Source organism: Phocoena sinus, chromosome 15 (assembly GCF_008692025.1).
Source record: "Phocoena sinus isolate mPhoSin1 chromosome 15, mPhoSin1.pri, whole genome shotgun sequence".
NCBI classification, from domain to species: domain Eukaryota; kingdom Metazoa; phylum Chordata; class Mammalia; order Artiodactyla; family Phocoenidae; genus Phocoena; species Phocoena sinus.
In genome coordinates, this window is record NC_045777.1 from 50,224,431 (window position 1) to 50,366,473 (window position 142,043).

The 142,043-nt window shown below is 52.8% G+C and overlaps 2 protein-coding genes and 2 non-coding genes across 7 annotated transcripts; 3 read left to right on the forward strand and 1 right to left on the reverse strand.

Annotated features, from left to right (window-relative positions):
• The first annotated feature begins 3,564 nt into the window (after positions 1 to 3,564).
• TRNAD-GUC lies at positions 3,565 to 3,637 on the forward strand. The gene has a single exon. It is a non-coding gene; the product is annotated as a tRNA-Asp (tRNA).
• Positions 3,638 to 15,144: 11,507 nt separating this feature from the next.
• On the reverse strand, positions 15,145 to 108,153 carry LMF1 (lipase maturation factor 1). 4 transcript variants are annotated; one of them, XM_032604403.1, is made up of 11 exons: positions 107,961 to 108,153; positions 85,543 to 85,852; positions 73,468 to 73,478; positions 51,024 to 51,172; positions 33,010 to 33,075; positions 30,045 to 30,212; positions 17,247 to 17,430; positions 16,774 to 16,927; positions 16,465 to 16,648; positions 15,697 to 15,809; positions 15,145 to 15,366 (listed from the first exon to the last, which is right to left on the reverse strand). In XM_032604403.1, exons 1-11 carry the CDS (start codon positions 108,151 to 108,153, stop codon positions 15,192 to 15,194), a joined length of 1,707 nt encoding a protein of 568 aa, XP_032460294.1. In that variant the 3' UTR covers positions 15,145 to 15,191. The 4 variants fall into 4 exon arrangements, with proteins under 4 accessions (XP_032460294.1, XP_032460293.1, XP_032460295.1 ...); XM_032604402.1 differs by lacking the exon at positions 73,468 to 73,478 and having other exon boundaries at positions 33,010 to 33,119; XM_032604404.1 differs by lacking the exon at positions 107,961 to 108,153 and having other exon boundaries at positions 33,010 to 33,119; positions 85,543 to 85,657.
• Positions 67,618 to 67,690, forward strand: TRNAG-UCC. The gene has a single exon. It is a non-coding gene; the product is annotated as a tRNA-Gly (tRNA).
• An 11,481-nt stretch (positions 108,154 to 119,634) lies between the features above and the next one.
• On the forward strand, positions 119,635 to 123,070 carry SOX8 (SRY-box transcription factor 8). The gene is made up of 3 exons (XM_032606482.1): positions 119,635 to 120,056; positions 121,395 to 121,624; positions 122,331 to 123,070. Exons 1-3 carry the CDS (start codon positions 119,635 to 119,637, stop codon positions 123,068 to 123,070), a joined length of 1,392 nt encoding a protein of 463 aa, XP_032462373.1.
• The last annotated feature ends 18,973 nt before the right edge of the window (positions 123,071 to 142,043 follow it).

The window sequence follows — 142,043 nt, forward strand, 5'->3', positions numbered from 1 at the left end:
TCAGCAAGGGGTGGGCTCATGGCACTGAGTCGACAAGAACAGTTGGCGGGTGAGGGGAGGATGGGATCCACTGGGGCTGAGCCATCGTCTGGGGGGCGTTGGCCGGGCCTGGTCCCCCCAGGACAGTGCATGAGCTCTGAACGTGCCATCCACTTCCACTGGACACGACAGTGAAAGGGCTTGATGGCCTCAGTGCCCAGTGGGGATGGTCAGACGGGATGGAGGGACAGCCCAGCCGGCGGCTTGCTCGGCGCCAGCCCTGCAGCTGCACGACGGCCACAATGGACTGAGGGGCATTGATGGGGACACAGTTGGCCCCTGATAACGCGCTCGCTAATGGTGCTTCATATTTTATTCGTCTAGAAGAATTGTGTGAGTGTGAAGACCAGCGGGGAGATGGAGGCCACTTGATGAAGAGCCTTGAGCCCACCCCTTAAAGGAACAAGGCGCGTTTCTCCCGAGGCTCTGACAGCTGGCTCCTTCAGCTTCAGCCCCGGTTATTGAGATGCAAATGTGTGCCCGCGGGGAGCGCAGCTGCTGGCTGGCGCTGAGGCCCTCGCCCCAGGTGCAGCCCTACCGAGCCAGCGCCAGCGGGGGCAGCGACGCAGATGACCCTCCCAGGACAAATGGAACTGTGGACCCCGTGCAGGAGGAAAGGCAGGTAAGAGGAGTCATCTGGTTCTGCCGGCTTCACGTCACCGCTTTCCTGACTTTCAGCCCCAGAGCAAGGTGTCCTTGCAGGTAGACGTGGGCCAACCGGGCGCCGCCAGCTCTATCTCGGGAGGCTTTGTGAACTTGCTCTGGTCCCTCAGCATTCAAGCGTTGACTTTAGAAAAGAACCAAACTGCCCTGGGCGGGAGGGAGGGCTGTCTGAGGCTTTTGAGTCTCACCCAGCAGGTTCACAAACTCAGGGAACAGAAAGCCCTTCCACGATGGGCAACCAGCAAAGGGAAAGTGTGTCAGTCACAGCGCAAGACAAGATGTGCAGGAACCCCACCCGGAGTCAAGTGGGCACAGCACCTTCTTACGCGTGTCTATGAAAAGACAAACACCCAGCTCTGGGCTCATATAATAAATACAGTGTAAAGGGTCTGACACTCAACGATGAAAACAGATTTTTCTGTCAAAAATGTTTTAATTGTGGATTGGAACACATACAAAAGTCCACAAAATGTGAGCTCAGAAAATGTTCAGTGGCTGAAGGTCGGTGTCCCCCAACGTGACCACAACCCTGCACTTAGCACCGCTTGCCTGTGAGCGTCGTATTGTAAGTGAAGTCACGAGGCGTGTATCCGAGTGCGGTAAAGTGTCCCGTTGTGTGAGTGCACGACCCTTGTCCACCTCTTCACTCCTGATGGGTATTTGGTCTTTAGTGAACAGTGCTGCTGTGACCTGTAGTGCACGCTTCTGTTGTGGACGCCCCAGGCATGGCGCAGCTGGGTCCTGGGTATGTACAGCGTCAACTTTTTTTTTTTTTCTGTACGTGGGCCTCTCACTGTTGTGGCCTCTCCCGTTGCAGAGCACAGGCTCCGGACACGCAGGCTCAGTGGCAATGGCTCAGGGGCCCAGCCGCTCAGTGGCATGTGGGATCTTCCCGGACTGGGGCACGAACCCATGTCCCCTGCATCGGCAGGCGGACTCTCAACCACTGCGCCACCAGGGAAGCCCAAGCGTCAACTTTTAATAGATATCGCCAATCTATGCTTTTACCAGCATTTCCACTGCTCTGTGTCTTCATCAACACTTGGCATTGAAAGTCTTATTTATTTTAGCCTGCCGTAATGATATTTCAGGGTTTCTTTGTTTTCTTTTCAAGACCAACTTGACTGAGGGACAAGTGGTATTGTGCCAGAGCTGGCTTGTACTGCCACACAAGACTGACCATGCACACCCCTTCCCAGCTCTGTGCTGAGTGATGTGGTGGGAGTGTCTAGATCATGGAAATTAAAAAGTACTACAAATCAGGGCTTTATGCAGAGTCAGTCGTACTTTACATGAAACAAAATGCACCTATTTTAAGTGTACAGCTTGATGGTTTTTGACAAATGTGTACACTGAGGTACCTACCACACAATTAAGATATGGAACATTTCCAGCCCCCGCAGATATTCCCTTGTTCCACTTCCCAGGGACAGAGAACAGGTCAATGGTTAGCTGGGGCAGAGTTGGGGAGGGATTAACTGGGACTTTTTTCCTCCCTAGAGTCCTATATAAATGGAATCATATGGTGTATATTCTTTTGTTCCTGGATTTGTTAGCTCAGCATGTTTTTGAGGTTCAAATGTGTAGCAATAATTTGATCTGTTTATTGCTAAGAATTATTTGCATGTTTACATGCATGTTTACAACGCAATGGGTTCATCCACTCGCCTACTGATGGACCCTTGGGCTGCTCCCAGCTCTTTGGTTATTATGAATAAGTCGGCTAAGAACAGTGCTTAAAGGTCTCTGTGTTTTCATACCTAGGAGAGGAATGGCTGGGTCATATGGTAGTACATGTTTAATGTTTTCAAAATGCCAAACTGTTTTTCATGTGATTGTACCTTTTTATAGTCTTTCTTCCTTTGGTTGCGCTAGTTCCTTAGTTGTGGGACGTGGGCTCCTTAGTTGCAGCTTGCTGGCTCCTTAGTTGTGGCATGCGAACTCTTAGTTGCAGCACGTGGGATCTAGCCCCCTGACCAGGGACTGAACCCGGCCCCCCTGCCTTGGGAGCGCGGAGTCCTATCCACTGAGCCACCAGGGAAGTCCCGTACCTTTTTATACTCTGATCAGTAGTGTGCGTTTCCTCCTCCTCTATTTTCTGAAAGTTTGTATAGAATGACATCATTTCTTCATTAAATGTTGATAGAACTTACCAATCAGGCCATCTCGGTCTGAAGTTTTCTTGTGAGATTTTAAATTATGAATTCAATTTCTTTAATTGTGATGGGGCTGTTTGGGTTTTCTCTTTCTTTGTGAGTCACTTTTAGTAATGTGTATATTTCATGGAATTCTTTTTCACTTCAACTAGGATGTCAAGTCTATTAGAATAATGTCCACAATATTCTCTTATTGTCCTTTCAATGTCTGTAGGATCTGTAGTGATGTCCCCTTTTTCCTTCTTGATGTTGTAATTTGTGTTCTGTCTCCTTTTTGTTTGATCATTGTAGCTAGAAGTTTATCCCTTTTACTGATATTTTCAAAGAACCAAATTGGGTTTCATTGATTTTGTTGTCTAATGTTTTGGCCCTGAAAGGGTCCTAGTTTTATGGAAAGGTCTTTGTTGGGAGTCCCCATGTCATCAGGACAAGGTGCCTCTTCCCTGCAGGCTGCGGTACACTGTTCTGGCTTTCAGCTTCTCTTCTTGCACTGCATTATATATTTTTTGTGAGTTCAGAAACAAAATTTATTTTTTTTCCCCAGCATTTTTACATGGTTTCAGCCAAAGGGTTTTTGCAGTAGACTAGCTCACTGTGGTGAGATTTTTTAAAGGGACAACTTCTAGGTTAGAAAAAAGACAAGACGTCGTAAGAGATGGTGGGCCTCAACCTGGAAGCTAGCACAAGAAGACAAGAAAGAGGGAATTCCTTGGTGGTCCAGTGGTTAGGATTCCGTGCTGTCACTGCTGAGGGCCCAGGTTCGATTCCTGGTCAGGGAACTAAAATCTTGCAAGCCATGTGGTGTGGCTGGAAAAAGAAAAAACCCCAAACCCCCCAAAAACCAAAAAGGCAAAGAGCCTCAGGTAGGAAGAAGAGAAACGATACCGTCCACTATTTGCACATAAACTACAGGCACAACTCGGAGATGCCATGGGTTTTGGTTCCAGAACATCACAATAAAGCAAATCACATGATGTTTTGGTTTCCCAGAGCATATAAAAGTTACCTTTACACTGTAGTGTTGTCTATTAAGTGTACAATAGCATTATGTCTAAAAGAGTAGTAATGTTACATACATACCTTAATTTAAAAATGCTAATCATCATCTGAGCCTTAGTGAGTTGTAGTCTTTTTCCTGGTAGAGAGTCCTGCCTTGATGTTGATATCTGCTAACTGATCAGGGTGATGGTTACTGAAGGTTGAGGTGGTTGTGACAATTTCTTAAAATAAGATAATGAAGTTCGCCACATTGATTGACTCTTCCTTTCATGAATGATTTCTCTGTAGCATGCAATGCTGTTTGATAGCATTGTACCCATAGTAGAACTTCTTTCAAAATTGGAGTCAATCCTCTCAAACCCTGCTGCTGCTTTATCAACTAAGTTCATGTAATATTTAAAATTCTTTGTTGCTATTTCAACAGTCTTCATAGCATCTTCACTGGAGTTGATTCCATCTCAAGAAACCACTTTATTGCTCATCCGTGAGAGGCAACTCCTCATTCATTAAAAGTTTTGTCATGAGATTGAAGCAACTCAGTTACATCTTTAGGCTCACTTCTAATTCTAGTTCTCTTGCTATTTCTACCACATCTGCAATTACTTCCGCCACTGAAGTCTTGAACCCCTCAAAGTCATCCATGAAGGTTTGAGTCAACTTCTTCCAAACTCCTGTTAATGTTGATAATTTGACCTCTTCCCATGAATCATAAAAGTTCATAATGGCATCTAGGATGGTGAATCCTTTTCAGAAGATTTTCAGTTGACATCGCCCAGGTCCATCAGAGGAACCACTATCTATGGCAGCCATAGCCTTATGATATGCATTTCTTAAATAATAAGGCTTCAAAATCAAAAATTACTCTTTGATCCGTGGGCTACAGAATGGATGCTGTGCTAGCAGACAGGGAAATAGCATTAATCTCATTGTACACCTCTACCAGACCTCTTGGGTGACCAGGTGCATTGTCAATGAGTAGTGATATTTTGAATCTTTTTTTTTTTCTGAGCAGTAGGTGTCAACAGTGGGCTTATAATATTCAGTAAGCCATGTTGTAAACAGATGTGTCATCCAGGTTCTGTGGTTCCATTTATTGAGCATAGGAGAGTAGATTTAACATAATTCTTAAGGACTCTAGGATTTTCAGAATGGTAAATAAGCATTGGCTTCAACTTAAAGTCACCAGCTGCATTAGCCCCTAACAAGAGAGTCAGCTTGTCCTTTGATGCTTTGAAGCCAGGCACTGACTTCTCCTCTCTAGCTGTGAAAGTCCTAGATGGCCTCTTGTTCTGATAGAAGGCTGTCTCGTCTACATTGAATATGTTGTTTGGTGCAGCCACCTTCATTAATGATCTCAGCTAGATCTTCCGGATCACTTGCTGCAGCTTCTACATCAGCATTTGCTGCTTCACCTTGAACTTTTATTTTATGGAGATGGCTTCTTTCCTTCAGCCTCACGAACCAACCTCTGCCAGCTTCAGGCTTTTCTTCTGCAGCTTCCTTGTCTCTCTCAGCCTTCACAGAATTAAAGAGAGTTAGCCTTGTTCTGAATTAGCCTTTGGTTTAAGGGAATATTGTGGCTAGTTAGATCTTCAAATCTAGACTAAAACTTTCTCCATATCAGCAATAAGGCTGTTTCACGTCATCATTCATGTGTTCACTGGAGTGGCACTTTTAATTTCTTTCAAGAACTTTTCCTTTGCATTCACAGCTTGGCTGTTCGGTGCAAGAGGCCTGGCTTTTGGCCTACCTTGACTTTTGACATGCCTTCCTCACTAAATTTAATCATCTTCAGCTTTTGATTTAAAGTGAGAGACATGCAACTCTTCCTTTCACTTGAACACTTAGAGGCCACTGTAGGGTTATTAATTGGCCTAATTTCAATCTTGCTGTGTCTTAGGGAACAGGGAGGCCTGAGGAGAGGGAGACAGATGTGGGGAATGGCTGGTTGGTAGAGCAGTCAGAACACACACATTTATCCATTCAGTTCATGGTCTTACATGGGTACAGTTCATGGTGCCCAAAACAATTACAATAGTGGCATCAAAGATCACTGATCACATAGCACCATCACAAATGCAATATTTCAAACATTTTCATTATTTTTAAGAGAATTACTAAAATGTGACACAGAGACCTGAAGTTAGAAAATGCTGTTGAAAAATGGCACCCACAGACTTGATGCAGGGATGCTTCAATTTGTAAAAAACACTGATTTCTGTGAAGTGCAATAAAATGAGGTCTGCCTGTATTAGAACTAACAAGAAACTTCAGCTTGTTGTGAGCAATGGGCCAGAGATAGTCAAGGCAGTTAAGAGAAGTGGGGGCTGAGACCGTGAGGTACCGGGATCGATGATAAAGCTATAACAGCGTAGACCATGTGGAACAGCTAGACAGGTATGACCCCTAGAACAGTGAGCCACACTGCCCAGAGGCAGGGTCAGCTGCTGTCCACCCAGTGAGGTCAGTCCTGGTGGATGAGGTGGTCGCACACCTGTGGGGAGAGGGGTCAGGACCCCAGCTATGTCCCAGGGCCTTGCTAAGAAGCTGATCTGGGTGAGGGTGGGGCAGGCAGCCTCAGCAGAAAGCCCTCCAGATGTAGGTTTAAGAATCACCCACATTGGGCTTCCCTGCTGGCACAGTGGTTGAGAGTCCGCCTGCCGATGCAGGGGACACAGGTTCGTGCCCCGGTCCGGGAAGATCCCACATGCTGCGGAGCGGCTGGGCCCGTGAGCCATGGCCGCTGAGCCTGTGCGTCCAGAGCCTGTGCTCCGCAACGGGAGAGGCCACAACAGTGAGAGGCCTGCGTACTGCAAAAAAAAAAAATCACCCACATCACGTAGCCACGGCTGCCCTTTCACTTGCTCGAGTTTTCCTCGTCTAACTGGTAGTTGCATGTGTGACTGTCTTTCCAAGACCATCAGTTAAAAGAGTGCCCATGTGTCACATGCTGGCTCTGGAAGCCCACCTTCCATCCCACTGGCTAATCAGAGCCTCATGTTTTAGCCTTAAGTGAATCCAGCCCTATGCGCTTAGCAAAAAAGGGATGAAGCACTTTATCTGTCTCACCGCCCCTCCCCCACCCCAACTGTTCTCACTAGATCTTGGCAGTGTGAGGTCTCACAGCCCCCTGTGGCAGGGTCTCAGGACACTCAGAAGGCTTATTTTTAAAAACTGAGAAGAAATTGACATTAACCATTTTACAGTAAACAGTCAGTGGCATGTAATATATCAGTGTTGTACAATTATCACCTCTATCTAGTTCCAAAATATTTTATCATCTCAAAAGGAAACCCTGTACCATTAGCAGTCACTCCCCATTCTCCCCTCCCCCCAGCCTCTGGCAACCACTAGTCAGCTCTCTATTTTTATAGATTTACCTGTTTTAGATATTTCTATAAATGGAATCATATTACAGGTGACCTTTTGTGTCTGGCTTATTTTACTGGGCATAATGTTTTCAAGATTTATCCACACTGTAGTGTGCGCTGATACTTTATTCCTTTTTGTGGCTGAATAGTATTCCCTTGTATGCTTTGTTTATCCATTCATCTGTTGGTGGACATTTGTGTTGTTTCCACCTTTTGGCTATTGTGGATAATGATGCTGTGAACATTGGCATACAAGTATCTGTTTGAGTCCCTGATTTCAGTTCTTTTGGATATATACCTAGAAGTAGAATTGCTGGTTCGTATGGTAATTGACCCAACGTTTAACTTTTTGAGGAACTGTTAGATTTTTCCATAGCAGCTGCACCATTTTGCATTACCAATTGCAATGTACGAAGTTTCCAATTTTTCTACATCCTTGCCAACACTTGTTTTTTTCCATTAAAAAAAATCATAGCCATCCTCATGGGTGTGAAGTGGTATCTCATTGTGTGCATTTTCATGTGCATTTCTATGATTAAGGATTTTGAGCATCTTTTCATGTGCTTGTTGGCCATTTGTATGTCTTCCTTGGAGAAATGTCCATTCAAATAATTTTGAATTGGGATGTTTGTCTTTTTGTTGCTTAGTTGTAAGAGTTATTTATATATTCTGGATAGTAGTCTTATGAGATATACGACTTGAAAATATTTTCTCTCATTCTGCGGGTCATCTTTTCACTCTATGGCGTCTTTGTTTTTATTTTTTTTAATTGAAGTATAGTTGATTTACAATGCTGTATTTCTGCTGTACAGCAAAGTGATTCATTTATACATATATATGTTCTTTTTTTATATTCTTTTCCATTATGGTTTATCTCAGGATATTGAAAATAGTTCCCTGTGCTATACAGAAGGACTTTATTGTTTATCCATTCTATATGTAATAGTTTGCATCTGCTAACCCCAAACTTGATAGTGTCTTTATTTTTTAAACATCTTTATTGGAGTATAATTGCTTTACAATGGTGTGTTGGTTTCTGCTTTATAACAAATCAGCTATACATATACATATATCCCCAGATCTCTTCCCTCTTGCGTCTCCTTCCCTCCCACCCTCCCTATCCCACCCCTCTAGGTGGTCACAGAGCACCGAGCTGATCTCCCTGTGCTGAGGCTGCTTCCCAATAGCTATCTATTTTACATTTGGTAGTGTATATATGTCCATGCCACTCTCTTTGTCCCAGCTTACCCTTCCCCCTCCCTGTGTCCTCAAGTCCATTCTCTAGTAGGTCTGTGCCTTTATTCCCGTCCTGCCCCTAGGTTCTTCATAACCATTTTTTAAAAAGATTCCATATATATTTGGTAGCATATGGTATTTGTTTTTCTCTTTCTGACTTACTTTACTCTGTATCACAGACTCTAGGTCCACCCACCTCACTACAAAAGCTCAATTTCGTTTCTATTTATGGCTGAATAATATTCCATTGTATATATGTCCCACATCTTGATAGTGTCTTTAGATGCATAAAAGTTTTAAATTTGATGAAGTCCAATTTATCTTGGGTTATTGTTGCTCTTGCTTTTGGCATCATACCTAAGAATCCACTGCCAAATCCAAGGTCATGAAGAGTAACCATGTTTTCTTTCAAGAGTTGTAATAGTGTTAGCTCTTACATTTAGGTATTTCATCCATTTTGAGTTAATTTTTGAATATGGTGTGAGGTAAGGACCCAAGCTCACTCTTTAGCATGTAGATCCATTTTTCCCAGCATCAGTTGAAAAGACTATCCTTTTTCCATTGAATGGTCTTGGCACCCTTGTCAAAGGCCGTTTGGCCACACACACAAGGGTTTTTCTCTAGGCTCAGCATTCTATTCTGTTGGTCTGTGTGTCTGTCCTTGTGCCATGACCAGTTTTGATTACTTTGTACTGTTTTAAAATCAGAAGTGTGAGTTTGTCAGCTTTATTCTTCTTTTTCAAGATTGTTTTCATTATTTAGGGCCTCTTACAATTCCATATGGATTCGAGGATTGGTCTTTATATTTTTATAAAAAAGGCCATTGGAATTTTTTCAACTCTGTAGACACTTTGTTAGTATTGTCATCTTAACAATATTAGGCCATCAAATCCATGGATATGGATGCCTTTCACTGCATTTATGTTTCCCTTGATTTCTTTCAGCAATGTTTTGTACTTTTCAGTGTACAAGTCATTTACCTCCTTGGTTAAATTTATTCTTGGGTATTTTATTCTTTTGGATGCTATTATACGTGGTATTGTTTCCTTAGTTTCTTTTTCAGACTGTTCATTGCAGGTATAGAAACACATCTGATTTTTGTGTGTTGATCTTATACCCTGCAACTTTGCTGAATTAGTTTATTAGCTCCCGTAATATTTTTGTGGATTGCTGGAATTTTCTATATTATAGGATTATATCATCTGTTAATATAGTTTTACTTCTTCCTCTCCAATTCATAGCCTTTTAATTATTTTTCTTGACTAATTGCTCTGGCTAGACCTCCAGTACAGTGTTGAATAGTGGTGAAAAGGGGCATCCTTGTCTTGGTCATAGAGGGAAAGTTTTCAGTCTTTCACCATTGAGTATGATATTAGTTGTGGAGTTTTCATACATGCCTTTTATTACGTTGAGGAAGTTCCCTTCTATTCCTAGTTTTCTGTTTTTTCTTTTTTGCGGTACGTGGGCCTCTCACTGTTGTGGCCTCTCCTGTTGCGGAGCACAGGCTCCAGATGCGCAGGCTCAGCGGCCATGGCTCATGGGCCCAGCTGCTCCGCGGCATGTGGGATCTTCCCAGACCGGGGCACGAACCTGTGTCCCCTGCGTCACCAGGGAAGCCCCTGAGTGGTTTGTATCATGAAAGTGCGTTGGATTTTTTTCAAATGATTTTTCTGCATCAGTTGAGATGATCATGTTTTTCTTTCTGCCCCTGTATTCTGTTAATGTGGTGTATTACATTGATTTTCTTATGTTGAACCACTCTGGCATTCCTAGGATAAATACCACTTGGTCATGGCATATAATCCTCTTAATATGCTGATAGGTTTGTTTTGCTAGTATTTTGTTGAGCATTTTTGTATCTCTGTTCACGAAGGATAGTGGTATCTTTGTCTGGCCTTGTTACCAGGGTCATACTGGCCTCCACAGCATGTTACGAAGTGTTCCCTCCTCTTTTAAAATTAATTAATTAATTAAATTTTGGCTGTGTTGGGTCTTCGTTGCTGTGCCTGGGCTTTCTCTAGTTGTGGCGAGCGGGGTCTATCTTTTGCTGCAGTGCACGGGCTTCTCGTTGCGGTGGCTTCTCTTGTTGTGGAGCACGGGCTTCAGTAGTTGTGGCTTCTGGGCTCTGAAGCGCAGGCTCAGTAGTTGTGGCACATAAGCTTAGTTGCTCTGAGGCATGTGGATCTTCCTGGACCAGGGCTCAAACCTGTGTCCCCTGCATTGGCAGGTGGATTCTTAACTACTGCACCACCAGGGAAGTCCTACCTCCTTTTCTAATTCTTTGGAAAAAGTTTTGGAAGGATTGGTGTTAATTTTTAATTCTTGGGAGAATTCAGTAACAAAGCCACCTGATGCAGTAATTTTCTCTGCTGGAGGTTTTGATTACTGATTCAATCTCCTTACTTGCTACAGATCTCTTCAAATTTCCTATTTCTTCCTGAGTCACTTCTAGCATTTTGTGTATCTTTAGAAATTTGTCCACTGTCTAGGTTACCTGATTTGTTGGCTACAGTTGTTCATACTGTTCTCTTGTAATCCTTTTTATGTCTGTAATGTTGGTAGTAATGTCCCCACTTAACTTTGATTTTAGTTATTTGTATCTTCTTTTTGTCAGTCAAGCTACAGTTCTGTCAATTTTGCTGATTACTTTAGGAGCTTTAAAGGTCAGTTTGCTGACATGTGAATTCCACCTTACCTAGTGGCTTTGGAACTGAATCCCTGGGGACAAAGGTCCATGGTATCCTCAGGCTGTGGGATACAGGGCAGGGATGGATCCAGGGGACAGATTGTCATGATGCTAACTGAACTAGGGAACCCCTCAGCAGAGGGATGCAAGTAGCTGTCTCAGAATTGGAGTTATCCTTTCTACCAGAATTTGTTCACTTGTGAAAGGGGCATTAATCCAGGGTACTGGAGGCATGGGGGGCGGTGAGGGGTGCTGGGAGTGGCAAACACGGTGATAAAATTCAAGGTAAAAGACTGCCTCCCAAATCCATTCGTTTGAATATTTAAATCCCCACCTCTATTATTTGATGTGTTAAGAGGACATCACAGTCTCTAGAATTCACAAAGCCCACAGTGGTCAACAGAGCCTGTGGGTGTAGCCACTTGTGTGTGTGGGGTCCTTAGCTGTGTTTCCTAGAAATCAGGAGGGATAGAAAGAAAGTCTGCAACTCGAGGAGATGACGGAAGGCAAACCTGAAAAAGGTGGAAGGAAATAACAACGTATGTATGTGAAACAGAAAGTGGAAGAGGACAGTTGACTGAAGAAGCCAAAGCTGGAGCTGTGAGAAGACTGACGAGGAGACAAGAGAGAAGCCCTGGATGAACATCAGGAGGGAGAAGCCTCACTCCACGGTGGGGCCCAGAGGTGGTGGGGGACGCTGGGGACAATGGAGGAAGGCAGCGAAGCGCTCCACGACAGCTCAGGTTTTCTGCGTCTTCACAGGCCCGTTCTAATAACTGGTAACATGCTTGAACTCAACACGCATTGATGTGGAGATCTTCCTGCTCCCACAGAGCCACCAGGCTGGGAGTTTGCTGACCCTGTCCCTGCAGAGCTGGTGGCCTAAGAGTGCAAAGTGTCAGGCCATGCCCATGCAGATGCAGAAGCCCAGGAAGAGGAGGGCTTGTGAACCCTGCCCAGGGACGCCCCATGGGAGGGCTCTGATCTGAACTAGGCTGCAGAGGGTGGGCTTGGCCTCAGCAGGCACCCAAGATGCACTGATCACCTCTGAGTGAAAACCTCTTGGTGAAGGGGAAGATGCCCAGAGGCCCTCTGACAGAGGGAGGCTGGTACACACCCTCCTCGTGGGGACGGGACCTGCACCCAAACCCCTCGCCCTGTCCTGGAGCAAGAGGGAGACAGTGGGTCCTCCCTGAGACAGGCCCCTGGCAGAGCCCACAGCTTTGGATGGGCCGACAGCCAGGTTCAGTGGATCACCTGAGCTCAGCCACTGCCCTGTGACTGGAGTCCTGAGTCCCACGTCCCATCCTGGAGCAAGAGGGCTGAGCACAGCGCCCTCCAGTTGGAGAGCTGGGCGGGGTGGGGGGCTGGACACACTCTGCAGCCTATGGGGTCCCGGCTGGGTCTGGGTGTTGCTGCCAGCACCGGACAGACCCCATTCAGATGTGAGAGCCATGGTGCAGAGTGCTCTGCAGGGGGAGACACCCTCAGATTGGGTGGGCGTCTCAGCGAGGGCCAGCTTGTCAGGCAGTGGTTTCCAGGGGGCATCGGCTCAAGAGAGCAGGTGGAAAGAACAGATCTGAAATTCCCATCCCAGTCCCTCTGGAAGTCAGGGTGTCCTGGTCATGCCCTGCTCACCCCTCTCCAGGGCAGCCCCTCCCGCAAGCAGGCCACCCCTCCTGTGGTCTGAGAAGACTCCTGCTGCCACCTCCCCAGGAGCCTCAGGCTGACTCCTCGTTTTAGAAGGTGAAATTCAGTTTCCAACATGCATCTGAGCCTCTTGTTGAATAAGGCGGACCCTCACCTGCAAGCATCCCCTGCTGCCAGGTGGATGATTCATGGGGACACAGGTGCCGGGAGGGGCGAGCCAAGGCCCCACCTTGTGTCCCTGCCCTGCACTCGCGCCCCCCCCGCCCGCCCCCTGCCCCCGAAACAGCTGACTGTCCTGAAGCTGGACTGAGGCAGCATCAGGTGGAGCAGACGTTAAGTGACTGGGCCTCTCTCCTTCATCAGGTCAACAGTGTATCCAGCACTGGGGGGCCAGGATGAGCCCCCCGCCAACCCGTGTGTGACCAGGAGCAGCCTGGAGTCCAGCAGAGGCAGGAGAGGAGGCCCTGGGAGAGGTGAGCACCACGAGCTACCAGTGCAAAGGCCCTGGGGCCCAACACGGCTGGTGGGCATGCGGGATGGAGAGGATGCAGGGGCGTGGGCGGAGGTGATAGGCAGGGACCCCAGGTTCATGCTCAGTGAGGTGGGGGCCCTGGGAGGGCTCTGAGTGGAGGAGAGGTGCAGTCCGGCTGTCCTTGATGGGAGGGTGTGGTCTCAGGACAGGCTCTGAAGGTGGGGCTGGCACCCTTTCTGGCAGATGGGTGGGCCCTGGGGGACCAGAGCCTCTGGAAGGGTGTGCAGGTCTGGCAGAGTCTTTGGTTTGTTAGAGGGCCATGTGCCCACCCTGACCAGGGATCACCTGGGACATCCCCCAGGGTGAGAGGATGCTGCCCTGTCCCAGGAGGGGTGGGGCCACTTAATTCCTGCCCCCCCCCCCCCCCCGCCCCCCGGATGGGCTCAGGGCTTCCTGTGTCACTCCTGCCACCGGCTCCAGCCCCGGCCCCACCCAGCCCATAGGTCTAAGCACAGCCTCCTATGTATGTCTGGGGGGCTGTCCCAGGAGCCTTGGGGGGCACAGCTGGACCAAGGCTCAGAGAGGAGCCCACACCAAGGAGTGCTGGGGGCCTCCCCTGCCTGAGCCCTGGGTGGCAGCGAGCCCAGAGTGTGGTGGGAAGGGCTGGCAGAGCAGGGACCCACCATGGCTCCTGGCAGGGAGGCCACCTGTGGTTCTGGGGCTGAAGGACCACCCCGAGCCAAGACACAGCATCTCCTCAGGCCCCCTACCCACCCTGGGCCCCACAGGGGCACCCCTGGTGCTCCTACCCATTGGCAGGGTCCCAAGGACAGCCCCCCGGTAAGGGCTGCCCATTCCAGCAGGCTGGTGGTAGTTTTACGCGGCTGCTGCAGGCAGACTTGCTGGCTCCAGGCTCCTTGTCTGAGGCCCTGTCTGTCCTGCGACAGACACAGGGCGCCTGTTTGCCTGCGAGCGGGAACACAGCCTCTCTTGTTGGCACCTGGGCCGGCCAGGCCCCCAGGCAGGCGGGAGGCCTCCACACAGATCCACACTTGTGCCCACCTCAGCCTGGCCTCCTAGCCTGAACCACCTCATTCCCGCTGGGACCCTCCACAGTGCGGCAGGCGCCCCGGATGGTGGGGGGCAGGTGGGTGTCCACTCACTGCTGACATCAGGCTGTAGAGGTTCTGGGCCACAGCCCAGTAGGGTTGCCAAGCAACACACCAACCTGCAGTGACTGGGCCTCAGAATCGCTGCCCTGGGGACCCCGGCGCCCAGGCTGGGGCTGACCACCCTGCTGTCCCGTCCTCCCACCCTAGGTCAGGGAGCAGGAGGCTCCAGGTGTGAGACTGGGCAACGTGGTCACAAAGGAGGGGAGGAGGCGCCTCACTCAGGGCTGGTGGGGGTGGCCCACCCAAGGAGGACAGAGGCCCTCTGTCCACACCTTCGGGTGCTGGTCACTGTGGAGAAGAGCATATGTGGGCGCATGTGGGTTCTGAGAGGGAGCCCTGACTACTTCCTCGCGCAGGACCCTCCTGGACGTGGTGGGGACCCGCTTGGGGGAGCAGAGAGGAGAGGCAGGCTTTCTTCTTGGCCGCATGGGCAGGTGGTCCTGGGACAGACCAGAGCTGGGTGCAACATCGGGATGCTGGTGTCTGGGGTGGGGGGGTGCCTGGTGACAAGGGGCGCGATCTGGGTGGAGCAGGGCTGGGGGCTTTCTGGGGATTCCTCTGACGAACCCAAAGTGAAGAGACTTGGGAGCCACGGGGACTGACTGTGGCACAGATGACCACCCAGGACCCTGGCAGCCCCTCCTCTCTGGGTCAGCTTCCCTGGATGTCCTTGTGGAGACCCCACTCAGAGCAGCCAGCCCACGGTCTTCCCACTTTATTTCTTGGGGCACAAGCCCTGGGCCACCTCTATTCGGGTTTGGGGTACGGCCACTCCCGTGACCTGAAGTAACCCTTCAGGTCCTGAAAGCTGAGTGGGGGGAAGTAGGGGCCGAGCCTCTTCCGGATCCACCACTTGCCCTCAGCAGCGTGTGTGCCCCCGGGGCGGCTGAACTTGTACCTGTAGTGCTCTCCCCGGACCCACCTGCAGAGCAAGGGCAGCACAGTTAGTCAGCCTCCGCCCCCAAGACAGGCCTGGAGCCCTCAGAGGGAGAGGCCACCCAGGGGAAGCCAGAGAGCCCCAAGGAGCCCCTGGCACAACCAGGCCCCTGACCAGATGATGGCGGGGTGGGCGGGGCTCTGGAACCAGGAGGGCCGAGTGCTCAGAGCCAATCGGGCCGAGCCCCGCATCCTTTCAGCAGGTGGGCCCAGCCCCCAGAGCAGACCCCTGCATTTCGGGAGAAGCCCTGAAAGGCAGCTGCAGTTGGCGGGGGTGGGGTGGGGTGTGTGTCCCTGTCTGGGAGGGGAATCTTACCTGGGCGGTGCCCTGCCTGCGAAGGGGTTAAGGGCCAGCAGGGATAGGGCCTGGGCGTCGTTGGCCAGGAGCTTGCCTGCCAGGTGGATGATCCACTCGTTGTGCTCGTAGGTCTGGGGGTGAGAAGAGGACAGGGCGCAGATAGCTGGGTGCCTGCACTGCCACCGGGCCCTTGGAGAGCCCCGTGGATGTGTGCTTTCCACCCCCTCCCTCTTGATGGTCACCCGGCCTTCAGTCTGTTGTCCTGGGGGCACCTGATTCCAGTGTGGCTGGCAGCCAGCCTCTCTTGAGGGGGCGCTGCCCTGGGGGCCTATGCTGCAGTTCTTTGGTTTGGGACCACCTCCTTCCTGTTCTTGCAGGGCCCCCGGTCCTGCTCGCTCTCCTGGGCGCTGCCGCCACTGTGCTGTCCGCAGGGACCTGGATGGAGTGGGGCTGTTCCCAGTTCACCTGTCAGCTTTGTCACCTGCCGGGCCAGGGATTTCGGGCAAGTGACCGAGCCCGCCGGAGGCTATCTTCCTGGGCAAGAAGGGATGGCAACAGTGCTGCAGCCTCTGTGGACACTGGCTGCCCCAGCGCTGGCCACGCATGCCTCGGCCCCTCTGGTGGAAGCGCTCTGAGAAGCCGGCTGTGAGGCCCAGCCCTGGGCACCCACAGATCCCTGTGCGAGGGCCGTGCCAGGAGCCTGGGAAGGTTCCCCACGGGCTGTGCCCCAGCACAGGATTCCCGGGCCTCGCCGTGTCGGCGGGGCCTCCCCACCGAGGGCCTCACCTGGAAGGCGGCGAACCACATAAGCCAGTCCAGGCGGTGGTGGTACGGGGAGATGAGGCATGGCCGCCGCTTCAGGTCACCGGGCTTGCACTTGAACTCGTAGTCCTCCCACTTGGCGTCTGGTGCGCTGGCATTGGGGCTGGCGGTGCCCTGCAGGATGACTTCCATGCGTTCCTTGGTGATGCTGGGTGGGGGGGAGACCAGTCAGGGCTGCACCTCCCCACCCTGACCCCAACCCCTGACCTGAGCAGACCAGGGCAAGCCTCACCCTCACGTCTCCCCACTGGGGTCATGGTGGCCCCGAGGTACCTGCCAAAGGCCCCATATGTGTTGACGATCCGGAGAGGGTTGAAGGAGCTGTTCATGACCTGCTGGGGGCTCAGCAAGTTGAGTACCACAGGGACGCTGAGCCAGGCGACCAGGACGCCCAGCGCCAGGTTGACTGTGTACCGTGCCACGCTGCCTGCCGGGAGGGGGAATAGTGGGTGGGCTCCTGCCCCCAGGCCTGGCCTCTGTTCGGCCCCTTGGGCCCACAGAAGCCGAGGGAGGTGCTGCTGCCCCCACCACAGCAGCTCCCTCTTAGGCCCCCCAGCTGAGGTCACTGGGCCTCCCTTCCTGAGGACCAGGACACACTGTCCATACCAAGCAGACAGGAGTGACCCTGTCCAGGCATGGAGATGCTGCCCTGTCTCCCAGGGCACTGGTGTGGGCACAGGGCTGGGTGCCATCAACTCAAGACCACCCGGGCTGCCCAGCCACATCCGCCTTCAGGTGTCACCCACCGCGTGTCCGTGGGGCCCTGGCCCCTCGAGCTTCCTCCTCCTGCATCCTCAGGACTTGGTCCTTGAGGGAGCCGGGCCCCGAGGGAAACAGGAAGCCCAGAGTGGCATCATCGAAGCAGGCGAGGCTGGGCACGATGGTCAGCCAGTTCAGGAAGCTCAGATTCCCGCTGATGATGAGGACCATCTGGGGGTGGAGAGAGAGATCCCTTCAACCACTGCATTTCACGTGCTCCATGGTGATGCATGGAGTCCACACCAGAGGCATGGGGGCTGGGGGGTCCCGTCCTTCCCAGCAGCCTGTGCTGACCCCCAGATGCCCAGGAGGCCCAGGCCCCAAGCCCCCCGACAGGCCACTTGCCCCGCCTCCCTCAGACCAACCCCACAATGTCTACATCCTAAATGATCTCAGAGGCGGACGCTACCCAGTGCCTCTGGTGAGGACCCCACCTGTCAACACTGTGATTCCAGCCTCTGACCCTGCTTGGAGGCCACTGAAGTTACACAACTGGGAGGCGACAAGTTTGTGTTTGTGGCAACTGTCACCGTGACTGTTAATCAACAGGCCCTGGGTAGCCCCAGGACTCCAGCTGGCTGCTCAGTGGTCCACCCAGGTGTCGGGGTCAGGACCAGCCCCACGGCACCTGTGGTACATGCCCCTCACAGGGGTGGGGGTGCTTAGGACAGGCTTGTAAGTTGTTTTAGTGACTTGAAACTGGCACCTTCCTGCCTGATTTTGACCCTGTTGTCAAGGATGCGGGCGGGAATAGGGAGTGGGTGGTCTTCAGTTGAGGGGAGGAGAGGCTGCAGGGTTCACATCCCACCCACCCTCCCTACCAGGTGCCAGGCTCTCCTAGAGCAAAGGTGGAACAGAGCAGCCCCCCAGGCAGACGCCTCTGATTGTGGAGCCCCAGGGACCCCAGTGCCAGCTGCACGCAGAGCTTCCTGTGGGCTGGGTGAGGAGATTCCAGGTGACCACAGTGGGAGGGCAGGCTGGAGGCTGGGGAGGGCAAGAGGCAGAGCCGAGGGCTTCTGGGGTGCAGCCCAGGACACCCCCATGCCTCCCTAAGCTGGAAGTCCTAGCAGAACCCGGAGCCAGTCCTCCGTCAGATGTATGACTGCCAGCTGCGGCCTTTTCATTACACAGTTTTCAAAGAGGCGAAGTTTACGTTTTTAGGAAGTCCAAGTTATCAATTTAAAAAAACTTTACAATTCTGCTTTTTGTGTCCCATCTAAGAAATCTTTTCCTCCTTCAAAGATGTAAAGATCTTCTAAAAGTTTTACAGGTCTGGCTATTATGTTTAGGTCTCGGATCCATTTCGAATTAGTTTTTTATGAAAGGTGTGATGTAAGGTTCACACCAGCCAGCTCTGCTCTGGTCCAGGCTCTGCCCCTCGCTGGGGAGGGGCGGGTAAGACTTGGGAGGGACCAGGGCCTCTGGGATGACCGGGGTGTTAGGTGCTGGGAGGTGAGAGCACACGGGTCCACGGCGGACGTGTCTAAAGGGAGACAAACTGCCTCAAGCACGTGCCTCAGAAAAGGGGAAACAAGACACTAGGAGCCACAGGTCAGCAAAGTAGAAGGAAATGGGGACCAGCACCACCAGTAAATAAACCCACAATGAAAATGGTACAGTCGCCACAGTGACAAGAGAAATAAGGAGATTTTCAACTGTCCAACCAAATGGACACATTTCTGCAAAAAATAAGACCTGAACGAGCAGACAGCCCCTGAGTAGCAGAACGGCCATGTCCCTGTCCAGGTCACTCACGCGCACCTGCTGGGGCCCTGCGGGCCTCCCTGCACAGGAGCCGACGGGTTGGAGCCACATGGGGACATCGAGGAAGGAGGTGAGACCAAAGACTCAGGCCAGGGGCCCCACGGCCGGATGAGACTCAGCTGACACCCAGCTCCTCAATTTCTGATTTGTAATTAAAGCTGGGTCTTGATCCTAGTGACTGGGGAGAACGTGAGGTCACAGATGCCGGCCTCAAAAGGGTCTGGAGAGAGAGGAGCTAGGCTTTCAATAGGTCAGTTTTATGGATCACGATAGGATCTTACAGTGTGTGGCAGGAGATGGTGTGGATTCACAGCTCTTCCTGGATTAATTTGGAAAACCAGTTTTCCTGGTTCTGAGGCCCAAACTAATTATTTCTTATTCTTCACTGTCTAGGACGTTAACAAAGCCCTGTGCCCAAAATGTGCCCGCCCTGGGCTGGTGGTCTCTCCTGCAGCCCTGCCTGGCCCGTCGGGGTCCCTGGGCCTCTGGTCTCGAGCTGCTTCGGGCCGACTGGGCTTCGCCCTGGAGTTTCCTGAAAACTGCTGGCTCCTGACAGTCTGGGTTTGTGGTGCCGCCAGGCCCTCTTCCACTGCGGGGGACAGCGGGGGTCCCGTGGCCTGGGCCCAGCTTCCCCGTGGACAGCACTGGGGGGCCCGACCTTCAATTCTCATCTCCCAGACCAGCAAGACCTCAGATGCTCCACTAGCTCCTCCACTGCGTCAGCAAGGGGCTTAAGGGGAACGGTCCCTGTGCCCCTCCTGACACCTCCTAACAAATGCGTTTTGCTTTGGGGTGGGATGGTCAGCTGCATGGGGGTCCCCTTTTCTCCATGGCTCAGCTGTGCAGCTAAGGCCACCAGGAGTGGTGATCAAGGGTGAGAACAGGCCGCTTCCCCGAGGGCCTGCCATCCTGGTGCAGCTGTCGGGGCCACATGGGTGACAAGAGCCCTCTACTGCCTAATTCTCGGATGAGACGGCGGCCAAAGCTGGGAGAAGCACCCGGCGCATGGCAGCCTCCAGCTAGAAGACACCTCCGCACCTGGCCTGGGGGCTCCTGCCTATGTCCCACAGCCCTTGGGAAGAGGCATGCGGGCAACAGCCCGCCTTGTTCGCCCATCACACCGCCCCTCAGGGCTGGTCCACACTCAAACCTGGCAGGCAACTGATGGGCAGCTGTGTCCTCTGCAGCCACCAGCCCAAGCCATCAGCACCCACCTCTCCACTGACACTCAAACTGCTGGGAAACATGGCCACCATAACGCTGCAAAGCAGGGCAGCCGCAGGCTTCCTGGGGGGCCTACCTGCCCGAGTTCACCCCAGACGGTCTACTCACCAACCTCTCCAGGTGTAGCTGGTGCAGCCTACACCCTCGCTGAGGCACAGCCTCGCTTTGTGGCCACTCGGGGCTCCCGAGACCCCAGAGGCGTCCAGAGAAACACAGACAAGACACTGCTAATTTGAAGGACTGCGATCAGTAAACGGCATCTACTCGTCTACACCCTCATGTGTAACACGCACAACGTTAAAACCCTAATAGGTGAAAAGCAGAATGAATGATGCTGAAGTCTGAATTAGTGATTTAGAAGATTGATTTGAGAAATCCTTCCAGAATGTGGTGCAGAAATGGGAGAACCTTTGAGGGAAACTACAGATTCAGCAGAGTCAACGGCTACACAATTGACTTTCCCGGATGAGAATGATGTAAAAATAGACTCGGCACTCTCGAGGCGGAAGGAGGCCTGGGCCTCGGGGGATGAGGGGTGCAGGACCAGTTACCGGAGCAGGACCTGGGCCCACACATGTTCTGGCCATTTCTCGTTTCCAAGGATGAATCATAAGTAAAACAGTATAAGCATTTAGACTGAAAAATATAAACAATGAGAAGAAAAGGAAAGAAAAGTGAGGAAGGTGGCCCAAGGAGGTGGGACCCTTGAAGTAGTCGCCACTCACCTCCATGAACAAGAGAAGTAGGTGGGCAGCAGTGGGAACATAAAGGACGACCAGAATGCAGCTGCTGGGCCTGGCCCCAACTGAGAGCTGAGCACAAGGCCCGGTGTCACCCTAGGACCCACTGCCCTAACCGAGGACGAGGCCCAAGGACAACCTGCCAGCCGTCCATTTCCTCCTGCGTCTCCCCCTCCCAGGCGTGCACTTCCTCTTGCTCCACTGAGCTGAGTTTCCCAAGACCCAACCTGCCCCCACGGCCACCTCCTTTACCCTGGAGAAGCAGGGCTACCCCTTGGAACCCAGATCCACGTCCATCCTGCCTCATCGCTCAGTGGCCTCATGTTGACTTCAAGGCTAAAACTCCACCAGCGACGCTTGCTTCAGGCCAAAAGGGAGGTAGCGGTGCTGGACCCTCAAAGCGACTGTCTGAGATGCAGGCCTGGGCACTGAGGGAGGGCAGGGCAGGGGGCAGAGCCTGAAGCTGGGGGAGCTCGAGGGGCTGGCTTGCCACATGCCACGTGGACGCAGCAGCCAGGAGCTGTGGGTCCTGCCTGGGTCCCCGCGGCTGCTGAGCTCGCAGGGTGGAGACTCCGTGAGGACAAGGAAAGCACACGACCAAGGCTGTTGCCATCGCTGAGCTCATGTGGGTCTAGAGGACCTTCCAGTCCTGCGAACCCGTGTGGAGAGACGTGGAGAGCCAGGCTGAGGCCCTGTCCTGTGAAACTAGGCTGGCCCTACAGGGAAGGCGCATTCAGACCTGCCCAGGAGGCTCTGAAACTGATTTGCAAGTCAATTAGCTGCTGTCAGGAGAGAATCAACAACACCAGTGTCCAGCACCCAATCAAAAGTTAACAGACTCCAAGTTGGTAGTTAGTAGCCTGCAAGCCACTAGCAGAGACAAAACAGGCTGGGAGCAGAGTCAGAAACCAGAGATGGCCTGGAGCCAGTAGATAAGAATGTGAAAACAGCTACTGTCAAAAATTAAGGGGTTTAGGGCTTCCCTGGTGGCGCAGTGGTTGAGAGTCCGCCTGCCGATGCAGGAGACACGGGTTCGTGCCCCGGTCCGGGAAGATCCCACATGCCGCGGAGCGGCTGGGCCCGTGAGCCATGGCTGCTGAGCCTGCGCGTCCGGAGCCTGTGCTCCACAGCGGGAGAGGCCACAACAGTGAGAGGCCCGCGTACCGCAAAAAAAAACAAAAACAAAAATTAAGGGGTTTAAAAGAAAACAAACACAGTCATAAGAGAAATATGAAAATGCCAAAGAATAACCAGATGATAATTTGAGAGTTTAAAAGGTAATACAGGGACTTCCCTGGTGGTGCAGTGGTTAAGAATCCACCTGCCAATGCCTGGGATACAGGTTCTATCTAGGGTCTGGGAAGATCCCACATGCCATGGAGCAACTAAGTCTGTGCGCCACAACTACTGAGCCTGCGCTCTAGAGCCCAAGAGCCACAACTACTGAAGCCTGTGCACTCTAGGGCCCATATGCCTCAACTACTGAGCCCATGTGCTGCAACTACTGAAGCCCGTGCCCGTAGAGCCCATGCTTCGCAACGAGAAGCCACTGCAATGAGAAGCCCGTGCACCGCAACAAAGAATGGCCCCTGCTCACTGTAACTAGAGAAAGCCCGCGCACAGCAACGAAGACCCAATGCAGCTAAAAAAAAAAAAGGTAATACAGTCAGTCCCCTACACATGAACCTTCAAGTTGTGAACTTTCAAAGATGTGAACATGTATTCACAAGTCCAATCACATAAGTTAGTTCACGTGTCTGGCATACACTGTCACGTGCGTGCATCCTCTACAAGTGGTGTGCTTCTGGGTACTGTACAGTGCTGTATAGAGTACAGTAGTACAGTAGCTTTATTTCAAGCCCAGGATGTCTGGAAGCAAGCGTAAAAGTGCTGATGTAGCTGGTACTGCTAAGAAGCACCAAGCGCCAAGAAAGGATGAAGAGAGACAAGAGGAACAAGAAGTAACTGAAGAACCAAAGAGATTCACGGACGATGCAGAAAATGGCAAGGGGATTTTCTTTATTTGAGGAGGCACTGTTAGTTTTTGAGGCACAGGACCTGAATGTAGAATGGTATATGAAGGTTGCAGCAGCCGTTCAGAATGCAATCCAGTGCTACCATGTCATCTATGATGAGAAAAAAAGAGCTACTACCCAGACATCACTGGATCGTTTTTTCAAGAGGGTAGGTAGAATTGAATCCAGCCAGGAACCAGAACCTGTGCCATCAACGTCAGGCGAGAGTGAAACTGCAGCTTGCCCTCGTCTCCTATTGCTAATGATCCTTCAGCTCTACCATCTCCCACCCCCTCTCCCCCCTCCAGTCAGTAACTCTTCTTGCCTGTTCACTCGATGCCAGCCCCTGTGTGCCAGCTGTTGTACTGGACTACTTTTCAAGGTACTGCAAGATTAAAATTATTTTTTGTGTTTGTTTTTTAAGTATTATTTGTGTGAAAAGTATTATAAACCTATTACAGTACAGTACTATATAGCCGATTGTGGTAGTTGGGTACCTAGGCTAGCTTTGTTGGACTTACAAATTGGACTTATGAACGTGCTCCTAAAACAGAACTTGTTCGTATGTAGGGGACTTACTGAATACAAAACAGATAATTTACTGGATAGGCTTTTGACAAAACTGACACTGTAAAGGAAAAAGTCAGTGAATATGAGCCCAGAACAACAGGAACTTTGCAAAGTGAAGCACAAGGAGAAGCAAAGCTGAGCAGAGCCTGCGCAGCCCCTCAGGGCCTAGGGGACAGCACCCACTGGCCTGACAGATGTGTGATTTAAGCCCCAGGAAGGGAAGGGGGCAGACACAACATGAAGAAAATTCTCCTCATTGAACAGAATTATAAACGCACAGGTCACAGAAGCCTAAGAAATCTCAAAGAGGATAAACTCAAAGAAAGCCACACCTAAGGCACATCAAACCAAATTGTTGAAAAACTGTGAAAAAGGGAAAAATCGTAGAAGCAGTCAGAGGGGAAAAGTCGCAGACAGAGGAGTAGGGCTAAGGGTCCCGCAGACTCCCCAGCAGAGACGCTGCGGGCAGAGACCATGGACAGCTGAAGGGAAGACATCCACCAGCAGCCTCTGCTAAGAAATGTTAGAAAACCAAATGAAACATCCCTCAGGCAGAAGAAAAATGACTGGGTTGCACACACAGGAGGGCAGGGGGCTGGAAACTGTAAGCCCGTGGGCGATTGTTAAACACAGACAACCAGCTGTTTAAATGAAAAGTCACACGTCGTGGTTGCAATTGTTGGAATGATGGCTGTAAAGATTTAACAGTGAGTGAGAACACATGGTTGTGGCTGGGCACATGCTCTCATGGAGGGAAGACCCCACACGTGACCAGCAGGGACCCATGGGGGTCCTTTCCTTCCCTTGTTTCTGTTCCAAACCATAGTTATTTTCCATTCAAAATGAGTGCCATTGGGGGGACTCTTGGTGCCTCTGGACCCGTGAGGGCCACACCCCAGGGGTGCGGGTACAAGGCCTCGGCCAGCGTGGCTCCCATAGCGGTGATGCTGCACAGGCTTCCCCTGGCATTGGTTTGGCACCCTGTCGTCCTGCTGGCTGTAGTCCAAGCCCTCCTGGAGGGACAGATACCCAGGCCACCCCTGGTGGACCGCAATCCCGCCTACCCACCCACAGCGAACGGGGCGGCAGACCTGATGGGGCCACTGGGGGCCGAGGAAGAGCCCCAGGGGAGGAGCCCAGCGGCTCAGCACTGTCAGGGCTGCGCAGTCAGCTCAGAGACCTGTGCCTTCCTGAGAGGGCAGCGTCCCCACCTCTGTAAAGGAAAACTGGAAAAAGCAGCACCCGCCCCCACTGCGTGTGAGCACCGGAGAGAGACCATCACCCTGTAGCCCTGGGACCACGTGAGCGAGGACACGGCACAGCCCGAGTCAACCTTCTGAGGTCGGGCGCAATGCTGTCCACTTGGCACAGTGACTTTGGCGGGTGGGGGCTTTGAGTTCTGCTTCCTGAGGAGGCTGTGCTGGTGCGGCCTCAGCCTTCTGCCCAGTGACCCCAGTGACCTTCAGCCCTGGCTGCAGATTCAGGTGCAGGAGCAGCCCCAGGGAAAATCATTTCTCCAAACAGCTACAGGAGGGCCAGGCTCACGAGCTGCCCCCACTGCGGGTCAGCGTCTAGCCAGGATGCCCTTGGCACTGTTCTCTAGCTCCTGGCTCGGGCTCCCCCACTTTCGAGCTGAGGACGCATCCTCCTGGCACGGCCACCCGAGCAGCCCTGACCCCCTGCATGCGGCAGGAAGAGCTCACGTTGGGATGGGGCTGAAGCCCCTGATGCCTGGTCCACACGCCATGACCCGGAATGTTCTGGTACAACAGGATTCTCTATCCCGGTGAGAACTCAGGAGCCTTTGTCTAAAGGCCACCAAGTGGCCGTGGGGTCCTTATGACCTCTGAGTGATGCCCGGCTTCCCTCCACCACCCTGGTCCATTGGGGCCCAAAGACACCCCTCCCCAGTCACTCCACCCTGAGACCAGCTAGGGGGCTCTGACTCAGAGACTAGGGTTCACCAGAGCAGTTTTGGAGATGGAACCCTGTTTCTAATAAAGCAGCAGGAGGCCTGAGGATTCATAATGCCGTCTTCGTGCCCTTGTCTGGCACACACTGGCTGTGACCCCATGGTGGGGGCCGGGTGGGAAGACGAGCTGGGAAGTGGGACCCCCGGGCCCAGGAGACGCCCCTGAAGGAAGGGGCTGGGTGTCTGGGACTCCCCTGTTGGGCTCTGGCGTCCCAGGGCCTAGCAGAGGACATGTGTGCTCGCACATGATGTTCTGCAGCCAGGAGCCCCGGGACAGTTATGCTGTGACCCCAGCTCCGGGTGGGTCACTCAGGGGCTGGTGGGGGCAGCTCTCTGCGCCCAAAGCCGTAGTGATGTTCCCCACAGTGATGTCCCCTGGTCTGTGGCCGACGTTACAGAGATTAGAAAGAGCAGGACATGGTGGGAGGTTGGGGAGGAGAGTCTGGGATCTGAGATGCGTCTTTGCACTGACTAGGAGCCACTAGACTGGTGAGTGCCCGCTCCACGCCAGGATGGGAGGTCCAGCCTGGCCCACAGTGGAAGCCGAGCACTGCCCCTCCAGCATCTCTCCTTGGCATTAGAGTGGGGGTCTGAGGCGGGGGTGGTGCGCCTCTCCAAGTAGACAACAGGCTGTCTCTGGAGGCCTTGCAGAACCTTCCAGAACAGCTGTGCAAACTGAGCGTGGGAGGAGGTGCGTGTGTGCTCACATCCTCAACCCTCTCCCGGGGAACGAACGGAAACAAACAGAACCAGGGACCCTCGGGATCGCGGGCGCAGAGACGGGAGCAACGTTCAAGTCCAGGGGTGGCCAGCGCTGTGGCCTGCAGAGGGCCATGCGCCCCCATGAGACTGCCCTGCACGCCCCACGCTGCCTGCGAGGCTGGACACGTGCAGCTGGGCCAGGGGGCCAATGGTCTTCCTTGCTCTGGACAGCTGAGGCCCGGCCCCTGGGGGGCATCAGACCAGGCCTCAGAGAAGAGCCACAGCCCTGGGCCATGTCCCACCTTGTCCTGGGCATGGTGTGGGTGGGGGAGGATGATGCTCGGGACACACCTGGACTGAGGCTCCCAAGGCCTTGGGGGACAGAAGGCGAGTGCATGGCCTGCCTTTGGGAATAACGTCCAGGGCCGCAGGTTGGCAGCAAGGCCTTTCAAGGTCCTGTTCTGGCCATACCCCACCCAGTGTCCCTGTGCCACCGCTGTCCACCTGGGCACCAGACCCAGAATCAGGTGGAGACTCAGTCATGTGGCCTGAGCTGCTAGGAGCCATCTATACCCGAGTCCCCCCCACCCGCCCCCGGTCTGCACAGTCCCCCATGGTGGAGGCGCCGGTGCACCAGGCTGGGACACAGACTCAGCTGGGCTGGGTCCAGTTAGCGGGTCCTCATCCTGAAGCACCGCAAGACTCATGCCAAGTGAATAAACAAGAACATTTTGACGGTGCTGGGTCAAAGGTCAATGTAAATATCTTCCCAAATCCTATTTTCAAGTAGCTGAACCCTTTCACCTGCACTAGTAAATCAAACTTCCTTCAAATGTGTTTTTTAAGTGATATGACAATTTGCTTTTCTTCACTGCTTGCCAAAGGTGGGCTTCAGATTATTTGGACAGAAAGTGGTAGGTGGTCAGTACAGCCTGAGGGATGTCTGGAGGGTCCCTATAGGCTCAGTAGAGTTTACAGCCCTGAAAGGGTCCCAGTGGTCCCAGGCTTGTAAAAGTGGCTGAAGCAGCAACTAATTAACACACTGCAGCCTTGAGAGTGATTCTTGGTTACCGTGGTGACCACACAGCCGAAGCAGACCCAGATTCCTGCTGAGACTGTGTGCCAGGCAGGTCCTCCAAGTTGCCTTGGGGACTGGACCCATGTTCTCCATCAGCAGAGGAAGGTGGGAGCCTATGGCTGGGCATCCTTTGACAACGGAGGAAGGTCCAGCATGAGGCAGTGTCCATGCTGGTGGACACTCACAAGGATGCTTGAGCCTCTGTTTGGAGCCTCCTCCTGCAGCTCAGGATGATGGAGCCACTGGGCTGAAGTATGCACAGGGAAGGGACAGTGCAGAGCACTCCTGGCCTCCTGGGGGTGTCCCTCACTGGAGACTGTTGGGAGCAAGGGTCACCCACCAGCCAGGATTTTGCCCTCCAGCCAAGTCCAGATAGTTTACGGATAAACTGTGGTGCATCCAGACAGTGGAATATCATTCAGCAATAAAAAACGCGCTCTCAACCCACGGAACGACACGAGGAACCTCAAATGCTTATTACTAAGGAAAAAAGCCAGTCTGAAAAGGCTATATCCTGGATGATTCCAACTATATGACGTTCTGGAAAAGGCAAAACTATGGAGACAGTGAAAGGATCAGTGGTTGCCAGGGGTTAGGGGCGGGAAAAGGATGAATCCAGGGAGCACAGAGGATTTTTAGGGTAGTGAAATGAGTATGATATTATGATGGATACATGTCATTTTACATTTGTCCAAACCCATAGAATGCACAACACCAAGAGTGAACCCCAGTGTAAGCTGTGGACTTTAGTTAACAATAAAGTATCAATATTGGTTCCTTAGTTGTAATAAATGTATCACACTAACTAATGCAAGATGTTCCTGATGGGGAAACTGTGGGGGTGGGTGGATATGGGAACTCTATACTCTCTCTGCTCAGTTTTTCTGTGAATCTAAAATTGTTCTTTAAAAGTCAATTAAAAACAAAACAAAATACAACTTAAAATACTGGCAGCAAAAGCAGGTGAGCAGGACTTCTCTGGTGGCGCAGTGGTTGAGAGTCCGCCTGCCGTTGCAGGAGACATGGGTTCGTGCCCCGGTCCAGGAAGATCCCACATGCCATGGAGCGGCTGGGCCCGTGAGCCATGGCCGCTGAGCCTGCGCGTCCAGAGCCTGTGCTCCGCAACGGGAGAGGCCACAACAGTGAGAGGCCCGCGTACCGCAAAAGAAAAAAAGCAGGTGAGCAGGTAGGGAGAGACAAAGCATTTCGAGGCCACAGGGCCATAAGGGCGGCAAGGACGGGGATTAAATTTAGACTTTCAGTTAGTTAACTGTGTACTTGCCTGAAAGAAACAGAGTGTATAACTTGCTAATTAGGAAAGGGGGAATAATGGAACGAGAAAAACCTCAAAAGAAAGCTTTTTAAAAAGGGCAAAAAGAATACACAAAGATGTGGAAATAAAATGCAAATGTACCAGCTGAGATACGTGATACTTAAAGAGCATGAGCCTCTTTGGAAAAAGAATCCTGCTCCGTGCTGTCACAGAGGCAACACCGAAGAACAGGACACAAATCCAGACTCTGCAAAACAGGAGATTACTATGACTTGATCCTTGGCCAACACATTTGAAAACTGATGAAATGGACAAATTCCCAGGAAAATGTCTGCCATTAAAATTGCCTCCAGGGACTTCTCTGGTGGTCCAGTGGGTAAGACTCTGCACTCCCAATGCATGGGGCCCGGGTTCGATCCCTGGTCGGGGAACTAGATCCTGCATGCATGCCGCAACTAAGTCCGCAAGCCACAACTAAGAGTCCACAAGCCGCAACTAAGAGTCTGCAAGCCGCAACTAAGAAGTCCGTGTGCCACAACTAAGAGTCCGCATGCCACAACTAAGAGTCCGCAAGCCACAACTAAGAAGTCCGCATGCCGCGACTTAGAAGCCTGCATGCCACAACTAAAAGATCCCGCATGCTGCAACTAAGACCTGGTACAGCCAAAATAAACAAATAAATAAATATTAAACAAAACAAAACACAACTGCCTCCAGAAAAAAACAGAGACCCTGCCTGTCTGGCAGCCACAAAAGGGTTGTCAGTGGCTACAAAGACCACCCCCCCTCCCCCTGGGCCAGGCAGTGATGTAGGAGAACCAACTCTGTCTTGTCTACGAGGGTGAGAGTAAAACCTGGAGTAGAATCAGACAAGGCCAGTGTGGATGGAAAACCACAAACTTCACTCACTGACAACACGAAAAACCCAAACAAAATGGTACCAAATTATACCCACTAACATGTTACAATATACACAGCACGACTGAGTTGATTTATCCTAGCAAGGTAAAATTGGTTCCATTTTAGCAGTGGTAGTGTAATTCACGCTAACAAATTAAGGGCAAAAAAGTGATCTTCTCACAACTGGTGGAGAAAAAACCATTTGCTAAACTCTAACACCCATTCATGACTAAAAATACCCCAAACAAAACCCACAGAACTTCCTAGCAAAGAAGAAACAAGAGAACTTGGTAGATATGGCCACAATAAACAACCAACCAAGCAAGCCACAGGTGGCTCCCCCAGGTGTGGGATGCCCCACTCCTGCTGCTGCTACACCCATCATCTGGGGCGGCACAGCACACGGGCCCCCGGACACCGAGGAACAGAAAGATGGAGGCAAAACTAGCAGAGCAACGAATACGCTGTAGGTCAAACCTCCATAAACGAGGTGAACAGGACATGAAAATTTCAGGTTTTCCTTGGGAACTGACAAGCGGCTGCTCACCTGGAACAGGATCTGTAGGGCCCCATGGAGGATGCACATCTGCCGTCCGAGGAAGACGAAGAAGGGCACCACGAGCTCCAGGAAGTGGTTGCTGAGGGTCTCGAAGCGGTGGAACCACCATGGGGAGTGGTGCAAGAAGTAGGCCACGGGGTTGGGCACCGGCTGCGTCTGTGGGGTGAAAGGAGGCCCATGAGCTGTGCCTGGAGGTGGGGACCTGCCCTCCCTGGCCCTGCTCTGTGGTGCCCGCTGGTGGCCTTTTGGGGAAGGGGGGTGCATGGGGCCACCCTGGCCGGGAGAGGTGCGGGGAAGACCAGCGGCGTGGCCCACCCTCCAGCAGCTCACACGTCACCAGGATGGGGAATGGTGGGGGGCCATGGGTCCCGACCTTCTCTATTCGCCTGGCTTCCTGTAATTCTGACACTGACCCCTTCAAGGGGACCCTGAGGGCCCTGGTAACGCAGGAGCTCAGATGCTGGGGAAGAGTCTGTGGTCAGAGCCCTGAGCAGCATGGGCACCGGCAAGCCCCCCGCGAGGGGACAGGGCACAGGTGCAGAGGCAGGACTGTGGGACGCTCACACATGGTGGATTTCCTCTTGGAGGACAGTGGAGGCTGGGGGAGCAGGTCCTGGCCCCACGTGTGTGTTCCTGGGAACAGCCTCCACACGTGTGCGGGGTGGGAGGGCACAGCAGGTCCCCGAGGCCCACGTGTTGACTCAGCCGTGGTGCTGGCCGCCTAGGGCCCAGCTGATGGGCCCTGCGCCTCCAACCACAGGCCCTGTCCTCCCCGCTCATGTGGCCGTCCATGCTCAAAAGGCCAGCTGTGCTGACACTGTGTGGGGTTGGGGTGGCCCCGGTGTGGACATCCAGCATCAGTGATGGGTACTGTGTGCAGGTGGCCCTCCATGCTGAGCTGGCTGGGGTGGGACACCAGGGCGCGGCAGCCCCAGACCCGGTGGACCCGCAGCACCCACCATAAGGCTAACTGTGCCTCTGCCGTCTGTGGAGAGTGAGTCCGTGAAGGGCGCCGCGTCTACTGTGAGGACAGGGTCGCTCTTTTCCACTCGCACCCACGTGGGTGTGGACACGTGAGCTGTCGTACTCACTGGGCTGTAACCACCCTGAGCGTCTCCCTGTTATCCGGCTCTAAAGATGCTCAGGGTCACCTGAGCCCCTTCCTGCTCCAGCCTGGGGGCAGCCGCTTCTCCAGGAGCCTGGTCCCTCTAAGTGGAGACGGGTGTTAGAAACCTGGTCTGGGCGTTGCTGTCTCCCTGCCCCGCATCCCTACTGGCCTGGCTCATAAAACTGCGTTTAACTGTTTTCTCACTCTGTCTTGGCTGCAGAGGTTCCCACCTTGTGAACGTGGAGGGCGGATCAGACACAGAGAGGCAGCCCCTTTGGGGAAGGGTGTGCAGGGCTGGGGGGTTGGGGGCTCAGTGGGGGCAGGACCCTGGGGAGACACGGGGTTGGGGGAGCAGAACTGTTGGGGCCCTTTCTGCTCAAAGGCCTGCGTTTCCTGACGCCAGATTCACCACATGACGGTTAACGCCTGAGTGGAATGAAACCACCATAGTCCCAAAACTGGAGATATTCTGGTGGTTAGCAGCAATTTCACTAACAACACAAAAAGGCAGCATCAAATCAGTTCCAAATGTTTCAGCTTTTTTAAACGACAGAGCGTTTCCTGGATACGGTGTGTACGCGCATGTGTATGCGAGTGTATGTGGATGTGTGCACGTGAGAGCGAGGCTGCCAGAAGGCGCTGTGGCCCCTGGACAGGTGCGTGCTGTGGACGGGCCACACGGTGGGCAGCACTGGGAACAGTGACTGAGCACAGGAGCAGCCCCTCTGCCACATCTCAGGACCCAGCTCAGGAGGCGGCCCAGCCTCGGGCAGCAGAGGGACATGTGACCCTGCACGCTCTTCAGGGCTGAAGGCCCCACGTTACCTACAGCCACAGGCAGCTGGGGGGAGCGAGGCCTCAAGGGGAGCCACCCCCGCCCGCCCCCGACGTTGCCTCTCATCAACATAGGTTACACCCACCAGACAGAGGGAAAGGGGAGCCTGGGATCCCCTGCACTGCCCACCCCCCACCAGAGGCAGGCGGGATGTGTGCCCACTGCATCCACTGCATGCCCACCAGCCGTTCCAGGTGGGAGGCGAGCCAGCTAGACCTTCCTTCTCTGTTCCCACCCCTTCACAGACCAGCTGAGGTTCCCCACCCACCGGGGGACCTTCTTCGCTCCCCTGGGGCTGAGAGGGCCTGGCTGGCAGCCAGCAGGGAACGCAGACTCAGAGCTGAAGCACTCCTGAAGGCTCTCCTGTTCGTCCCCCTGCCCCCCCACCGACCCCCAGTCCTGGAGATGCCCAGGCGGGAGAGCCAGGCACCAGTGGGTTGGGACCCCAGTGGCCAGGGATGGGTGGGGTCTCCTGCCCATGAGACCTTTGGCCCTTGTTTTGCCCCTCCTGGGATTTCTGCTGGGCTGAGTCCCCAGACCTCTACCCTTGACCCAGAAGTGGCCGACACAGGCAAGTGGATGAGGCAGGCAAGGGGCAGGGCTCCCTGGTGCTGATGTGACGGGGTGGCTGAGGCAGTTGTCGGGGTGCAGCGTTGGCCTCCTCGCTCCGGCTCCCGGTGGGTTCAGGACACAGGCAGGAGAGAAGTGTCTGCAAGGGGCCCTCCTTCCCGCAGGGCCTCTCCAGGAGCCCAAGTGGGATCCCAGGAGGGAGGAGACTGCTGCCCGCTGCCCCGGGGAAGGAAACGAGGAAGACATCCTGCTTGACAGGTGGCGCCCCAGACCCAGCAGGAACGCAGGGCCCCACGTGAGGAAAACAGGTAGTGACAGGCACGCGGGGCAAATGTGGATGAGCTGACACCACGCCGCCAAACACCCTCGGGGTGATTCACAGGGAAACGATCCCAGCCTGCACCTGTGCCCCCACATGGCCGCACAGCCGCGCCGCTCACCTCGTAGTGGAAGTCCATGCAGGTGAGGTCCCGCCAGCACTGGTCCCCCCGGATCTTGATCAGGCCCTGCCGAGGAGACAGAGAGGAATGTGAGCCACCTCCGGATGGACCTGCGGGAGTGACAGACCTCATGTGATGCCTGAAGCGACATGAAAGGGAAAATCTGAACAAAGTCCAGGAAAGACATGTTTAGGGTTTCTGAGGACTAAAAGTAGCAAACACAGGGAAAAAGAAACGCTTTAAAAATAAATTGATTATTTATTTTTGGCTGTGTTGGGCCTTTGTTGCTGCGAGCGGGCTTTCTCTAGTTGTGGCGAGCAGGGGCTACTCTTCATTGTGGTGCGCAGGCTTCTCATTGTAGCGGCTTCTCTTGTTGCGGAGAACAGGCTCTAGGTGCGTGGGCTTCAGTAGTTGTGGCATGTGGGCTCAGTAGCTGTGGCTTGCGGGCTCTAGAGCGCAGGCTCAGTAGCTGTGGTGCACAGGCTTAGTTGCTCTGTGGCATGTGGGATCTTCCTGGACCAGGGCTCGAACCCGTGTCCCCCTGCATTGGCAGGCGGATTCTTAATCACTGCGCCACCAGGGAAATCCCACTCTTTCCTTTTTATAAAATCAGTTCCTCCTGTGTTTCTTTAAAACCCAGTTTTTAGACTCTGAGCATCACCATAGTAATGCACCTGTGAGGCTTTAGAAAAGGGCAAATTCGCAAAGCATATGAGCATAACCTGACTTAGACGCCAAGGAAGACGTGGGAGGGACGATGTCCCAACTGCTAAGGTGATGACGATTCAGGAGCTCTGGTGGCCTCAGTGAGAATATCCACCCACCACAGCATGCAGGAGACCCTGTGCTTAGGCCACAGTACAAGGGAGAACCCGGTACTCAGGCCACAGCACATGGGAGACCCCAGTGCTCAGGCCACAGCACGTGGGAGACCCCGGTGCTCAGGCTCGGGAGGGGCTCCAGGGAACTCCTGTGCTGCCCAGTCCACCGGGACAGTGGCTGTGGAGAGAGGGCCTCCGCTGTGAAGCCTGTGGGCGGGCTTGTCTGCAGCCCTGCCAGTCTCCCTGCCGGGCAGCGGCCAGCATGGCCGGTCCACAGTGGCCAGGAGGACAGTCAGCTCACTGCCTGCCGCACTCCCCCGTTCACTTGCCCTTGGGAATCACAGCTCCACGCGATCCCTTCACGGTCAGAAGCAAACTGCTCACCAACGGGAGTAAAGCTGTTGCTGGATGCACAGATTCAGCCCTAACGTCTGTCTCACATGACAGCTGGTCTGGAAGGTGAGAAACTGTGTCGCCAAGAAAGCAGCCTGGATGGCGGCCTGGCTCTCTTGGCTGGTGGTCTTTGCAGCTGCAGCTGCTCGGGGGCGAGTCTCCTCAGCCCATCCTCGCACCTGCCCAGCCTGTCCCGGGCACCCTTCCTCACTGGAGCCAACCCACCGTGGACTTCAAACACGTCTGCAAAACAGCCTGGCAGCCACGTCGAACTGGGGTTTGGTTGAATACCTGGGGTGGCAGCCCAGCCAGACTCGCACATAAAACTGACTTTGGGGCAGTTGAGGGCTCTAAGCCCGGGGCAGGACAGTGTGAGTCGACAGGTCCTCTGACGGCCACACTGCCAGCAAGGCAGGATGGCTGCCCAGGGTGTAAGACTGCCCACCCTGGACTTGCCTGGACCGTGGAGCCCACAGGATGGGCCGAGGGGGCAGCTGACACCTGGCCTGGGCCCCTGTGGGTGGCACAGATGCAGCGACACCCAAAGGAGCAGGGACAAGAAACAACAGGGAAGCTAGAGCCCACGTGGCGGCCATGCTGGCAGCTTCCACAGTGAGACTGAGTGACCGTGTCCTGGCCGAGCACATGGGCCAGGCATGAGCTAGCTGTGCGGCCCAGCAGAGAGTTTACAAATATGTCCCACAGAGGCCACGATACTCAGCTGTCCTGGGTGCCGTTCACACCCAGTGGCTGTTTCGCACCCACCTCTCTGGGGCCTGGCGCCCTGCAGTGGGGCCGATCCCATGTCAGGGGAGCTTGTGTAGCGGACGTGGAGCCGCGCTCCGAGGACCCGCCTGCTCTGTCTATAGACTCACAGAACTAGTCACTTTGAGAAGCGGTTAGTCAAGTCTCGGAAACTGGGTTTGCTTAGATCACAGAAGTGCCGGAGACAACTTCCAGTGTGAACTCTGCCATACACGGTCGCATCTGTACAGAAACAGCACTTCAGAAAGCCTATCGTGTCCTGCCGGCGCGGATGAACCGCTGGTTTCTGTGGCAACGTGCCTGCTCGTTCGGCAGGAAAACACAGCCACTGTCACACTTCACTCCCCGTGAGTGCAGGCTCTGCTCCCTACATCCCTTGGAATCCAAGAGGCACTCTTTGGAGATTCAAACCAGGCAAAGAAGAAAAAAAACAAAATAATTAAAATGTCATTCAAATTCTAAGCTGGTATGAGACACTTAAAAATCTGAAACATTCTTTTGGGAGTGGAGGATAATTATATTCCTCCCCATCTATTGATTTCTCTCTACAATGCAGATGTCAGATTTTCCACGGATTTTTTTTTCTTCCAGAGTAAGTGTCAAAGGAACAAAGCCTTCTTTGAGCCTTTTTCAGCCCAAAATTAATTCCAAAAAAATGGCACAGACAGACCAGTAACACACCGAGTGACCTCCAGCTGTCCATACAACCTCTGCTCTCCCTGGGGAAAGGGTGAGTGCCAGGATGCTAGAATATTCTGGGGCGACCGAGGAGACCTCAGGCCTATGGGCAGCGGGTGGGGGCAGGTGCCCGGGGGATGCACAGGGGCTTCTCTCTAAAGCTCACGGGTCCAAGAACATGCTCCTTAAAATCTCCCATTTGGAAATGGGAAAAGCAAGGCCTTTTGCCACAGAAAGAACATCAATTTCTGTGACGCTGCACAAGTCCCATCACACCTAACTGGGTGGGGGGCTCCCAGGCCTGCAGCCGGGGGAGGGGAGACAGCCCTCGGGTCCGAGCCAGCACCGAGAGCTCCCTCGGCAGTGCCCCCATTTTGCACGTACACTGCACCCCGTTCTCTCACCGTCAGAGTCTGTCTCTCTGGAAATCCTTTTCTCCATCTGCAGACACGGGTGATCAGTCCTACACCTGCTCCTTTCCCACAAAGGAGAAGCATCATCAACCTGGGTTTGTAGGTACGGGAAGAGGGGCTGTTCCCTCCCTGGAGCAGGCCTGCTGGTCTGGGACGTGCTCACAGCCACGGGGGGTGGGGGTCGGGACGCCTCGGTTCTGCTCAGACCCGGCAGCACTCTGCATCTCCCCTGGGAGCTGAGGTGGACCCACGGGACCCCACACGCTCTGTGAGCAGGTGGATGACCGCAGCGTGAGGCTCATGGCTTAGCGCCCAGATCTCACCTGAGTGTGCACAGGCTGGCCTGGGGTCTCTCAGGACTGACCTGTCTCCACATCTGAAGGGGCCCCAGACTACACAGGGTTTCCACCTAGCCCCTTCTCTCCAGGTCTGGGGCAGTGTCTACACTTTCAGACTCCAGGGTATGATTAGATGGAAATAAACCCTCCGAATTTACCAGTGCAGTGCATCTACGCAGATAGCAGGCACTGCATCAGCTACAGGGGAACCTCTGAGCCGAATATGCAGGGAGAGAGAGAAATCGTGGATGCTGTTGGTGGGGGGTCTTGTTGTGCCCCCTCCCTGAACCCTGAGAGCTTGTGAAAACTGCCCAGACCTGCAGGGGCTGTGGAGTGGGTGGAGGGGACAGTCTCGGGTCCTCACAGCTACTGCAGGGCTGGGTTCGAACCCGCCGAGGCTGGTTCGAGACAAGTGGCAGAGAGACAGCACAAAGAGGGCGCTGAGCCACTGGGCAGGGGGCTGATGTGAGGGGCGTGCAGCTGGGCAGAGGTCAGAGCCCGTGGACGGCGCTCCCCAGAGGTTCCCAGGACGCCTCCGCCGACGGCACCATGGGAAGGAGGACAGAGCAGCCCACACTAATGCAACAAAGCAAATTAGAATAACCGCTCTCATTTTGGAGTGGTGATCCCAGGACCCGGCAGGCTCGTCAAGGAAGTGGCAGTGATACCCGCTTGACTTGGTCTTGGGGGTGAGTCACATTCCAACGTTTATTTCATTATGTTAATAAGATTTTACTGTAGGAACTGACTCCCAGAGAGGCCCCGACCTGAAGGCTCTTTCCTACCGAGCTCCTGCTCTTATTTGCTAACGGGTCTGGTGTCTCGTCTCGCTCGCTCACCTTTCAGAGCCGCTGCTGCCACTGTGGGGCCGGAGCATCTCTGGGACCCCACACAGCAACGCGGAAACTGCTTCAGATGACCTGCTTCACCCACTCAGAGCAGTCCTGGGCCTCCAGCCTCCAGGGAATGTGCACAGATCCAAGTGCAGACTCGCTGGGTTCCAGGAATCCTCCTTCTCCAGCCAGCGAGGGAAGCGGGAGCTGTGGGCCCAGCGCAGATGCTGCAGCAGCGACAGCGTTGCTCGGAGGCTGACACAGAGGGCCGTCACCACACCTGGAATCGCTGCCAGCAAGCTCAGGCAGAAATGTGTGCCGTCTGGACGGAAAGGGGCATGGCTCACTCCCGACAGTAGGCTCTGGGGTGAGGCCCAAGGGCTGCAGTAAGCTGTGACCCCCTAATCTCCAAGGTCTGTGGCTTTAATGGGGTTGCATCTCACAGGGATCCTTGCGTGAAAAAGCAAACTCACATGGATTCTTAAGTCAAAGGATTGAGATACAATTCACATGAAACAGAACGCACACAGATGAAATGTCCAGTTCAATGCGTCTGACAATTGTACACAATCAGGAATCCACCCAAAACAGGACACAGGTTTCCATCCCACAGAACATTCTTCGTGACCACTTTCCAGGCAATTCCACATGCACTGGCCAGGGAGCCGCCTTCGCCTGCCCCCGGGGTTTCACACTCATAGGGGCTGGTGGCCTGTGGCCCTGGGCTCAGGCTGGCCGTGCTCCTCCAGGGACTTCGGGTCTGTCTGCATCACTGCCTCGGGGGGTTGGTTCCCTCTCCCAGCTGAGCGCTGTCCCTTGTGTGGATGCACCACAGGCTGCCCATCGTCGATGGACACTGGGCTGGTGCCTAGGTCTGCGGTCATGATGAGCAGGGCTGCTGTAGACATGTGTGGACAGGTTTTCTTTCTCGGCAGCGGAAGGTGGGCTCACAGGCGGGGCCATGTCTTGCCTTGCAGGAAACCGGCCTACAGCTGCTGAGCAAGGCTGCACCACTGCACCCCCTATGAGCCAAGTGACGCTCCCACCAGGAATCCCATGGCCCACAGACCCTCCGACCTGGGGCGCTGCTAGTGCTTTACACCCAGCCCCTCCTGGGTGCAAAATGCCGCCCCACAGTTTTCACGTCCTCGTCGCCGTTCCCATCCCTTCGAGGGTGAAGTATGTTCAGGTCCTGCACCCACCTTCCTACTGTGATCTGCAGGTTCCGAATGTTAGATTTCAGCTGGACTTGTACACTGCAGGTGTTTCCCAGGCGGGGCTTGCCTACTCATTTTCGTAATGGTGTATTTTGAAGATGGAGAAATTTAATATCAGTGAAGTGTAATTTATCAATATTTTTCTTTAATGGTTAGTGCTTTTGTGCCCTGTCCAAGAAATCTCTGTGTACCCCAAGGTAACTGTCTATGCTATCTTCAAAAAATTTTATGATTCTACCTTTTATGTTTGTTAAAAAAAATTATTTTTTCTTGCCCCACTGATTTGCCTTATTGCCTTGGTTGAAAATAAATCAACTGCATCTGTGTGGGTCTGTTTCTGGGAGATATTCTTTTATGTTTTCTTCTAAGAACTTTTTGGTTTTGCTTTTATGTTTAGGTCCATGATTTACTTCAAATTAGAGTTTGGTACAGATGAAAGAGCACTCAAAGCTCATTTTACTCTTCTATACAGATTTCCAATTATTTTAGTACTATTTGTAAAAAAATGACTTTCATTTTCCCATTGACTTGACTTGGTACCTTGGGTGAATATCAGCTGACAGCAGAGGTGTGGGTCTATCTCTGGACTCTCTTCTCTTCTACTGATCTATTTTTCCAGTTTAGATCAATACCATACTTCAGTTTCATTCATTCATTCATTTATTTATTTTTTTGTGGTACGCGGGCCTCTCACTGTTGTGGCCTCTCCCGTTGTGGAGCACAGGCTCCGGATGCGCAGGCTCAGTGGCCATGGCTCACGGGCCTAGCCACTCCGTGGCATGTGGGATCTTCCCAGACCAGGGCACGAACCCGTGTCCCCTGCATCGGCAGGCGGACTCTCAACCACTGCACCACCAGGGAAGCCCAGTTTTATTTACTTATTTTTAATATTTATTTGGTTGCACAGGTCTTACTTGTGGCAGGTGGGCTCTTCAGTTGTGGCTCGCCAGCTCCTTAGTTGAGGCACGCAGGCTCCTTAGTTGTAGCATGTGGGATCTAGTTCCCTGACCAGGGATTGAACCAGGGCCCCCTGCATTGGGAGCACGGAGTTTTATCCACTGGACCACCAGGGAAGTCCCCATACTTCAGTTTTAAATTAAACTCTAAAATCAGGAAGTATAAGTCCTCCAACTTTGTTCTTTTTCAAATTTCTTTTTATTTCTATGTAAATTTTAGAATCAACATGTCACTTTTCCCAAAAAGCCCACTGGGAATTTTACAGGAATTACCTTGAGTCTACATATAAACCTGGGTGGAAAACGACATATCTATTTATTTATTTATTTATGGCTGTGTTGGGTCTTTGTTGCTGTGCACGGGCTTTCTCTAGCTGTGGTGAGCAGGGGCTACTCTTCGTTGCTGCGCAGGCTCTAGGCACGCGGGCTTCAGTAGTTGTGGCACGTGGGCTCAGTAGTTGTGGCTCGCGGGCTCCAGAGAGCAGGCTCAGTAGTTGTGGCATGCTGGCTTAGTTGCTTTGTGGCACGTGGGATCTTCCCAGACCAGGGCTCGAACCCGTGTCCCCTGCATTGGCAGGTGGATTCTTAACCACTGCGTCACCAGGGAAGTCCCCTCTAATGACTTTGTAATAGTATATGATGTACAGTTTATTTTTCACATTGACCTTGTATCCTGCAACCTTGCTAAATTAATGTATTCACTTTAGTAGTTGCTTTTTAAGATTCCACTGGGTTTTGTACATGTACAACCATGTCTGTGAATAAGTTTCATTTCTTTTTTGGGAATCTTTATGGCTTTCTTTTTCTTGTTTTATTGCACTAGGACTTCCAATACAGTGTTGAAGAGCAGCAGCAAAAACAGACAACAGGCCTGTTTCTAATCACACATGAATGCTCTCATTCTATCACCACTGAGGAAGCCCCATCTAACACGCCCTTGAGTGGGTACTGCATTGTATCGTGTACTTTTTACATCTGTTGAGGAGAAAAAAATCATTCTTCAGTTTTATTCTGTTGTATAGTGAATTTCATTAGTTGATTTTCAAATATTAAACCAATCTTGCATTCCTGAGATAAACCATGCCTCTTTTATTGCCGAGTTTGATTTGCCAATGTTTTGCTAAGGGTTTCTGTGTCTTTGTGAGGGACGCTGGTTTCTATTTTCCTTTTTGTCCTGTCCTCATCAGGTTTTGGTATCACTCTTATGATGGTCACAGAAAACAATTTGGGAAGTGTCCCTGCCTCTGCTATTTTCCAAGAGTTCGTGTAGGATTGCTATTATTTCCTCTTTAAATGTTTGATTTCACTGGTGTTTCAAATGTTTTATTTCAAATGTTTGATTTCACTGTGCCTACCTTCTTTCTGGAATGGTTTTTGATTACAGATTCAATTTATTTACCAGATATGGAGTCCTTTCGATTTCCTGTTTCCTTCTGTCTCAGTTTTAGTAAGCTGCACTTGTCAAGGAATTTCTCCATTTCACTTATGTTGTCCAATTTATTGGCCCGAAGCTTTCATAATATTCCAGGTGACTTTACGGCAGGATCTCAGACAAAACTGCCAGTTAGGTGAAGACAGTGTTTTCTCACGGTGTCCTTCAATCACAGCATGGCTGTGGCTCCTGGCCCTGCTGAATTCTGACCCCGAAACGGTAGGTCCTGTGGGCCTCTATTTTCTCCATCTTAGATATAGCTTTTTTTTGTGTTAACAAGACAGGGACAGTCTGCACACAAGGAGCATCGGGGCCCCATGGGGTGTGCAGCAGGTGTGAGCACAGAGCTGTGGGCAGCACAGGTGGTTAGCAACTGAGCCCCTTCTGAATAGCGAGAAGGGACTTGAGGCTGCTGTCTGCAGCCTGCGGGTTACATGGCGGTTGCCCAGGTACGGACAGGAAAGCACATCCTCGTGCCGCCTCTGAGGGCCCAGAGGCTCCTCTTCATGCCCAGGTTCTCCAGAGCCTCCTTTTATGTTGCATCCCCTCCATTTCACATAAAAACAACCTGCTCCAGGGAATTCCCTGGTGGTCCAGTGGTTAGGACTTGGTGCTTTTACTGCTGAGGGCCTGGGTTCAGTCCCTGGCTGGGGAGCTAAAATCCCACAAGCTGCATGGAGCAGCCAAAAAAAAAAGTGAAAATGACCTGCCCTAGCCATAGCCAAGATGCAAATCTCAATGAAAACTGCTGATTTTAGCTGCAATTCTGCTCAATGAAAAGTTACAGTATTAAGTTTTCTTTTTTTAAAACATCTTTATTGGAGTATAACTGCTTTACTATGGTGTGTTAGTTTCTGCTTTATAACAAAGTGAATCAGCTATACATATATGTATATCCCCATATCTCCTCCCTCTTGCATCTCCCTCCCACCCTTCCTATCCCACCCCTCTAGGTGGTCACAAAGTACCGAGCTGATCTCCCTGTGCTATGCGGCTGCTTCCCACTAGCTATCTATTTTATGTTTGGTAGTGTATATACGTCCATGCCACTCTCTCACTTTGTCCCAGCTTACCCTTCCCCATCCCCATGTCCTCAAGTCCATTCTCTACGTCTGCATCTTTATTCCTGTCCTGCCCCTAGGTTCTTCAGAACCATTTTTTTCCTTTAGATTCCATATATATATGTTAGCATACGGTATTTGTATTTCTCTTTCTGACTTACTTCACTCTGTATGACAGACTCTAGGTCCATCCACCTCACTACAAATAACTCAATTTTGTTTCTTTTTATGGCTGAGTAATATTCCATTGTATATATGTGCCACATTTTCTGTGCCCATTCATCTGTGGATGAGCACTTAGGTTGCTTCCATGTCCTGGCTATTGTAAATAGAGCTGCAATGAACACTGTGGTACATGACTCTTTTTGAATTATGGTTTTCTCAGGGTATATGCCCAGTAGTGGGATTGCTGGGTTGTATGGTAGTTCTATTTTTAGTTTTTTAAGGAACCTCCATACTGTTCTCCATAGTGGCTGTATCAATTTACATTCCCACCCAACAGTGCAAGAGGGTTCCCTTTTCTCCACACCCTCTCCAGCATTTATTGTTTGTAGACTTTTTGATGATGGCCATTCTGACTGGCGTGAGGTGATACCTCATTGTAGTTCTGATTTGCATTTCTCTAATGATTAGTGATGTTGAGCATCCTTTCATGTGTTTGTTGGCAGTCTGTATATCTTCTTTGGAGAAATGTCTATTTAGGTCTTCTGCCCATTTTTGGACTGGGTTTTTTTTTTTTTTTTTTTTTTTTAATTGAGCTGCATGAACTGCTTGTAAATTTTGGAGATGAATCCTTTGTCTGTTGCTTCATTTGCAAATATTTTCTCCCATTCTGAGGGTTGTCTTTTCGTCTTGTTTATGGTTTCCTTTGCTGTGCAAAAGCTTTTAAGTTTCATTAGGTCCCATTTGTTTACATTTCCATTTCTCTAGGAGGTGGGTCAAAAGGATCTTGCTGTGATTTATGTCACAGTGTTCCGCCTATGTTTTCCTCTATGAGTTTTATAGTGTCTGGCCTTACATTTAGGTCTTTAATCCATTTTGAGTTTATTTTTGTGTATGGTGTTAGGGAGTGTTCTAATTTCATTCTTTTACATGTAGCTGTCCCGTTTTCCCAGCACCACTTATTGAAGAGGCTGTCTTTTCTCCATTGTATATTCTTGCCTCCTTTATCAAAAATAAGGTGACCATATGTGTGTGGGTTTATCTCTGGGCTTTCTATCCTGTTCCATTGATCTATATTTCTGTTTTTGTGCCAGTACCATACTGTCTTGATTACCATAGCTTTGTAGTATAGTCTGAAGTCAGGGAGCCTGATTCCTCCAGCTCCGTTTTTCTTTCTCAAGATTGCTTTGGCTATTCGGGGTCTTTTGTGTTTCCATACAAATTGTGAAATTTTTTGTTCTAGTTCTGTGAAAAATGCCATTGGTCGTTTGATAGGGATTGCACTGAATCTGTAGATTGCTTTGGCTAGTATAGTCATTTTCACAATGTTGATTCTTCCAATCCAAGAACATGGTATATCTCTCTATCTGCTTGTACCATCTTTAATTTCTTTCATCAGTGTCTTACAGTTTTCTGCATACAGGTCTTTTGTCTCCTTAGGTAGGTTTATTCCTAGGTATTTTATTCTTTTTGTTGCAATGGTAAATGGGAGTGTTTCCTTAATTTCTCTTTCAGGTTTTTCATCATTAGTGTATAGGAATGCAAGAGATTTCTGTGCATTAATTTTGTATCCTGCTACTTTACCATATTCATTGATTAGCTCTAGCAGTTTTCTGGTAGCGTCTTTAGGATTCTCTATGTATAGTATCATGTCATCTTAGGGAATTAAGTTCTTAACTCAAAATGTGAAGCAATAAAATAAAAACAATTTAGTATCAGGAGAAAGGTAGTAAAAGACATTGGAAGAACTGTAGAGAGAATATACAGGAAAATAAAAGCCACGCTAACAGCCTAGTTAATGCAAGTGGAAGCAGCCGTCCAGGAGACAGTTACCCACACCACCCCCAGACATCCAGCAGCAGGACGGGTCCCCCACCCCTGCTCCAGACATCCAGTAGCAGGACAGCCTTCCCCACCCACCTAGACATCCAGCAGCCAGACCGGTTCCCCCACTCCAGACATCCAGCAGCAGGACGGGTTCCCCTCACTGCCAGACATCTAGCAGCAGGACAGGTTCCTACTTCCCATGTTTGATGACTCTGAACATCCGGGCACCACCTCTTCTCACTGCCACTCGCCCCGTGGGCCCAGGACACCCCTGTGAGGCAGCCCTCACACCAAGCAAGGCTCCTATGGGAAGAGGGAGATGCCAGCCACTGCCACCCGACGGCCACGTGTACACACCCCCGGGAGCCAGGCTGGAGGGAGGGAGGTGCAGAAAAGAGACAGGTTTTGTTCTTCGACTTCCCGGGGGTCAGACTGACCCAGCTGGTATCCCCTTGGCGTTGTCCAGGTATGAACTCCCAGTAGCACGGATACTGGCTCAGTTCCCAGAATGTCAGCCATCGAGTGAGCACAGTTCTCGGGCCCAGCACGGGCTGGAACCATTGAGGACGCCCGTGTGGAACATCCCCGCCCACTCCCTATGGAATAAGCACTGGGACCAGGAGCCAAGGGCTCTGGCTTCCACGACAGGTGTTTAATATGCTCCAGCTGAAAACTTCGGCCAGTATGAACTCAGCTACAAAAACAGATTGAGATAAAAGTGAAAAAAAAATTTTTAAATAGTTTTTTGTTTGTTTACTTATTTATTTTTTGGCTTGTTGGGTCTTCGTTGCTGTGCGCCGGCTTTCTCTAGTTGCGGCGAGTGGGGGCTACTCTTCATTGCAGCGCGAGGGCTTCTCATTGAGGTTGCTTCTCTTGTTGTGGAGCATGGGCTCTAGGTGCGTGGGCTTCAGTAGTTGTGGCTCTGGGACTCTAGAGCACAGGCTCACTAGTTGTGGCACACGGGCTTAGTTGCTCTGCGGCATGTGGGATCTTCCCAGACCAGGGCTCGAACCTGTGTCCCCTGCATTGGCAGGTGGATTCTTAACCAGTGCGCCACCAGGGAAGTCCAAAAGTGAAAACTTTTATCTTTAAAGCATAACTAAAGGGCTTAACCACAGTGACTCGAACACCTACACCATCTACCATTTCCTGCAGGTGAGAGAGTCTCCACTCTTTGCTCTGAGGACGGAAAAGGAAGGAGTGCATCTGGGCCTGGTCTGCCCTCTCCTGTGAGGAACTGGCAGCTCCTCGTTGCTTTGGTCTGGCCCCAGGATGCCAACGCACAGAACTGCCGCACAGCTGTGAAGCCCCAGCGTGGGACGGCCTGAATTCCAGTTCCAATCACACCAACGTGGGGTGGCCACCCTGCCCCCCCGGCCCGTGTGGCGACAGTTTGGGGCCGTCAAGTCACCTCTGTATCAGCGGGAACGAATAACGAGAACTCACGCCGCACAGGCCAGGCCCGCGGTTGGCTCGGGCAACAGGTAGGGAGCAGCGTCTGGGAGCCTGTCTCGAGCTGCAGTGCCTGGCGGGGCTGATGGTCTTTCCAGGGCTTGAAGGCATGTTGTGTCAACTGGTGCTCAGCCCAGGAAAACCCGGCTCGGATGGATGTGCACAACTCTGCTCTTTGTGGGGCTGATGGACCACCTCCCGAGGCTCCCCTTAGGGTGACCTCTTGTTAGGTTGCAGGAAATGACTTATGTCCTGTCCTGAAGCTGCAGCTGAGGGGCTTGTGTGGATGTGCATGCCCGTGGAGCCTCACCCCATTGCCCCGAGAGTTCCTACACACCCATCAATCGCCACCCCACATCCCAGATGTGACAGAGCCTCTGGGTCTGTGGCCGCCTGCTGGCTCCGCCGATTCCAGAACCTTCACAAGGACTCACGTGGGACCCCTTCCTGGCTAGTGCTCTCAGCCACACGATGCCTGTGGGCTCAGCACTGGGTCCCTGTCCGGCTGGGTGGTTTGCCTTTGGGGGATTTGGGCCAGGCTGCCCCCATCCTCCTGCTGGTGGACTGTGGTTGGTTTCCAGTCCTTGGTGCATGTGGATAATGCTGCCACGAGTGTTTGTGTAAAAGGCCTCTGTGACCACGTTTCCACTTCTCCTGGGTTACGTATCGAGTGGAAACTCTGGGGGACAGGGTGGGCGTGGGGTCAACTCAGAAAGTAAATGCCAAACTGCCTCCCCAAGTGGCTGCACTGTTTTACACGCCCACAGGAGAGCACGCAGGGAGTCCCTCTTGCTCGCGCCCCTCAACATTCGTATATCGAGGCCCTGACCCCCAGTGCGGCTGCGTCTGGACCAAGGGAGTCACGCAGGGTCAAGGAGGTCATGTGGGGGGGGCAGCTGACCCAACAGGTGAGGACACAGTGTGAGGGTGGCATCTGCAAGCCAGGGAGAGTCCTCGCCGGGAACAGAATTGGCTGCAACACCGACCCCGGACTTCTAGCCTCCAGAACTGTGAGAAAATAAATGTGGTTTAAGCCACCTGGGCTGTGGTGTTTTGTTACAGCAACTTGAGTGAGCCAGTATTTGGTTTGGTCAGCCGCTAAGTTCTGTCCTCTTGGGGGGGTGGGACCTCAGCGTCCATCCATGTGTGTTTCGTGCAAGTGCTGGGACGGCCACGCACATGCCTGCCGAGACCTCTCCCTTTTTCAGAGTGAACTGTCCGTTAGTGACATGCATGAGTTCTTCATATACTCCACACGGAGGTTCTGCCAGGTGTGTGTTGTGAGTTCTCCCTGCAACCTGTGGCTTGCCATTTTTTCATGGTGTCTTTTGAAGAACCCAAGATTTTCATTGTTTTGACGTACAGTTTACCCATTTTTTTCTCTTATGGTTAATGGTTTCTGTGCTGTAAGCAATCTTTGCCTCTCCGAGACTGTGAACGTTCTAAGTTATCTGCGAGGAGTGTCTTGGTTTTATGTTTGCGTCCACCTCGAACTGACTGTCGTGTGTGGTGTGGTGGGGGGTGGGGTCCGTGTGCCCGTGTGGATACCCAGCACTGGCGGGGGAGACACTTTTCTTTCTCAGCTGAACTGACTTGCTGTCTTGTCCAGAGGTCACTTGACCGTGACTTCAGTGTGGGACTACTTCCAGACTGAACCACCCCGTCGATACGGCTCTTGGCTTCTCACCTCCCCTGGTGCCTCAAGGGCCACATCCTCTGGGAAGGCCTGAACCCACAAGCAGTGTGATGCCGACAACTTTACTCTCATTCAAGACTAGGTCCTGCGCATTTCCACGCACACCTAAGACTCGGTTCGTTAATTTCTAAAAAGAAAACCCTTCTAGGATTATGTTTGGGGCTGCACGAAATCTATCGACCAGTTTGGGGACAACTGACCCTTGGCTGGTAACGAGCCTTCTGACCACAACGTGGAAGACCTACTTGCCCAAGTCTCCTCTCAGTGACGTTTGGTGGTTTTCAGAGCACAAGTGTTGCACTTCTGTGAAAACTTCCTAAGTATTTTATGGTTGTGGATGTTAGGGGTATATTTTAAACTTTCATGTTTTTGACAGTTTTTGCCAGCTCATGGAACTACTGGCCCTGAGTCCTGCACACTGGTCGACTTCAATCCCTAGTTCTACGGCCCTTGTGATCTTCCACATACGTGATGAACAGAGATAATTTTACTTCCTCTGTTCCAATCTTCAGGGCCTTCACCACTTTTTCTTGCTTTAATGCACAAGTTAAGATCTTCAACACACTGTTGACTAGCCATGAGGAGGTTGGCCACCACTGCCCTGTTCCCAGTCTTAGAGGAAAAGTGTTCAGTCTTTCACCATTTAGTATGACGTTAGCTGTAGGTAGTCTGTATAGTTATCTTTTATCAGGTTGAAGAAGTTTCCTTCTATTTCTAGTTTGCTGAGAATTTTTTTGGTTATTGTGAATAAGTGTTTAACATTGTCTAATGCTTTTTCTACCTAGAATGAGATGAACATATCATTTGATCTCTTTCTTCCTTATATCTGGTAACTTGGTGAATTACATCTATTTATTCATGTCCTACCAGCCTTGCATTCTGGGGAAAATCCCACGTGGACTTGACAACTTTATGTACTCTGGATTCATTTGCGAATAATTCCTTGATAATTTTTGTTTGTGCTCTTGAAGAACAGTATTCTGTAACTTCCCTTTTTGAAATGTCCTTGTCTTCACCGGCCTCAGGAGAGTGAGCTGGGAAGGGTCCCCGCTCCCGTTTTCTGAATGTGTGTAGATTTGTTATCACTTCTTCCTTAAATATTTGATAAATCTCATCAGTGGAGTCGTCTGGGCCTGGAGTTTTCTGTGGGAGGTACCTTTTGCATGTTTAGTGACTCAGTTTATAAAATGATTCAGCTGTGCTGACCCTCTTGTGTCAGTGTCAGAAACCTACCTACCTCTATGTCCTCTAACTGCCCACTTCACGTGCATAAAGTTGCCCATACTACTTCTCTATAACCTTTTATTTTGAAGAAAATCTTAGACTTCAGAAAAGCTGTAAAAATGACAAGGAGACCCTGTACACGTGTCACTACTACTTCAACCCTACTTGGGTTTCACCAGCTTCCCACTAACGTCCTGGCTGACGGCTCCTTAGGCTTTAATTAAGGTATGACTTGGATACTTGAAATGCTGGTCAGAAGCTGTGCAGAACGTCCCGCAGTTGGGGCATGTCTGATGCTTCCTCATGGTTAGATCAGAGGATGCATTTTGGACAGAAGTGATGCTTTGTCCTTGGAGCTGCATCCTCTGCACAGATTCCTCCCCTCTGTGCCCTGGCCGCTGCCTCCAGCAGGAAGCCCTCCGGCCATCACTGCCTCCCCGCGGCAAGGACCCCGGCCTCCCCGAAGAGCCAGGCAGTCAAGGGCTCGGCTCGAGAGTTTCCCTCTGGACCCCGGCCCACCTGGCTATCGTCGGGTGTGAAAACATTTGTGTCACCATGTGTCCAGTTTCCAGCTGCTTCCAGAGAAGGGCAGCCTGGTGCCACCTCTCCAGACACCCGAGGATGGAGTGGCCGCACCGACTGCACCCCGGGCACCTGGGGGGACCAGGCCATCAGCGGGCAGAGAGGTTTCCTTCCTTCTGCTCGGGCACCCCCACCCACACGACCTGGGGTCCCCTCTGAGGCTGAGCTCTGAAAGGACCAATCTGTCCTTTGGGGCATGTGAAGCATGGCCAGACTACAGAACCACAAGCGGGTCTGAGCGTCTGGGACAGTCACCAGTTCTGATCGAGCAGCAGAAAATCGGGGCCGGGCTCATCCCGGGCAGCGTCTGCTCAGCTCCTACGGACTGGACAACTTGCTGCTGTCACTCCTTTTTATCAAGTCAACTCTGTCGTTCTGCTTTCCTACGAAGGGAGGTTAATAATATCCAACGTACAGACGGAATCAAGTAATTACACCTTTTAGTGCACCTGATAATTTTTTATCCAGCTGGTGCTAACAGTCAATCAAAATGCCATAAAAGGTGCTTTACAACATGCTAATGACTCGCCGCCCCTGTGAGGCATCGTGGGAGTTTGTGCAGCCATGAACCGGGCTCAGAGCAACCTGACAGCTCTGCCACCCAGAGCTCTGCAGCCGAAGCTACCGTCCCAGGAGGGTCCTAATAAAGTCCTTAGAAACAATGCATATGTTTTTATGCTTTTTAAAGCCAGCTGAGAGAGAATCTACAATTGAGTCCTAGACGGACAAGCAACAGCAGCCTTGAAGCTAAGAACACCTGTGCGGTGGTGAGACTGCTCACGGTTTCGTGTTTCATCAAAGGGACCTATGAAAACCATGCTCATCTTTCTAATTAAATGGAAAAATGAGTTTAGGGAAAGCATCACACTTTGCCGTGGAATCGGGACCCACACAATCACCCAACATGGTGTTTCCAAGTGTCTGTAGTTGCTCATACCCCGCTGGGTCGGGAACCTGGCCAACCACCCTGGCCTGTCTCCCACCCCCCACCCCCACCCCCCTGCCACAGAGCTCATCCCTCTGCACCCAGCTACCTGCAGTGCCCCCGGAGCCTGGGTGCAGACGTGGCAGCTACCTGAACCACTACAGCGTGACGGCCAACACCCTGGGAGTCCAGGAGGGGAGCCTGTGGGAGTGGGAACCCACAGTCCTGCTTGAGGACTGGCCCATTCCCCTTGACAGCAGATGCCATCACTTGCTAGTTCAGTCTTCCCAGCAGACTGTGGCACCAGCCAGGATGTGGGGCGACGGGGGGCTTCAAATACAGAGAGCTGCAGAGGGCAAGGAGGCGCTGTGCTGCCTGGGGGACGTGGCCCCCCTCACATAAGAAGCCCATGAGTAAACCGAACATTTGACAAGGAAGGGGCAGCATGGGGCAGTGGAGGACAGCGACTTTGCAGGAGAACCAGCACCGGCCCCCACCGCCCTGCAGGCTTGTATTTTCCCCCACGAGGAACGACTTAGAGCAAACAGACACTAGACTGTCTGGACGATGTGAAAGAAATGGGTATTTTACATTTTAGCGTAACAAGCAGGGCAGAAGCGGAAGGGAAAGTACACAAAGTCGCCCAGACCTCTGCCTGGTGAACCACCTCACTCCTGATTTTAAGTTTCTGAAAACTAGAAGGTGTAATTAAAACTGAGACGTGCACTTTCCACAGCTGCATGGCAGGTGGGAGTCGAGGAGCCTGGTCCCAGGGCGCAGCAGGAGGGTGTGAGGGGGAGAGGACGTGGCAGGGAAGCGGGACAGCTGAGCACCACCGCAACCACACGGGGAGGCATCAGGAGAAGGGGCTCCACCGGCAGAGAGACAGGAGGGCGTGAGGCCGGGGTCACAGACAACGTCGTGTGACCCGCTAACACGTTTCCCGACATTTCAGATGCTCCATACACACCAGGAGGGCTGGGGGGGAAGGGGTGACCAGGGGGCCCTCCCCTGAGTGTCCCCGTGGAATGACTCAAGTCCTGGTTGTTTCCCACAGAAAATGGCCATGCCAGAGGGGCCAGTGGAGCATCGAGTGCTCAGAAACAGGCCTCGGACATCATGGAAAGTGGTGGAAGGGGCACGGCTGGCCTGGCTGGCGGGAAGGCAGCAAGGCAGCAAGGCAGCCACTCGTTTTTAGTACGTTTCATTCCAAGTATAACAAATAAAAGTTCTACTTACCGCTCCGAGCATGATTCTGAAAATCAGCCACCGATAGCCCCACAGGACGATCCGGGACGTGGGGGTCCCCCTGGGCAATGGAGACAGAGTCCAGAGAGGGCACAGGAAAATCCCCAGGAAGCCCGTCTCCAGAAGCTGGGACTCCCATCCTGAAATGAGGGCAACAGAACACAAAGGATGAGTGAGCAGCAGTGGACACTTTCCGAGGAAGCAACTGCACCAAACCCGGCTTAACCCAGACGGTCCTTCAAACAGGACAAAGAGCAACCGAGACACAGCTCCTGGCTGAGCCTAGCTGCTCAGGCCGTGGCTCCTGCCCTTCGCAGGGCGCCCACAGACACGGCGCAGCCCCTGAGGAGTCACCAGGGTGGACACGGGCACCGAGCAGGCAGGACGACCCAGACGTGAGTTGCTAAGTGCAGAGCAGACTGTGGTCCCATCTGCCCAGGTGAGGGAGGGAGCCGGGGGAGTAGCAAGTACAGGCCCTGAGTGGCTCAGCCTGGCACCGCTGGATGGGGGGCATCAGTCATTCTTCCTGCTGGGGAGCCCATGTGAGAAATGCAGGTGTGAGCAGCACACCTGAGTTCTGGCTCCTATCATGGAGACGGCCCCTCATACTGCGTCCCCAGGACACCCGCAACATGGAGCTGGTCTTGAGCTGCATCAAAAGGAGCCTGCGCTGCGCTTTGTGGGCTGCACGACTTCCCTTTCACCCCACACTGATGAACCTCAAAAACATTCTGCTGCGTCAGAGACGCTTCAGACAAGGGCAAACACTCTACAGTTCCACTGATGTAGGTTCCAGAACAAGCTGCCCCCATGCAGGTGAGAGAAATTAGAACCTGGCTGCCTGGGGGGTCTGCGCCCTGGGGGTGGGAGTGCTGGTCATGGTGGTGCACTGGCCAAGACTTACCAAAAGCACCTTAAGGTCTGTGCATTTCAATGTTTGTAAACTTCTCAAAAAAACAGACAAACCTAAATGAATTTTGAACCCCACTCTGAGACACACTGAACGTTAAGATGAGGCATGAACAGATGTGTGATGATGCCAATAGAGCCAAGGACCAGCCACGGCCAAATGTAGGTGGTGGGTTTGCGGGTTTTTACTGTACAACTGTTTGAAACTTTCTGTGGCTTGAAATTTTTCATAGTAAAATGTGGAGGGAGAAATCCCACTGACTCTCATATGCTCTGGATTTCTGAAGCTCGGTTCCACATCGGTTCTTCTCTGGAAGACAAACAGGTGAGTTTGCCCAAAGGCAGCAGTGCCAACACCAGGGTGGCACCGACGGGTGGGCCGTCACTGCCTAGGGTCTCTGTGGGCTCACTGCATTGGCTGAGCCACCTGTGCTGGGGGATCTGGGGACACCAGCGTGCACCCTGCACTGTCTGGAGATGATTCCAGAAGCAGAAAGAAGCCTGGACAGTGCTGGGGAGGGGTGCCCGGGGGAGGGAGCCGAGTGAGGCGGGCGACTGGAGCCCAGAGCGCCACCAGGCTGTGGCCAGGCCACGACCAATGGAGACGGTGGGCCTGTCGGCACAGCTGTCACCGACGGGAGAGGAAGGCAGAGCACAGGGCGCTCTGGCCAAGGCCGAGATGGGGACATTGGTGCCACCCTCCTCTGGGGACCCAGTGTGTGGGATGCCCACGTGGGCTGAGCTGGCCTCCAGGGCACACACCCGGCTTCCCCCAGATGCCTCAAGGGAAGAAAGCAGGAAGCCCTCGTGCTCATCTGCTCTACGAGGTTCCAGACACTGAGCGTCGCTCATTTTGGGTGCAGGTCTTGTCCTTCTGCTCGTGGACATGACGACCTTTGCTTCACAATGTGCTTCAAACCCCCTTCTTGTCTCAACAGGAAGAAGCGGACTCTGTTCCTTATGCGACACCTTCTCTGGTTTTATCTTGAGAAGTCGTTTTCATTAAGCTTGGACTCCTTCCACATGGGGGCATTTTAAAACGTGTGGTTTTATGACGGCAGAACATGGGAGTGATGACACGGCTCTGGGAGGACTTATCTGCAGACGCTTCAGATCTGAGAAGGGACCTCAAAGGACACTGTCCCCACCCCTCCTCAATGTGGCCCCGCAAGCAGGGCAGGTGGACACGGTGTTCCAGGCTGATCTGGGCAGGTCCCAGAGGAAGCAAGGCTGGAACAGCCCATGTACCCGCCCAGGAGTGGGGACCCGGCCTTGCTCGTGCTCCCTGGAAGCCCCTCAGCAGCTTGCAGACCTCACGTGGGCAGGCAGAGCGGTCCCCAGAGCCCGGGTCTGCCTTCTCTGTCACCTCGCTCTGCACAGACGCGACGAACGGAATTTTAATGTGCAGTTTGAGTGACACCAATCAAAGCGAAATGCAAATGGCAGAGCCCAGAGACCCTCCTAAGTGCCAGGAAGCAGGTGACGGGGACCCGCTATCACCCTAGGGATGTACGTGTCACCTGGCCCTCCTGCCTCCTCCTGAACTCGGAACCTCCCTCATCCTGCTGGGTGCGTGGGGCCACCCCTGCCCCCCATCTCGGCATAGCCATTTTCCAGGCCGAAGCTGAGGCTGCCTGCTCGCTGGCCGCCACTCCGGCCATTAGCGCTCGTCGGCACTGCTAGGAGGAGAGGGTGGCCTACACCCACCTGCTCCGCTTCCTTTGCTGGGGTCCTGCTGGTGGTCAGCAGCTATGCTGCTGGCACCAGGAACACCACTGTTCTCTGTGGCCCCAGAAAGACAAGCCCTCCTCCCAGACATGCACCCCAGCCTATGCGCAGACCCCTCAAGAGGGCAAGGCGACAGCCCCTTCATGGGGGCCTGGAAGGTTTCGCCCACAGCATGGGACATCCCACCAGTGGCTTTGGGGTGACGGTGAGCAAGTGACCAGGGGAGTCTCCGTGGGCTGCACCACCTGCTGCTAGAACTTTCACCTCGGCAGCTACTGGCTGGTTTCCAGGAATGAGGCCCAGCGTCCAGCCACGTTTGGGAGGCGTCCTCGTGAGACTGAGGGTCGGCGCCGACCCTCCATGCTGGGTGAGGTGCAGCGGCGGTGGCCTTGCCAAGGAGCTGCTTGTCCACTGTCTCTGGGGACGGCTCTGACAGGGACTTGCAGGGTCGTCCAGCCCTGTCCTGACCAGAGCTCAGGGCCAGCCGTAGTCGGTGGCCTCCAGGTCTGAGAGCAGACACAGCCCCTTGCCTTGCAGGCTCTGGGCAGTCTGGGCACCTGTGGACTGGACCGGCTGCAGCTGAGTAGACTGGTGGTCAGAGGAAGTGGATGCTCTCCATGCTCCCCTCCTCCCGACTTGTGCTTCCGAATCACCCAGCCCCTGTCTGCCAGAGCTGCACACAAGTCTGAGGAAGGCCTACAAATGTTGAATTCGGCCCCTCAGTCTCCTGGCCTGACCTGTGACCCGTGGGTCCCTCACTCCTTCGCCACATGGGGCACCTGCTCCCCAAACAGCTCCAATGTGGATGTGGTGCTGACTTCTGGCTTTGTCCTCTTGGGCCTGTGAAGAGCAAAGATGCTCTTCTATCGAAGACTGGATAATCCACCACTGGGCAGCCTGGCATGGGCCTGGTGATGCAGAACACACAGCCACCGCAGAGTGGGCATGGCACTCCAGGATGGATGAGGATGGGGCCGGGCGGCTCCTCGTGGGGGATTCTTGCTGACCATCAAGGGGGCTCAGAGGGGACTCGCCAGGCACTGTGGTCACCCAGAGTCAAGGTCAGGATGGCACAGGCTAAGCCACCAACCAGAAAGGAAATGTGGCCTAAAGCAAGGTTTCAGTGGCAGAGGCCACCCGATGGCTCTGAAAGCAACTGAGGCCTCACAACCTCCTCGAAACTATTACAGTTACTTAGAGTAATTAAATGTCGCAGGCATGGATCCTTCAAAGATGACAGCACCATCCACGTTATGAGTAGGAAACCCATTAGCTTCATGGTTAAAAGCGGGAGAAGGGTAAAGCGCTTCCCTCCTGACGGGCTGTCACTCCTGCCCGAGCCGCCCACCCTGGGAGCACTCGGAGCTGTAAGTCACTCCCAGTCTTCACGGGCACAGTAGCCCATTCTGCAGCTTCTGACGGCAAAGAAGGGCTGTTTTTACACCTTGGGGACAGTTCTGGGGCCACCCTGTCCCCCCAGGTGCCGATGCTCGCTCTGCCACAGAGCCCCATGCCTCCTACAAGTGCAGTCAGAGCCCACTGTGATGGGCAGGTGGGGTTCAGAGGCCAAAGCTCGAGACATAGGGTGACGGGCCAGCTGGGGGAGCGCCTGGTCCACTGTCCTTGGCCCCATCCGGTGGGAGGATGTCACTTTGGCATTGGCGGGGGTAGTTCTGGGTCTCGCTCACAGCCCTACTGGGGGCCTCGCGATAGGCACAGTGGCTCCTGGGTGGGGGGTGGCCCAGGCAGAGACCATGGTCGGAAAGGTGGCAGGACAAGGCGGGCAGCCCCGACTCCATTTGCTGTGACACTGGCTGCTGCTTGCCACGTGCCCTGGGCCCCCTCGCAGACCTCAGGCAGCAGGAGAGGTGCTCAGACTCTGGGGCTAATAAGCTAGAGGGCCACCCGGGCCTGTGTCCAGAACATGGGGCCTGAGTCATGGGACATGTCCAGCTGGCGTGGTCCAGGAGCACAGTCTGCAGACCCCACTCCTCCCTGTGTCTTTGACTCTGGTGACTTCTGTGCTCAACGCCTGCAAAGTACGAGTTTCGCAGAAGTGGGCGACCCTGGAATGGCCTGAGCGGCAGGTGGAGAAAAAGCCCCTCTTCTCAGCAGAGTGTCAGAGGCGGCCCAGGGGTCCAGGCCGCCCGGGGCTGAACTCCTGTGTTCTCCTCCACATTTCTGATCTGCAAAGCCATGCTTGCGAGTTTTTATCATGGCCGCTTGGCATGTGTGACGCAGACTCCACTGGAGGGATTTGGTGTTTTGAGGGCAGAGTGCCAGCCAGGTGCAGGCAGAGGAACTCCTGTGTTGCATGGGCTCTTGTGGGCCAGCTGGAGCCCCGATGCCCACCGGAGCGGAGCCATGGGGTATTGAGCAAAGGGCAGGCCTCACTGTGTGGTGTTGGGCCTTGGGGAGTGGGGGCTGCATGGCAGCCCAGAAATCAGGGGGGAGGTTCCACTGACACTGTTCCTGAACCGTCTGCCCCCCGCCCCCGTCACCCAGAAGGGACTAGGGAGAGCTGCATGCTGCTGGTGACTGCTGCAAACACTGCACTCCAGACCAGCACGCCCTGCCCAATGACTGGCTAACACACTTTCCTCTTTTGTTGAGACACAATATAAAATGAGATCAGGTAAAAAACACAAGGGAGGCTACAACAAAACTTGAAGGAAAACTCTTGCTGGTGTTTAGAAATAGCCGCCCGCTGTCCAGCACGTCACGGGGAACATGCGTATCTCTCTGTTCCCCACCTGGACGGGGCGCCTGGTGATTGTGTGCACCTGTCCAGCGAGGTCAAGAGCCCCGCCCAGCCTGCTCACACCTTATATCCACCTCACACCCCCTCCTGCAGTCACCACGGTGCACCGGGCCTTGCCCAGGTGCACCAACCCCTTCCGGACATAAGAACCACCTGGCAGAGCTGCCCTTGCCCTAAGGGGACAGACTGGCGCCTGTCCTCAGGGCCCAGGAGATACTAATGCTGCCCTGCCCCAGAGGGGCAGCCATGCTCCTGTTCACCTCCCCAACCTTAGCCCCCCTCGTGCCGGGCCTGCCTCCCGTGCCCCCTACAAGGACCCGCTCAGAGCCACGTCTGCCCAGGAATCCTCCAGAACCGGCGTGAGCTGGGCAGATCTCTTGGGACAGGACCCTGTCTGTCCGGCTTCCTGGTCACTTCTCACATATTTGAGGATCTAAGCCAGAGATCAGATGGTAAATGGAACACGTCTTCTAGCAAGAAGACGTTTTTGAAAGACCTGGTTAAATGCTTCACGCTTTAAGTAAAATCATTTTCAATTGCACGCTCTCAATTAGGAAGCGCTTAGCAAATTGCCAGTCTGTGTTTTACGGATGTCCTTGGGCGCTGCAGGGAACGGGAAGTGACCTGTGTGACCCACACAGCGACCCTCCTCCCACTGCACTTTGTCACGGTGCTGGTTCATACTTGGTTGCTGTGGCAACCAGACTTCATAGCCCCAGGTGTCCCCTGCTGCTCAGATCCACACAGGTGTTACCAGCTAGCCTGAAAACAAAATCCATAGTAATGACCTTAGCTGGCTTTACTGGTTTGGGATAAATATGAGAATGCTTCCTGTCAACGGAAATGAGACTCGGCAACAGAGATTTTCCAGGATTAACATATTCAAAATATTTAACATATATCTGGCTGAAGGGCACAATGCCTTACCATTTCTTTGTCTTTTGTTTCCTGTGCATGAAAACTAGCTGATGGGACTTCCCTGGTGGTCCAGTGGTAAAGAATCCACCTTACAATGCAGGGGACGTGGGTTCGATCCCTGGTCAGGGAACTAAGATCCCACATGCCACGGGTAAACTAAGCCCGCGTGCCACAACTGCTGAGCTTGTGTACCTCAGAGCCTGCATGCTGCAAACTACAGAGCCCATGCACCCTGGAGCCTGTGCGTCACAACTAGAGAGAGAAAACCTGCACGCCATGTCTAGAGAAGAGGAAAAAAACCCTGTATGCCACAACTAGAGAAGAGAAAACCTGCACGCCACAACTAGAGAGAAGCCCGTGCACCACAACGAAGATCCTGCATGCCACAATGAAAGATCCTGCGTGCTACAACTAAGACCCAATGCAGCCAAAAATAAATAAATCTTAAAAAAAAAAAAAAAAGGTAAAGAAAATTAGCTGAAGCTCATCTCAAAGTGCCTTGTGAGACCCCTCACGAGATGCCAGGCAGTGCTTTCTCGGGGTTGCTCAAGACGAGGGGAGGTTCTGACCTGCCTCCTGCCTGTGCGGCCCAGGCCCACTAGCCATGTGGGGCTGCTGAGCTTGAAACGTGGTTGGCGGTGGTCGGGCAGACCTGCTCTCTGTCAGCCCAGGAGGCACGTGTGTCCACAGGTCCTGTGCGGAGCGGCCACGCCCACCCAGCACCACAGCAGGGCGAGCTCCTGTCCCCTACCCCTGTGCCACGGAAGTGGGGTAACCCTCACCCACATAATCCTGGAGGATGACCCACTCACCCACAGCTCTCAAGAGCTTCCCCACACTGATGGACATGGTTCCTGGCGTCCTCCTCGCTGCCCATGGGCAGGCCCTGTCACCTGAGGGAGGAGAGGCCAGTGTGTCCACGCTCGTCAGAAATAACAGGGAGGGTCAGCTCCTCTGGAAAGGAGGGAATCACATACACTTCTCCACCTGGCAGGCGCCCAGGGTAGAGGTCAGGGCAGAGGTCGGGCCAGCCCCAAGGCCTCTGCCCCACGTGGACACCGTCTCCGCTGGGGTCATGGCAGGGGACACACCAGCCTTCTTCCTGCCTCTACTTGTCCATGACTCTCAGACGCTCGCTGTCTCTGGCCCTCCGTGAGGTCAGCGTGACGGGCAGCTCCTGGGCCCAGAGGCCGGGATGGCTGATGATGGCAGGGAGCCTCACAGACCCTCTCTGGGTGGCACGTACACCCACGGAATGAGGAGGGGAGGGAGGGCGTCTCGGCCACAGAACCAGGACCCAGTGGGCTCCGCCAGCTGCCACAATCTTGCTCAGGGGTCATTTGCAAGGGAGCCTGGTGGTGGTTCAGGGACTCGGGGAGGGGCAGTGACAGCTTCCAGCATCATGTCCTCGATGCCATTAGAAGAGATTTCCTTTCTTCTAGAAGGATCAGTGTATGGCAGAGGGTCAGGTTTCAGGTAAGTCAGCTGATGCAAGTCATCATGGGAAAACACCACAGGTGACCCACAGAGAGACCCACAGGGAGAGAATGAAGCTGACCAGGGCCCCCCTGACTGCCTCACCTGTTCCTCTGCTCTGCCCAGGGGTCTCCTCCCTTGCTGGCGGCCCAGGTGCGTCAAGTCCCTGTCCCCAGTGCCCATCCCTATGGCCCTTTGGTCAGGTCTCTGCTCAGATACACCTTCCCTGGATGTAACACACACCTGGGCCTCAGTCCATCCCGGCACTGCCTAGCCTGCAACACTCACCCCACCACACACTGCTCATCTCAATTATTTCCATTCTCCACTCATTCTGCACCCAGAACACAAGCTCCAAGCAGACAAAGTAAAGCAACCATAGTAAGAATTCTTAAGAACATAAACGAAAATATGACCGATCATAAGACATAAACAGACGAGAGAACTTGGAAGAGAAACAGAACGATAAAAAAAGAACAAACATTCTAGAACTGAAAAATATCTGAAATTAAAATTTTACTAGATGAGCTTAATAGCAGATTGGATGACAGAGAATAAAAAGGTGGTGAAGGGACTTCCCTGGTGGCGCAGTGGTTGAGAGTCCGCCTGCCGATGCAGGGGACACGGGTTCGTGCCCTGGTCCGGGAAGATCCCACATGCCGCGGAGCGGCTGGGCCCGTGAGCCATGGCCGCTGAGCCTGCACGTCTGGAGCCTGTGCTCCGCAACGGGAGAGGCCACAACAGTGAGAGGCCTGCGTACATAAAAAAAAAAAAAAAAAAAAAGAAAAGCTCTAACATATATGTAATTGGAATCTTAGGAGAGGAGAGAGAAATGGGGCATAAAAAACTTTAAAAAAATACTGGCAAAAATTAGCCAAGTTTGGTAAAAGACATAAACTACAGCCTCAAAAACCTCAGGGAATCATAAGCAGGATAATGCCACATGCAGGCACATCGCAGTCAAACTGCTGCAAACCAAAGACAAAACCTCCAAAGCAGTCAGAGAAAAGAAAGACATTATGCTCAGAGAACTGACAAGAGGAACAGCAGCCGAGTTCTCGTCAGCAACAACAGAGATGAGAAGACGGTGAACTGAGTGCAGAGTCTTGCACCTGACGGAACTGTCTGTTCCGAGAGTAGAGCCAAGAATCCAGAAGCTTTTCAGACAGCAAGAGACTCAAACTGCTTGCATGAGGACAATGTTGAGCACAGTCAAAAATTTAAAGGGGAAATAAAGCAGTATAGGTGTGGAGGGAGGAATCACTACCTCCACCAGGAGGATCTATCAGGCCGTCTGTCCAAGCAAGGAGAGATGGAAAGCCATGCATCATCACACACTATGCTTAGAAGGCACTCAGTAAAAACAGGCCGTTCTCTCTAGGACATAAATCAAAGAGGTAAGATTGTGACTTAAGTGCCTTACATTAATAACAATAAACAGAAAAAATACTACCCATCCTTATAAAAAACATTATAGCCTATAAATGAGAAAGCAGGTGAAATTTTTCTATTAACTAAGATATGCTTTCATTTCAGGAATTTTAATTTCACTTGCCAGATATGCAGAATCCTCCAGCTGTCATTCACATAGCTAACCATGCCCTTCCCCACCAGCCACTGAAACCAAGGATCTCTTGTGTGGAAAGGACAGGGCATGAAGGTTTTGAGGAGAGATACTAACTGAGCAGGTCCTTTGGAAAGTTAGGCGAGGAGCTTGGCATGAAGCAAACCTTCCCTCCTCATGAGGAGCATCTGGTGCAAACAGACAAAAAGTCCTGTAAGTTCTCACATGGACTCAATCTTAGAACAGAATAGATTCAGTGTTTTTCTTAAGTGGGAGCGGTGACTAGTTGGGGGCATGAGGGAACTTTCTGGGGTGATGGTAATTTTCTATATCTTGATGGGAGTCTAGATTACACAGGTGTATGCATTTGTCAGAACTAACAATGTCCACTTATGATCTGCACATTTCATTGTGTGTGAATTCTTCAAGACAAAACCCTGAAGGTGCACTGAGCTCTTGTTAACGACCTTCCCACTGAGTCTTTAGTATTTAGGGGCAGGATACTGACAACTGACATTTACTCTGGATTGCATCAAAATACATGAAGGGTTGGTGGTGGATAGAAAGATGAACATATGAGCTACCACCACCACCACAACAAAAACTAGTAAAATATAAACTGTAGAATCTAGGTGGTCCATAGATGGGTTTTTTACTATACAATTCAACTTTTTTTGTATGCTTGAAATTTTTCATAAATGATTTTAAAAGTCTATTCAACACTGTAGTGGAGTTCTTAGGCACTGCAAAAATGAGAAAAAGAAATAAAAGTTTAAGGCCTGAAGTGGAAAAAAATATGATTGCCTATATAGAAATAAAAAAACCAAGAGAATCTACAGCAAACGAGCTCAACTACTGAGTGGTGGTAACAGAGTGACTGGAAATGACATTAAAAGGAATTCTCTGCTGGACTTCCCCAGCAGCACAGTGGTTAAGAATCCGCCTGCCGATGCAGGGGACACAGGTTCAATCCCTGGTCCGGGAAGATCCCACATGCCGTGGAGCAGCTAAGCCCCTGCGCCACAACTACTGAGCCTGCGCTCCAGACACCGTGCGCCTAGAGTCTGTGCTCCGCAACAAGAGAAGCCACTGCAATAAGAAGCCCATGCACTGCAACAAAGAGTAGCCCCTGCTTGCGGCAACTAGAGAAAGCCTGCACGCAGCAACGACGACCCAACGCAGCCAAAAGAAAAGAAAAGGGAATCCTCTGGGGTGCTTGGGAACGAAGTTCTTCTGAAAATTAAGTAAAGGAAAGGGTGAAGGGTTTATTCTGATATCCCCAGAGAAACTGCATTTAGAGCAACCAGAGAGTTGATGAGGGAAAGTTACTTTGATTAAAAAAAATCCCCAATAACAAATGCAAACAGAACAACAGAATTAGAACATTGCCAGCTTGCAGGCCCTAGCGGATGAATCCAGGCAATGAACACGGAGGCTGCTGGGGCCCAGCAGTGCGGCTGGTGGAGAACTTTCTAATGACAGATCAGGCTGGGAAGGCCTGACCCCAGCAATCTCACCATTGCAGAGAGAGATGGGAAAGGCAGGCTGTGCCTCCTGATTGGCGGCAACAGAAAGTCCCAGCACCCAAGAAGCATCTTTGCCAGAAGCAAAGCTGACTGATGCGGCCTGGAGCTCTCCTATCAGCTCACAGTGAGCGCGGGGGGCCTGGCACTCCCAGACCGAGAAACACCTTGTCCGGGAGCATAAAGGAGGAGCCTCTGGAGAGGCAATAAGGGCACATCAATGAAATGTGTCAGATCCCTATTTGGACAGAATGTAGAAAGGACATTATTTAGGAGACAACCAGGAACATTGGAATGCTGACTACATATTTGATAGAACTCGTCCTAAGCTTTCAGGTGTGATGCTGGTATTGTAGTCACATTGTTTTAAAAGACCCCATCTCTCAGAGGTGTACAACAAGGTATTTCTAAATGCAATAACGCAACGCCTACGGTTTACTTTAAATAGCAGAGTGGAAGGGGTCACCCACACATGGAAGACAGGCACGTCTTGGGCAGTGAAGCGTCTGAGACGCTTGCTGGGGCTCACAAGGCCACTCTGTTTAGTTTCAGATTTGTTTGATGTTTTTCATATTCAAAAATTAAAGAAACGTTTAAAACTGATCACTGGCATTCTCTCTGAGTGCAAGCAAATTGCGAAATGTTTTATATATATATATATATATATATATATATATATGGGCTGCATCAGGTCTTTGTTGCTGCATGCGGGCTTCCTCTAGTTTCAGCAAGCAGGGGCTACTCTTTGTAGCGGTGCGTGGGCTTCTCACTGCAGTGGCTTCTCTTGTTGTGGAGCATGGGCTCTAGGCATGTGGGCTTCAGCAGTTGCAGCGTGCAGGCACTAGGGGGCAGGGGCTTCAGTAGTTGCGGTGCACGGGCTCAGTAGTTGTGGCTCGTGGGCTCTAGAGCACAGGCTCAGTAGTTGTGGTGCATGGCTTAGTTGCTCCACAGCATGCGAGATCTTCCCGGACCAGGGATTGAACCCGAGTCCCCTGCATTGGCAGGCAGACTCTTAACCACTGCGCCACCAGCAAAGTCCCTGAAATGCTATTTTTACACTGCCATTTGTTCTAGAAGCCAAACTTACAGTGAGTATGGGAATGAGTCTTTAAAATTCCCAGCAGAATGAACACTCACTTTACAGAACAGCTGCAAGTCATCATCTTGGGAGCTGCAGTAGTGAGTCTGATCAAATTATTCAGGTGTAACTCTAAAAACAAAACTTTTTTCCAGAACAAAACAGGAGGTGTGTTTTTCAGAGTGACTGATTTCCCCAAGGAGGCTAAGAGCTAGAGGCTGAAATGGGACTGATGGAGCTTCTTTGAATGTGTTCCCCCCCACTCCGAGGTTGTCCAATTGCAGCCCGAGGTGGGAGTAAGGTGGAAGCAGAGCCACGTGCCCTGCACGCTGAACTGCTCATGCCCTGGGCTCTTCCCACACAGAGCGAGGCCTTATGAGGGCCTGAGGGAAGAAAACTAGGACCCAGGATTCTGTGCAGACGGCCATGTTCTCTAAGAAAACTGTAGGGCTTTGCTCCAGTTCAGTGTTCAGGAAAGAAAGAAGGGGCACCCACCCAGGGCCTCCTGTTCCCAAACCAGAGAGCTGGCCATGCCCCATCCACAGCGCACCTGCTGGCTACCTGCAAATCCCCTGACATTTCTCAGCTGTTATTTTCATTGGGATTTTGACAAAATTGCTGATTTTGGTACAATCCAAAAGGGGAAAAAAGGAAGAGAGCTGTCCGGTTACTGAAGATGAGCCAAATGTTCAATGGTGTCAACTGTCCCAAATCTGGGTCCTGAACCAAGTGGTGGTGGCGGGGGCAAGGTTTCACCAGTGAAAACCGCTTAACAGTGCTTAAGCTGAAAGGCTGATGCTTACCACACTGTCCTGCGTAAACAGACCAGGGTGAGACCCACTCTCTCCATCCTGGAACAGTGCTTTTCACCAAATTAAAGCCTGGGACGCGCTGACGTAGTAAGACCTTCACGTAAGCCTCTCAACAAAACCACACACGCACGCTCGGAACGCAGGAAGAAGGGGGCCCGGACCATGGAGACTCCAGAAGGTCCGAGGCCTGGAGAGGTCCGCTGCATGACGAGAATCAGGTTTTGTTTCCTGTGTCACTGCTTTCATCCCTCAAGACTCCTGCCTTTCTTGAGGCAGATCAAAGAGCTCTTCCTCAGATGAAAGGAGATTTCTTGCCATCAAAAAATACAAAACCCAAGACACAGCACAAAGGCGACGAGCAGAAGGATATTGAACTAGCCAGGCCCCAATGAAGTGCCAAGTGCCTGGCGAGGGCCCAGTGACACCCCTGCCCCACGTTCTGCAGACCCACCCAAGCACTCGGCACAGAAGATGAAGAGGTCAGGTCAGAAGCTCTTTGTACCCACACTCCTCCTCCTGCTCAGCCTCCACGTCCGCAGCTGGGTGTCCTTGAAGCTCAGACCTCGAGACCGTCACGTCCCACCCTGCCTGCTCGACACCACCTCACAGATGGGCCCTCCTTTAAGGACTGTCTCCATGACCATATGTGGGATCCAGGCATCCCTGGCCAGTGCCTCCTGCTGGGCAGCGGTGCAGAGAGCAGGTCAACCTTGGGCCTGGCCAGAGACAGGTCCCTACTTGGTGGCTTGACCCCCTACTATCCCCCCAGCCCCGAAGACCTCCACCCTCCCAAATCCCAGCACGTTGGGCCTGAACCTTGCCTGCAACCCGCTTCCGCCTAGCTGAGACCTCAACCCAGGGAAGGAATCGCCTTCCCACAAGGCAAGTCCCGCAGCCTCAGGAGCCCTGTCGTGAACACAGGCTCCACGTGCCCTGGCCCAGCTCACGTCCTTTCACCTTTGATTTCCTTTATTAAAACTAACTTGTTAAAACTAACGTATTAAAAACAAACAAACAAAAAAACCCCCAAAAAACTAACGTATTTATCCTTAACTGAAAGCAAAAATGTTTAGTGAAGATAAATCAGAACCAGAGAGAAGAAGGAAGTGACCTGCTCACCCAGAGGTAAATCTGGTTAACCCCTTGGTCATGGATTTCAAAACAGATCTGCTAGATTTTTTTAGAGACAAAATGGAATACAGGACACACTGCTTAACACATCATAAACACGGCTTCATTCGTTAAACAGCACTGTGGCCACTGAATTCTATCATGCAGTAACCCAGAGCAGAGATGCACATTACTTAACCAGCTCCCCACCTAAGCCTCTGACACACCTCCGTTTCCAGCCCCAACACAGTGAGGAGCCCTGTCCCAGCCTGCCCGCACCTTCCTGGTCCTGCAGTAGGAACCCTGAGGGGAGCAGGCTGCTGGCAGGCGCATAACTGTGCTCCAGGGAGGTCACAGCAACTCACTTGCCCCGTGGTACCCAGCCCCCAACTCCCAACCTGTCCAGTCTTGAGAAAACACCAGACAAGCCCAATTTTGTCTACAGTCCAGCTGTGGTGGCCAGCGCTGGGTCAGTAAGATGTCTACGGGGGGCTGGGCGAAGCGCCCCTGGGCTCTGAACCGACTTGGAAGCTACATCGAGATCTTTTTCAAGGTGCTGTTGACACATTTCACCAGGACAAGCTGCCTGAAGAAGACAGACTCAGGGACTCTGCCTCAGACCACCTGGGAACAATGCGTGGCCGTGGCCGCTGCCCATCCTGCCGCTGCCCGGGCCCAGGCCAAGGAGAGCAGAGCCAGGCAGCCCATGGCCCTCGCTGTGCGGCTGCCGTTGCTGGGGGGAACTGACTGCAGAGGTTCTGCTCAGCGCTCTCCCGGGTCCGCACCAAGGCCAAGAGCATGGGCTGATGCCCGAGGAGGCCCCATGAGCCTCTCTACCCGCAATCGCCCAGGCACCAGGGCGCACACACACTCGTTTCACAGACAATCAAAGGAAACAAGGACTTGGGTTTCTCAATGTGCGTGTGCACCACCAGCATGGCCTCCTGAGTGGGTGCCCGGAGCCGGCGTAAGGCTTCCCTCCAGGGGGCTGACCACCTGCCCGCCCCAGTGCCAAGTTGGGGGACCCAGAGTCCCCATCCCACATGCGGGCTCCGAGCTGTGATCAAGTTCCTCTTGGGACTAGGTCTGCACACTGCAGGGAGGGGCACCAGTGCACAAGAAGATCCACGTCAGGAGTGGCAGGGATTTGGGCCAGGGAAGGACAAGGCCGGGGCAGCGGCTGGAGGAGCCCCCGGGGATGTGCAGGATGCCGGCGGCAGGGGAGCACGCAGCTCCAGGGGCCACGTCCCACAGCAGGAACAGCCCGTACGGAGGCCCATAAGGGTCAGTGGACATCACACAAATTTTACCCCTGAATCCTGTTTGTATGTCAATCTTCTAAATGCTCAAAAGACAGGCATTGAGGCTGCAAACAAATAGAAAACCCTGTCAAATGGACATTAATCTGAGATCAGCCAACATGTCCGTAATAAGTACAGGATCCTTCTTTAAAAGAGGTATAACATTCTTGGTAAGAGAAGGACACAGCCATCAAGAACAGATTTGTCTGACACACTTGGGAGCCATTAATGGTACTAAAGCTGCATCGGTGTCTGTCTCCATTCAATGAACCCACATGGACAAGAGCTGCTATTGTAACAGCAACAAAGCATGGTTTCCTCGTTTAAAATTTCTGTTTTAAAATATCAAAGCATTTACAAAAGAAACTGGCACACAGCTGCTGCTCCAGAGCTAACCTAACAATGCCTCTCCCTGTTACTGTGCTGCCAAAGGTCAGGCTTGCCGACGCTGTGTTCCTCCGGCACCCGACAATGGGGCACTGCAGCCAGGAAGCTCCAGGGACACACACCAGACTCTGGAGGTTCCAGGCCAGCCAGTGGCTGCGATGGTGTCCAGTGAGACCAAGAGCCCTTCTCTGGCTCCTCAGTGCTTTTCAGGATTCAGGACACACAGGTGTTTACCTGGAAAGGAAGCAGCACTGGGGCAAGGTGAATAAAATCAGCTTGTTCACCTTGCCTCAGACAGGTGACTATTAATGCTGGAGAAGTAAAGAGAAGGACCCATCTCGCCAGATGCTTTTAGCTGTTTTATATAAATGTGATCAAGGAAAGGGCTTAAAAATGATCCTCCCTGAGAATACTGCTCCAGAACACAATGGGGAGGAAGGCAGTGGAGACATGGATGCACCTCTGGCCTTACCCCCAGCACAACAAGGCACCTGCCCTGTGAACCACAAGGATCCCAGAGATGGGGAGAGGGACCAGTCAGTCAGTGGTACGTAATCTGGCAGAGTTAACCTGCCCACCATCTCCAAATCCAAGGCCTCAATAGCATGCACTCCAGGTGGTAACAGCACCCAAGGAGAAATCTCTGTGAAGGGGGAGAAAGCACTGATAGATTATCTAATGTGTCTGATTCAGTAAAAAAAAAAAAAAACAGTTATCAGGAGGGGTCAAGCAGTTGTGCTGTTGTATTTGGAACAAACTGCTGAATGAAACATGATCAGAGATGAAAAACAAAGCAAACCAAAAAAAGAAGAGGCAACTAGGGAATTCCCTGGCGGTCCAGTGGTTAGGATTCCATGCTTTCACTGCCCGGGTTTAATCCCTGGTCGGGGAACTGAGATCCTGAAGCCGTGTGGCATGGCCAAAAAAAAAAAACGAAGGAAAAAATGTTGTTTTTTTTTTTTTTTAAAAAGAAGAGGCAACCATTAACTCCAGGAAAAACAAAGAGTTATTAGGGAATTCCCTGGTGGTCCAGTGGTTAAGACTCTGTGCTTCCACTGCAGGGGGCCCAGGTTCGATCCCTGGTTGGGGAACTAAGATCCCGTAAGCTGCACAGCTCCCCCAAAAACAGTTATTAGAGGGACTTACCTGCTGGCACAGTGGTTAAGAATCCACCTGCCAGTGCAGGGGACACGGGTTCAAGCCCTGGTCCAGGAAGATCCCACGTGCTGCGGAGCAACTAAGCCTGTGCACTGCAACTACTGAGCCTGTGCTCTAGAGCCCGCGAGCCACAACTACTGAGCCCACGTGCCACAACTACTGAAGCCCGCGTGCCTACAGCCTGTGCTCTGCAACTAGAGAAAAGCCTGCGCGCAGCAACGAAGACCCAACGCAGCCAAAAAAAAAAAAGTTATTAGAAAAAAATCATTATACGTCTCTACCAGCTCAGCAATCAACAATGTTACATAGTTGCAATAATGTAAAGACTGAATATTAATTTAATAAAAATTACATTTGTGACAGCTGAACTGAGATAGGGGAAGAGCATTAGAAGTGTGAGAGAGTAATAACAGGAAGTACACGGATAATGTCTAGAGGTGATACAGTAAGAATAATCTATATAAACATGTTAGTCAGAACTGCTTGAGGAGATGAAGGAGTTACCCTGAGAACAGGATGGGGTGAGTGCAGGTAAAAGAAGGTAAGCTGTTTTTGTTAGAAGTTGTGTAATACAACTTGAATTTCTAATCCACTCTCATGTCTAACTTAAAAAAAAAAAATTAAAAGAACAATTGGATTTCCCTGCTGGCACAGTGGTTAAGAATCCGCCTGCCAATGCAGGGGACATAGGTTCGAGCCCTGGTCCGGGAAGATCCCACATGCCGTGGAGCAACTAAGCCTGTGTGCCACAACTACTGAGCCTGTGCTCTAGAGCCCGCGAGCCACAACTACCGAAGCCCACGCACCTAGAGCCCGTGCTCTGCAACAAGAGAAGCCACCACGGTGAGAAGCCTGCGCACTGCAACAAAGAGTAGCCCCCGCTTGCTGCAACTAGAGAAAGCCAGTACACAGCAATGAAGACCCAATGCAGCCAAAAATAAATAAATAAAAATTTTAAAAAAAGCACAATCTTTAGGCCATGTTATCTGGCCGTAGTGTAATAAAATCAGAAATTGACTAACAAAAGATAACCTATAAAACCTTAAGCATTTGACACTCTCCTCTAAACAGCACTTGGGACAAAGGGGCATCAGCATCTGAAGGTTATAAAACTACACTGTCTGCCACTGTCAGGGACACTGGGGTCAGCTGCCAGGGTGGCCAGGGACACATTCAGAGGGGAGTGATCACCCCTCTCCATATTTTCATTTGCAGGTAAGGAGAATGGACAATTAATGAGTTAATCAACTCAAGATCTTAGAAAATATTAAACCCCTTCCTCCCAGAAGGAGGAAGCAACCTGTAAAAAGTAAAATTTAATGAGCCAGAACACATTTTTAAAAAATCTGATAAATAAAGCCAGTTCTTTGAAAGGACCCATATGGCTACTGTGATGTGGGGGGAGGGAGGAGCCAAACACGCACTTGGCATCACAGGAGAGTCGAGGCAGCACCACGGGTGGGGGAGTGGTGAGGCCAGGGCGTGAGCAGGAGGGCGGATGGCCAGCAGGCAGACCCTGGGCTGCAGGACTAACAACAGCAAGTCTCTGGAAAATGGGTGGTGATGAACCTGCCTTCAATGGCCAGGGTGCCGGCACCCAGGAGCCTCCACAGTCAACTGCAATGCTATCATTATTAATTATACTGTGAACTGAAAAGGCAATACTAGTCCAACATCTACACAATTTAATAAAAATAAAAGGTTATTTAGAATATTCCAGACAAAACACCCCCAAAAGGATGCAGGACTGGAAATATGAATCACAGCCACAAAATGCTTCTTTGGTATTCTAGAATTCTGCACATTCTGTTTTAGAAGCAGAAACGGGTACTAGATGGGAAAAATTTAGAACAAGCCAAGTGTTAATAATCATGTGAACAAGAAAAAAGTCTTTAAAATATATTTTCTTTTAGGTTCCACTAAGTAATTTTCACTGGATATTACCAAGTGAAAAAAAGAGAAGGGCAGAAATGCATATACCATGGCCCACCTGGTCTGTGCTTGTGTGCAGATCCAAGCAGACTCCAGGGTAAGGAAGGCATGACCAGGTAGGTGGTTACTGTGGGGATGGCACCTTCAGTCTCCCCCGGCTCTAGCCCCTCACCTGCTGCTCCTTCCCCTCCAGCAATGGACAGTGACCACTGGGCAGCACGTCTCCTGCACTGCATTCCCCATGACCGGGAGGGGGATGGAGAGGAAAGAGCAAGGCCACACTGGCCCACACCAAGGAGGAGACTCAGACCAGAGGGGGCAGGCGGGTGCCGGGAGCCCCCAGCAGGGAGGGTCACCAAGGGCCACTCACAGTGAGAATACTAATGGCACCTGTTACCCTCACTTTGGAAATGACCACCTTTGCTGGGTCACATGGCGGCTCTGAGAGTCACCTGATCCAGGCTCTCTGTCCTTTTTAAGAAGGACACGACAAGACATGAGATCAAGACTGACACTGCCTAGCAGAGCTCACATTCCAGGGGTAGGTTGGAGGGCCGGGAAGGGGTCAGCAGGGACAGGCTCCCCGGAAGGGTCTGCAGCCTGGTGAGCTCACAGGACAGGGCGGCCGCGGCTGCCTCTGATTACGGGAATAATTTAATCACAAGAAACTGCTTTATTGGACATGGGGCTGGGGGGAGAACTAGACGAACCATGAATTAAAGTGGAGGATATGAGAACCAGGCGAATCTTGGAGCCGGGGCCGGTGAGGGTCTGGAAACGGTTTGGTGGCCCTGCTGTGGCCAAGGCAGCTCTAAGCTACGAGGCTGGCTAATCGCTTCCTGCAGGCAGGCTCCACTCCAGCACCAATGGGTTTTAATAAAAACTTCCAATTGGGCCAGTAAACCCCTCATTAAGCTGTTTTCAAAGCATGAATTTAAGAGAGGTAAAGGTCACAGGGAGCATTTAATTTGCAACGGCTGCCGGGAGGTGCTGCTGTGACAGGGGACGTGGGGTCTGGGGGTGCAGGCCGCGTAAACATCTGACCTGCCCTCGGCCTGCCTGGAAACAGACTCAACACACAGGAGTGAGGGTGGCCCACTCGGCAAGAGCACAGCAGAGCAAGGCACCAAAGGTATGGTGGCAGGTGACAGACCTAAACATGGCCTGTCTGCTCGCGTCCTGCCCGCAGCCCAGGCTCTCCACGCCCCGCACAGGAGGCACGGCCCCACTACACAGCAGCTCCGCTGCCAGACACCTACCTGCCTAGGATGCTGCTTGCCTGCCCCGCCTCCCCGGCCTCACCCGCACGGGCCTCCGCAGCCTGGGCGTGTTTATTTTAAATGCTGCGATCCACTCCGTGCATCTGCTGAGAGGACCTGGTATGCTCCCGGCTCACATGGCACACACAATCCGAGTGGTCAGCCCTCACCGTCTCTGTTGTGGTCCTGTTCCCTGACCCTGCAGTTCGAGGCGGGACCCCAACACTTGCCCAGTCCCAAGGAAGACAGTGCACTAGCTGACACAGTTTTCACGTTAGGCTAAATCAAAAATTCATCCACTGAGCTTCTCAATAAAACCAAGGATCCCTAAATGTCCAATTCTTGGCCTGATGAGCCTACAGTAAAACAGTGAACACTTATCCTCAAAAGGAACATCCCGGGCATGGAGTCTTTCGGAATCCTTCCTTAAAATTCCCTCTTCCCCCTCCCTCCCCACCAGAGTTGAGAAATAGGGAAATATGTCCCTTAAGAGAAAACTCCTAAGGAGTGAATCAAACGCACTTATGTTGTGCCTGTCAGGACAGCAAGGCTCCTGACAGATGAATCTCAGTGCTGAAAAGTGGAGACAGGGATGAAGGTGCCTGGAGGTCACTTGCCTGGAGGTCACCTGCTGGGAGGTCATCCCTGAAGGTCACCTGCCAGGAGGTCACCACCTGGAGGCACCATCTGCACACACTGAGGTTCCTCAAGATAAAATCAAATCAAAGAAGTTACAAAACATTCACTCCCAAGGCCTCAGGAGCCATGAAAGAAGGAGTGAGGCCTCAGGAAAGCACTAGCATCCCCATGTCTGTCTGTCTGTCTGTCTGCCTGGGCGTGAGGACCCTGGTAGATGGCCAAGAGCCGGAGCCGAGGAGATCCTGACCTGGGCTTGGCCAGCGTGCATCACCCATCCTCCAGTGGGTTGGCCTGTCCCTCTGGCGCTCTCGCCTGCCCAGGCCTGGGAGGGGCCTCCCTCTGAGCGTGGACTCTGCAGAAGCACTTGGAGGGAACCACAGGTCAGCCCGGAGAAAACGACTGAGGTGACCCTTCACTCACCCTGACCTGAGCACATGCGGGCAGAGGGGAGTCCCTTCCTGGAGCCTCCCTCCCTATGGCCCCGCCTGGAGCCCCACAGGACTCAGCCTTGGGCCAAGAGCAGCCTCGTCCAGGGGGAAAAGACCAGAAAGCCCTTCCTGGAAGCCTCAGCTAAGCCAGGACTGCCAGATTCCTGCAGAGTTTTCAAATGCACAGGGACCAGCATGAAGTTCGAAAAAGGCTCCCAGCCCCAAGCTCGCAAATATCAAAAAAGCACACTTCCTGCAGGGGAGCAGGAAACAGGCCGCACTTACAGGGCACAGAATTTTAGATCTATTTTTTGAAGTAAAAGTTCCAACACTAGTGGCCTCCAAAGTGCACAGCAGAGAGTGCATGGTGGTGGGCACCACGGTCTCCTGTGTTCACACGGCCTCTCCTCACCCAGAGTCCCCTCGAACAGAACTGAAAACAAACGCTATGCACTGCTTTGCCTCTTGTTGATGTAATAACTGTGAGACAGTCAAGGAATCCCGTCTCCAGCTCCTGGTCTAGGCCACAAGCTCCAAGTCACCCGTCATACTTGTCACAAGGAGGCCCTGCACGGCTGGTAAGGGAACGACCTTTAAGGAATGAAGCGCGAAGACAGTGACCTCTGATGCAGGGGGCATGCGCCTCAGAGGCCAGGTGGAGACGGTGAGGGGGGCAGCCCTGGACCCCAACTGCCTACCGTGCATGGAGGGAGAGGTCAGCATGGGAGCAGGAGGGGCGGGAGGGCACTGGGCTCCCATCCCACCCGACATGGATCTTGGTGCCCTGGGGAACCCCTGCTTCTGCTTCCTGAGCCTGGGAGGACCCTTTAGACGCATCAACTGCTGAACCCGCTATGTCCCCACGGCTGCTCAGAGGCCCCGGGGTCGAGACCAGCTGCGCGCTCAGCCTGCCTGATCACTCCCGGCCACGTGCCCAGAGCCCTGCGCCTCTACCGGCTCGGGAGCCTCTGGGGCTGTGCTGCTCACAGAGCACAGGTGGGACCTGAAGTCTCCCCACAGAGAACCAAGCAAAACCTGAGACTGTGGGGCACCCAGGAAACTTGCGCTGCATGGGGTGTCCCCGGGGATGCCTGGGAGTGGAGAGCAGGCCTGCAGGACACTGCAGTCCTCATGCCACAAGTCCCTCCATCACCAGAAGGGTACAACCAATGACAATGTGCTGGGACACCCCACTGGGTGCCCATCACCAGTATGAAAACAGATGTCAGCATATGAGGGCATGACAGACGGAGGCATGACAGTAGCATTAGTCCCCCATCTGGTGGAAGGCCGTGGGTGAGGATGCAGGTCAAGGGCAAATGGGTTATCAGAGAGAGACGGTGCAACCACAGAGAACGAGAGACGCCAACACGAGAAGCCAGGACACGTGTAAAGATACATACCCCAGATTACCTCTAACATGGTAGGCTATCCTAAGTGTCTGCCACTTACCAAATGAATACCTGAAAGACAGAAGGGGAAGAATGTATTAATTTAGGACGGCTTTACCAAAAACTTCTAATTTAAGCATCATTTCACCCCACTAAAGGAAGATTAACACAGTGTCTCCAAACAGAACGGGGACAAGTTACAGAGGTCACCACATTACTGAGGTATAAGGAAAAAGTGAGGGGAGACATGCACTCAGGTGACAGAGTAGAGGGGCAGCTGAGGGGATACCTGCCCTCAGGTGACTGAGTGGAGGAGACCTGTATTTGGGTGTCTGAGTGGAGGTGAAGGTTAGGGGAAAAGTCACCTCAGGTGTAAGAGTAGAGGTGAAGCTAAGGGGTGACCTATCCTGAGGAGTCTGAGTGGAGATGAAGCTGAGGGGAGACCTGGTCTCAGATGTTTGAGTGACATGAAGGTGCAGGGAGACCTGCCCTCAGGTGTCTGAGTGAAGGTGAAGGTGAGAGGAGACCTGACCTGAGGTTTCTGAGTGGAGATGAGGGTGAGAAGAGACCTGTCCTGAGGTATCTGAGTGGATATGAAGGTGAGTGGAGACCTGCCATCAGGTGACACAGTGGAGAGAAAGCTAAGGGGAGATACACCCTCAGGCTTCCAGGTGGAGATGAAGGTGACAGAGACCTTCCCTCTAAGGTCTAAGTGGAGGTAAAGGTGAGGGGAGAACCTCCTACAGGTGTCTGAGTGGATGTGAAAATGAGGGTAGACCTGTGCAGAGGTGTGCGAGTAGAGGTGAAGCTGAGGGAAGACCTGTCCTCAGGTCCCTGAGTGGAGGTAAAGCTGAGGGGTGACCTGCATTCAGGTGTCTGAGTGAAGATAAATGTCAAGGGAGACCTGTCCTAGGTCTCTTAGTAAAGATGAGGTGAAGGGAGACCTGCACTCAGGTGTCTGAGTGGAGGTGAAGCTAAAGTGGAGACCTGTCCTGAGGTGTCTGTGTAGAGGTGAAGAAGAGGGGAGATATGCACTGAGGTTTCTGAGTGGAGGTGAAGCTGAGGGGGCACCTGCTCTCAGGCGTCTGAGTGGAGATAAAAATGAGGCGAGACCAGCCATCAGCTCTCTGAGTGGAGGTGAAGCTGAAGGGAGTCCTGCCCTGAAGTGTCTGAGCAAAGATGAAGTTGAGGGGAGACATGCTCTGAGGTGTGAGTGGAGGTGAAGCTGAGGGGAGACCTGTCCTAGTTTACTGAACTTGGGGTGCACACCTTAGGTACCCAGGTAACTGTCATTGACAGTAGTGTTTCCTATTTGCCCCATTGTACAATCACACTACAGGGCCATGCCCACAACAGGGTATCAATAAACATGTTTGGAAAAGTAAATGTAATACTGTTCACCCTTGAACAATTTGGCATTTAGGCGGGCTATTCTGCAGTGGAGGTTTTTTTTAGATCGGCCCTCTCACTGCAGGTTGAGTGGTTTCCTCATAGGTTTTAGTGAGAAACCTGTGTAGACGTGGACTCAACGCAATTCTGACCCATGCATTCAGAGGTCAACTGTACTTGGTTTTACTGCAGTTAATAATTTCCTTCAAACACCATGAAAATGTCCTACCCTAGAATCTTTAATTTCAAAGGACACCCCATTACCACGAGCACAGGTTATTAGAAAAGCAACCCTAAATGGAGGATGTGTCAGACATGCCTTCCCTGTGGAATCTGAGCGAGTTGGGGGTCTTCGCCCACAAGGGCTTCCAGGACACACCCCTGGGGAGCACAAACATGTGTATGGACCCCAGGTCATGGAAAAGAACCCCACAATGTAACACAAGTGGCCCTGGCTGGAATCGCAGTGGCTCCAGAACACATTCCTCACACCTGTGAATCCTCTGCCCATCACTCTGCCCGAGTTAACACAACACCCAGCAGGAGGACCCGAGAATACAAGGGACACGACTGTCTCTAACTGACTCTGCAAGTGATCATGAGAGAAAGGAACAAGGCAGCGGTCCCAGCTACACCGTGGATGAGCCATGCAGCGCCTCCTCAGTGATGGCAGCTGCACAGGGAGGCCGCATAGGGTGACTCCATCTGTGTGAAGCAGCCGGAGCAGGCATGTCCGCACAGACAGGAAGCAAGAGTGGGTGCCAGGGGGTGAGGACGCAGGCCCAGGCTGATGAAATGTTTTAGAGGCAGATGGTGATTGTTCTTACACGTGTTAAATGGTTACATTTTATGGTTTGTAAATAAAGATGTTAAAAAAAAAAGTTGTCTGATTAAGGAGGTGTGAATGAAACGATACGAAGTCTGAGATTTGCTGGAAGCTCCCAGTGAGGGGAGGGAAGGGCAGGGTGCGGGGTCGCGAGGAGGGCGCCCTGACTGCCTGTTTCCCACACAAAGCAATTTCCCACCTGAGAAGGCAGGACACAGACCCTGCAGGCCAGGCAATAAAGAACATGGTGAGGCCAGGGCCCTTCCTCACTGAGTAGGGGCGTTTTAACAATCCGACCCAGAGAGATGCTGGCTTCCTACAGGGAAAGCTGCACGGAGGAGTGAGGACAGAACGAGCATAGAACATGGGCCTGAGCGCTCTGCGTTACTCCCTCTGCTTCTGAGCAGGATTCTGAGCTTCCATAATAAAAACCTATAAACAGCCAGTGCACACACTGGCTAATGCGACAAATAAGTTTACCCAGTAAATTCTCCCAATAAACAACCTTGGTGAGCAGAGAAAAGGGAAGGGGCTGACTTTTTTTTTTTTGCGGTACACGGGCCTCTCACTGTTGTTGCCTCTCCCGTTGCGGAGCACAGGCTCCGGATGCGCAGGCTCAGTGGCCATGGCTCACGGGCCTAGCCGCTCCGGGGCACGTGGGATCTTCCCGCACTGGGGCAAGAATCCGTGTCCCCTGCATCAGCAGGCGGACTCTCAACCACTGCGCCACCAGGGAAGCCCAGGGCTGACTTTTAAAACCTCACAAACAATGGACGTTTTACATTTTCATCAGAACCAACTGGAAGAGACTGAAAGCTAACAGGACAGAGGAGGCCTGGCCCAGCTCCCACCCACAGCCTGGCCACCAGAACAGTGTCCCCGTGGACACCGGCAATGGGCTTGTGGCATCACTGCTGTCAAATTTGCTGAGGGCATTTGGAAATGCGTTCTCTCCTAACTTCACCTGTTTTGAATTTTAAATTTCAAGGCTGCTTGATATAAGATTTTTAAATATAGGCAGTTATATCTAATCACATGAAAAGTTAAAAAGTATTCATTAGACTTTTACAGCTTTTATTATATTTTTAACAGCTGGAACTTATTTTAGAAGAGATGGCTGTCCACGGAACTACTTTGGGGGATGGTCTGTTGTTTTGTTCTTTAAAGAAACTCAAGTCCTCCCTGGTCTAAGAGTTCCAGATTTTGCTCCCAAATGGTCTGTATTAACGCCTTACCTCCAACTGTCTGTTAGTGACAGGCCTTCCCCCGTCAGAGGTGGCCCACAGCCCACCGACCACTCATCTCCACGGCAAGGAAGCCAGAGAACCAAGAAGGGAGGGGTGTGTGTGCCAGGCCTCCTCGCGCCCATGTCTGCAGCCCTAGGCCTTGAGCTACCCCAGCGACCTCTATGCAAGGCTCCTGTTTTACAGAAAGCCTCTGATTAGAAAACTAAAGCAGTTCCCAGTGATTTTTCACTTTGTAAGAAGGCATCATGGATAAATATTTTATTTTTATTTTATAAATTTTTAAAAAAGATTTATTTTATTTATTTATTTTTGGCTGTGTTGGGTCTTTGTTGCTGTGCACGGGCTTTCTCTAGTTGCAGTGAGCAGGGGCTACTCTTCGTTGTGGTGCACGGGCTTCTCATTGCGGTGGCTTCTCTTGTTGCAGAGCACAGGCTCTAGGTGCCTGGGCTTCAGGAGTTGTGGCTCGCGGGCTCTGGAGCGCAGGCTCAGTAGTTGTGGCGCACGGGCTTAGTTGTTCCGCAGCATGTGTGATCTTCCCGGACCAGGGCACGAACCCATGTCCCCTGCAGTGGCAGGCGGATTCTTAACCACTGCGCCACCAGGGAAGCCCTGGATAAATATTTTAGATTGCTCTCCCCTGGCTGTGGAGGGGCAGCTGTGAATTTGTAGAATTCTCCCACTTTCTTGCCTGGCACAGAGCGCTTCTCGAAGGCCCACTCAGGAAGCAGGTGGATGGGAATTCATGATAAAGCATGGTCTTCCAAGCCGTGCCCATGAGTGCTGCGTGGAGACGGCTGAACAGAAGCAGGGCAGGACAGAAAGGCCAGAGGGGGTGAAGCAGTGGCCCGACCGATGCAGCCAATGGGTGACTGTCCCCCCCCCCCCCCCGCCCCCAGTCCAGGAACATGGTCTGTCTTGGGACCCGCCACGTCTTGGCACCGTCTGAGAGAGCAGAGAAGGCCCGTGTCAGTGTCCGATGACCGTGGGCAGCAGTGAGCCACTCCTTCGACAAGGACATGGGGCTTCCCCAGGGGACAGGGCCCTGCTGCACGGCCACACGGCAGAAATGGCACCATGTTGCTGCCCGGACCTCGCAAAACCGTAGCAGGAATTCATTTCTACACATCAAATCTATCTACACCCGTAAAAGCACCTGGGGCTACGGGCAGGGGCAGCCGTGGACATCAACTGCGTTTAAGGCCAAAATAAAGTTTTCATCCTCAACAGTCTGAAGGCGGCCGCTATGCAGGGGTCCCCTCCGCACCTCTGCAGCCCTCGGGCATCTGCTGTCGGCACTCTTTGAAGTTGATACTCTGTCCCTTCTGCCAGAGGAAAGTGCCAAGGCGGCTTCCTCTGCAGGAAGGGACCTCCGGAGCCCCCGACCTCGCTCCAAGTTTCTAGAGATAATCCTTTCTTCTTTGTGGGGGCCGGGAAGGTGGGAAGAGGAAAGGACGGCCACACGGCCATCCTTAAGAGCAACAAAGAAGCCCTTTAGGATTCCTGTCAAAGCAAAGCACAGATAACAGAACCAGAAATCCAACTTTTTGGGAAAGTTGATACTAACTGAAGAAACTGGAGAAGAAGGGACAACTCGGGCTTCCGATGCCATTTGAGCAGGACAGCACTGGGCTGGTCCGTCTTCCGTGAGGTCACTCGCATTTCACGCAACAACAGTCACTGAGCTGTGGCTCTGTCTCTCTTCAGTGTCACTGACCCCAAGATGTTTCAATGCCTAGAGCAAGAGGACGGGCACCCAGGGCACCAATAAACATGCTCCAGTCCACGGTGACTTGGCCAATGACTGAGTAAACACGGGGATGCCAGAGAGACCTGTGGGGAAGAGCCCACGTCACTGTGTGTGCCCCCCTCGAGGAGGGGCTGACACCACCCCCCCCTCCATGTGTGGGCTGCGCTGTGATGACCTCCAATGAGGACACGGTGGAGACTTGGGACAGTGGAGATGCCTGATAGGCATGACCTCGGCCAGAGGTCAGGGCAACGTCCGCAGACAGGTCGTGCTGAGGGCAGGGACTCCTGATCCGACGTGTCGACAACAGCACTTTACCTCTGGTCTTCCTCTCAAACCCATCACCATGACAACAATGAGAAAAACATCAGACAAATCCCGCCGGAGGGACATTCTACAAAACCCCTGATCGGTCCTCCTCAACACTGTCTAGGCGTCCAGAACAGGGGCGTCTGAGCCACGGTCCCAGCCCAAGGGGGCCCAAGGAGATGCGGCAACCAGATGTCTGTGGGGCCTGGATGGGGTCCCGGGATGGGAAGGACTGAGAAGAGGTGAATGAACAATAGTGTCAACACTGGCTTGTTAAGTGTGACAAATGCACCGTCTAACGTAGAGGATAATAACGGGAAACTGGGAGTGGGACGCACAGGAACTCTGCACTGCTTCTGCAGTAATTCAGTAGGTCTCAAACTCTTCTAAAAATGAAGTCTGTGAAATTAAGAAAAGTCGAGGTAGCTGGGCAGCAACATCTGCACCTGTCAGGAGAGCTGCCTCCAACCCCGCAAACAGAACACACAGAACGGCCATCACCTCAAGGCCAGCCCAGCTCCCCTCCTGTGAGTGCAACACCCGGGGGCTCTGGCAACGGCCAAGGGAGGTGAACTCAAGTTCTGGCCAGAACAGGACAGACTCGCCCTGCATCTGATGTGCCTGGCCCAAAGCTCCTTGCTGCAGACCCAGCGCCTGGCCACCCCCCACCCCGTCCCGCCTGCCAGAGCTGCGCCCTCTGCCAGCAAGGCCTCCTCTATGAAACCCAGACATGGAACCAAGAGTGTCACGGAGCTGGCCCTGGCTGTCTGCCCTTCGGGGACGACTATGACTCCTGCTGTCACCCAGTCCCGGGGCACCATTAAATCAGAACCTACTCCCGCCACACTTGATTGAGACTCTGGGGGGCGGTGTGTGATCCCAAAGCCATGTGGCGCGGCCACACCTGTGTCCTTGGAAACTCTGGGCCCCCCGGGCCGGCCTTGCACCTCTCCTGAGGGACCTGCTGGCCTGGTGGGCTTCTTACTGCCCGCTCTCGGGGGCAGCACTGTCCTCAGGGAGTCTCCCAAGTGTCCAGCCCCTGGGCGCCAAGCCTCTGCCTCACTTCCTGTCTTGAAGAACCGTCTGGTGTCGTCTCCTTCCCATGTCCAGAAGACACAACAGGTGTCAGGAAGGTGTACCCCTGCTGCCTGCTGCACCCTCTCTCAGAGTTTCTCAACCAACCCAGACAGAACAGAACCACAACCTAAGGAAACACCACGACGGCAGTGCATCTGCTCCTCCTTCTCCTCCCTCTGGCCAGTGAAGTCCAAGGACTCCCTCACCCACCCCGCAGCTCCGACCCACCTGGCCCGCTTTGTGAGTCTGTGGCACCTTGACCCTATGGGGCCCCCTCTTACGGGCCGTGGGAGTCGTTCCCTTCGGGCCGTGGGAGCCGTTCCCATTCCCTGAAAGGAGCCTGACAGTAGCCCTGGTCTAGAGGTAACAGGGCCCAGCTTCCAAGGCCTGAAAATCCAAAACCATGCCTGCCCTGCTCTTCAAGACGAGGTGGGGCAGGTGGGGAGGGCGGTTGTGGTCCTCGCCTTAGATCTGCCCACATGTGAAAGTACCGCCTTCTAACTGCCGGGCCTGGAACAGCAGATACCCAGAGGAAGCTGGCACGTGTCCCTGACAAACCACAGGGCGTGTGAGGAGCAGAGCTGACAGCCACTATGGACTCAAGGCCACACTGGTGCTGGCAGCAGAGGAAGGTTCCGGAGATACCCTGCAGGTGAAATCAGGAGGATGTGGAGGTTGGTGAAACATGGGGGAAGCAGGAAGACTCACAAACAAGTCCCAGATCTCCCCAGGATCCCACCTGGGGGACAGGCTGAGTGTGGACATGCTGATTTGTGGAGCTAGGGACACAGCTAAGCCAACAACACAGCCCAGGTGTCTATGGGGCCAGGGCTGGGTCTCAGCATGGCCATGGCTGGCCCCAAGCCTACCCATGCACTGCGCTGCCTCCAGGGTGCAGCTCCAGGAGAGGACCCCAGAGAGCCGGACCCTCACCCAGGGGCAGACCACCCCAGCTGGCCCTGTCTTGGTTCCCTTGTTTCTGCTGCAAGGTGGGAACACTGTAATCCTGCTCTCCTTCCTGCCACCACTAGACAAGCAGTTGATAACACCAGTCTTTTCTGGCTCCTCTGAAAGTATCGCTTCCCGAGTCTGAGGACCTGGGTCATCACCCTACAAAGCACTAACTGTATGACTAAAGCCACTCGCCCCACAATGAAGATCTCTGACCACTGTCGCCATGAATTGGATTCATCAGGTTCCTGCTAGCCTCACCACGCATGTACTAGGACCATGTCAGGAAGGCGGGAGAAGGGCGGGCACGATCCCAGGATCCCAGAAGGAGCAGGCTGTCTGGAAGTCTGCCTGACTCCGCCCAAGATATCGACGTGGGGCCCCAGCAGCCTCACTTGGCAGCAACGCTGCATCCCATGTCTGCTGAGGACGTTCATTTCCAACGCTGGGACTTCATCACAGATGCCAGTTGGGGTCAGCAGGAGCAGAGGGGACACCCACTTAAGAGAAGGGAGTGGGCAATGCTTCAAGTGAAGCAGCGGCCATAGTGCACACAAGCCAGGCTGGGCAGGCGCCGAGCCACCACCATGGGACCCCAGGGCAGGGGCCTCGTTGCCGGCCAAGATGTGCCCCGTGCACCTGCCTGGTGCCTCCTTGCCCCATGTGGGCTTCCTGTCCCCACTGCAGGCCACCAGCTGGATGACACTTGAAAGACATCCAATCAACAGTGTCCATTATCTGAGGATCTCACCCCAAACAGATATCCTTTTCCCTCAACTTAGAATAAATGGGACGTGAAAGAACAGAGTGTGTCTAACTCTCATGCTGGGGCATCAAGAAAACGAAAGCCCAATTTCCATTTAAGGGGTCCTCACTCTCCCAGTAAGTTTCCAGCATCACTCTGACAACCTGGAAACTATCATCCATTAAGGAGCCCCGAGTCAAGGTGACCTGAGACACCTTCCAGATCGAGTGGCCTGCCCAGCCTCGCCTGGGGCCCCACACGTGGGCCACAGCAAGCAGCCTGCAGCTCCGCTGGGAACACAGATGTTCGGCATCAAGAATGTGGTAAATAATCCACTGGTCTCCACTGACAGGTTTTGTTTTGTTTTGTTTTACATTTTTCACCTAAAACATCTCTTGTCATTTTTTATTAAAATAAATTTATTTTATCTTTGGCTGTGTTGGGTCTTTGTTGCTGCACGTGGGCTTTCTCTAGTTGCAGGGAGTTGGGGCTACTCTTCATTGCAGTGCACGGGCTTCTCATTGCAGTGGCTTCTCTTGTTGTGGAGCACAGGCTCTAGGTGCGTGTGCTTCAGTAGCTGTGGCTCGTGGGCTCTAGAGTGCAGGCTCAGTAGTTGTGGTGCATGGGCTTAACTGCTCCGTGGCATGTGGGATCTTCCCAGACCAGGGCTCGAACCCATGTCCTCTGCATTGGCAGGTGGATTCTTAACCACTGCACCACCAGGGAAGCCCTCATGTGTCATTTCTGAGAAAACAGTTATTTTATTTTCCTTGAGTGAGCTTAAATTAATTCAAATCACATTTTTAAACACATCCAAGTGGAAGGGAGCAGAACATTTTTTCCACTGAAAAAACACAAGACTCTATTTTTGGCCATGTGTACTCAGACCAGTTTTCAAAAATCTTCCTGACCAACACATTCTAGATGTGACTAGAAATTACTGTTTAAAATTGACAGTGGAGGGGCTTCCCTGGTGGCATGGTGGTTAAGAATCTGCATGCCAATGCAGGGGACACAGGTTCGAGCCCTGGTCTGGGAAGATCCCACATGCTGCCGAGCAAGTAAGCGCGTGTACCACAACCACTGAGCCTGCGCTCTAGAGCACACGAGCACAACTACTGAAGCTCGCACGCCTAGAGCTCGTGCTCCACAACAAAAGCCACTGCAGTGAGAAGCCCACGCACCACAACGAAGAGTAGCCCACACTCGCCGCAACTAAAGAAAGCCCATGCACAGCAACAAAGACCCAACACAGCCAAAAATAAAATAAACAAATTTATTAAAAAACAAGACAAAACAAAACTGACAGTGGAGGGACTTCCCTGGTGGCACGGTGGTTAAGAATCTGCCTGCTGACGCATGGTACACAGGTTCAATCCCTGGTCTGGGAGGATTCCACATGCCACAGAGCAACTAAGCCCATGCGCCATAACTACTGAGCCTGTGCTCTAGAGCCCGTGAGCCACAACTACAGAGCCCGCGTGCCACAACCACTGAAGCCCATGCACCCTAGAGCCCACGTGCCGCAACTGCTGAAGCCCACATGCCTAAAGCCACTGCAAGGAGAAGCCTGCGCACTGCAACAAAGTGTAGCCCCTGCTCGCCACCACTAGAGAAAGCCCATAAGCAGCAACGAAGACCCAATGCAGCCAAAAATAAATTAAAAGAAAAAAGAGGGCTTCCCTGGTGGTGCAGTGGTTGAGAGTCCACCTGTGATGCAGGGGACACGGGTTTGTGCCCCAGTCCGGGAAGATCCCACATGCCGCGGAGCGGCTGGGCCCGTGAGCCATGGCCACTGAGCCTGCGCGTCCGGAGCCTGCGCTCTGCAACGGGAGAGGCCACAACAGTGAGAGGCCCGCGTACCGCAAAGAAAAAAAAAAAAAGAAAAAAACCCCAAACTGACAGTGGATACAATTTTCCCGGTTGCTGGGCGAGGTACAGTATGGCCCAAGCCCCGTGTTACAGACAGGTGCAGCCTCTGAGCAGGACACTGGAGCCAGGCATTGCGCTCCCCCTCTCTGTAACTCCAGCTTTTAAAACGGGGCAAACATACCCAGAATTCTCCCTCCTCTGACATGCGCTAAATCACACATGCCAAGAAACAGCAGCCTTTTAGACATCACAGACAACCCCAGCCAGAGTCCTCTTGTGCTGTAAACATCCACTGACCAGAGAGACTAGAGGCGGGCAGTGAATGCCTGTGGCCGCTGAGGAGGTCAGACAGCCTGAGGTGGCAGCACCCATGAGTCCCAGGTGGGGAGGAGCAGACAGGAATGAAGGACGCTTCCCTCGCCTCACAGCTGCCTGACGGGCACGAGGCACATTCCACCTACCAGGAGCCAGCCCCTATTTCTACCCTCACTGCTTGGGCCTTCAGAAAAGAAAATGCCATAAATCAGATGTAAATATCATTTGTCTAGGAACCCACACAGCTTCTGTAGGGAACTGGACACAGGATGCACCACCACAGTACGATGTTGCCATCCACTTGGTGACCCCTGCAAAACCTGGTAACCGACGCCCATCGCTGTTTCTTCTGATCCACGCAGCCCACGCCACAACACCAGGGCATTGAAGTTTCCCAAAGTCTCTGAATAAATTCTGGCTCTGACTACGAGGGTGCTGGCTGGTCAATAGTTCAATATCAACATGAAGGCCCCGGGAGCAGGGAGGGGAGCCAGGGTGACTGAGACGTCAGCCTTCTTTTCCATAGACTGGATGGGGAGAGGTGTCTTCAGTTCACACACTGAGTGTCACTCACACTTGCTCGGGGACCAGGGCCAGACGACAGGAGCTGGGAGGAGACCTCTGATGGCTCACAAGCTGAGTGAGTGACATTGAAGGAGTCCGGCGTCTGGGTTAAAACCCATTCATGTCATGGTCCAGGACCTAGCCAGCCCCTTTGACCTGGGCCAGCAGCCAAGAATGTCAGGCCACCGAATGAACCTTTCCTCCCAGAAAACAAAGGCTCTGGTGGGAACATGGCATGAGGAGCCCCAGAGGTGCTTAACCTCCTGCTCCTCTACACAGACACCACCCCTCCTCCACTTCCTGCTCATCCACGCAGACACCACCCCCTTGTCTACTTCCTCCATGTCTACACAGACACCCGCCCCGACCCCAGAGCTTTCTCTCAAGGCTTCACCTTCTCTTACAGAGTCCTCTGTGCTTCCTCTGGTAGGTGATTCTTCCCCAGGGCCGGAGCCCAGAACTTGAAGAAGAGCGGTACCCCCTCCTCCACTGTCAAATGTGGCACAGCACTTCATGGCCCTCAGTTTTCCTCCAAGCCTATCCAAGCCACACGCTGCACTGATGCCCCCGTCCGTGTTCCCATGTAACTCTCCCTCCATGGAGCCCAACGCTGCCTCTGACCTGTCCGGCACTGGAGCCTATTCCCCACAGCAGGGCTGGCCTGAACTGTGACCACTGGCACCAGTTCCTCTCAAACAAGGAAGGAGCAGGTGGGAGCAGGAGCAGAGGAGTAAGCCTCCAAATCAAGCCCCACCACCAGAGTGCTCCCAGCAGCCCACCCAGCAGCGTCCACCTCCATCTCATGGCCCCCCAGCACAAGAGGCTGGCAATGCTATCTCAGGTGTGGCCATGACACTCCCAACAGAATCCCAATTACGCCCAAATAAGGAAGCTCCTGGACTTTGGTTGAATGCGACCAGCAGGGTCTACCACAGCCTAATTAAAAGGGTGATATTTTCCAAATTAACGTAAGAAGTAAGCTCATTTGCTTGCTCCTGTTACCAGGAGGCCTCGTTGGGCTCTGAGGGGTAACACCCCTAGAACCCTGATTTATCATGTGCCTGCATTATAGATGCCCCATCCTTCCCTCTTACCAGATCTGCCCCACGTTGACCAGGGACATGTAGAGGACCCAGAGAGTAGCCATGAGAACCATATTGGCACAGCCGGAGACCAGGATGAAAGAGGAGATGCCCAGCCCGAGAAGAGCCAGCGCGTCCAGGTTGAAGTCCATGTGAGACCAGTCCAGCAGCCAGAGGACGGTGGGGGCGTAGCTCACCGTCTCCCAGCTGACTTGCCCACGGAAGTGCTGCTGCACACTCCTCAGGTACACTCTGCAGGGCAGCAGTCCCGTGTCACCAATCAGCTGCTTGTTCTGATGGAAGGCCACCAAGAATGCCACAACTGGAAGGAAAAGAAGACAAAAGGAACATGAACAGGAACACAGCCCTCTGTAGATACTTTTCAGACGTGCAGGGCCTCGGCTAGGCAAGAAGATGAGGCAGAGTCTGACCAGTGGTTTGGAATCAAAGCGTGGACTCAAGGGTATTTCACAAAATCTTGAGGGAGATATTAGAAGATCCAACCTGGAGAAGTCACAATGTATGTGTATATGTATACATAGCTATGTGCGTTGTATCTACTTATACACAATGTATATGTGTATATAAAATAGACACACATTTATATAAAATATGTGCCTGCTTACATAAAATGGTTAGTTAACTACCCCAGAATGAACTTTGCTTAAAGAAAATTTACAGTAAAACACTCATGTTAGAAAATAGAAAGGCCTCAAATCTAAACTTCTACTTTAAGAAATCAGAAAAAAGAGTAAATTATATATAAAACAAGCATCAGAAAAGACATTTTAAAAAAGAGGTGAAATAAATGAAATTGAGAACAGGGAAAAACACAGAGAAACTCAATAAAAACCAAAAGTTGGTTCTTCGATAAAATCAATATAACTGTTAGAACTCTAGTCAGATTAACCAAGGAAAGGAAAGCAGACACCAATATCAGGGATCAAAAAAGAACACTGTTACAGATCCCACAGGTGTAAAAAGATAATACAGGAATACTATACATCTCTCTAAGATCTTAAGTTTGACAACTTAGATGAAATAGGAGAATTAGTTGAAAGACGCAAACTACCAAAACTCACAAAAGAAGAAATAAAGATAATACATCACAACCAGCCAACTTCATCTCAGAAATGCAAGGCTGGTTCAACCCTCAAAAAACTATCCATGGGCGGAGATCACCTTCCTCCCCACAGATACATCAGAAATACATCTACACGTGGAACAACTCCTACAGAACACCCACTGAACGCTGGCAGAAGACCTCAGACCTCCCAAAAGGCAAGAAACTCCCCATGTACCTGGGTAGGGCAAAAGAATAAATAGAAACAAAAGAATAGGGATGGGACCTGCACCAGTGGGAAGGAGGAAAGGTTTCCACACACTAGGAAGCCCCTTTGCAGGCGGAGACTGCGGGTGGCAGAGGGGGGAAGCTTCGGAGCTGTGGAGGAGAGCACAGCAACAGGGGTGCAGAGGGCAAAGAGGAGAGATTCCCGCACAGAGGATCAGTGCCCACTGGCACTCACCAGCCCGAGAGGCTTGTCTGCTTACCCGCCGGGGCGGGTAGGGGCTGGGAGCTGAGGGGATGGCAGGGAGAGGACTGTTGGTGTGAACACAGCCTGAAGGGGTTAGTGCACCACCGCTAGCCGGGAGGGAGTCCGGGGAAAAGTCTGGACCTGCCAAAGAGGCAAGAGACTTTTTCTTCCCTCTTTGTTTCCTGGCGCACGAGGTGAGGGGATTAAGAGCGCTGCTTAAAGGAGCTCCAGAGACGGGCGCGAGCCGCGGCTAACAGCGCGGACCTGAGACGGTCATGAGACGCTAAGGCTGCTGCTGCCGCCATCAAGAATCCTGTGTGCGAGCACAGGTCACTATCCACACCTCTCTTCCGGGGAGCCTGCGCAGCCCGCCACTGCCAGGGTCCCAGGATCCAGGGACAACTTCCCCGGGAGAACACACGGCGCGCCTCAGGCTGGTGCAACGTCCTGCTGGCCTATGCTGCCGCAGGCTTAACCCGCACTCCGTGCCCCTCCCTCCCCCGAGCCTGAGTGAGCCAAGGCTCTGGAATCAGTGGCTCCTTTAACCCCGTCCTGTCTGAGCGAAGAACAGACGCCCTCTGGCAACCTACACGCAGAGGCGGGGCCAAATCCAAAGCTGAGCCCCGGGAGCTGTTCGAACAAAGAGGAGAAAGGGAAATTTCTCCCAGCAGCCTCAGGAGCAGCGGATTAAATTTCCACAAGCAACTTGATGTACCCTGCATCGGTGGAATGCCTGAATAGACAACAAATCATCCAAAATTGAGGAGGTGGACTTTGAGAGCAAGATTTATTATTTTTTCCCTTTTTTCTCTTTTTGTGAGTGTGTACATGTATGCTTCTGTGTGAGATTTTGTCCGTATAGCTTTGCTTTCACCATTTGTCCTAGGTTTCTGTCCATCCGTTCTTTTTTTTTTTCTTAAAAAAATTTTTTTTTGCTTAATAATTATTTTTTATTTTAATAACTTTATTTTACCTTACTTTATCTTCTTTCTTTTCTTTCTTCCTTCCTTTCTTTCTTTCTTTCTTCCTCTCTCTCTCTCTCCCTCCCTCCCTTTCTCTCTCTCTTTCTTCTTTTTCTCCCTTCTATTCTGAGCTGTGTGGATGAAAGGCTCTTGGTGCTGCAGCCAGGAGTCAGTGCTGTGCCTCTGAGGTGGGAGAGCCAACTTCAGGACACTGGTCCACAAGAGACCTCCCAGCTCCACGTAATATCAAATGGCAAAAATCTCCCAGCGATCTCCATCTCAACACCAACACCCAGCTTCACTCAACGACCAGCAAGCTACAGTGCTGGACACTCTATGACAAACAACTAGCAAGACAGGAACACAACCACACCCATTAGCAGAGAGGCTGCCTAAAATCATAGTAAGTCCACGGACACCCCAAAACACACCACCAGACGTGGACCTGCCCACCAGAAAGACAAGATCCAGCCTCATCCACCAGAACACAGGCACTAGTCCCCTCCACCAGGAAGCCTACACAAACCACTGAACCAACTTTAGTCATTGGGGACAGACACCAAAAACAACGGGAACTACGAACCTGCAGCCTGCAAAAAGGAGACCCCAAACACAGTAAGATAAGCAAAATGAGAAGACAGAAAAACACACAGCAGATGAAGGAGCAAGATAAAAACCCACCAGACCTAACAAATGAAGAGGAAATAGGCAGTCTACCTAAAAAAGAATTCAGAATAATGATAGTAAAGATGATCCAAAATCTTGGAAATAGAATAGAGAAAATGCAAGAAACACTGAACAAGGACCTAAAAGAACTAAAGAGGAAACAAGCAACAATGAACAACACAATAACTGAAATTAGAAATACTCTAGAAGGGAACAATAGCAGAATAACTGAGGCAGAAGAACGGATAAGTGACCTGGAAGATAAAATAGTGGAAATAACTACTGCAGAGCAGAGTAAAGAAAAAAGAATGAAAAGAACTGAGGACAGTCCCAGAGACCTCTGGGACAACATTAAACACACCAGCATTCGAATTATAGGGGGTCCCAGAAGAAGAAGAGAAAAAGAAAGGGACTGAGAAAATATTTGAAGAGATTATAGTTGAAAACTTCCCTAATATGGGAAAGGAAATAGTTAATCAAGTCCAGGAAGCACAGAGAGTCCCATACAGGATAAATCCAAGGAGAAACAAACCAAGACACATACTAATCAAACTGTCAAAAATTAAATACAAAGAAAACATATTAAAAGCAGCAAGGGAAAAACAACAAATAACACACAAGGGAATCCCCATAAAGTTAACAGCTGATCTTTCAGCAGAAACTTCAACCCAGAAGGGAGTGAGAGGACATATTTAAAGTGATGAAGGAGAAAAACCTACAACCAAGATTACCCAGCAAGGATCTCATTCAGATTTGATGGAGAAATTAAAACCTTTACAGACAAGCAAAAGTTGAGAGTTCAGCACCACCAAACCAGCTTTACAACAAATGCTAAAGGATCTTCTCTAGGCAAGAAACACAAGAGAAGGAAAAGACCTACAATAACAAACCCAAAACAATTAAGAAAATGGGAATAGGAACATACATATCGATAATTACCTTAAATGTAAATGGATTAAATGCTCCCACCAAAAGACACAGACTGGCTGAATGGATACAAAAACAAGACCCATATATATGCTGTCTACAAGAGACCCGGTTCAGACCTAGGGACACATACAGACTGAAAGTGAGGGGATGGAAAAAGATATTCCATGCAAATGGAAACCGAAAGAAAGCTGGAGTAGCAATTCTCATATCAGACAAAATAGACTTTAAAATAAAGACTATTAGAAGACACAAAGAAGGACACTACATAATGATCAACGGATCGATCCAAGAAGAAGATATAACAATTGTAAATATTTATGCACCCAACATAGGAGCACCTCAATACATAAGGCAAATACTAACAGCCATAAAAGAGGAAATCGACAGTAACACATTCATAGTAGGGGACTTTAACACCCCACTTTCACCAATGGACTGATCATGCAAAATGAAAATAAATAAGGAAACACAAGCTTTAAATAATACATTAAACAAGATGGACTTAATTGATATTTATAGGACATTCCATCCAAAAACAACAGAATACACATTTTTCTCAAGTGCTCATGGAACATTCTCCAGGACAGATCATATCTTGGGTCACAAATCAAGCCGTGGTAAATTTAAGAAAACTGAAATTGTATCAAGTATCTTTTCCGACCACAATGCTATGAGACTAGATATCAATTACAGGAAAAGATCTGTAAAAAATACAAACACATGGAGGCTAAACAATACACTACTTAATAACGAAGTGATCACTGAAGAAATCAAAGAGGAAATCAAAAAATACCTAGAAACAAATGACAATAGAGACACGACGACCCAAAACCTATGGGATGCAGCAAAAGCAGTTCTAAGAGGGAAGTTTATACAATCCTACCTTAAGAAACAGGAAACATCTCGAATAAACAACCTAACCTTGCACCTAAAGCAATTAGAGAAAGAACAAAAAACCCGAAAGTTAGCAGAAGGAAAGAAATCATAAAGATCAGATCAGAAATAAATGAAAAAGAAATGAAGGAAATGATAGCAAAGATCAATAAAACTAAAAGCTGGTTCTTTGAGAAGATAAACAAAATTGATAAACCATTAGCCAGACTCATCAAAAAAAGGGAGAAGACTCAAATCAATAGAATTAAAAATGAAAAGGGAGAAGTAACAACTGATACTGCAGAAATACAAAAGATCATGAGAGATTACTACAAGCAACTCTAAGCCAATTAAATGGACAACCTGGAAGAAATGGACAAATTCTTAGAAATGCACAACCTGCCAAGACTGAATCAGGAAGAAATAGAAAATATGAACAGACCAATCACAAGCACTGAAATTGAAACTGTGATTAAAAATCTTCCAACAATGATACATTAAACAAGATGGACTTAATTGACATTTATAGGACACTCCATCCAAAAACAACAGAATACACATTTTTCTCAAATGTTCATGGAACATTCTCCAGGATAGATCATATCTTGGGTCACAAATCAAGCCTTGGTAAATTTAAGAAAATTGAAATTGTATCAAGTATCTTTTCCAACCACAACGCCATGAGACTAGATACCAATTACAGGAAAAGATCTGTAAAAAATACAAACACATGGAGGCTAAACAATACACTACTTAATAATGAAGTGATCACTGAAGAAATCAAAAAGGAAATCAAAAAATACCTAGAAACAAATGACAATAGAGACACGACGACCCAAAACCTATGGGATGCAGCAAAAGCAGTTCTAAGGGGGAAGTTTATAGCAATACAAGACCACCTTAAGAAGCAGGAAACATCTCGAATAAACAACCTAACCTTGCACCTCAAGCAATTAGAGAAAGAACAAAAACACCCCAAAGCTAGCAGAAGGCAAGAAATCATAAAGATCAGATCAGAAATAAATGAAAAAGAAATGAAGGAAACAATAGCAAAGATCAATAAAACTAAAAGCTGGTTCTTTGAGAAGATAAATAAAATAGATAAACCACTAGCCAGACTCATCAAGAAGAAAAGGGAGAAGACTCAAATCAATAGAATTAGAAATGAAAAAGGAGAAGTAACAACAGGCACTGCAGAAATAAAAAAGATTCATGAGAGATTACTACAAGCAACTCTATGCCAATAAAATGGACAATCTGGAAGAAATGGACAAATTCTTAGAAATGCACAACCTGCCAAGCCTGAATCAGGAAGAAATAGAAAATATGAACAGACCAATCACAAGCACTGAAATTGAAACTGTGATTAAAAATCTTCCAACTAACAAAAGCCCAGGACCAGATGGCTTCACAGGCGAATTCTATCAAACATTTAGAGAAGAGCTAACACCTATCCTTCTCAAACTCTTCCAAAATATAGCAGAGGGAGGAACACTTCCAAATTCCTTCTACAAGGCCACCATCACCTTGATACCAAAACCAGACAAGGATGTCACAAAGAAAGAAAACTACAGGCCAATATCACTGATGAACATAGATGCAAAAATACTCAACAAAATACTAGCAAACAGAATCCAACAGCACATTAAAAGGTTCATACACCATGATCAAGTAGGGTTTATTCCAGGAATGCAAGGATTCTTCAATATACGCAAATCTATCAATGTGATAAACCATATTAACAAATTGAAGGAGAAAAACCATATGATCATCTCAATAGATGCAGAGAAAGCTTCTGACAAAATTCAACACCCATTTATGATAAAAACCCTGCAGAAAGTAGGCATAGAGGGAACTTACCTCAACATAATAAAGGCCATATATGACAAGCCCACAGCCAACATCATCCTCAATGGTGAAAAACTGAAAGCATTTCCACTAAGATCAGGAACAAGACAAGGTTGCCCACTCTCACCACTGTTATTCAACATAGTTTTGGAAGTTTTAGCCACAGCAATCAGAGAAGAAAAGGAAATAAAAGGAATCCAAATCGGAAAAGAAGAAGTAAAGCCGTCACTGTTTGCAGATAACATGATACTATACATAGAAAATCCTAAAGATGATACCAGAAAACTACTAGAGCTAATCAATGAATTTGGTAAAGTAGCAGGATACAAAATTAATGCACAGAAATCTCTGGCATTCCTATATACTAATGATGAAAAATCTGAAATGGAAATCAAGAAAACACTCCCATTTACCACTGCAACCAAAAGAATAAAATATCTAGGAATAAACTTACCTAAGGAGACAAAATGCAGAAAATTATAAGACACTGATGAAAGAAATTAAAGATGATACTAATTGATGGAGAGATATACCATGTTCTTGGATTGGAAGAATCAACATTGTGAAAATGACTACTATCCAAAGCAATCTATAGATTCAATGCAATCCCTATCAAACTACCACTGGCATTTTTCACAGAACTAGAACAAAAAATTTCGCAATTTGTATGGAAACACAAAAGACCCCGAATAGCCAAAGCAATCTTGAGAACGAAAAACGGAGCTGGAGGAATCAGGCTCCCTGACTTCAGACTATACTACAAAGCTACCGTAATCAAGACAGTATGGTACTGGCACAAAAACAGAAATATAGATCAATGGAACAGGATAGAAAGCCCAGAGATAAACCCACGCACATATGGTCACCTTATCTTTGATAAAGGTGGCAGGAATGTACAGTGGAGAAAGGACAGCCTCTTCAATAAGTGGTGCTGGGAAAACTAGACAGATACATGTAAAAGTATGAGATTAGAACACTCCCTAACACCATACACAAAAATAAGCTCAAAATGGATTAAAGACCTAAATGTAAGGCCAGAGACTATCCAACTCTTAGAGGAAAACATAGGCGGAACACTCTACGACATAAATCACAGCAAGATCCTTTCTGATCAACCTCCTAGAGTAATGGAAATAAAAACAAAAGTAAACAAATGGGACCTAATGAAACTTCAAAGCTTTTGCACAGCAAAGGAAACCATAAACAAGACCAAAAGACAACCCTCAGAATGGGAGAAAATATTTGCAAATGAAGCAACTGAGAAAGGGTTAATCTCCAGAATTTACAAGCAGCTCATGCAGCTCAATATGAAAAAAATGAACAACCCAATCCAAAAATGGGCCGAAGACCTAAATAGACATTTCTCCAAAGAAGATATACAGATTGCCAACAAACACATGAAAGAATGCTCAACATCATTAATCATTAGAGAAATGCAAATCAAAACTACAATGAGATATCATCTCACACCGGTCAGAATGGCCATCATCAAAAAATCTAGAAACAATAAATGCTGGAGAGGGTGTGGAGAAAAGGGAACACTCTTGCACTGCTGGTGGGAATGTGAATTGGTTCAGCCACTATGGAGAACAGTACGGAGGTTCCTTAAAAAACTACAAATAGAACTACCACATGACCCAGCAATCCCACTACTGGGCATATACCCTGAGAAAACCAAAATCCAAAAAGTCATGTACCAAAATGTTCATTGCAGCTCTATTTACAATAGCCAGGACATGGAAACAACCTAAGTGCCCATCATCGGATGAATGGATAAAGAAGATGTGGCACATATATACAATGGAATATTACTCAGCCATAAAAAGAAACGAAATTGAGCTATTTGTAATGAGGTGGATAGACCTAGAGTCTGTCATACAGAATGAAGTAAGTCAGAAAGAAAAAGACAAATACCGTATGCTAACACATATATATGGAATTTAAGAAGAAAAAAAAAATGTCATGAAGAACCCAGGGGTAAGACAGGAATAAAGACACAGACCTACTGGAGAACAGACTTGAGGATATGGGGAGGGGGAAGGGTGACAGGACGAAAGAGAGTCTTGGACATATACACACTAACAAACGTAAGGTAGATAGCTAGTGGGAAGCAGCCGCATGGCACAGGGATATCGGCTCAGTGCTTTGTGACCGCCTGGAGGGGTGGGCTAGGGAGGATGGGAGGGAGGGAGACGCAAGAGGGAAGAGATATGGGAACATATGTATATGTATAACTGATTCACTTTGTTATAAAGCAGAAACTAACACACCATTGTAAAGCAATTATACCCCAATAAAGATGTTAAAAAAAAAAATCTTCCAACAAACAAAAGCCCAGGACCAGATGGCTTCACAGGCGAATTCTATCAAACACTTAGAGAAGAGCTAACACCTATCCTTCTCAAACTCTTCCAAAATATAGCAGAGGGAGGAACTCTCCCAAACTCATTCTACGAGGCCACCATCACCCTGATACCAAAACCAGACAAGGATGTCACAAAGAAAGAAAACTACAGGCCAATATCACTGATGAACATAGATGCAAAAATCCTCAACAGAATACTAGCAAACAGAATCCAACAGCACATTAAAAGGATCATACACCATGATCAAGTGGGGTTTATTCCAGGAATGCAAGGATTCTTCAATATACGCAAATCAATCAACGTGATACACCATATTAACAAACTGAAGGAGAAAAACCATATGATCAACTCAATAGATGTCAGAGAAAGCTTTCAACAAAATTCAACACCCATTTATGATAAAAACCCTGCAGAAAGTAGGCGTAGAGGGAACTTTCCTCAACATAATAAAGGCCATATATGACAAACCCACAGCCAACACCGTCCTCAATGGTGAAAAACTGAAAGCATTTCCACTAAGATCAGGAACAAGACAAGGTTGCCCACTCTCACCACTGTTATTCAACATAGTTTTGGAAGTTTTAGCCACAGCAATCTGAGAAGAAAAGGAAATAAAAGGAATCCAAATCAGAAAAGAAGTAAAGCTGTCACTGTTTGCACATGACATGATACTATACATAAAGAATCCTAAAGATGCTACCAGAAAACTACTAGAGCTAATCAATGAATTGGGTAAAGTAGCAGGTTACAAAATTAATGCACAGAAATCTCTGGCATTCCTATACACTAATGATGAAAAACCTGAAAGTGAAATTAAGAAAACACTCCCATTTACCACTGCAGCAAAAAGAATAAAATATCCAGGAATAAACCTACCTAAGGAGACAAAAGACCTGTATGCAGGAAATTATAAGACACTGATGAAAGAAATTAAAGATGATACAAATAGATGGAGAGATATACCATGTTCTTGGATTGGAAGAATCAACATTGTGAAAATGACTCTACTACCCAAAGCAATCTACAGATTCAATGCAATCCCTAACAAACTACCACTGGCATTTTTCACAGAACTAGAACAAAAAATTTCACAATTTGTATGGAAACACAAAGACCCCGAATAGCCAAAGCAATCTTGAGAACGAAAAACGGAGCTGGAGAAATCAGGCTCCCTGACTTCAGACTATACTACAAAGCTACAGTAATCAAGACAGTATGGTACTGGCACAAAAAAGAAATATAGATCAATGGTACAGGATAGAAAGCCCAGAGATAAACCCACGCACATGGTCACCTTATCTTTGATAAAGGAGGCAGGAATGTACAGTGGAGAAAGGACAGCCTCTTCAATAAGTGGTGCTGGGAAAACTGGACAGGTACATGTAAAAGTATGAGATTAGAACACTCCCTAACACCATACACAAAAATAAGCTCAAAATGGATTAAAGACCTAAATGTAAGGCCAGAGACTATCCAACTCTTAGAGGAAAACATAGGCGGAACACTCTACGACATAAATCACAGCAAGATCCTTTCTGATCAACCTCCTAGAGTAATGGAAATAAAAACAAAAGTAAACAAATGGGACCTAATGAAACTTCAAAGCTTTTGCACAGCAAAGGAAACCATAAACAAGACCAAAAGACAACCCTCAGAATGGGAGAAAATATTTGCAAATGAAGCAACTGAGAAAGGGTTAATCTCCAGAATTTACAAGCAGCTCATGCAGCTCAATATGAAAAAAATGAACAACCCAATCCAAAAATGGGCTGAAGACCTAAATAGACATTTCTCCAAAGAAGATATACAGATTGCCAACAAACACATGAAAGAATGCTCAACATCATTAATCATTAGAGAAATGCAAATCAAAACTACAATGAGATATCATCTCACACCGGTCAGAATGGCCATCATCAGAAAATCTAGAAACAATAAATGCTGGAGAGGGTGTGGAGAAAAGGGAACACTCTTGCACTGCTGGTGGGAATGTGAACTGGTACAGCCACTATGGAGAACAGTATGGAGGTTCCTTAAAAAACTACAAATAGAACTACCATATGACCCAGCAATCCCACTACTGGGCATATACTCTGAGAAAACCATAATTCAAAAAGAGTCATGTACCAAAATGTTCATTGCAGCTCTATTTACAATAGCCAGGACATGGAAGCAACCTAAGTGTCCATCATCAGATGAATGGATAAAGAAGATGTGGCACATATATACAATGGAATATTACTCAGCCATAAAAAGAAATGAAATTGAGTTATTTGTAGTGAGGTGGATGGACCTAGAGTCTGTCATACAGAGTGAAGTAAGTCAGAAAGAGAAAGACAAATACTGTATGCTAACACACATATATGGAATCTAAGAAAAAAAAATGTCATGAAGAACCCAGGGGTAAGATGGGAATAAAGACACAGACCTACTAGAGAATGGACTTGAGGATAGGGGGGGGGGGGAAGGGTAAGCTGTGACAAAGTGAGAGAGTGGCATGGACATATATACACTACCAAACGTAAAACAGATAGCTAGTGGGAAGCAGCCGCATAGCACAGGGAGATCAGCTTGGTGCTTTGTGACCACCTAGAGGGGTGGGATAGGGAGGGTGGGAGGGAGGGAGACACAAGAGGGAAGAGATATGGGAACATATGTATATGTATTAACTGATTCACTTTGTTATAAAGCAGAAACTAACACACCATTGTAAAGCAATTATACTCCAATAAAGATGTAAAAAAAATAAAAATAATATACACCTTATTTTACTTTTATTTATAACTTAAGGGCTTCCCTGGTGGCGCAGTGGTTGAGAGTCCGCCTGCCGATGCAAGGGACACGGGTTCGTGCCCCGGTCGGGGAGGATCCCACATGCCATGGAGCAGTTGGGCCCGTGAGCCATGGCCACTGCGCCTGCGCGTCCGGAGCCTGTACTCCGCAACGGGAGAGGCCACAACAATGAGAAGCCCGCGTACCGCAAAACAAAACAAAACAACCAAACAAAAAACTATCCATGGGGACTCCCCTGGTGGTCCAATGGCTAAGTCTCTGCGCTCCCAATGCAGGGGGCCTGGGTTCTGTCCCTGGTCGGGGAACTAGATCCCACATGCCACAACTAAGAGTTCACATGCCGCAAGTAAAGATCCTGCACACCGCAACTAAAAGATCCCACATGCCACAACTAAAAGATTCTGCATGCCGCAACTAAATATCCCGCACACGGCAAGGAACATCCCAAGTGCCTCAACTAAGACCCAGGAAGCCAAATAAATAAATAAATAAATAAATAAATATTTTTAAAAGAATCAATGTAATCACCACAGTAACAAACTAAATCAGAAAACCATAAGATAGTATCAATAGACCCACAAAAAAGTACATGAAAGAATTCATCCATTCATGGTAAAAAAAACTTTCAGCAAATTAGGAATAGAAGGGTACTTCATCAGTCTATAAGATATAACTATGAAAAACCTACAGCCAAGATCATACTTAAAGATTAATGACTGAATACTTTCCCCTGAAGATTTGGAACAAAGCAAGACTATCTCTTCTCTTATTACTCATATTCAACACTGTATAGGAAATCCTAGCTAGTGCAATGAGGCAAGTATAAGAAATAAAGGTATATAGGTTAGAAAGGAAGAAATGAAACTATCTCTATTAATAGACTGCCTATGTAGAAAATCCCAAAGAATCGACAAAAAGAAAGAAGAAGAAAAAAAAGCCCTCATGGCACTAATAAGTGAGTTTAAGAAGGTCACAGAATACAAGACCAATATACAAAAGTCAATTATATTCCTATATATCAGCAATGAACAACTGTAAGCTGAATGTTTAAATATTATAATAGCCACCAAAAATAGTGTCTAGGGCTTCCCTGGTGGCGCAGTGGTTGAGAGTCCGCCTGCCGATGCAGGGGGCGCGGGTTCGTGCCCCGGTCCTGGAAGATCCCACATGCCACGGAGTGGCTGGGCCCGTGAGCCATGGCTGCTGGGCCTGCGCGTCCGGAGCCTGTGCCCCGCAATGGGAGAGGCCACACCAGTGAGAGGTCCACATACCGCGAAAAAAAAAAAAAAAAAAAAAAGTGCCTAGATAAACTAACAAAATATATGCAGAATCTGTACATGGGAAACTACAAAACATGATGAGAGAAATCAAAGAAGATCAAAATAAATGGAAAGATTCATTGTGTTCATGAACTGGAAGAAGAGTCAGCATTATTAAGATGTCAGTTCTCCCCAATTTGATCTATAGATTCAATGCAATCTCAATCAAAACATCCGGTAAGCTTTTCCATAGATATTGACAAGCTGATTCTAAAATGTATATGTAAGAGCAAAGGAACTAGGATAGCCAAAATAATTCCGATGACGAACAAAGTTCGAGGACTCATTTTACCCAATTTCAAGACTTACTACAAAGCTACAGTAATCAAGACAGTGTGGTATTAGCAAAAGTACAGACACATAAATCAATGGGAGACTAGAGAGTCCAGAGTAGACTTACACAAAGACAGTCAACTGATTTCTGACAAGGGTGCAAAGACAATTACAGACAAAGACAGTACTTTCAACAAGCGGTGCTGGAACAACTAGACGTCATATGCAAAAAAAATGAAACTTGACACATAACTCACATTTTGTACAAAAATTTATTCAAAAGGACCAGAGACCTAAATGTAAAACATAAAAGTATGGAACTTCTAAAATAAAATATAGAAGAAAATCTATGTGACTTGTGTTTGGCAATGAGTTTTTAGATACAACACCCAAAGCATGATCCATGAAAGAAAAAACTTTCTACTTTATCAAATGAAATTCTACTTTATCAAATGAAAAACTTTTGTTCTGTAAAAGATATATATATATTTTTTGCTGTACGTGGGCCTCTCACTGTCGTGGCCTCTCCCGTTGCAGAGCACAGGCTCCGGACACGCAGGCCCAGCGGCCATGGCTCATGGGCCCAGCCGCTCCGCGGCATGTGGGATCTTCCCGGACCGGGGCACGAACCCGTGTCCTCTGCATCGGCAGGCGGACTCCCAACCACTGTGCCACAAGGGAAGCCCTGTAAAAGATATTTTTAAGAGAACGAAAAGACAAGCCACAGACTGGGAAAAATACCTGCAAATCACATATCTGATAAAGGACTTGCATCCAGAATAAAGTACCATTAAAACGCAACAAGAAAACAAACAACCAAGTTTTTTAAAGGGCAAAAGATCTGAACAGATACTGAAAGTCATCTGCTTCACACAAAGAAGATACACAGATGGCAAATGAGCACATGAAAAGATGCTTAATATCATTTGTTAGTGGGGAAACGCCAATTAAAACCACAACGCAGGGGCTTCCCTGGTGGTGCTGTGGTTAAGAATCCGCCTGCCAACGCAGGGGACACGGGTTAGTGCCCTGGTCCGAGAAGATCCCACATGCTGCAGAGCAACTAAGCCCGGGAGCCACAACTACTGAGCCTGCGCTCTAGAGCCCACGAGCCACAACTACTGAAGCCCACGTGCCTAGAGCCCGTGGTGCTCTGCAACAAGAGAAGCCACTGCAATGAGAAGCCTGCGTACCGCAACGAAGAGTAGCCCCCGCTCACCGCAACTAGAGAAAGCCCACGTGCAGCAACAAAGACCCAACGCAGTCAAAAATAAATAAATTAAATAAATAAATATTTTTAAAAACTTAAAAAAATAACAACAATGCAATGCCGTATCACCACACGCCTATCGTAACAGCCAAAATCCAAAAAACTGAAAATACCGAATGCTCCAGAGGATTCAGAAAAAGAGGAACTCTCATTCATTGCTGGTAGGAGGCAAACTGGTATGGTCACTCTGGAGGACAGTTTGGCAGTTTCTTACAAAGTTAAACACAGATTTACCATATGACCCAGCAATTATACTCCTACGTGTTCACTCAAGTGAACTGAGAACTTACATTTACAAAAAAGCCTGCATGCAAATGTTTACAGGAGCTTTGTTCGTAATTGCTAAAACTGGAAACAACATAGATGTCCCTCAGAGCTTGAATGGATAAAAACTGTGGTGCGTTCATAAAACGGTATGATATTCAGAGAGAATATCAACGGAATGTTGATTCACTCAACAGCATGGAAAGATCTCAAGTACATTTTACTAAGTAAAGGAACCCAGACCCAAAGGCTACACACTGTAGGATTCCATTCACCTGACACACTGGAAAAGACAAAACCATGGGGCAGAACACAGACCAGAGCATGCCAGGGGCTGCGGGGGGAAGCCGATTACGTGGACAGGGGAATTTTCAAGAGATGTAACTATTCTGGTACAGTACTAGAGTGATTGATAACTATGCATTTGTCAAACCCCATAATTGTACATCATAAAAAATGAACTTTAATGTATATAAACTATCAAAACAACCTAGCCAGGAGGTTAGGGGATGCCAGGATGGAATGCAGACTGTGACAAATGAATCAAACTCTATCACAAATGTATAACTCGGCCACACTGAATGCAAGGAAAGAGGGAGGGCTGGCCTAAGAAACTTTGGAAATTGTTCTGAGTAAAAACTAAGGACAAAGACAAAAGTAACTGTATAGAAACACCGGAGTCTAATTGGGGGTAGGCGAACAATTCTAAGACTGCTTTGCATGTGCATTGGGGTTAAGCAGATAAACCATGGGGGATGGTGGGGCAAGATTTCTCACTAGTGGAGAAGGAGGTTCCAGATAAGCAAAAAGGGAAGGCCAACACACACCCCACATACTGGATAAGAATCGGAGATGCCAATGAGAATTCATGTTTACCCTAATATACATTCAAATGGATATGCAGAGAAATGACCATATGTGAGTGAGCACACCCACATATGTAACCTAGCTCTGTTTGCTAAGAGAGTCTGGAAGCAGTGACACCCCAGTAGCAATGGGCACTCTCAGCACAGCACCCAGATCTGGGTTCCTAATACCACTCTCCAATAAAAGGAACGAGGGCTTCTGGAGAAATGGCTGGTTTTAGGGCTGGGAAATGAGAGGAGCCTGCAGCAGCCTGTAGTACCACAAAGTAAGGAAGCCCTCGAAAAATAAAGAATGGAGGCATGTCACAGGGATATGGGAGACAACTGGGAAGAACCACCACTGACCAGAGCCGGACAATTTGATACCACGAGTAACACTGCTGGACCACAACCCACAGTGTAAACAAATATGACAATTGCCAAATAAATTCCTTACAGAGGAGATCCAAATAACATGTGGAGATGCCCCCTCGGGGGGTCCCTGGAGCATGGACTGGACCCCATGACGGACGGAAAAAGGAGAACTTGACAGAGGAGACACCTGGCAGACACACCGCAACCAGGTGATCCAGGTCAGTATCACCCGTGATGCGAAGGGTACCTCTCCTCTGTGAGATTCTCCCCACAACCTGTCCAGTCACGAGAAGACATTAGACAAGCCCAATTTGAGGGACATTCTACCAAACACATGACCAGACATGCTTAAAACTGTCAAGGTCATGAAGAGACAGGGAAGTCCAGAGACTGCTGCAGACCAGAGGGGACAGAGGAGCCATGACGGCTAACGCAGTGCGGGGACACCGGATGGGAAGGGGTGCTGGTGGAAAACCAATAAGGTCTGGAGTTTGGTTAATAGTTTTGTTTTGTTTTGTTTTTAAAGGCAAATGTTTCTTGAATACTACGTGCGGCTCACTGTAACTGCAGGAAGAATATTGAGACCTGATCCCCCCATGACAGCAGATGTCCAGGATGTCAGGAATAAAGACAGAACACCTCTGACACCAGAGGGTCAGCAGGGAGGGCTCCCCTGGTCTTCTCCTCGCACCCCTCCTGCTGCCTCCATCACTGGGCAAAAGCTGCCCAAGTCCATATGCTACCGAATTTCCTGGTAACATGGAGGCCACCCCCACAGTGGTGCCCACCCAGCCCTGGCCGTGTGTGTGCACATCCACACACACGCACCCAGGTGGAGCCTGTCTCTCCCGACTCAGACTACGTGGGGACGTAATTAGCAATGGCTGAACAGCTGGACATCCTCCCTCCCCACAACCACAGTCCAATGCCATGAAAGAAAAACGAAATTTGGTCTCACTACTAGTTAAAAAGTAAATCTACCAACAACACATTAAAAGGATCATACACCCTGATCAAGTGGGATTCATCCCAGGGAGGCAAGGATTCTTCAATATATGCAAATCAATCAATGTGATATGCCACATTAACAAATCGAAGAATAAAAACCATATGATCATCTCAACAGATGGAGAAAGAACTTTTGACAAAGTTCAACACCCATTTACAATATTTTCAATTTTTTTTTTTGCGGTATGCGGGCCTCTCACTGTTGTGGTCTCTCCCGTTGCGGAGCACAGGCTCGGGACGCGCAGGTTCAGCAGCCATGGCTCACGGGCCCAGCCGCTCCGCGGCATGTGGGATTTTCCCGGACCGGGACACGAAGCCATGTCCCCTGCATTGGCAGGCGGACTCTCAACCACTGCGCCACCAGGGAAGCCCTATTTTCAATTTTTAATTTAAAAAAATTTAAAGTTTTAAATTGTGGTAAAATACACAAAGCATAAAACATACCATCTTAACTAAAAAAAAAAAACAGTAAATCTAAGGCAAGCATCATAGGAAACTTCCTACCTTACAGGAAAAAATGAAAATAGAATGGATTTAAATTTCAGAAGAAAAGAACCTATTCATTTTTCACTTCTGTTATAGAAATGGCTAAATAAAGAAAAAAGTTTTCAAAAAATCATAGGATCTCAAAGCTAAACCAAACAACCAACCTTAGAAAGGCTCAGTCAGCCCCCAGCCTGCTCTAGGAAACAGTCCTCTGCCCAGCTCTAGGAAGGGAGGCGACACCCGCTCACACACACACAGCTCTAGGAAAGGAGGAGACAGCCCCTGCCCAGCTCTAGGAAGGAAGGAGACACCCCTTCCCCCCAGCTCTAGGAAGGAAGGAGACAGGGCCCAGGCATGAGACTCTCAGCTGCTCCCTGGTGGGGTAACCCACAGACTGACCTAGGAGAGGTTACCAGGTCACCTAATATGCATTATCAAGGATGTCCGCAAATATTTTCTTTAAAAAATCAAAAAGAAAAAATTTAGTTTTCTCTCCCCTTCAGATAAAGTGCTATAAAATTAAGACAGAATCATCTCCAAAATGTCACTCTCCGATGGGTGGTTTTATAGACTGTGGCTAAATTCTGGGCCTTAGAAAAATAACCTCCAGCACTTTTTCTTTAAAGGTTTTCTTTAAAGGTGTGTGCTGTAGAGAGCTCAGACGTAGGGCAGGTTTGTTTCTTAAACAAACTGGAAGCATTTTACAGAGAAGCTTGTGAAACCAAGCAGAGCATTTCATTAGCAATCAAGGGGCCTGGAGGGAAGAACTAACTTCCCATGAATCTTGGAAGCGCTGAAAGCTCAGAACAACAGAAAATGAAGCAAGATTCAAGTACTCTTTTGGTTCCATTTTCTTCCTCAAAATTTCCAAAGAACACCTAAGAGTTCAGCAAATGCAGGTGCGTGTGGTTCTGCTGGGCTGCGCCAGTGCTGGGCCTGGGCGCTGACTGGCCGCAAGGCTAAGCTACCAGACCCCAGGTGAGACCTCTTGACCATGAGTGAGACAAGCTGCCGCTGTTAGAGGGTGCAGTTTAGGTTCACCTCAGACGCTCTAACCGTGACTGGCAGCTGGGAAGAAAGACCTAATAAACTCTACTACAGGTAAAATAAACAAGGAAAGACACAAGCATGACACTGCACAGCAAATCTGAACCAAAAGGACAGTACCGTAAGCTGGCAATGCCAGGAATCAGAGTTGGGCTGAAACTAGCTGTGAGATCTTTTTGAAGTAGGATTTTAAAAGATATATTATCCCAGGGACTCCAAGGTACCATATGAAACTGGGGAGATAAATAATTTTGCTGATGTGTCAAAAAGTCCTCCATTTGCTCCAGTGCTTGCAGTTCCTTCTGGAGAGCACCATGGCGGCAGTCACCTACACATGGTTACTCAGATGGTCCTGGCCATCACAGCGGCGGGTCCCATATGAGGGCACAATTCCCGAGGCCTGGGAGGAGCTCACCTTCTTCTGCAACAGATCCTCGTTTAGCTTCAGGCTCTGGTCTGAGCTGGGAGCCTCAGTGCATTGGTGGTCCCCAACGGGGTACATCTGGGACCCACTGGGGGGTCTGAACAGACAGGGGCCCGGAGTCAGCAGACTGGGCAGGGCCAGAGAAGCTCGTCCAGAACCAGGGCAGGAGTCTTAAGTCTGAGTGAGCTCACCTGGGCCCTGCGAAGGAACGAGGAAGGGAGCTCACAGAGCCACACCATCACATGACAAGGACCCGGGCCAGGATGGCAAGGCAGCAGACTCAAAAAGCTCCCAGAGAGGAAAAAAGGTCCCTGTGGTATTGTCATATCATAAGAAATATTTATTTGGTCTTCGTCCAGGTTCCTGGCACAAAGCTCCTAAAACCCCAGGGATTTCCTGAGTGATGAGGTGAGAGGAGCATCTGTTATTCATAACAAGCCCCTTTCAACCTTACCTGGGTTTATACCAATGAGGTGATTCTTGGAGGATGGGGGCTGATTGCCAGAGGAAATTTCAGCCCCACTCCTGACCTCTAACCTCACGGGACGGGGAGGGGCTGGAGACGCAGCTGATCTCCAACAGCCAGGGATTTAATCAGTCCTGCCTGTGTAATGGAGCCTCCAAACAAACCCCAAATGGAGGGGTTCAGGGAGGTGCTGGGACGGTGGCTCTCTGGGAGGGCGTGGGGGCTCTGCACCCCTTCCCACACCTTCCCTGGGCATCTCTCCCATCTGGCTGTTCCTGAGTCACGTCCTTTATGATAAACCAGTAACGTAAGCAAAGTGTTCCCCTGAGTTCTGTGAGCTGTTCTGGCAAGTTATGGAACGCGAGGAGGGGGTCGTGGGAACCCCAATTTACATATGGTTGGTCAGAAGCACAGGTGACGGCCTGGACTTCTCACTGGCGTCTGCGGTGTTGGGGGGTGTCTCGTGGGACTGAGCCCTCAGCCTGTGGGGACGCCAGGCAGTTAGGGTCAAAACGAACTGACTTGCAGGACACTCACGTGGTGTCTGGACAATCAGACGATTACTTGCTGTGAGAAAAAACCCACATCTGGTGTCACAAGCATGCGAGCAGAAGAAATAAAAGTGTTTCCCTTTAGTCACCTGCAAAAGAGCAGGAGTCAGACTGTGTAAAGACCCCTGACACCACAAAGTTCTGAGGAAAACTGCTCTGAGAGCCACAGACCCAGGCAAGTGGCCAATTTCTACGTGTGCAAGGAAGGACACAGAAAGTTCACCTTCTCTGTATCTTTTCTTGGAACGTTGTTTTGGGATATGCTCCAGTAAAGAGAGAGAATAAACCCCAAAACAAGACACGAGATCTGAGGAATTACAACAACAACTCAGAGAGAACCAGGAGCCTCTCGGGCTCTCTGACCTGAGTGTCACACCCAGGGCCTGGGGTGCCGAGCTGGAGAGGAGGGAGGACACAGTTGGAAAAGTATCCTGTGGTGGCAGAGAGCAATGATAAAGACTGCAAAACGTCAAGGAAATTTTATGGAGCAGAAGCTGCTCCTAGAAGACAGAGGACAGAGGTATTAAACACCGACCCTGGCTTCAAGGAGCTCCCAGGGAGTCACACAGACAGGTAGACTAATGACACTAAGAACTCTGTTAGATGCGCAAAGGGTGAAGGAAGCATAGGCTAGGGGTCCATTATTCAGCCTGCTGGTGGGGTCAGCAGTCCATGAGGGCAACTGTAACACTCAACATCAAGTGAAAGCTGTGGACAGCCTGTGGCATTGTGGGAAATTCCTGGGACTTAAGGGACTCTGAGGTAGCTCACAGTCCCCAGGAGATCTGGAACCCTCCAGAAAGAAGTCAATATAGGGCAACTGCCTACTTGCCAGAGCCATCTCAGCCAGGGACCCTCGTCCCTGAAGATGGTAAACTGGTTCCTTCGTGCAGCTGAAAAGCACTGACTCTACCCCAAATAGCGAGAAAAGATGGGGGTGGGGGGAATGCATATGCCAAAGCAAATCATTCTGTGCTCAGTACCGGCCTTAAAATATCTTCTTGACCCACTGGTTCAAAACGGTTTCCTTCTGAACCGAACAGAGAATCCCTGTGGAGATCAAAGGCAACCCCTAACACTGGAAAGCCAAGCTGAGTTTTTTATAAGCTGTGCTCTCTGCGAGCTAAGCCACCGGGGTTTTTCTACTGTCATGGCGCCGGTTAAGGGTCCTGTTAAAGTCTCGGAGATTAACTTTGTCTTGACTCCATCTTTTACTAAGTGACAGCTCAAATGTTTAGAATGACTAATCCCGTGGAGAATAAAGCAATACTGGCAAGAAGTATTTTCTATAGTAACTTAGAGCGCACGAGAATCGTAGCTGAATCCCCCAGCGCCGCACACCGAGCCTCACCGCGCGCCGGGCCCTGGTCCCCGCGGCGCCCCGCTCGGTGTGTGATGACGGTCGCTGTGCAAAGCGTGGCATTTCCACTCCCTTGGAACGCATGTTCTGAAAACTCAGAAATGACGCCGGGACGGCCGGTGCCCGCGGCGTGCAATCCCGGCCGGCCTGCCGGGTACCAGCGCCCTCCGGAACCCTCTAGAACCCCACTGGCCCCAGGCCATCTCAGCCGGGGGCTGTGCCCCAACCCCACTGGCCCCCGCACTGCCACGTTTGTCTGAGAAACCCAGTTTGGATTCAGGCACCAATGCTCGGCTCAGGGCGTTTGCGCCCCTCCAGGCGTGGGGATCGGGGTCGATGGGGTGTGCACTCCGCGCGCGCGCGCGGACGGGGGGCGTCGGGTGTCCAGCGGTGTTCTGGGGGGCGGCCTGGGGCGAGGGGAGGGAGAGAGGGAGACTGGGGCAGACCGCGCGGTTCTCCGCCTGATCAAACCTGGCTCGCACAGAACCCCGCAGGTGAGGCCGCACCTGCTGCTCAGGCCTCAAAGCTTTGGAGCCGCGGGGAGGCGGCGGGGCCGCAGCTCGTGGGACCTGTAGGCGGCAAAGGGGAGTCACCGCCTCACGAGCTCCTGGTCAGCGCGGGGTCGGCGTGGGGGCCCCCCGGACCTGCAGGACGGAGTGGGGCGCAGGGCCGAGGTTCGGCAGCGAACCCGCTTGGGGGTGGGCCTGAGGGTGGGGGGCAGGGCGCGAGCGGAGGGGCCACACTGGGGCGCCTGGCCCCGCGAACTCACAGTAAACGAAAGCGAGGGCCTTCAGGAGCACGATCCTGGTCAGCCAGAAGGTGCCCGCGCGGAGGCGGGCTGGGCAGCCCGCGGGGTCGCGCCCCGGCCCTGGCGGTGATTCAGGCGCCGGGCCCACGACCCCGGCCTTCCGCTTCCTCAAAGGCTCCTCCGGCGCCGCCATCGCCGGGTCGTCGGAGCGCATGCGCGAGGAGCAACGCGCGCTGAAAATGCCCCGCCCACGCCGAGAGACCCCGCCCACACTTGAAGGTCCGACCAACTCCGGCCAGCCACGCCCATGCGCGGGGAGCGAGGACCTGGCCCGATACCGCGTGCGCTCCCCGCAGGTCGCTCGGGGCGCTGCAGAGGGCTTGACCCACTCACTCATTCATTCACTCGCTCATTCATTCATTGAATTAGCCAAAGTTGCAGAGGCCCCCAGTGCACTCCCCTACCTAGGCGCCTACCCTCCTGGACCCTCACACTGGAGAGGGACGGATGGCACTTCAGAAGCAGAAATGCAATGTGAAAGATTATTGGAAAGCACGTATCAGACCACAGGCCTTCTCCGCGTCCAGGGCAGCTGAGATGTGGGCGGCCAAGGACCCTGGAGGGTACTGCGCTCCTGCTGCACGCCCTGGCTGTGTGTGGACTTGCATTCCTGCAGAGGAAAGGCCAGAGCAGCAGCTTCACCCCAGGGCTCCAGGCTGCCACTGCCTGAACGGGGGGTGTGGACCAGTACCTCACAGGTGTCCCCTCCCAACTCCCCATCTCTGCTGTCTGAGGAGGGTGCTGGGGTGATGATCACACAGCTAGTGAGGGACAGTGCATGCAGTGGCTGGGCCCTAAAATTCAGACGCTCCAGCTTTCTTCCCCTTTACCCCCCACCAACCCCACAACATCTCTGCACAGGACAGCAAAGTCCCCTTAGACGGTCAGCGCTCCTATTGGCCCTCAAGACTGGACCTCCAGCCGCAGGGGAGAGTGGTGGGCTGAGGATTCAGAGTAAGGAATAGCTTACTGACCATGACCCAAGCATAACCCCCAGTGAGGACACAAGCAACTCTACATTCTGAGGATACAGGAGAGGTGTCTCTAAGCAGGTGGAATGGTAGGCATTCCTCAGAGGAAGGAAGAGCTGTGCGAGAGAGTGGACCTTAGGGGTTACTGGGTAAACTGTGGGGCACTTGGAAGGAAATGATTGAGGTAGGTGTGTTTTTTTTCTTATTCATTTGTTAGAGCTCTTTACATATTAAAGAGCCTCTTTTTTTAATATTGCTTGGGATTTTATCTACTTAAAATATCTTTCCATTTCAAAGTGGAAGTAGATCAACATTCTCACTTTATAGTTTAAAAGAAAAAAACATTAAAGTCCATGAGGTATAGTTTTCATTTTGACTATACCATTTTCATTTGTGTTGGCCACTGAGAATTCAAAGGTAAATATGAAATAGTTTTGATCCTGAAAGAATTCACAGTCTAGCAGGGGAGAGACAACCACCTAGTCATACAATGTGAAATGCACTACACACAACAAGCCCAGACAAGTGAGTGGTGAATTTTGTCAAGAAAGATCTTCTTCTTGTCTGTATATTGCAAATGTTCTGGGTTTTTTGTTTGTTTGTTTTTACGTCTTGTTCCTAGTCTTTGGTATGTAAATTATCAATAGTTGTATAGTCAAATGATCAGTTTTTCTGGCATGTTTAATTATATCTTCACCTGTAGTGTAATCCCCATGAGGGCAGGGATTGCCTCTGGACATAGGCTCTCCCAAGTTAGGCTTGACCAGGAACTTCCGGAACCCCCCCTCCAGCCCTCAGCTGCCACTCCAACCTCCCATTGTTGGGGTAATAGCATTTACGTGTATCTTATAGTGTGATTTTTTTTAAAAAGCTCCCTTTTCTTTTCCATGAAAAACCCTCCCTCGGACCCCATCTCTAAGACCTATAAGAGATTTTCAATGGAGGGTGCAAACATCTTCTGTAGCCTGGAGAGCCCCTAGCTCCTTGAGCCCTCATCCTGAGGGCTCAAGCCTCGGGGAGCCCTGGCCGTGCCCTGCTTCCAGGTCCTTCCACAGGAACCCACAACCCACACCTCCCCTCCATACCCGCTGTTGTCCGGGTGCCACGTTCGGGATGAGCCCACACAGCCACTTGGGAAGAGTGGGGAGAGTCCAGGGCCCCCAGCCCAAGCCTGCCCAAGCTTCCCTGGGTCCCCACCTGGATGTGGGAGCTGCACAGGGGACGGAGGCAAGGAAGGATGGCTCTGCTGTCAGGTGTGACCCCGGGTGCTGCTTTTCAGGTGGGAACAGTTTTCACAAAGGGCCCTTTGTCCTCAGCTTCCCCTGGCTGGGGCTGCATTGTTCCCCCCTGAGAAGGGCACAATGGGACATTGTGCAGAGCAGAAAGGGGCCCCTTGTCCAGCCTCCAGCTTGCTGGGCTCTGGGCTCCCTCCCCGGGTTTGCACAGGGTGGGCGAGGCCATCAGAGGGTCCACCGGGAGCTCATGTTCTCATGTCTCCTCCAGGGTCCTCCTCTGAGCTGACTGCAGAGGTCCAGTCCATCTGAGCGTCTAGAACCTTCACGGGAATGAACCCCATCGAGCAGGGCTTGGCCATGGAAAGGCTGGCCAGTGGCTCAGTTCGTGCCTGTTTCAGCCTGAATTTAATCAAACGTGCACTGGTGTATTGTCCAGCCATAAAGAAGAGTCATATTGATACATTCTACAACATAGATGAACCTTGGAAACATATTCAGTGAGTGAAGCCAGACAGACACACAAAGCCACATATTGTACAATTCCATTTATATGAAACATCCAGAATAAGCAAATCCACAGAGACAGAAATCAGATCAGTGGTTCCCAGGGGCTGGGGGAGGGGGATGAGGAGTGACTGCTAACAGGGACAGGGTTTCCTTGTAGGGTGATGAAGATATTGTAGAACTAAATAGAGGTGATGCTTGCACAACATGGTGAATGTACTAAATGCTACTGAATTGTACACCTAAAAAAACTTAATTTTATGCTATGTGAATTTCACCAAAATTAAAAAAAAAAAAATCTGCTCTGGTCCTTGTTTCAGAATCACCTAAAAAGGCATTGCTTTTACCTGTTGGAATAAGTCATGTCATTTATACTTACATCTTCATTTAAATTTACATCTTCATCTATGCTAGAGAGCAACTAACAGTTTTAAAATAATATTCAGACATGGGTACATCTTGTGCCCCGCGAAGATGCCCCACTCTAAAACACACCTCTTCTGCAAACCCCAAGCCGGAGGGCCGGGGCCTGGTGCTGGGTCGGGGCACCGAGATGCTTTCCTCTCGCCCCACCGCTCAGCGCCTGCATGCTGGGGTCTCTATGAAGCAGCTGTTCACCAACGCCAGGAGCCTGGGGGAGGCTCCTGAACCTACATTTTCAAGGAAAAAACTATATGAAAACAAGCCAAGATACAGGAGAGGCCAGAGGTGCTGAGAGGAGGCCTGACTGCCCTCCAGGCTGGTTCCAAGAGACCTGGAGCTGAGCCCCACCTGGACAGAGCCAGAAAGGGCCAAGAAGGGGAGGGGAGGGGAGAAAGGGAGCTCCCCTGAGAGGAGCTCTCAGCTCAAGATGGGCTAGCGTCCCAGGAACCCCTAGGTGGGTCCTCCTGCAGCTCCCCCAGCACGGCCCTGGAGCCGAGGCGCACAAGCTCACAGCTGGCGGCACTCCCAGCAGCTGCGGGACGGCTTCAGAGGAAGGAGCCCCATGTCAGCACCTCGTCCAGCTGTCCCTGGGCACACGGGCCTGGCAGCCCCCACTGCATCAGGGTGATTGTCCCTGACGTGCCTTTGCAGCTGTCTCTGGCACCCACAAGAACCCAGCTTGGGCCCAAATCTAATCGTGCACCCTTCATTTACCCCAATTTTTCATGTCTTGACATCTGTTGATGGGGAGGGCAGGACCTGCTGGTGCTAACATCTGTCACTTTATTCTGGAGGGGGTGGTCAGTTTGGGCCAGCCCCACCCTGCCTGTCCAGCGGCCAGAACCCCCTGGTGAGGCTGGCAGGTGCGGGAGGGGGTGGGTGAGCAGGTGCTGGCCATTTGCTGGTTGTTCTGGAACCATGACTCATGGACGGCTGTTCTGCTTGGCTTGCCCGTCTCCTGTCCCCACACCTCGGTTCCAGGCCACGAGCACTCCTACCCCTGATCCCCAGAAGGAGATGTGACCCTGTGTGGACCTGCAAGCTGGTGAGCCATGACTGCCAGGCAGAGTGGAAAGCAAATAATCCCAGTGCAGTGACATTCTCTGGTTGTAGAGCCCTATGGGGGAAAGAGTGTACAGTTATGTTTTTCTCACGGAATCATATTCTTAACTGGAAGAAGTCTTGAAAACTGCTGAGGTCACAATCGGGAGGCCTGCAGGTGAATTCAGCCCACAGAACTGTATCATTTACCAATCACCACGATAATGCCATGTAACAAACAGCCTCAAAGCCACAAGTTGTTGTGTCGCTGGGCAGTGCTTCCCATCCAGCCTGGCTCAGTTATGCCTCTGCAGTCAGCTGAGGTCTGGGTAGCAGCAGAGCCCTGGCTGGCCATTAGGGCCTCTCTCCGGCCACCCACAGGCCGCACCACTCCTTATAGCCTCGCCCTCAACAGCTTCCACATTCCCCTCCCTGCCTGGCTCCTGAAGGCACCTGCATCCAAGACCGTGATTTGGCCCAAACCTGGGGGGTGCTGAGGGCTGGGCTGGGGGAGCTTGTGCCCAGTGCCATCCATCACCAGGTCTTACCTTCTTAAGACTCACCCCGTGATTAAAGCAGACGATTCATTTCTGGAAAGAGAGGGCAGCATTGCTGTTATGGGTTCTCCTACAGGACGCCCAGTGGGCCTGACAGTGGGAGATGTGCTCAGAACTCTGCCAGCTTCGCATGGTGGTGAGGTCACTGAGAAAATGCAGGACACATCAGGTGTTGTTTACAGCACACCCAGAATCCTACGGACATCAACTTGTGCAGGTCTGGTGGGGCCCCCGGGACAGACAGGTACTCTGCTGCCCAGAGTAACCCCGTAACTTGCCCAAAGCTAGAGGCCACAGAGAACGGCATCCGAACCCATGACCTGGAGGCGCCCTCCTTTCTGGAACTCCAGCACCTTCTCGGGGGAGCACCACAACTCCCTCCTGCCCCTTTCCACACCCCAAGGGCAGGAGGCAGGAGGCAGGGGCAGGGACCACCGTGCAGCCCCAGTTCACAAACCAGCTGGGAAACCTCCTTCCACACTTTATTGGAACGCTTTGCCGGCATAAGCTTCTACAGGGCAGAGCCCCTGTGAACGTCACCCACTGTCCTAGCACCAACACAGGTCTGGCCTGGAAGCCCCAAAAGTGTTTTCAGAATGAGCTATAGAATACAGAACGCTTACTTCCCCCATCCCGATCTAGTCTAATGGACCTGCACAGCGGCCATTGGGGGCTCACCATTTCATCGTGGTCACAGGAAATGTTGAAAGCTGCTAGAAATTGCTTCTAACCGCTTGGGTTAATTCATTACTGTACTTCCAGATAACGCGCAGGGGTCACGTGATCAAGAGCTTTCAGAGCTGGCTCATCCCGGCCACTCCAGCACCCACCTCCACACAGCCAGCTCAGGGCCCCTCTGTCCAAGGGAACGGAGAGGGAGCAGCAGGCCACCAGCCATCAGGAGGCTCCAATATACCCGCCCCCGGGGTGCCAGCTACCTCCTCTGATGACCTGCCAGGCTCCTGCTTGCATCTGGCCAAGGAGCCCATTCCTTCTCAAACCAACACCAGGTGACTGGGTGGGAATCACCAGTTTGAGTGGCAAAGTTGACCCATATCTTGAAGTCCTCAGGTCCTGGGGCTCGGGAGCAGGTGGCTGACAGTCCTGTTCTACACACGCCATGTCCCAAGAGGAAGGAGACGTTGGGGTCTTCAGCCGAGGAGGCTGGGTTTTCTCTTGCCAGCGGCTGCCCCTCCAGCTCCCCGTGCCAGGCCCAGAGGGACCAAGGGACCCACGAAGAGAAGACCAGGAGTTTCCTGCACCTCTGCCCCAGCCCAACACCCCCAGAGGCAAAGCTTTGCCACACCCATGTCTGAGCTCCTGCAGGCCGGCTCCCACCTCACTGCAGAAGAACCCCAATGTGCCCGCCTGAGGGCATCTTAATTAAACCCTCCTACTCTGTGTTCAGAAAAACAAATACCTGGAAGACCTGGGTGGTAATCTTTTGACAGGGTGTGTTTTAACTTGCCTTTGACACTAGTGGGTCTCTGGAACCTTCCATTGTGGCAGAGGCGGCCAGGTTCCTGCTGGCCGGAGCCCCTTACTCAGAAAGGGATTTTCTCTGTGATGTGTCTACTTCCAGCCATGTTGGCCCATCCCAGTCACACTCTGAGGGGTTCAACTTGGACAAGAGGCCTCATTAAATCTGAAAGCTCTTGGCAGCCTGTTCGGGCTCAGAAAGCTGATTTTCTGAAGTGAGAGTCAGCTTCAATGTCCTGGGTCCCCTCCTGCAGGGGGGCTGAGGAAGTCTCTCCCGGCCCCATCGCTGGGGTCCAGGGGACAAAGGCCCAGAATGAGAGTGGGGTCTGGGAGTTCAGGAGACTGAGGGCCCAACGTGAGGGTGGAGTCCAGGGCCCAGAGGAGTGAGGGCCCAGCATGGGGCTGGGGTCCAGGGATCCAGGAGTCTGGTAGCACGCAGAGCCCTTCTGCAGGGACAAGGAATGGAATTTACTGGCTGATGGGGGAGACGTCCAGAGGAAGGCACACACCGATGCCGAAACGCTAACGCCTCAGCACTCAGTTGCTCTGTGGAAGGTGCTGCTGCTGCCTGGCCTGGACCCCTTTGTGCTCCCTCTACCCCCGGGACCCTGCCTGGAGACGTTTTTGGCTGCAGAATCACCCTCTTCCCGCAAAGAGACCTAATGGCTGCTGGTGGAGTCAGCTCCAAGCCCACTGGCCAGAGAGAGATGGATGGGCACAGCCGGAGGCTTGGGGACCACTACCAGGAGGGGGTGAGTGGAGGCCAGAGCAGAGACCACAGCTGTTCCGACACATCTGTGCACACACATCTCACTGGGCAGACAATGTCCTCTGGGGTCCTTGGGTTAAGCACTGCCCCCTCCCCAGAGAACAGCCACAGCAGGGGGTCCCACCAGCAGTCAGCAGTCACCCCCAGGCCGTATGGGTTTACTTATCAGGAGGCCTTAGAGCTGATGAAAAGGTGCAGAGGGACAGCCTGGAGCAGCTTCTCACTACCTGGAGGTGGGGAGGCACCCTGAGGAGATGTCTGCTGGAAGCAGTAACAGGGCTCAGGAGCAAGCTGCATGGGACCAGCGCCTGCTATGGGCTGGCCCCCAACACCCTGGCCCTGCAGGCGGAGAGGGGAGGAATCTGGGCGTGATCTTCCAGTGTCCTCTGCACAGGACAAGGAACAGCTACGGCCAGCTCCTGAGGGGATATTAGCCCAACCCAGGGGCCGGCTTCCACCCAAACCAGAACTTCCACACCAGCTGGCAACTATGTCGGGGAGGGGAGTTTCAGCAAAAGGCTTGGCCCAGAGCCCCGAGAGTCTGTTACTGGGGGATGCTGGACCCCTGGCACCCTTGGGAGCCCCCTCTCTTCTCTCTCTGGAGACCTGGTGGGCCAGGACGAGGCTGCCTTTATGGGGCCTCTGCTCAGAGCTGTCCCTTCATCTTTGGCCTGGAAGTTTGGTTCTGCAGACCGGCTAGTAATTAAAAGTACCAATTAATCCCCAAGGTTGAGCCGGGGTTCCCAGGATGTAATGCCAGCTGCCTCAGGCTGGCTTGCCAAGAGGCCCAGGCCAGGGCTGCGGACACACAGGGGACACATCGGCCTGGGGCTCATGGGCCCACATGACCTGCCCCCAAGGTCTTTCTCTTAAAGACTCTACCAACTACACACATGGCCGCCCTGACTGTCTGAGAGAAGAGCCAGGCAGGGGACGGGCAGAGGATGGGCAGGTGTCCTTCTCCGTGGTGATCTGGCCCTCAGCAGCCCCTTCACATGGACTTCCCAAGCCGGCCTAGAAACCAACGAGTGGATGGGCTGGGGGGTGTCTCTGCACCTGGAGGAGGTTTCCCTCTCCAGCCCTCCACTGGCCAGGTCTCATGGGCACGGGGGGTGCCTGGCAGCCCACACCTCCTTATTTGCAGGTCCCCTTGGAGCCTCTGCCAGGGGTGTGGGTCTAGAAACCTTGCTTACGTCAGCTTTCCCACGCCCCAGGCTGATAGTCCCGGGGCAGGTACCTGGTCCAAACTTGGCCAATCAGATCATCTCCCTGAAACCGCAGAGCCCACAGATGAAGGTAGAGGCATGTGGACTGGGGTGGGTGGGGACAGAAAGGAAGAGCTCAGAGAAGAGGGGAGCCGGGGGTGGACTGAGAGCCGCCCCTCAACCTCGCTCTGTTCTCAGATAACCTGTGCTTTTTGCTGCCACAGAAACTTCGCACATGCTCCCCATCCCGCCATGCTCTTTCCTCTCTCTTCGATTGGTCAGAAGTGTCAGGCCCCAACTTGTCACCTCCTCAAAGCCGCCTTCCTGGATCACACCACCACCACCACCACCCTGCCGCCCATGGTGAATGTCTCAGCCCCTTGGTGTGTTCACTGTTGGCCCCCTCCTCAAACGCCACATCTTCTAGGCTAGGACGGTGTAGTGTGGTTCTGTGCTGTGTTGCCCAGAAAAGCCCCAGCACACAGCGGGCACTTCATCAATACTGGTAAACACAGGAATTAACTGTGGCCACCACCTCCTCTGAAGGCTACGTCCTGGTGTCCACTCAGGGGCTGCCTAGCAGATGAGGCTATGAATCGAGGTCAGCACTAATGGGTGGGGCCAGATAGCACATGGCAAATTTTACAGCCTTCAAGACCACGAGGGAGCTTTGGGGCACTTCTGGGTGCCACCCTCTGTGTCAGCAGCCAGCCTGAGACAAGCCCTGGCAGGGATCTGCCTGCCCATCCTCTGGGAATGGTGGCCTGCACATATATGACAGAAGCTGCCCATCAGGACCCCATCAGTCCCTGAGGTGGTCACTGCAGCCGGGTGGAGCTGAGGGTGGGGCCTAGGACTGCACATGCCACGCACTGTGACCTGGATCTGGCACTGGACTCTCCTAGCTCAGCCTCTTTTCCTCCAAGGGTCCCAGTGGTCAACTGATTGTGTCCTAGGGGACACAGCTGTGTGGTGCCCCACCATGGGTCAGTGGGGAGCGGGGAGAGGCTGCCCTGCCCAGTGTACCCAATGCAGACCGTGCTCCATTTTCCCTGGCAAAGCAAAGCTCTTCATGGAAATGCAGACCTGGTGCCCAACGGCATGCCCAGTGCAGGGAGGGGTGGAATCTGATCCCCAGGACAGGGTTGGAGGCAGGACAGTTTGGGCCAGGTCTGTCATCCTTACCTCCTTCCCCCCACTTCAATCCTGCATTTATTTGCATGGATCCCTATGGGCCAGGAAGTCCGGTGGATGCCCCTGGGGAAGCCCTCACTTGGGCCTCCCTGGTGTCCTCCGACTGCAGGGTGGGACTCCAAGAGGAGGGCAGGACCTCTGAAGGGAAGCCACCGCAGACCAGCGGGAAGGATGTTCCTGGCAGGTGACCTTGCAAAGGCAGGCAGATGACAGGAGGGCAGGCAAAGGGACAGGCCACTCTGGAGGCCAGCTCTCCCTCTGGTATCAGGGCGTCCTCCCAGCACACTGTTTCGCCTTACAGCGAGGCTCCTCATGGTGCTTTCCTGGAAGATTGGAGGTCGGGTTTCCTGACCTGGGCCAGTGGGGTAGCCCTTCCATCACCTGAAGGTCGTGGGGAACAGGGCAGCCTGGGCGCTGGCCCCTGCCTCTTAGGCCCTGTGCCAGCTGTTCCAGATGCAAGGCTGCGGGGGTCCCGGGTATCCCCGGCATCTCCCAGAGCCCACTAGACGTCTGGCAGAAACTGTCTCCAAGGCCTAACTAAGGAGTTCACAGCCCAGGCAATGGCGCACTCAGTTGGAAACTGGCTGGAGCCCTGTCTTACGTGTGGGGGCGGGGTGAGGGCACGAGGCTCTCCCTGCGAGGTCAGAGCCTTGGAGGGAGCTCCTGGGTTGGTAAAAGCACATAGGGGAGACTTCAGCTTTGGTGTTTTCTGCTAACAGACCCGCCCCTTCTACTCCTTAGGCTGCCGTGGCCACTCGCCCGGGAATCCATGACTCGGAAGGAGGTGCATGGTTGGGGAACTGGGCGCCCTTGACTAGGGTCACCCGGGTCGCAAGGTCGGAGACGCGCGTGTTCCGAGTTGGCTGTCTTGGGTGGGTGGGTGGGGGGTAGTCTGGTGAAGCTCTGGGCGGCCGGGCCGTCGCCTCTCGGCGGGTTTGGCGAAAGAATCCGAGCCGCCCTCCGGGACCGCCGGGCCCACGGCCAACTGGCGGGGGCGGCCTCGGGCGGGGACTCGGAGCCGCGGCCCGGCGCTTGCCTCCGGGTAAATGTCCCCTCTCCGACCCCGCCGCCCCCAACAGGGCGGCACACCCCGCCCCCTTCTCTCCTTGGCTGGCGCGCCCACCTCCTCCACTCCAAGCGCCCGGAGCGGCCTCCGCCTCCGCCAGACCACCCAGGACCGCCCCGCCGGACGGCCTCGGTGCCCCAAACCCCCGGGTCACGCCCGGAAGGCCCTGGGCCCCCGCGTCCGGCCACGCCATCCGCCGGGCCGCCCTAGGGACTCAGCTAGGGTCAGCTCAGGCCCCGCCCAGCGCTCCCACCCGCTTCGGCTGACGCGGCTTCTGCGGCAGCGCCCCTGCCGCACTTTCCGCGCCCGGACGGGGTCGGGGTCCTGGGATCGCCCAGCTCCGAGCCGTGGTCCCTGGGCGCGCCGTTACCTGGACGTGCGCGGCGTGCAGACTGGCGCGCGGGAGGCTCCTGCACGTCGCGCCGGCCCTGCGGGCGGGGAGCTGACCCCCCGCCCTGGGCCGCCGGCTGGCAGCAGTTGACCCCGGCGCCTCTGGGCTGTGGGCAAGACATCGGGGCTCAACGCAAGCTGTGGGGGAGGCTCTTGAGGACCCGCCTCCTTACGCAGCGGGAGGCCGAGGCTGGGTAATGGGACCGGGGCCCGGACGCACTGGAGCAGCTATGAGCCAAGAGGGAGCGCAGCGGAGAACCCCAGCAGGCAAAGGGCACCCCGGAGCACCCACCTCTACCCGTCTCTGCCCCCTTTTTCCTTCCCGCCCCTCCTGGAAGGGGGGCCTGCGGCGTGCTGCACAGTCCAGGATCCGGTCCTCGGCTGCCGGGCGCGCCGGCCCCACGTGGTGCGGCGCCAGGCGGGGTGGGCGGGGGCGCAGGGGGAACTGCGGCGCTTTCTTTAAGGTGGGGGGAGGGGGCGGGGGCGGCCAAGCTCCGCCCCCAGTGGCAGTGGGGTGCGCGCCGGCCAATGGGGAGCCGGGCGGGGGGCGGAGCCTTGTGGCCGCCGCTTAAAGAAACTTGTTGCGGGTAGCCCAGCGGGGACTGAGCTCCGGCGGCGGCGGTGGCGGCGGTGGCAGCTGCGGCGGCGGCGGCGGCGGTGGCAAGAGGGCCGGGGTTGGGAGGCTGCGGGACGCGGGTCGGGCCACCGCGCGACGACCTCGGGTCCCAGAGAGGCTGCAGCGCAGCCGGGCATCGGACTCGGTGCACCTCCCTGGTGCGCGCTTCTCCGCGCGCGGCCCCGATGCTGGACATGAGCGAGACCCGCGCCCAGCCGCCCTGCAGCCCATCTGGCACTGCTAGCTCCATGTCGCACGTGGAGGACTCGGACTCGGACGCGCCGCCGTCGCCCGCCGGTTCCGAGGGTCTGGGCCGTGCGGCGGGCGCGGGGGGCGGCGGCCGGGGCGACGCAGCCGAGGCGGCGGACGAGCGCTTCCCCGCCTGCATCCGCGACGCCGTGTCGCAGGTGCTCAAGGGCTACGACTGGAGCCTGGTGCCCATGCCGGTGCGAGGCGGCGGCGGCGGTGCGCTCAAGGCCAAGCCGCACGTGAAGCGGCCCATGAACGCCTTCATGGTGTGGGCGCAAGCAGCGCGCCGCAAGCTGGCGGATCAGTACCCGCACCTGCACAACGCGGAACTCAGCAAGACGCTGGGCAAGCTGTGGCGGTGAGTGCACTGTCCCGAGGCCGGGGCGGGGAGCGGATTCTGGGGTGCGTGGAGCTGGGCGGTGGCGCAGCGCCCGGCCTCGGCCCTGCTCCCAGTGGCTGTTCCCAGGGCGAGTCGTAGTGGAAAAACCCGATCTGGCCAGACGGATGGGACGCGGGGTACAGGACGGCCTGGGCACGCAGAGGGCAGCAGGAGCAGTGTGCAGCCCCTAGCACATTCCCTGAGCCCAGAAACAGCCTTCTCTAGGCAGTGAATGGCAGGCCGAGTTGGGGACCCCAGCTGTGAGTGGCCGCAGAGCCTGGAAGCTTGTCCCTCCCAGAGGAAAGTGCCCTCTTTCTGGAAGCAGAACACAACACTCTGGAGGTGCCCCCTCCTTGGAAAGGACTCCCCGACCACCCTGTGGAGGGAGTCCAGAAGGCAGATGGAATGGTGTGTGTTTGCCCCACCAGCACCTTCGGCACCTTCCCCGCAGCTTCTCCCAATGCTCTGCCACCTCTGCACCCTCACCAGGGAAAGAAGGGGATGGAGGGGGTATTCAGCACTGGTGTGCACTTTGGTGTGATGAGGCTGGCCGTTTTGCAGAAAGTAGGACGGCAAGCAGTGGGCAGCAGTGACAAGGTTGCTGCTTGGGACAGCCCTTCCCCACCAAACGCTCTCTACTGGGGTTTAAAGTGAACGGCTCTGGGTCCAGGGTGCTGGTCTCGTTTCCTGCTCCTCACCTCATGAGTGGGCACTCAAAGCTTGTGTTTATGTCTTCTGTGCTCCGGCCTCTGTCCAGTCAGGGTGCTGTGGACCCATGGCAGCCCCATGCCTCTGTATCCCTAGACCCTGTCCTGCAGGCAGACATGAGCTTCTGGAAGGGTATGGGGGGCCGGTGCGTGTTCTGAGCCTTAGCGAGGACCACTGGGTTTTGCCAGTGTTTCTGGAAGTCTGGGAAGCCCAGCTGCCCACAAAGTCCCGGCTTGGTTCCCAGAAGCCTCCCTTTGTCCACAGTGTGTTCTCAGCTGGGTCCTGGCCTCTTCACCCACCTGCCATAGAAAGTCCCAAAGGGAGGGGACAGGTTCAGGGAGGGGGGAAGTCAGAGGAGGAAGATGGAAGCCGGAAGGTTTGGGTCTTATTCTGGCTTGTTCCTCTGACCTCACCTAATGCCCTCACCCCCGGCTTGATCCCTTCTGTCCTCAGAGAAGGGGAGCACCTGGTGTCCACCAGGTGCCCACCAGGTTGCAGGCATGCACTCGGGCTTCCCTGGTCCTACCCAGCGCCTCACCTGATGCACGGGCCAACACCTGGGGTGGTGCCGGCCCCCTCGTCATCTTGCTCCTGCCCTTTGCCCTGCAGCTTGCTGAGTGAGAGTGAGAAGCGCCCCTTCGTGGAGGAGGCAGAGAGGCTGCGGGTCCAGCACAAGAAGGACCACCCAGATTACAAGTACCAGCCACGCCGGAGGAAGAGTGTGAAGACCGGCCAGAGCGACTCAGACTCAGGCGCCGAGGTGGGCCACCACCCGGGCGGTGCTGTCTACAAGACTGACGCCGGCCTCGGTGACGCACACCACCACGGTGACCACACAGGTGGGCTCCTGGGGGTGGGAACAGGGGCTCACTCCCAGGGCAGGCACCCTCAAGAGAACCAAACCTTCCCCGGGTACCTGGGAAAAGGCCCCATAGCCCCAAAAGGCAGCTGTTTCCGATGCCCACGGGGGCCTGCTTAGCCCCCTCTGAGACTGAGGGCCTGATATCTTGCCCTGGTCTAGCGCACTGTGACCTGGGTGTTTTCTGTCCTTCCCGAAAGCGTTTCTGCTCCGCTGGCCTTTTTGCTGGTTCTGACCTAGGATTCACCCATGCCACCGGCCTGGTGGTTAGCAGCCCAGTTTCAGGATCAGACTGACCCGGGTGGAATCCTGGCCAGCTGAGCAGTCTTAGTCACGCTGGCTACAGCCACGGGCCTGGGGAGACAGGTTTTTTGTAGACTGTGTTGTTGCCTTGGGTGAGGGGCTGGGCACTTCCTCTCCTCCCCCCGCCCCCAGCTTGCTCTTCACGATGGGGCCTCCCTGGCCCCAGGCCTTTCCCTAGAACAGTGCTTAACGGAATTTCCTCAGCGAGGAGTGAGGTCTAGGTCTGGCTTTGCTGGAATTTCTGGGAAATGTACAGGAACAAAAAGCCGTTGATTCCTACCTGCGGCAGTTAGCGGGGCTGGTTTTCCTCCTGTGTGCACGTCACCAGCCTGGCCGCCCCCTACAGAAGGGGCATTCATCCCTGAAATATGCTCTGTCCCCAGGGCAGACCCATGGGCCGCCCACCCCCCCCACCACCCCCAAGACTGACCTGCACCACGGGGGCAAGCAGGAGCTGAAGCTGGAAGGCCGCCGCCTGGTGGACAGCGGGCGCCAGAACATCGACTTCAGCAACGTGGACATCTCTGAGCTGAGCAGTGAGGTCATCGGAAACATGGACACCTTTGACGTCCACGAGTTCGACCAGTACCTGCCCCTCAACGGCCACTCGGCCTTGCCCACAGAGCCAGGCCAGCCCGCGGCCGCCAGCTCCTACGGAGGCACCTCCTACTCGCACTCCGGGGCGGCTGGCATCGGGGCGTCCCCCGTGTGGGCCCACAAGGGAGCCCCATCGGCCTCTGCGTCGCCCACTGAGGCAGGGCCCCCGAGGCCGCACATCAAGACGGAGCAGCTGAGCCCCGGCCACTACAGCGACCAGTCGCACGGCTCTCCGGGGCACACCGACTACGGCTCCTACAGCGCTCAGGCCAGTGTCACCACGGCCGCCTCCGCCGTGGCCGCCAGCTCCTTCACCAGCTCACAGTGCGACTACACCGACCTGCAGGCCCCCAACTACTATGGCCCATACCCCGGCTACCCGTCCGGCCTCTACCAGTACCCCTACTTCCACTCGCCCCGCCGACCCTATGCCTCGCCTCTGCTCGGTGGCCTCTCCGTGCCACCCGCCCACAGCCCCCCCAGTAACTGGGAGCAGCCTGTGTACACCACCCTGACCAGACCCTGAGGGTGCGGCCGCGTGGACGGGCTGCGGCCGAGGACAACCTTGATCTCGGCAAAGATAGATAGACCTCCGAGGGCTTCCAGAGGTGTGTGACGTGGGGAGGAGCCGCGGCTCCGTCAAGTGCCTGCTGAGGTCCGCGGGAAGCCAGGCTTTGTAAACGAGTCCCCTCTGCTTCCAGACTTCCAAACTCCTGTCCATGGACAAAGCCCTCCTTCCCTTCTCGCTCTCTTTTTGCGGGGACTGTGACTCTGACGGACAGTCACTGGGTCCCTCTTTCGAGCAGACGCCAGCGTCTGGGTTTTGCACCTCAGTGTCTGCAAAGCAGCAGCCACAGCACAAAGGACAAGAGGAGGGAAGAGGTGTGGGGTCTCCAGGCTGCCCATGTTCCAAGGTCCTGGCCACCCTTGGCGCTGAGAACTCCCCAAGACCAATGGATGACATTCCTGAGGCTGGTCATCACCCGTCACCCACAGCCTGGCGGGGATGTGTCCGCGGGAGCATCTCTTGGGACCCGCCCATTAGACCTGAGGTGTTCCTTGTAGTTAGGGTTCTTCCGAGCAAGGTTTGGGTGTGATTAACACTTCGCTCTTTTTATTTTATTTTTTTAATTTTTATTTTTGAAGCTTCAATGTGTTTGATTTGTTTTGAAAGCTGTTAAAATGTATTTATGTTCTGTATTATTTTATCTTTAATTAATGAAGTAATCTGTGCAGAGAGCAGAATTTAAGACAAAACGGAAGCCGCAGAGCTGAGGGTGAGGGCTGGGGGTGGGGGCAGATGGGGTGGGGCCCTTGCTCCAGGCATTTGCGAGCCTGGCTGTTTGAGAGGCATCAGGCAGAGCCCCAGCTCCAGGCCCCGCAGAGGTGGCCGGAACCCCGAGGCAGGAGAAGGGATTTGTCTTGTGGTGTTTCTGATCAGGTTGAGGTGCCCCTGGCACCTGGCATTAAGTCAAGGTTTAGAAGGCAGGGTGTCACTGAATTTCATTCCTGCTCACAACCGTGCCAAGTGGTGGAGGCGGGAATTTCCTGGGACGTGGTGGCTCCAGAAACGCATTAATCTCGGCTCTTAGGAACCAGGCGCCACCTACAAGCTGTGAAACTAAAACCTTCTCCACTAAGCGCTTTTAGATTCTTAGTTTTAGAAGAATAATACCTGATTTCCCTGTCCTGCTTCTGCTGTGTGCTGAGCGATGATAACCGCCTACTTCATGGAAAATTGTGCCTTTAAAACTTTGTAAATTTAAGTACATCTGAGATGTTGCTTCTTTTTACTTTTTCTACTTTTTCCTACCATTTTCTAGAAAAAAATTTTTTGTTTTGCATATCTCTTCCTGGGGGTGGGGGCAGGGAACTACAGCAAACTCATTTTTATGCAATATATTTTTCGGTGTCAAGTTTGGACTTTCGCTGTCACTTACCTGCTGTGTTTCGCTACTTTCTGACCAAGCAAGGCTAACTTTTGTACAGATCAATTTGATAAAATTAAAAAATGCTTTTTATCTACGTGGGCTGCATTTTGTGTGTTGCTTTCCATAAGCGTGGGGCTGTGGGTCTCCGAGACCATGGGGGTCCTGTTTTGAAGGGGTTTGGCCAAGGCAGGAGTGGGCTCTGTGAGGGTTAACCCCAGGCTCCCCGGGGGGAGGGGCCGGCTGGCCAGACCACCCTCTCTCTTGGGTGCTGCGTCTGAATTTGAAAAGAATAGATCTCAGAAGCCTCCAGGAAGCCGGGGATGCATCTTCCTCCTGGTGTGTGTTGCGGGGTGGGGGGGGTGGGGGGGGCGGGAACCTCCTCAGTAGGCAAAATGGGTCCAGATGGGCCAGATTTGGGCCGTGGTTTCCTCCCAGGCGAATCCCAGAGCTGGTTTCTGGGTGGCTGACGACATTTTTCGGGCACTGGCTCAGAGCCAGGCTGGGAGCTGGATAAAAGCCGCCCTGCAGGCCCCGGACAGGACTGTCTGGTTGGCAGAAAGGGTTTCTAGGAAGAAACGGTTGTGGGAGCAACAGCAAGCGAGGGGCAGCCTTGCTCCCCGGCTGGGCCTCCCCAGCACACAGGCCTGGAGGCACCCACCCCTGAGCTGTGCAGATGCATCTGGGGGTGAGAGGAAGATTATGCTTCTCAAGAGAACCCAGATACGCAAGGCAGTTAACCTATGCAATTTTAATGGATGGCCTGGGTATGGGGCCACGTACCCGTCCCCTCGCCTGCCCAGCCGCTCGCGTGGCTGCAATCCAGGGCGCGTCCCTCACCCCGCGCTGGGGAGCCACATCCAGGGCCTGCCAAGAGCAGCGTTTGGGAAGAGCTGCCCGGATTTATGAGGGTTCGTGAGACCAGTGTGTGCCAAGCTTCCCGGGTGAGGCGGGTCTGAGGTGGGGGGATGTAGACATCCAGGCTCACGGAGGCCCGCTGCCTTCGCAGCCGGCCGCCTGCGAGGAGCCAATCCAGCCTGCCCTGCATCCAGCGAAGGGCTGTCCAGGTCCATATGGCCCTCTAAGCCCTCGCATTGACACCCCAAACCAAGGAAAGCCCCCAGTGTCCAGCTTGCTGACAGAGGGAGCAAGGCCTCCCCTTTGCTGTTCTGGGATCGCTCAGGCCTTGCCAGGTTCCCGAGGGCTGGAGGCTCTGCCAGTTTTGTTTGGAGTTGGAGGGGCTCCTGCGTATTAACTCCCCAGGTCCCGGTCTTTTCCCGCTGACCCACCCTGTGTGACAGCCTCCATGGCCCCAGGTTCTGGGCAAGGTTCCCATGGGTTTCCTACATCTGAGCTCGTGACGCTCCAGGGAGAGGAAGGACAGCCACATGGTCCTGGCGCAACCACACCCTGCCTGGCCGAGGGCATGGAGACCCAGTGCCCTGCACCTTGTCCCTGCCCCTCCAGGGCCCCCTCCCGTCTTTGGGGCCTGGGCTGGTGGCTTCCCCGCTGGGAGCATTCTCAGGCAGACATCGCAGGCCGAGCCCACAGCCAAGGACCCTAGAAGTGGTGGGGTCTCTGTCTCGCCAAATGCTGGGTCCCTCAGTGACACTCTGAGAAGGCAGCTGGGGCGGCCCCCCGGGGGGTCAGGGCTGCTGAGAGGGTTCCTTGAGCTACCCTGGTCCTCAGGCTGGTGAAGGATTTTTGAGGAAAGCCCAGCTGACAAGGTTACTCCCAAGGTCGGCCTCGCCCGGCCTCGCCCCAAGTCTAAGAGAGTGTCTGCTCAAGCTGGTCCGGAGTCCTGTTCTCATTTAGACTGTTCCATTGGCCCATCCCAGGGCCAGGCTGGCAGGAAAAGTTCCTCATTTTTCATTTCCTCATGCAGAACAGAGAGCATTGCCTCTCTGATCTCAGATGAACAGAGTGCCCTGTTCAAGGAGAAAGGGGAAATGCATTTATGATCCAGCCCTGCTCTGATGGGTTGGAAAGACCCCTTCTGGTTCACAATCACTCTTCCTGGGATGATATCGGCTTTCAGAAGTGGATTTTCTGTTTGGATGGGAGTTCATGGCCAGTGTGGCTGTCAGCTTCAGGGAAGGCCCGTGTCCTCTGAGCAGCTGCCTGGGAGAGGCCCAAAGTCCCGCTCACCGCGCCGATCCCAAGGGTCAGATTCAGGACCCACCCAGCCTGCTGCAACTTTGGCCCACATTTAGGAGGACAGCACTCAGGATGGGCATCACAGACTTAGAGTCCTGGCCTGGTGTGGAACCAACTCTTTCCTCCCCAATGTGTAGCTGGGGTCTCCAGTCCAGCCCAGGACAGAGGGTCTCTGTGGATGCCATCTCTGGCTGGTCAGGTTTGCAGGGGCTGCGGTCCATGGCATCAGGTGGGGCTGGGAGGATGTGTTTCCAGGTGGTGACTCGATGGCCACAAGACACTAGGCAAGCCCTCACACCCCATGTGGATGGCCTCCTTGGACACATTCCAACAGGCTTCATGGAAAACCTGTGCTGACCAGGACCTAGTCTGGAGGCCACAAAGCCCGTGATGCCAAATCCCCCAGTCTCACCCCAGAGCCCAAGACAAGGGAGATGGGCTGTTCTGCCAGGCACTGGGGGTAAGGAATCATTCTTGAGGAAGGAGACTTGTAGCCGCACTCTGCCCCCAAACTCGGGCCCCCTGGCCCAGGCCCTTCTCCTCCAGGAGGGAGCAGATGTACAGATGTCTCCAAGGATGGGGCTGCAGGAGGCTACAAAGGGGAAAAGTCAGGGAGGGAAGGAGCAAAAGAGGGAGATGCACATGGGGCTCCAGCCCCCCCTTCATGTGAGGAACATCCTGGAGCAGAGAGTGGGGCCGAGGACTGGCCCTGAGAGCCCAGCACTGCCCACCCCTGGCTGCGTGCCTGGGCAACCAGGCTGTGAGGGGTGTCCTGTCTTCTGCTTCTTCAGGCTGGCTTTGGGATACCTGACCTCCCTCTGGGAGGGAGGAAAGATGGAAAAGACCCCCTGACATTCTGGGGGGACTCAGTGAGATTAGGACCTGCCCGCGATGGAGCATTTGCACAGATACCCGAGAGAACTCTTGGTGCTATTATTACCACCTTCAGTCACATGATGCTGCTTCTTGCTCATCTGCAGAATAAGGTGGATTTGCTGGTAAGAAAATTAAGTAAAAGTGAAATGGGCAGAGAATGTGCATTCAAAGGCCAGGGGCCTGGGATGCCCCCATCCCAGCCTCTGCCTCTGGGACCCCTCCTGCTGCACCGAGGTGTCCTCCAAGCTTCCCTGCAGTAAGGCAGTCTGGGCCGGTGGATAGAAGCTCTGCCACTTTCCTGTCAACCCCTCTGTGCCTCAGTTTCCCCCCATGACCATGGGGTGATGATGGTCTCACCGAGGTGCCTTGGGGATTTACTTGGTGAGCCTGAGGCCAGCACTTGGACACATGGGACAGGAACCTTCCTGCCCCATCCTGCTGGCAGACTTATCCCCGGACCCCTGGGGTCTTCCCTCCCCTCATCTCCCCCAGCCTCACAGTGACTTCCTCAGCTCAGCCCCAGAATGGCCGGTAGTGGAGGCCTGCACAGCCTTCCTGCTTCCCCTGCCCAGGCTGGGCTGTCCCCAGCAAGGTCCTGTGTGCAGCAGATACCTCGCCAGCCCCCCCCCCCCCCCCCCCCCCCCCCCCCCCGCCAAGCTCTCCATAACCCCTGCCGTCCCCAGGGGGCTGGGGCCAGAATGCAGGGCTCGGTCTGCTGAGGCTGCTGCTGGGCCTTTCCAAGAGGTCCCTAACCGGCTCAAGTCGGCCCTGCTCGCTGGCTCCCTGTGCCAGGGTGCCACTCGCAGGACCCCGCAAAGGGTTAAGGTGCTGGAGGCCTGGCGGGAGTGCAGGCGGCTGAGCAGAGCAGCCGGGCTGGTGCAGGGCCAAGAGCGCCAGCGAAGGCGCTGCATTTTAATGAATCATTATTGCCGGGGAGGCCTTTGTCTTGCTTTATCCGGTGCACAATAAAAGAATTAATTAGACAGAAAATGGCAGGGCAAGGAACTGACAAGTCATTAAGGGCTGCTGAATGACCGATGAGATGCACGCTGGGGTGGATTTCGGCTCCGGAATGATAATGGCCGGACGGGTGCTTTGTATGCGCTACCAGCCGGCCTCTGGGCAGCATTGTGGGTGCTGCCGTTGTGGCGGGCATGACGGGCCAGTACCGGCCTGACTCTCCAGAGGCCAAGCGGGCAGTGGGAATCGGCTGACAAAATCGATGTATTAATTTTTGTGTGCAGACACAGTGTAAATATTTGGATACAGAGGGGACTTTGGCGAGTGGGCATCCTGGCCCCTGGACTCTACTTCCTGGCTCAGGGGACAGAGGCCAGCAGTGGCTGTGCTCCCTGCATTGTGAGAAGCAGAAGGCAGGGATGGGGAGGGGGGAGGAGAGAGACTGAGAGGAGAGGAAAGAGGAGACAGGTGAGGTGAGGAGGGTAGAAAAAAAGAGAGAAGAGGGAAAGAGAGGGGTGAGGGCAGAGGGAGCCTGGAAGACCCAGAAGAAACTCTTCCGAGATCCAGGCTCTGCCATCCTTTGCTGCTGCTGTCATGGTTATCTACACGTCACCAGGAAAAAAAGTGCCACCCACAGATCTAGCTCTCCCACCCAGAAAAATTGAGCCTGTGACTTAGGAGTGCATCGCGGGGGAGGATCAGCCGGCTCCTCCCTGCGACCCCCTGGGGGGCTGGATTTGGAAACCGCCTAGAGGATCCGGTGCCGGCTCCCTGGTTTCCTGCTCCTTCACGGCATGTCTTGTGCCTCCTGGGTGTCATCTTGGGGGTGGAAGGGAGGGGGCTGAAATGCCAGACAAGTTGGGAGAGGGGTCCCCCTGCCTCGGGGCGATGGGGATGTGGGAGAATAAGCAGAGGATGTGGGAGAATAAGCAGGGTGTGTGAGCAGGCAGTCAATGCCCCTTCCTGGGCTGGATGTTAAGGGACAGGTGACACCACCACTGGGACACTTGGACCAGCTCCAGATCCCGGCTGATGGAGGATGAGGGGCTGCTCTGTCCAGAGGACAGCCCCTAGTGCAGGCAGAGGGCAAGTGCTGGGTGTCCCTGTGTGGAGGGAACTCCATCAAGCCAGGGCTGCATGGAGCAGAGGCCACATCCATTTCCAGACAACAAGTGTCTCATCGGTGGCAGGGCGTCTGGACACCACTGGGAAGTATTGTCTACGCTTCTGTACCCTGTACCCCCGATGGTTGTGTGTGCGTCCCCTCTCACACACAAGTGTGGGACTAAGGTGGGCCTGGACACTCTGGGCATCACCCCCAAAGGGGGGGCCTCCCCTTCCTTCTCCCCAATTTCCTGGGGTCACATGGGTCTTCTGAGGAGCTTGTTCACTAAAGGGAGAGGGAGGGGTGGGATGAAGGTGGCCAGAGAGCCTGGATGACCCTAGCTCTAGAAACTTGAGTCTTCTACATTTTTCTAAACGGGAGGAGGTTATCAAGACAGGGTCATGGTGCCTGGCATCTGGTAGGCCCCTCTGGCTTCTGAGGTCCCTCTGTAAAATGGGAAGGATGGTGTGTACCTCCCCAGGAACGGTGATCAGAAGCATGGGAGATGAGTCCTTAGCACAGGATTTGGTTAGGAGCAGCCACTAAATACACATCACCCAAAGTTGTCATTGAGCTGAAGTTAGGACTCACACCTCAGCAAGGAGTCGGCCTGCTTGCTGGACAGGGCCAACATTCTCCCCATCCATCCCTCCATCCATCCAATGACCATCAGACACCAGGTACTGGACTTCAAAGGAGAAGGAGACTAACATAGCCCTGCCCCCCTCTCAGTGCATCAAGAAAGGGTCACACAGGACAAGTGAAGGGGACTGTAGGAACCTACACAGGGACCAGCCTCCTCTGCGGGTTGTCATGGAGGCGTCTCCCTGAGATGTTTCCACTGAGTCTTTTTTTAAAAATATTTATTTATTTATTTGGTTACGCCAGGTCTTAGTTGCGGTAGGTGGGCTCCTTAGTTGCGGCTTGCAGGCTCCTTAGTTGCGGCACACGGACTCCTCAGTTGTGGCATGCAAACTGCTAGTTGCTGCATGCTTGTGGGACCTAGTTCCTTGACCAGGATGGGACCTGGGCCCCCTGCATTGGGAGTTCAGAGTCTTAACTACTGCACGACCAGGGAAATCCCCTCCACAGAGTCTTGCCTCTGAGCAGGGATCTGTGACCTCAGCTTTGCCTAGTACAGATCCTGGTAAATGGCATCATCCTTCGCTCCTTCACTCAGCCTCAGAAGCCCATCTAGGCAGCCCTGGCTGGCTCTTTTCTCACTGGACCTGAGTGGGCAGCAGCACTGAGAAGACACAGGGGCAGACCTGAGCCATGCCCAAGGCAGGCAGAGTGTCTGGGCCAGGACCCAGGTGCAGCCCCCCACAACTCTGGGTCCATACTCACCCCAGTTTCTCCAGACATTTCCAGCTTTGGCACTGACTGTCATGTATCCTGGGAGGCCCTCTGTCCCTGGAGAACCAGGATGGTGGTCACCCAATAAACAAGTGTTGGAGGTCCCACACTGCCCACGCCCCTCTGTGGAAAACATGCACTTTGGGTTGTGGGTGGGGGCAGTGTTGGGGGGGCAACCCCATCCCAGCATGGGCAGTGTGCCCCTGGGTGGCCTTACGAGCTCAACAGGGTCAGGACTGTGGCTGTGCTTGAGCTTCATCCATGGCATAGGCTGTTCTGGACACAGACCAGATGCTCAGGGAGTATTTGCTGACTATGAATCTGTGAATGAACAGAGGAAGATGAGGCGAGTCTCAGTTCTTCCAAAGCCTGAAGCCGGACGAAGGCCCAGTGGTCACAGAAGGGCAGGGCAGCAGCATGGCAGGATGCCCAGGGACTCACCGTTTTCTCTTTCAATATGTCTCAGATAGTGACAATATTTGTACAGGAGTGGCAGGGAGTGAAAAGGTGTGGCTGACAGGGCACAAAGGAGGTCTTGGGAGCCCCGGGCACTCTGGTTGGCAAGTCTGGTGGTCTATGCACGGTAAGTTGTTGTGAGGGGGGTGCTAAGCACACAACATGGGGAGGGCTGGTCTGCTCTGAGCTATTTAATCTGGAACTGTAACACTGATGATTGAGACCTTGAATTATCAAGAAACAGCTGAAGCGTGTGTGAACTCCCTTCTCCAGAAGGGGTGGCACCTGCCAGAAACGCCAAAATTAAGAGGAGGGAAAACACCAAGTGCTGGAGAGGATGTAGAGAACCAGGGCCTCATCCCTCAAAACGGCTTTAGTCCTACCTGCAGGTGACACATAGGTGCCCTACAACCCCACAGTCCTGCTCCTGGGTGTGCACACACAGCCAAAAGCTCTTGTGCTCACAAGACTAGAAGGTTCTCTGTAGGCTGCAAACTGGGAGCCTCCCAAGTACCCTTTGAGTAAGTAAGTGAATTATGATCTTTACACACATTGGGGTCTAACACGGCTGGGAGAAGGAGCCTGGCATCACGGAGCCTCCCAAGGCAGGGATCACCGTGAGATTCCATTTACCCGGGAGATTCCATTCACATCCAGGATAAGGGTTTTTGCGTTTTGTTTTATTGTTGTTTTTTTAAGGCAGGGCAGTGAGAAAAACATGTAGGAGGATTTCTTCCAAAATCAACCCAAAGTTCTGCTGATCACTCTATGGAAAGTGGGGTCTCTGGAACTTTTCTTCCCAGAGTCAGGGGACCCATGTCCCCACGTTTCCACATTGTGGAATGTTCCACTCTATTCAGCAGACAGAAAGAAAATATCCTGAAACAGGTAAGTGATGGTGAAGAGAGCGATGGTGAAAGGGAGTCCAGAACGCCTTTCTCCTGCTGAGGGTGAGGAGGGCAAGGCAGGTGGGAGCCCCTCACAGCTGCCCAGGTCCCCGGAGAGGAATGTCTGGGTGGGGAGCATGGTCCTGTTAAAAGAGGAAACCTACATGCTCTGTGAGGACCTGGGGAGGCATCTATTCGTAAGGGGTTGGGGGGGGCAGGCGGGTGTGCAGAAGAGGGTAGGGGTCGTGAGGACAGCGGCGACCGTACAGTATGCGCTGGGCACTGGGCTGGCCTGTGCTCAGCCAGTGTGATCTCAGCAAAGGCCTGAAGGGTCTGTGATTCCCCCATGGTTACTCTGCTGGCCAGGGCTGCAGACCAAGCCCTGGGCAGAAGAGCAAAGTGGGGCAAGGCCCCAGCAGCAGGACGCGCCAGGATCTGCTGCCCTAAAGAAGGACATCCTACACCTGTCTGTCCTCTGAGCACTGTGGGCTTCCTCGCTGGGAAGGGGAAGGGCCTTCACTCTGTCAGCTGGATGGAAGGGGCTTGTGGGCTCAGACGCTCCTCCTGGGCTCTGCCTCGGTGGGACATGCCAGAGGTGCCTCTGGCCCATCAGCCCCCAAGCTGGGCTGCCAGGGGACCCGAATGCGCTGGCATCACCCACAGAGGGAAGCATTCTTGGGTGTCCTAGTTAGAGGATGATCTAAGGCTGAGAAAATGTTCTGGACACCCCGGGAGGGCGGCCAGCACATTTGGATGTTCAGGCTGGCCCTGAGGCCAGGGAGGCCCCGCAGGCACCCTTGGGAGCTGGCTTGAGTGGTGGGTGGGGGTGGGGTGCACACTGCGGGCTGCAGGACGCGGAGCCTGGCCCGGCCCTGCCTCCGTGACCTGACCGCCAGGCCCAGAGGGAGCAGCAGGGACAGAAGGCAACCTGAGCAGGAAGCGCTGGCTGGAGTGTTTCCTTCCATGAAACACCAGCCCCAGCCCCAGCCCCACCCGCCGCTGGGCAAATGGATGTCACAGGCCAGGCTGAGCGGGGGTTTTCATCGCCTCGGGAATGCCCGCAGTGTGGATGGAGCAGGCGCTGTCGTGGAGGAAGACAGAGCTGGAGCTTTGGGGAGGTGGGCGTCCTGCTCCCAGCTGACAGGAAAGTCATTTTCTTGCAAAGCAGGGACACAGCCAGCTCCGTGCCTTTGGAAAGGAGACAAACTACATCTTGATTGTGATGGGTTGATGGGGTCGCGGGCCCTCGCCCCCGCCTGCCTCCCGCTCCGCACACCCGGGTGTGAGATTGGCGGGGCTGACTCCCCTCACGCGGGCTCCCTGTCACCTGTTCCTCCCATTTGTGAGCTAATTCCGCAGGGTCCGTGGGCGGCAGCGGGCGCGGCAGATCCGGAGCGTGGGCGAGGCTGTTACAAAACAGCCCCAGCGCAGGCTCATTTGCATGAAGCCCCGGAGAGGCCCCACCCAAATCCTCCTTGATACTGAGCCCCTGAAGCTCCAGTCTGCAAAATGCCCTCCTACCCCTGCCACCCAGATGGATGCTGGGACCCCAGCAAGAGGCCGCTTCACGGTCCCTGCTGGTTCCCCTGGGCTGGGCATATTGGGAAGGCTCAGATTTGGTTTACCCATCTGGGAAATGGGCACCCAAGTCCGCCTGCCTGGGCACCTCAGAGCGGCGAGGGAGCCAACGGGGAAAGAGAGGAGCAGCTTCCCCCATGGGCAGCCAGGAGGTCAGCCTGAGTGAGCAGAGGCTTGAGCCCCACGGAGCCTGAGCAATGGACTAAATTGGGAGATTCCTATGCAGCCATGGGGTGGATAAGCCAGAACCATGAGTGCTGGGCCAGGCTGTGAGGCTGGGTGGCCCCTGGGGAGGAGGCCCACAAAACGGAGACATGCGTGCCCAGCGGCCCCAGAGACCTTGCCCTTGGGTCATCAGGGGTGCACACAGACTCTGGGAGCTCTGGAGCAGGCAGGGGGCAGCCTGGGGGAGGTGTGTGGGTGGGGGCTCTCAACAGTGGTAGGAAACAATTAACCAGGTATAGTGCCTGGCTCCTGGGTGGGTGTCAAGAGGGGATGCAAATAGCCTGGCCTGGTGAGTACTCCAAGAAGCCGCCCCTGGGTGGGGGCTGCAGGGGAGGTGGAGGAGATGGGCAGGGAGGGAGGGTTCAACGAGGGGAGCCGGGCTGGCTGGCCAGAATGTCCCTGCACCAGACTTAAAGACAGAGAGGTGGGGGAAGAAAGAGAGGCCGGAACGGGCATTACCGCTTCCCAGGAGACTTGACGGGAACTGAGTGGGTTACCCGTTTGCTTCCACTGTCGGGAGGAAGGGGAAGGCGCACCAGCCAGACCGTCCTACAAGTTGCTGCCATAAGGGGACATCTCCCCTCCTGGGAGAAGTGGGGAGTGGTGTCCTCAGTGCTAAACGTGCCTGCCCTGCCTCTCCCCTGCTGGCCCCGTCACCCTCGGCCCAGATGCCTCCTCCTCCGAGAAGCCTTCTGCACTACCCCACATAATAAGCCTATCTGATTATTTCCCTAGTAGCCCAGGTCACCATCAGCTGTCATTGCGACAGGTGGGACTCCTGCCCACACACCATGAGCCCCAAGAGGGCAGCGGCGGGCCCACTGTGGTCACTGCTGACCCCAGCGCCTCATGTCAGGCACATGAGCTGACCACCAGGGGTGGACAGGGGCTCCGGAGGCAGAGTCCGGATGGGTGGGGGGCACTCGGGTACCTCCCAGTCCCATCCCCCGGCTGAGCCCTGGAACTTGCCGACACCCCTCATGATACTGCTCAGACTCCCTGCCTGGGCGGGGGTCTCCCCGCTCTGCCGATGGGGAACTGGGGTCTCCGTGTTACAAGGCATCAGAGACTGGTAAGGCCTCTTGAGTTGCTCTCTAGCTGATGTGGGGTGCAGGGAAGTGAGTAGAACCCCAGGAACCCCTGGGAGCAGGAGGACCTTTTCCCCATGACCTCAGTCCCAGGAGGCCAACGGGTTTCCCCCAAAGTGCTCCTGTGGGCTCCCAAGAGTCTGGCCTGGGAGAGGAAGCAGGAGCCGCCCACGGACCCCTTCCATGGACTCTGGGTGGCCGGACCCTCCCTGCTGCCTACAGGCTTGGGATCCTCCAGCCAGAGGTGGACACAACCAACACCTCTGACTTCAGACAAGAATGGGCATGGGCGCTTGGGAGGACCTCGCCTCTGTCCACGTGCCCAGATGCTCTGGCAACCTTCTTGCGCAGAGGAGCTCACTACCTAGCTGGACAGTCCCAGGTAGGAGGCAGCAGCTGTGAACCCAGGCTTGGTCGGGATGTCCCGGAAGTCCCATGGGGTCAGCTCTTTCCCTGCCCAAGTTTCTTAGTGACCTTGAGAAGTGACCAGTCAGAGCTCAGATGCGGGCTTCGTCCGAGGTGAGGCCGGAGGCAGCAGCACCCTAGGACAGGAGCCCCAGGCCCTGGGGAGAGGCCACCTGTCAGCAAGCTCCTGCTCAGTGATGCGTTGCGTCTGGCTGAGAATCAGAGAGACTCGTGCTTGGGCCACGTGGGCTGAGTTTGGGGGCCTGGCTGCCCCAGAAAATCAAAACCACATTTTCTCTCCTGGAGCTTCCCAGAGTGTTTTCAACCAGACTCGGAAAACTCATTTGGACAGATGCCGTTTCCACCCAGGAGGACTGGATTTTCCTCAGAATGCCAGCAGGAAAGTCAGCTGGAAGCTGAGCTCAGGAGAGCAGAGAGGGAAGGTCTGGACCCTGGGCAGGCTGCGGGGCTTGGCCTCCCGCTCTGCCCATGGCCACACAGCCTGAGATATGCTTCTTAGCCTGTCGGGGCACTGCTCCTCACGGGGGCTCTGCAGTGATCAGGTGACAGAACACAGGTGACCCCTTTACACCAGCCTCAGAGCCTGCCTCTGAAATGATGGGGGCTGCCCTTTGGTGGGGACGGCAGACGTGAGTGACCTCTGTGAACAGGGAATTAGTGTCTCTGCACAGAGGGGCAGCTGGTACGGCCCTGGGGCCCTGATACGCCACACCGGGGCTGATTAAAATGAGTGAAATCCAGGGACTTCCCTGATGGTCCAGTGGTTAAGACTCTGTGCTTCCACTGCAGGGGGCACAGGTTCGATCCCTGGTCAGGAAAAACTAAGATCCCATATGTCGTGCGGTGCGGCCCCCCCCAAAAAAAAGCTCACTTAAAAATTAGTGAAATCCAACCTGTCCTTGGAGAGCCTGTCCCCAGAATAAACCGCGGCAAAGCCGAAACCTGGTGCATGGTGGCCAGCTATGTGGGCTGGGACCAAGTGTGGAGGCTCAGCAGTGCTTGCTCCCGTGGCCCTGGGACAACTGGTGACAAGGGCCAGGCCAAGGGATAAACAAGTGTGGTCCGTCCACACTCGGAGTATCACTCAGCCATGAAAAGAAATGAAGCATGGACACTTGCTACAAGTGCAAATGGATGCACCTTGAAAACATGATGCTTAGTGAGAGAAGCCAGACACAGAAGGCCACATAGTGTGTAACTCCATGTATGCGAAATGTCCAGAACGGGCAAATCCACAGAGACAGAAAATGGATCACTGGTCACCAGGGGCTTGGGGAGGGGCATGGGGAGTGACCGATAGGGCCGGGGTTTCCTTCTGGGGGGTAGAAAATTTCCAGAACTCCAGAGAAGTGGTGGCTGCACCGAATTGAGAAGGTACATTTAAAATGGTTAATTTTATGTTATGTGAATCTAAACTCAATAAAGTAAAATAGAAAGATTCATGGCAGCCAAGATGACCCAGGTTTGGGAGTGACTCATCCAGACCATTTGTATTGTGGTCATTTAAAGACAAATCTGCACTTTTCCAAAAACTGAAAGACCAAAGTGAGGTTGCTCGGGCCAGGGAGGGCGGAGGTACACTGGCTGAGCAGAGGCTTCACCGGCCAGGTGGCTGGGTTTCCTCCTAGGCAGGAGGGGACTGAAGCTCAGGTGCCATGTCATGCAAGCAGTGGATGCAGGCTTGGCCCTCCCAGGTCAGGGAGTGGCTTTGAGTTTGGAGAAATGAAAGTCCTTGTCAGGGCTGGGCCCAGCAGGAGGAGTGGGGGGCCTGGGCCAGGCCGGGGGTGTGGGCCCAGGAGCCCGGACAGCCTTTGGCGTTCCTGGGAGAAGCCGGCATGGAGAAGACACTGCAGAGGTGCAGGAGGGGATGTGGTCACCCTGGGGGTGTGGACGGGGTCTACCCAGAGCCAAGGACTGTGGCTCAGAGTGAGGAGCTGGTGCTCCTCATCCGGGCCCCACAGGTTGCGTGCACACATACCCTGTACTCGTCCACGCAGCCCCGTGGGGCCCAGGGGCTCACCCTCCTCCCCAAGTCACCCACCACTCTCTGAGGAAGGGGCGGGTCACAAGGAGATTTTCCAGGCTTCCTGGAAAGTGCTGCCCATGGCTGGAGTCAGGGATGGGCCCCTCACACGGCCCAGCTGGGCTAGAACCCCAGACACGCCCCAGAAGGGGCTGGAGTGGCCGTTGGTCACCCAGGGTCCCACTCACCCTGCTCCCCAGACAGCACATGACGCAAACCCCCCAGTGAAAATCCACCTGCATACTGTCCCCTCTCATTATTTGTTAGCTATCAGGCCCCATTAACGGTCAGGCGAAAGGCTGGTGCATCTCCATGGGGAGCGGGAAGGCCTTGATCCCCCAGGAAGTGCTGGCCACAGGCAGTGGCCCCTGGTGCCCCCAGAGGCCGTGGCATCTCAGGAGGCCGTGCTCCTCCATGGCCAGGCCCCACCTTTGCTGGGGCGGGCGTGTGGGGGCCGGGCCCGTGTGTCAGGGGTACGCACAGGCAGTAGCCTTCCTGGGGGAGGTGGAGAGGAGAAACTTTCCAGGGCACTGGTCGCTCAGGCCCATCTGGGTGCTGCCTCTGGCAGGAGCTGTGTGCCCTCTGCCCACCTTTGCACCTGGATGTGATTTCCCAATCTGTGGCGTCGTTGGTGATAACGAGAGTGGCCATGGAAAGGAAACCTTCTCCTCCAGTGCCAGCCAAAGTGCTGACACACATGACCTCCAGGTGGGGACTCTGGTTGTACCCACTTTATAGATGGGGATACTGAGGCTCAGAGAGTTGATGCGCCTACTGCAGGTGTGGCTTCAGGACTCCTGGGGACTGCTCAGAGTGGGTTACAAGTCATCTCCATCCTCTCCACCAACCCTGTGGTCCTGCATGTCCCTTGGGGTTCCCATGGCAGAGGCCTGGGACCCGTGGACAGCGAGTGTGTCCCCATCTCCATGCCCCACACCTGGGCCTGGGAATGGGGAGAGCACAGTGCCCCTGTCTGTGGGGCTGAAGGGGGATGATGCACCAACAAAGCTCTGAGCGTCCGGGCAGTGATTTTTATTTTCACCATCACCCCAGGGCGATTGTCAGAGACTGAAGTTCTCATGGGCAGAATGTGTCCCCCAAGTTCCTGTGTTGAAGCCCCAGCCCCCAGTTCCTCAGGATGTGACTGTATTTGTAGAGGGGGTCTTTACAGACGTGGTGAAGGTAAAAATGGGGTTGTTAGGATGGGTCCTAATCAACATGCCTGGTGTCCTTAGGAGATCAGGACATGGACGCGCACAGGGGAGACCACGGAGGACACGGGGAGAAGGCGGTCGTGTGCACGCCGAGGACAGAGGCCTCCGGAGGACCCAGCCCTGCCCACACCCTGACCTCCATGTCCAGCACCGGGACTGGGAGGAAACACATTCCTGCTATTAAGCCCCCCTGTCAGTGGGGCTCTGTTCTCTGGCCATCTGAGCAGACAAAAGCCACTGAAATACTTGCAGGTCAAGTGCAGTGTGACTTAGGCAGCTGTGTCCACACCCTGGGAGAGGTTCCAGAAGCTTCTGTGATCTTGTCTACTCATCAGGGTTCCACGCTACCTGTGCAGGTCCCCCTTTGCAGGAAGCACAGCCTGGACACACGCAGTGCCCAGTCTAGCACTGGCCCTCCCCCAAACCAAACCTTGGCATCAGTGCTCTGAGGAGAAGCCGCCCCGGAATGTTCCGCCCTGGCTCCACGCCTGCCGGGCCTCGTGGCAGGCACAACGGTGAGGTTCACGCTCCTGGTAAGTTTGATACCAAGGTTTCAAGGTTTTTTTCCCCTCCAGAAGCCATTAACGAACTTTTCATGAAAAAAACCCACAAAACCCTGTTATTTTTCCCAATGTAAATGTGGAGCCCAGAGTGGTTTCCAACTTTCCACAAACATTTCAGGGGCCTGGGGAGCACGGCAGGCGTGAGTGACTCTGCAAGCCCCCTGCGGGCCGCTGGGCCCCCCACTCCCACCAGGCTGGGTCAATATTGATGCAGAGTAGAGGTGGCACCCGCCACGCCTCCAGGGTGGAGGGAGACTGCAGGGTGACTGTGGGGATGCTGCCTGAGGCCCCAGGGCCTGAGCTGGACAGAGCCCTCAGGCTGGGCAGAGAAGGGGGCTGTGGGCAGAGGTGGGGGCTGAGGGCAGAGGTGGGGGCTGTGAGCAGGGCTGGGGCTGCAGCACCTGCATGGGCACCCGCCATTTCACATAGGTCGATTCTTTTGCTTTGCAAAGCCAAGTGGGGGAGAATTTTCCTAACTTATTTCAATTAAGACTCAAATGATAAAATGTCAATTTCAGGAGGGCGTTCTGGCAGTGAAACTGTCCCCATTTCCCTGAGTGCCCTGCTGATCCCAGACACTATAGCAGCCCCTGGAGGCTGATGGCCATGGAGGGACAGTCTCTCCATGGGATGGTCATGGGGCCCTAATCGCGCTTTGGGGCCGAAAAGTCAGAGTCTCACAAAACCCAGGGCCATGAGGTGATGAGCTGGGCCTCTCTCGGTGAGGGGCTGTGTCTCCAGTGTGGACGTGTGTGTCGGATCAAGTTCTCACCTTCCTGGTCTGCCCATCACCTCCTTCCAAATCCTTGCCATTGGCAGGAGGAAGCAGCTCTGCCCTGTGGCTGCAGACCGAGGCCCATGGAGCACGCTGTGTGTGAGTGAGCAGGGAGATAGGGCGTTCCTGGAGATGCCCAGCGCACTCTCTGGTGTTCCCCAGCCTCTCCTTGCTTACGACCAGAGCCGGGAGGCTCACCCTCTGTGAAGGCCACCCGCATGTGCTGCTCAAGGGGCAGCAAAGCTTCTTGGGACCCTCCTTCTTCCTTCAGCCCTTCCTTCTGGGAGTGTTACAAAACTCCCCGCTCCCCATGGCCTGTCCCACCATGTCAGGGCAGACCAGGGCCGGGGGCAGTATCTTCATGGTCCTGTCCAGCAGCAGCCAGCCTGGCTAGAGAGCGAAGTTGGCCGTGAATGGATGAATGAATGAACTTACGATTAAATGGTTTGCTGCAGAGACCCGTGAGGCTTCAGAACCTTTGCTGAGAGAGGAGTCAGCCGGGGAGTGAGCCCACCCCTGCAGCAGCTCTGATTGGCGGGTCTTCTCCAGCCTCCCAAGCGGACTTGCCAAGCGTCATAAAAATACCTCAGTGCTCTAGGCCGCCCAGTGTCACACTTACTGCCGGGGGATGGGGGGGGTGCAGGGGTGGGGGTGATAGGTTAAACAAATTCCACCTCAGAATTTACTGTGCCTGCTCGTTATTTCCCTCAGAGCAGGGACCATATTCCATGCAGAAATACCTCCCTAAGTGTCCAAGGGGGAGGGGCCCAGCTCACAGAAGGCAGCTTCCAGATTTTTATATGAACAAAGGTAGCTGTATAAACTCGCCAAAAACAAGTCCTTTACAGAAAGCCGTTTGTGAAACTTGCTTTCCAGTAACGGGTACATAGGGAGTAGAATGGGAACTGCAGCATGAAACGGGCAGAAGCAATTTCATTTTCTGGGTTCTGTGCATATTTGAATTTTTGGAAAATGGGATGGGGATGAAGGGGAGGTGGCAGTGGGGGTTCCAAGTTCAGCTCTGCCCCGTATGCTGAACCCCCTTGTCGGGAACAGGGGTGATGGTGCTCACAGCACACGATGTATGGGGCTTCTGTTAGGTTTGGGGTCGCTCTGCAGGGAGCAGGCACATGCGGTGTGAAGGACTTGGCATGTAGAGTGGCATTTTGGATTCAGGACAAGAACCCCCTCCCTGCACCTAGCCAGGTGTCTGTGAGGGCTGGGGTCTTGGTACCACCAGTGTGAACCCACCCTGGCCCCAGTGGGCGTAGACTCAGACAGTCTTTGGTCTCATCCCCTGTGGCACGGCACTGAGGCCAGTCTCAGCGTCTGACCCTCCCACTGTGGCCACAGTCCGGGAGCTGGTCACTCCTGCTGCCATCCACAGGGAAACTGTCACCCACGGTTGTCCCGCCCCTTGGACCTCAGTGGTGGGCCCTTAGCTCAATCACCTGGCAATGTGGGGTTTTGAGACCTGGCCCAGAGCAGGATGGTGTGGCGTGAGGCCGGGGGGTGGTGTGGACCCCGAGGGAGTGTGAGGATGGCGGTGCAACTCTGATTTCCCCCTTCCGGGTGGGGAAGTAGCTGGCAGAAGGCTGGCTTGGGACCTGGAAGGAGAGGCCCGGTGGCCCCAGCACAGTGGTCCCCGACATGGGGGTCTCCCTGCAGTGGAGGCTGGGAGAGCAGAATCCTTGTGGGCCACCCTGCCCTGAGATGGCTGGTGGCCTGATGGTGGGCATGAGTCACCACAGCATGCAGGGCCAGGGCGCCTGGGCAGAGAGGGCTCAGTGGGCGGGGGCCATACCCCTGTCTGGCCAGATGGATCGTGTCTTCACCAGGCGCCTGAAATAGCCCTAGAGGCGTCCAGCAGGGAGGAGAGTGT

Coding starts and splice junctions, on each gene's coding strand:
- LMF1 (XM_032604402.1), bottom strand. CDS start 108,153: ATGCGCTCCGACGACCCGGCGATGGCGGCGCCGGAGGAGCCTTTGAGG. Junction 85,853..107,960: donor GGCCCTCGCTTTCGTTTACT/GTGAGTTCGCGG, acceptor TTTTCCTTCCAG/TTGTGGCATTCTTGGTGGCC. Junction 33,120..51,023: donor TCAGAATCATGCTCGGAGCG/GTAAGTAGAACT, acceptor TCACTCCCGCAG/GTCCATCCGGAGGTGGCTCA.
- SOX8 (XM_032606482.1), top strand. CDS start 119,635: ATGCTGGACATGAGCGAGACCCGCGCCCAGCCGCCCTGCAGCCCATCT. Junction 120,057..121,394: donor ACGCTGGGCAAGCTGTGGCG/GTGAGTGCACTG, acceptor TTTGCCCTGCAG/CTTGCTGAGTGAGAGTGAGA. Junction 121,625..122,330: donor CCACCACGGTGACCACACAG/GTGGGCTCCTGG, acceptor CTCTGTCCCCAG/GGCAGACCCATGGGCCGCCC.